This window comes from Dipodomys merriami, unplaced genomic scaffold (genome assembly GCF_024711535.1).
Source record: "Dipodomys merriami isolate MVZ:Mamm:240054 unplaced genomic scaffold, mDipMer1.0.p SCAF_8, whole genome shotgun sequence".
Classification (NCBI taxonomy): Eukaryota; Metazoa; Chordata; class Mammalia; order Rodentia; family Heteromyidae; genus Dipodomys; species Dipodomys merriami.
In genome coordinates, this window is record NW_027206401.1 from 5,020,856 (window position 1) to 5,155,000 (window position 134,145).

At 46.0% G+C, this 134,145-nt stretch overlaps 3 protein-coding genes across 8 annotated transcripts in view; 2 read left to right on the forward strand and 1 right to left on the reverse strand.

The window, feature by feature from the left end:
* Positions 1-236: 236 nt before the first annotated feature.
* Positions 237-80,721, reverse strand: Map3k4 (mitogen-activated protein kinase kinase kinase 4). Of its 6 annotated transcripts, none has more exons than XM_070010697.1 (27): positions 80,455-80,721; positions 60,252-60,442; positions 47,862-49,228; positions 40,447-40,689; positions 37,433-37,579; positions 36,474-36,631; positions 33,216-33,332; positions 31,714-31,813; positions 31,529-31,612; positions 29,871-30,128; positions 28,563-28,712; positions 25,937-26,098; positions 24,695-24,828; positions 23,921-23,999; positions 23,216-23,294; positions 18,960-19,056; positions 18,033-18,200; positions 14,675-14,775; positions 13,465-13,545; positions 10,298-10,489; positions 8,878-8,948; positions 8,049-8,165; positions 6,720-6,879; positions 5,161-5,283; positions 4,062-4,168; positions 2,619-2,798; positions 237-1,268 (listed from the first exon to the last, which is right to left on the reverse strand). In XM_070010697.1, the coding sequence occupies exons 1-27, from the start codon at positions 80,583-80,585 to the stop codon at positions 1,248-1,250; spliced, it is 4,818 nt and encodes a 1,605-aa protein (XP_069866798.1). In that variant the 5' UTR covers positions 80,586-80,721; the 3' UTR covers positions 237-1,247. The 6 variants fall into 6 exon arrangements, with proteins under 6 accessions (XP_069866798.1, XP_069866799.1, XP_069866800.1 ...); XM_070010698.1 differs by having other exon boundaries at positions 23,228-23,294; positions 80,455-80,720; XM_070010699.1 differs by lacking the exon at positions 80,455-80,721 and adding an exon at positions 79,150-79,280.
* Positions 25,016-25,633, forward strand: LOC138818972 (large ribosomal subunit protein uL22). Its single transcript, XM_070010127.1, has one exon. The coding sequence runs from the start codon at positions 25,052-25,054 to the stop codon at positions 25,604-25,606; it is 555 nt and encodes a 184-aa protein (XP_069866228.1). The 5' UTR covers positions 25,016-25,051; the 3' UTR covers positions 25,607-25,633.
* A 34,205-nt stretch (positions 80,722-114,926) lies between the features above and the next one.
* The window catches only part of Plg (plasminogen), a 34,582-nt gene continuing 15,363 nt past the window's right edge, over positions 114,927-134,145 (forward strand). The window contains exons 1-10 of the mRNA XM_070010820.1: positions 114,927-115,042; positions 120,161-120,296; positions 122,717-122,823; positions 124,903-125,017; positions 126,224-126,363; positions 129,306-129,426; positions 129,720-129,838; positions 131,107-131,266; positions 131,847-131,992; positions 132,492-132,651. Of these exons, the coding sequence (XP_069866921.1) occupies positions 114,994-115,042; positions 120,161-120,296; positions 122,717-122,823; positions 124,903-125,017; positions 126,224-126,363; positions 129,306-129,426; positions 129,720-129,838; positions 131,107-131,266; positions 131,847-131,992; positions 132,492-132,651 (1,253 nt within the window). The 5' untranslated portion in view covers positions 114,927-114,993. The remainder of the gene's footprint in view (positions 115,043-120,160; positions 120,297-122,716; positions 122,824-124,902; positions 125,018-126,223; positions 126,364-129,305; positions 129,427-129,719; positions 129,839-131,106; positions 131,267-131,846; positions 131,993-132,491; positions 132,652-134,145) is intronic.

Sequence of the window (134,145 nt, forward strand, 5' to 3'; positions counted from 1 at the left end):
ATAACGTAATGCTCCATGGAGGGAAGGTATTTCTGGCACGGGTGAGTGCATGAATGACGTGAGCTCTGCTGAGTGACAATAGCACCTATGGACTTCCAAAACAGTGAGACACACGATCCTCTTCCTCCCATCCCACGCTAGTTGTAGCTAGACCTCTGCAGAACAGCCCAGAAAGAGGTTCAGTGTTATTCTATCCCCAAGCCAGTGATCTAAAAAGATGCCAGGAAGCTTTTAGGTCAGTATTTTAAAAAAAAATTTAATAGCAAAAGGAAATAAAGTACACTGTCAATGACATATAATTTGGCTAGGTAGACTGCATCAGTTTACATTCTGAAAGGGAGGCTTCCTATCGAGCTCGCCCAGCACTGTGTACACTGACCTAGCACCGACACATCTCGATTTCAAAATAATCGGGGCCCCACGTGGCAGCAAGGCACGCTTTGTCTCTCAGCTGGCTGGCTACCAGCAGATGATGAGGAAGGCCACTGGACACCATTAGTGTTGTGTGAGCTGTCAGCGCGGAGGCCCGGGCCTCCAGGGGCAGCGGGGCAGGCCGGCCCTGCTCCTCACTGCCGGCTGTGCATCGGCTGGGAACAGGCAAAACACAGGAGAACTCAGCTTTCCTAAAATAAACCATTTATTGAAAAAAGAGCTTCTCTTAAATTTCACTAACCGGCCTTTTGCATGATAAACCTGCAGCTTGCCAACAGCAAGGAAAGGTTTCACAGTCAGTGCACTCGAGTAACGGGAGATTAAAACAGTCCACGACACTGGGTAACACTACAACGTCGTGTGAGCCCAGGAAGCTTAAACACACTACACTGATGCCCTGGTTCTTAATCACGTGAGAAACGGAGACAGGCCATGGTCCGTGTACAGTAGTAATGGCACTTAACGTGCAGCCTCTTTAACCTTGTAGATGCCCTCGCCGAGGGCCCCGCGACACACGGGGGACAGCAGAAGTGACGCCCGTGCCCTGCAGTCCTCAGTCCCGAAGGTTAAAGGGCTGTGCTGCTTCCCAGCATCTCCATGTAAATATTACATACAGTAGTGACGGCAATCCAGTCCACGCGTGCCCGCGCCTCAGACTGATGGGCTTCTGAGTCCACACACTCCCTGGCTGCGGACACACTCTCCAGTCCACACACGCCCCAGCCAGAGTGCCGGGTTCTCCGGTCCACACGCCCCTCAACCACGGAGTCACAGGTTCTCCGGTCCACACACACCTCAGCTAGGGATGGTGAGCTTCACTCTTCGTCTGTGCAAACCTGTGAGGGAACAGGAAAGAGCAAGCTGAGCCCTGCAGTGGGAGGCGCGCATGCGCGGTCTCGGCTGGCGGGAAGGCCCAGGGCAGGCTGGCTCCAGCCGGTACTCTGCTGGACAGGCTTGGGCAAGGCACAGCAGGAGGTGCTGGGAGCAGTGCTTTGGGAAGCCTGGAGCTGCCCACAGAAGCCGCTTCTCCCGTGTGAAACCTCAGGTGGAAATACTTTGATTGCCTCACGTTCTTTATGACGGTCCCTGACGTCTCTGCTAATCTAGGTGTTTGCTCCCAACCTCGACCCCCAAGAACAGGGGAGCAGCGCCACCACGCGAGCCTCGCAGCTCTGTTCTCTGGGTCTCGGGCCCCTGCATCGCCTTTCTACATACCCCCAGCAGCACGTTCAAAACCAACCCTGGAGCTCAGCCCACTGTCCTCTCGACAGCCGGCTCCAAACGCTCAGATGTCCATCTACACCCCCATCAGACGCCGAACACTGGAACGCACCCCAGCCACCCTCAACCAGCTGCGCCCCCCTCCAGTGCTGACTGGAACCCACGTGACCCAGAGACGCGCCAGCAAGCTGCCTCAACTCACACTCTGACCAGCCAGGCCGCGCTCCCTCCTCCAAAGACGAAAAGCTAGCCCTCCCCACCCACCCCGATCCTAAATGAAACCACCTCCAAAAATGCTGTTCTGCCACATGTGACCACAATAGCCTGACATTCCTCCACACGGCTCCCGCGCACTTTCCTGGAGCTAGCACCTGCTACGCTCCATCCGCTTCTCACCCACACACAGCTCCTCTAGGACTGACCGAGTCCACGCCTCGGGTTCCTGCTGACCAACCCCCCAAATAGGCCAGGGGCTCACTGTGGAGAAAAATCTCACCCAGGGCCTCTGGCCACACGGAATCAGTCTTCTCAATACAACATGGCACAGAGAGAGATGCAGGAGCGGAGCTCAGCAGCAGCCTGCCTCTGTCCTCCGAGGACGCCCCCCCCCACACACATCCACACGTGCGAGCGCACAAGCGCACGCGCACACACACACACACACACACACACACACGCTCACACGCTCACAGGGCAGAGAGCGTGCTTTCAGCCAGTTTCATTCAAACCCCACTCAACTACCACAAGTGCGCTTCCAATGTTCCACCACAGTGCATTACGTAGAACCTCGGCCAACACGTTCCAAGTGAAAAACAAAAAAACTCCTGGCGTCAGGCACCCAGTCTCTTTCCCTTCTAGATATGGATATTTTCTAATTAACTTCCCAAACTTCCTTAAGTACCAAAAGCAGAACAGAACTTAAGATACTTAAACACAAAGAAGACTAACGCAGAAGTCTGCCAAACCTTCACAAAAGAGTGGTCGAGGAGCTGGCTGGCCGTCCACCTCAGCTTCGGCTCACTTTCCAGGCAGTGGGAGAGGAAATCCTTCCCCTCGGGGCTCAGCCGTTCGGGGATCGGTGGCTTATGCCCCATCCCCACTTTGTACATAATCTGAAAGTTGTGTTCATATTCATGCCACGGCCTCTACAAAACAGGGAAATGAGGAGGTCTTAATATTAACAGGCCATAAAAAAACACAAATGCCTGATTTCTTTTCAGGTACCACAAACGATTATCTACAATGGCTCAGCAATGTTTCCGTCAGGAAATGCTAAAGAATTGGAAGCTAATGCCACACAGTCTCCATCATAACTATTACATCTCTCACTGGGTTACGAAAGCAGTATAAACAACATACTAGTGAATGGGTGGGACTGAATGGGTGTACACACGGTGCCCAGCACAGTCTGCCTGCTCCACTGAGGATGCGCTATTCATTCGTCCAGTATCACCTAAAAAGCCATCATCCTACAACTAAGAGATATAATGTACAACACGATGTAAACATGCTACTAGAGCATTTAAAATGCAACAGTTCACTCATTGGAATGCTTTAATATACCAACTTGCTCAATCATGAGCTACCACCGGTGTACTGCAATTTTTTCATGGTGCAGAGGAGCAGCGAGACCCACAGGGAATCACTAAGTTGGGCAACATTCTAATCTGTTTGCTGTTGCTCAGTGACTGATTGCCAGCTCCTCTGACACACGTCTGTTCTCCTGTTCTCTGACTGGGACACCGCAGACAGAATGGTCTCTGAACACATTTTCAAAGCTGTGAGGTGGCTGCGTAATGATTTCACTGGTTTCCTAGTAACACCTGCAAGGATTCTTTAACCTTTCTGAGGTTGTCGGTATTGGTCTGTGTCCCACCTAGCCCGGCCCCAGCGCCCCGTCCCTGCAACCTCTCTTTCCTATCTCTAGCGTGCTGTCTCCCATTCAACGTCTGAAAGGTGGAACCAAAGAGCAGGCAGCCTTCCTCTCCTAGTCACACAAATTTAAGCTTTCCCGTGTCTATCGGGGGATCCACAGCTCATTTCTTTCAATCACTGGATAATAGTTCTTTGTGTGGAAGTCACACAGCTTGGTTGTCTGCTTCTCTACTGAAGAAAGCTGCCGTAAGCACTCATGAGCCAGTTGTGTGTAGGAGAGGGTTTGGGGCTTCATTTCTCTTGGTAGCTGCTGCTCCTCCATGTTTGCACATCTTTAACTTCACTCTTAAGAGCTCTTTATGACATACAACTTACAAACATCTGTTTCCTAGGTAGCTCCTTTCTCAACTTTATTGTATTTCTTCATAGGTCAAATTCTAACTTCTAATCATAATGAGTAATAAAATGACCACAAATACTCTGTTAATGTTACAGAACCCCCAAAGCTTTTTTCAGGTGTAGGCTCCACTCACCTTGCCGGTTACCATTTCTATGACCACACACCCCAGACTCCAGATGTCCGCTGCACGCCCATGGCCTTCTCCTTTAGCACGAGTAATGACCTCTGGTGCCATGTACGCTGGAAAGGTCAAAGATATGGTGGCAGAAATGGGTTAATATGATAGGACAACAATGTAGCATTCCCTGAGTTACACGCAGTAAGCCCACCTTATTTGTGGATTTACGACAGATGTGACTCAGAATGGTTAAAGCAAACAAACATTTCAGAAAACAGAAATTGAAACTCCTGCACACACGCTGACCCACTCAGTCGATAAGGAGTCCCCGTCAGCGCGGCCGCCCGGCACCAGCTATGCTGACGCAGCTGTGGTCTGCGAGTGTCCCCTGCCCACAACTGTGGAAATCTGCCTCCAGAGAGCAAGGTAAGGTGAATGTGAGTGCACTTAGTCTTTAGCGGCAGTTGGGGAGAATGAAACACGCGTGCTGGGTGCAGCACAGCACTCTGCCAGCCACAGTCTTTCCCCACAGGCAGAGTCCAAAGGTCTATGTGACATCGCAAACACCTGCGTCTAGTCAGTGTGCTCAACAGAACTTTAGGGATAAAATTCTTTTAATAGACATCTTTCAAAGGTTCAAATTTTCAGATAAACTGTATTCACAATGAAATCAGGAACTTCAACTTGCAAAGTATGATAAAAAAAAAGTTATGACAGTAAATCATTAAAACAAATGACCCGGGAGTGGGGGGGATGGGAAGGGGAAACAAAGGAGGAGGCAACAATGCTTGGTAAGGAATATACTCATTATCTTGCCCATGTAATTGTAACTCCTCTGTACAGTATTTTCACAAAAAAAAAAAAAAAAAAAAGAACAACCAGAATGTTACTTCAATTAGGATAGTTGAAATAACAACAAAGAGAGCCTTTCAGGGAAGAAAAGAGGCTTTTTTCCCCCACTTTTAGTTTTAAAGGAGAAATTCAGTTCACTTCACCAGTCGGGCACCTGCACTCGATCATGGGCGGTGGTATGGAGGAAACAGCCTTCCTCGGGACTGGAGAGCCCTTACCACTCAGGGCTGCACCCCGCGCTCCCAGACCAGCGGGCACCCACCTGCTGTGCCCAGGGTGCTGTTCACTTCTCCCGGCATGGTCTGAGCGTTGTTTTTCAGCTTTACTGAGCATCCAAAATCCCCCAGTTTGATGAGTCCCGATGAAGTAAGAAAGATGTTGGCACCTAACAAGAAATAAGCAGTCACTAAGCGGCCTGAGACCATACAGCCTGTGGATCTGAGCTATCAGAATTTCCACTCACCAGTCACAGAAAGCCTGTGAACCTGATTCACAAAAGTTAATCATACAAAGCAACAAAACTTAATATTAGGGTAGACAGATAGGACCAACACATTCTGACCTGAAGAGCATGCATAAATTCTGACATTAAAACCTCAGAGCAGGGTGCTAGTGGCTCACGCCTGTAATCCTAGCTACTCTGAGATCTGAGGATCTCGGATCCAAGCCAGCCTAGGAAGGGAAGTTTGTGAGACTCCTATCTCCAATTTACTACCAAAAAGCTGGAAATGAAACTGTGGCTCAAGCGGTAGAGCACCAGCCTCCAATGGAAAAAGCCAATGAGAGAGCACCCAGGCGGTGTTCAAAGCTCCTCCTATACCCCTCTCAAAACAACACCCCAGATATATTCAGAGAATTACACATGAGATGATACTTGTGGGTGTGCGCGGACAAGATTGCAGAACACAGTCAGCGGCTCCCACAGGAAGAAGGGGCACACGGACAGGAGCGGCATGGGAACGGGGGACCTCCGGGGATGGCTGCAGAGCCGCTCTGCCGTGGCTCCCAGCCAGCTGGTGCTAAAGCATTGGATAAGGACAGCAGGGGGCCGCGCTGACTCAAGGACTCAGACTCCCTTTATGCTGAGGAATGTAACATGAAGATAGCGCTTTGCAACAATGCACCACTCAGAACAGTTTCTGGCAGAACATCTACAAACGGGCAATGCCATGGTGTGATAGTCAGCCTAGCAAAGGCCAGAACGACCAGCCAGCAAAGCCATGTGCTGGACAGGCAGGTCGCCAACCAAGACTAGCACAGGTGAAGATTTCTTATTCCCAGACCAAGGTTGTTTCTGGCATGATTCAGAACAGCCCACCAGACTGCATCTGGTCCTTGAAGTCAGGCTAATTCCTGAGTCAATGTGTTTAGGTTAACCTACTCAACCAAATGGAACTGAAAGACCAATTAGAAGCAAAATGACTCTTTGGCTTTAAATATCTCCTGGACTCCCAGGCCAGGGCCATGGTGTGGAGAAAGCACAGAGACGGTGGCGGTTCTGGGACGAAAGCACAGCTTCTCCCCTCCAGCCAGCAGAGAAAGAAGCACCCACTCGTCAGGACCAAAGGAGCCACTAGCAGACTCGTTTGGAGGTTGGTGCCAATAACCACTATGCCCATCTCCAAAGACAGTGCTGCGAGCTCGGACTGAGGCACTCCACAGGTGGACAGCCTTCCGACAGAAACAAAGACCTGCTGTGGAGGGCACAGCGCACTTTGGTCAGGAGAATAATGACCAGGTATCTGCTGGGAGGAAAAAACCTGTAGGAATGAGCACCTCGAAGCCCCTGCCGTGTGCGGGACACGGGGCCTCTGCAGGTACCTTTGATGTCGCGGTGCACGATGCCGTGCTCGTGGAGGACGTTGATGGCGATGGTGATCTGCTTCGAGTACAACCTGATGACATGCTCCTGTAGCCCCAGCCGCGACACCTCCTCCAGCGTGCCCTCGTCACAGTACTCCATGAAGATGTACATCTCCTCCTGTGGGAGGGAGAGGGGGTCCCTGCTCACGGCTCTTCTGACGCTGAGGCCCTGCCCCAGAGTCAGCCTCCTTTCGGGTGGTTATTGTGCTGGCCGTCCTGAGTGTGACACACAGCCACGTCTGTCTCCCTGCACAGATGGCTCCCACATCTGCCTCCCGGTACAGACAGCTGCCATGTCTGCCTGCCTGCACAGACAGCTGTCCGCCTCCTCTCTGGAGGTAGGACAGTCTCGGATCCACCAAATCACAGTGAACCAACTGGAGCAATCCTGAGATGAAACCTGCCCTGTAGTCTCAGGGACCAACAGGCTGTCCTTGTATGTTATTGTCCTTGTATGTATATTATTGAGAATTAAAACACATCCTCTACTTGTGAAAACATGACCACTATCAGCACCCGACAGCCCTGGAAGCGCTGGCTCCACACCGACGCAGGGCCACCCCCTCTCCCTCAATGTTTTCCTGGAAATGCAGGGAACCGGGGAGCGCGTCTAGGTTTTAACTTTCTCTCCTCTCACAAAACTTTAAGCACAGAGAAGAAAGCATCACTTAGTGGTGCACTACAAGTATAGAAAAGTCAGCCAGACTCTGGTGGCTCACACCTGTCATCCTAGCTACTCAGGAGGCTGAGATCTGAGGATCGTGGTTCAAAGCCCACCTAGACATGAAAATCCGTGAGACTCTTATCTCCAATTAATCACAGACAATTGGAAATGTGGCTCAAAGTAGTAGAGTGCTAGGCTTGAGTGAAACAGCTCAGAGACAGTGCCCAGGGCCCTAGGTTCAAGCTCCACAACCAACAACAATAACAACAACAACAACAACAAAACCAAACAAAAAAAAAAACAAGAAAAGGAGTAAGAAGTGACAGCAGTGTGGACAGGGTGTCTATGTGGACGGGCACTGAGAAGAACCTTCTGGCTGGCGGGAGACAGGCTTCAATGCTTTACAATGTCAGGTGAATGACTGTGGTCTACAACTTACATTTCAGGAAGGAAACGCCTCTAGTTTCAGAGAGAAGGCAGAAATGATGTAACTCATGGAGATTTCCTGATAATTAGGCAAAGTTACTGTGCTCTGAAATGAGAAGACCTGTTGATGTAGAACAGGCTCCGCTCGGCACTCTGTCTGACCCTCACACAGGACAGTGTGATGAAAGGCGGCTTACTCTATGAAGCTCCACACCAAAGTACCGGACTAGGTTGGGGTGCTTGAGGCCTTCAAATATTTTCAATTCATCCGCAGTCTCCTTGATAGTCTTATGGTCATTGGGCTGAAATCGAATCTACGAAAAGAAAATAGCTGGTTACTATGAACACTGTCACAGCCTAGAAATAACAGCATCTCGGCGTGGGCACTGTGAAGCTGTCTGCGACCTTGTCCCTGTCCAGGCCCCCAAGACCGTGGTCAGTGTGTTTATGACTTTACTTCCGGCCTATTCCTTAACGGTTTCTACGAACACTAAGCAGACTCTCTTCACATATAAGCTGACATGATGAGTAACAGGATCACTGTCATACTGCAAACTAAGTCACCCGAAGCGTTAAGCTCAGTAGCAACCACTGGCTCTGATGATTCAGAAATGAAAGGCCGCGGCTCCTTTGGGCTCCACCTGTAACTGCCTTGCAGCACCTGGGCTCCAGCGCCTGCTTCTTCACCAAGCACCATGAGCTCACCCACACCACCAGAAGGCAACCGTGGTTACCCAAATGAATGTAACAGCAAGGGCTGAATTCCAAATCATAAAAACGTGAGGTGAAGCCAGGTGCCGGTGGCTACTCAAGAGGATAAGATCTGAGGATCATGGTTCAAAGCCAGCCGGGCAGGAAAGGCCATGAAAGCTGCCGGGTCAGACCTGACTGACAGCTAAAACAGGGGACCTAGGTCTAGCAACTCCCCCAGAGAGAACTCAGGCAGCTGCATGCACAAGAACTGCAGTGTGTTCACGGAGTCCCTACCACTCAGAGTCATCCAACACCGAGGCCCAGCTGACTCACCTCCTTCATGGCCATCAGCTCCCCGGTGTCGACGCTGATACAAGTGTAGACCTTCCCATACTGCCCTTCTCCTGCAAACAAAGCATACAGGCTGAGCCATGCAACTTGCTCCCTAGTAAAGCTAGGTGTTTATGGGTGTGTCTAACTAGCTTTACTACCAAAATAATTCTCGATGTTGCCAAATATCTGCAGTCTTTATGCCTCCTATCTGTAATTAGCTTTAAATGGGTAAGAATCAGCTTTAAAGAATCCCAGAAGAGACAGGAAGCCGAGCCCTCCTGCTCCTCATAGCAGCTGGGCTGCACAGGGGTTCCAGGGGGTGGACAGAAGCACACCTGAGCCCTGTCCAGCCGCCCTGCTGCAGGGCCAGGAGCGCAGGATGATTTTCTCCCACCGGTCCTTCTGGGACACTGAAGCCAGGGAATCTACGAGTGAATGCCCCGGGGAGAACAATGACTAACATCTGAGGAGTACTGGACTGTGCACATAGCTCGAAGGCACCCCACCTCCCTGAGGTCCAGAGTCCTTGTTCATGACATGTTCATGGGCCCCTCAGACCTGAATGCTTGAGATACAAATGAGGAAGGACCTGACATATCGCACAATCTATCCAAGTTATATACAAGAAATTAAGTGGGTAGTATTTTAGAAAAAGAAAATCATCTTGACCTGATTTATGACAAGACTCTCATAATATTCTTGTGGGAATATGATAAAAGAATAGATAAAAATAGTATCCACCGAAAACTTCTAAAATTTTTAAGCAAAACGAGTCAATGTAATATACTTAAAATTGTTTTCTAGCTGGGCCTAATGGCCCATGCCTGTAATCCCAGCTACTTGAGAGGTAGGGAAGGGAAGACAGTGGATCAAGGCCAACGGACCCCCATCTCCCTCATTCAGCTAGTCAGCAGTTAATTAGGAGCATGAGCCGGGGAGGGTCATGAACTGAGGCGACCCTGTCTGGAAAAGAAAACGAAGGCTGAGGGAGCTCAGCTGATGCAACAGAGCACGCTGTCCTAGCAAGCAAGGCCTGGAGCCCAGACCCGGCATGCCACACCAACACCACAAACAAAACAAAGCGAGGCACCGGGGGTCACACCTGGAATCGTTGTGACTCTGGCGGCTCAGATCCAGGGATCATAGTCTGGATCCAACCAGGGCAGACGAATTTGTGAGCCTTATCTCCAGGAAACCAAAAAAACGCTGGGAGTGGAGTGTGGCACAAGTCATTAGTGAAAAAGCAAGTGAGAGCACCAAATCCTCAGGTCACTTCTCTAAAATTTCATCTATACCTACAAAAATATTTGTTGTACCTTGTTACATCTAAAAGTGAACGGTTACACAAATTTACCCTAAAGAAGCGCGAGTCCTGCTATTTCCCAGAAGCCACCCCTGCGCATGGTCCTGGGTTCCTTACCAATTTTATTTCCTCTTTGCCATTTGAAGGTCACTTTCCTTAAGCCAACGTGCATGACATTATCGTAGGATTTAGGAGTGTCACAAACTTGGCCAATGATATTCTTTCTCCTCATTTCTCGATACCTTTTTTCTTCAAACAACCGGACTGACTTCTGGATAGCTTCCATGGGTCCTTGTTTGGAAGCTGTGTCTGCAGAGAGAATTGGCATCAATTGTCCCATGTGTCACTGTTTATAAGTCAAACTTCCAACCGTAACAGAGAGCGCAGAGGGACCTACCTTAGCTCTCCATTACAGCAAGGAGGGTGTATTCAGATCACAACTAGTCTTCCAGTGTGTACTAATCCAGTGGGCACCCCTTGCATAAGGCACCATCAACTTAGGAGGCAAAAGCAGACCACCTCCCCACACGCTTGTCTCCTGGCTGCTGCTCTCTCCAGCCCACACGGCCGTTAGTACACTCACTGCTAGTACAACAAACAAGGAATCTGCCATGATATGTCCCTAATTTATTTCAGTTCTCCACCACCTACTAACCAGCAATCCAAACCCCTTCATCACATGGGATCTGAGGCCCTGCAGAAATGGGGTTTAGTTTCTCCTCTGGTTGGGTCTTTGTTGTTGTTGTTATTGTTTAACTTTTCTTCTCTTACCATATATATGATCCTGACAAGTCAGAATCAAGATTCCCAGTGCTACTCACTGGCTGCCCTCTGCCCAATACCCTCTCACCTCACCCAACTGAAACGCACACCTCTTCCCAAGAACCACCAGAGGAGGAAGAGGACGGAACAGAGAGGACAGAGCCTGGGGCAAAAACCCTGGCCTCAGCATCTTCTGGATGCTTGATCATGTGCAAGTTAAGTGATTTCTTTAGACATTAAATACTTATATAAAGGGAATGCTATTGAACTCTCTAAAAATGAAAAAAGGTGTACTTAGCATTTAGGTCCAAATTCTGTAGCATTTGGAATGCCTTGAGAAGAGGTTTCAGTTTCTGGTTGGGAAGTAGTGGGGAACTGAGGAAAGTAACGCCATGCTTGTTGAGCTGAAGCTGGCCAGCAAGCATGTGCGCTGGAAAGCAGAGCACCACCATCGATGCACACCACCTGGCTTTGCAACCTGGTTTGCCCTTGAGGGTCTACAGCTCTGTCCCACCAACTTGTTTTTTACCATGGCTTCAGGTAGCAATGGAATTCGTACATATACAGAACTAGTGACTTCCATTACCATCCTTACTATGTGTGACCCGAACTCCATTCCAACTTTCCCTTTAAAGGCTCATCAGATTCACTCCAATTTACCACCCACCAATGTCCCACTACCCAAAACTTGAAAACTAATTAGCTTCCTTAGAACTTCACTAGTCTAGCAGAGATCCTTCAAGACTAAGATACAGTAAAGCTAGTTTGAAAAGTGAAGTTACTTCCTGTTCTTTTATTGCCAGTGCTGAAGCTTGAACTCTGGGCCTCATGCTCTCATTCGGCTTCTTCCCTCCCAGCGGCACACTATCACTTGAGCCACACTTCAACTCCAGCCTTTTTTCTGCTTAATTGGAGAGAAGAGTCTCCCGGATCTGTGTGCCCAGGCTGGCTTTGAGCTGAGATCCTCCCGACCTTCTGAAGTAGCTAGGATTACAGGTGTGAACACTGCACCCTGCTTTACAATCACTTCTTTAAAACGTGGATCCTGGTTTTTCTCCCACCTCAAGTTGCAGCAAGTCCGCCCCACTCTAGACAAGCTTTTCAGTTTATGAGGCTGCATCGCTCCACTGCCAACATTTCTTAGAGAGGCTCTTTGTGTTTTTGTTCTTTAAACAGTTAGCTTTCCTCGAGCTTCTTGGCCTTTTAACATGTCATTGTGAACTGGAACTCTTCTGGTGGTCCTCACATCGCCTGCTTGTTTGGAAAAGCCCGGTGAAAGCTGGGTATCTAGGCACTGTTGTTACAGGAGAGATGTCCTGACCGGGAGGAAGCCTGGGAGACTGCATGCCAGCCCCTGCGTGCACCAGCTGCTGTACCCAGGCTGGTTCTGGCAGCCGCTCCCTTTGTGAAGCCCACTATAAGGCTTAGGTTAGGCTGACACTTATTACTCACACCAGACCCTGGAATTAGCACTACTTCAGGCCAGCAGGATAATCTATCTCAGCTGCTGGCCGAATGCATGAGCAGCTTGGAAGCCAACAGAGTCTGTCACCACCCGGTAAGGCCTTTCCACTGGAGACCACCTGACTTCCAGGTAAGTTCTTCTTGAGGGCTGCCTTATGGTTTACTGAAGATCTACCTCCCCCAGGGCCAGCTCAATCTCTTCTGCTCATGAGATCTTTCCAGAACCCTGTGGGCCTTGGGGAAAAATATTCTTGGAACCATTACACACCACTCCTGGACCAGAAGTGTGTTCTAGTCCCAGCCAGCTCTGCCAATTACTAACACCACTATGGACAAATTACTTGGCCTCTTAGAATCTATTATCTTTCGTGAAAAGAGAAAATGATGTACTCTGCCTGTTGCTCAAGACTGTGGCAACAAAGTAAGTGAAAATATTCTGTAGGTCATAAAGTGCTAGGCTGGGATAATTCCACTATTCATTCTTTTGAATAAATTGACTGATCACGTAATTTTTATTATAAAATCTTCCCCTCAACTACTTAGCATAAAAATGATTATTTACAAACACTAGTCTATTAAAGGTCTGTGCTAAGCTACTTAAAAATATAAAGATGAGGCCAGGAGCCAATGGCTCATGCATGTAATTCTAGCTACTCAGGAGGATGAGATATGAGGATCACAGTTCAAAGCCAGCCTGTTCAAAGGCCGTAAAACTCTCATCTCCAATTAATCACAAGAAAACCAGAGTGGTGCTGTGGCTCAAAGTGGTAGAGAGCTAGTCTTGAGCAAAAACACTCAGGGTCAGCGCTCAGGCCCTGAGTTCAAGCCCTACAATCAACCAAAAAATTAAAAAATAAAGATGAATAAAACATATTCCTTCCCCAAAAGAGCTTACAATTTGTTCCACAAAATAGGCACTGCCCACAAATAGTACAGGAGTACAATAGAGATCACAACACTAATATAAGAAAGTCTAGCAACCCAGAAGCTAGAGCTAACTTTTACTGGAGCTGCTCATCTAATGCCGAACAGCCTCAGTTCACCACCCTTCCTCTTACCTTTGGTCTGGCTAAGAAGTGTGCGGAGCTCCCAGCTTCTTCTCGTGGACCCACTTGAGTCACCCCGAGGATAGGCCGGCTCTGCAGGAAGCATTTTCACACCAAAAAATTAATACTTATGAGATAAATACATCAAGAGCAAGGTGAAGCGCAGAACGGCAGTGACTGCCATCAACCCGCCTTCTGTGATTAACTCTTAACAAGTTCAAAAGCTGGACAGACAAGTTACAAGATTTCTACTGCATTAAACGTTGCACACATCACAGACAACAGAACACTGTGTAGACGGTGCTGCCTCTGCCCTGCCTCAACACACAAACCATCTACAACCCCGCGCTGCTTCTGTATTTTTAGTAAGTGAGAACACTCAACAACTGAAGTGCCAGGGTGATACTTTTTTTTTTTTTTGCATGTATTGGGCCTTGAACTGTGAGCTTTAAGCTCTCACTCAGCTTTTCACTCAAGGCTGGCAGTCTATCACTTGAGACAATCTCTACTTCTGACTTTTTGCTAGTGAACTGTTTCACAAGTCTGTCTAGTCTGTCTGCCAGAGCTGGCTCTGAACCATTATCCTCACATCTCAGCCTCCTGAGTAGCTATGATTATAGGCAATGCCAGGATTAAAAAAAAAAAAAAATACTCTATGCCAGGAGCCGGTGGCTCACACCTGTAATCCTAGCTACTCAGGAGGCTGAGATCTGAGAATCTTGGTTCAAAGCCAGCCTGAGCACGAAAGTCCGTGAAACTCTTATCTCCAATAATTCACCAGAAAACTGGAAGTGGCACTGTGGCTCAAGTGGTAGAGCACTTGCCTTGAGCTGAAGAGCTGAGGGACAGCACCCAGGCCCAGAGTTCAAGCCCTACGACCAACAACAACAACAAAATACTCCAGGCAGGATTAAATAAATACATTTTTTAAAAGTAACAAAACTAGACCTACAATACACAGACAGCTAGAAAGGCATCCATATTAAAAAGCCACGGTGTTCAGGGTTCAGTCTCCTCACAAAGCCCTATGGCTTCTTGCCCTTCCATCATAAGGAAATGGGAAGAGGGAGAGAGGAGGAAGAAAAGGAGGAGGAAGTAGAGAAGGAGGAAGAGGGGGAAGTAGAGAAGGAGGAAGAAGAGGGGGAGGAGGAGGAGGAGGAGGAGGAGGAGGAGGAGGAGGAGGAGGAGGAGGAGAGTCCCTGTGACACCCCCTGGCACTTACCTTCACGCTCCTCCGTGGGGCTTGAGTGTCGACTCAGTGACCTGAACTGCAGTTCAGCGGCAATGGAAGCCAGCCGATCGTTTTCAGGGACACTGGAACCCCTGTTCAGTATTTTTAAGAATTGACCATCAAAGGTGTGTGCAACTCTCGTAGAGCCTGGTGCTGCTCACCCCCAGGGACTTTTGACCATTGGCTGCAAGGCCGCGGCCGGCATCTCATGGGCAGCCCCACAGAAACTATCACTCCAATGAGCAGAGCAGAGGCCACCGAGGAAGCTCCCTTTGGAGGCTGTGAGGAGAGGCTGGAGCTATCAAGGGAACCCATCCGCCAAGACGCCAGCCACAGCCCTGCCTGCAAGCTCTTGTTGTACATTAACAAAGAGAGAAAGAAAATGGAACCCTGCTTGCTTTATGACTGACATAATGAAAAGCTCCATAATTTAAGCCTAGAATAGAGAAAAATATAGTCGACAAATTGGGCCAGTATTTAAAGTTACCATCAAATTAGATGTATGCACTTAAGTATATTTAAGGTACTAAAATCATTACATGGCTCAAAAGATTCCAAATCTCTAAATAATAATAATAATTAAAAACAGAGAGGAATGCTTAATGACTTTCAAGCAGTAAGTAGCCAAGCGAAAGCACAAAAGAGCAGGAAGCTTGTATTAAAGAATGCAGTTTATTAGCTGCTTCTCCAGAATAAAGTTAAATGTTCAGCAAACGGAATGAACCCATAAGAAGTAAAAGCTAGAACTAAGTAAGGGAAGTATTAGAAATATAAATGGAGTTAGTTTATTACTTACTTACTGGGTATGTTTTTCAAACGACCAATATAATGAACTATGGTAGCACTTGTATCTTTATTAAACACTGCAGCACAAATGATGAAATATGTACTACGCTTGTGTTTCCTAAGCCCTCCGACCTACCAGAGGGTGTGTTAGGTGTGAAGAGGGTGACTACACCATGTAGTGCGTTAGGAACGCGGCACCGCTGGTGCTAAGACGAACAGGCCCTGGGCCTGCGCCTCAGCACCTCTACCTTCCTCAGCCAATTCAGGGCCTTTGGAGATTTTTGCAAGGGTGAACGACAAGAGCAAATACTCAAGCAAAAGGGTGTGTGTTGTGAATGTCTGACAACGAGCGGGAGGTGGGGTGAGGGGGAAAGGCGGTGGGTTGCACGTTTTTCCATTTTTAGGGTGTAAAAGCCAGCTAGAAAAGCTCCTGCAGACTAAGTCAGCTCTTGTGGGCAGTGGAAGTGGGGCAGCCAGCCTGCTGTGGACTAGACCTTAAGGCGCTCACCACAGTGGGACACGGTGAACTGAATGCTATTATGTCTGTGCGTGCACAGGGCGTGCTGACGTCTCCCCGCAGGCTCTCTCAGGCATGCACAGTGCACCTGTGCAACACAGAACACATGACAATTTGCACGGTCCACCCTCGCTCACGTGATAGCAGGCACAGGCCTGGGGAGTGGGCACATGGCTCACAGACACCCACAGGGGCATCTGTGCGGGTGAGCTCTGCTTTATCTAGCCCAAAAGGAAACTAAGTTCCTTCCTAAACGAACTGCACTATATAGCATGCTAGAATTGCTCGGTATCAAAGATGCCGAACATGTACAGATTTAAGGCTAATACTTATGAAAAGCAGTTGGTGGCACACTACAAATCTGCCTATGCAAACCACAGTGCGCATTCATGGAAAAGACAACAATGGGCATTTCCATCCCCCCGCCCCGCCCCAAGATGTAAATGCTCTGCCCCACAGGTGCTCGCTGCACCACCAGTGCCGAGGCACCGAGGTTTGAATGTGGACGCAGGATGTGGCGGGAGTGGGGCAATGCTCCCAGCTACTTCTGAGCATCCCTTAACCTGCACTGCATTAATAAAAACAGCCTCCGCCTCACCAAGGAGGCGGAGAGAATGTGATATTCATGTCATGAAATGCTGTCAACAGGAAAAAATGGACACATGGTTCAATGTTAATTGTTAATGTTTTTTCTTCTAGTCAGATGCTTAAGCTGTAAAATATTTTGACATTTGTAAAGCAATCGGTATTCATCACTAAAAAATTAGGATTATTAATTATTTTAATGAATAAGAAGGCCAGGCGTGTTTGCAGAAATTTTGGACTGTTGCTAACCCAAGTATAAAAACATTTTAGTCTTTTAAATTCCAAAGCCATTAGTCATCTTCCTGTTTATTACTTGCTTTTTATCTAGAAGCTAAACATTGAGTTCCATCATAATTGTGTCTTTTTTGATCAAGTCATCCTCAACCCATAGTTTTCTGTTTCTTTTTATTTTAGTCGGTCGTGGGGCTTGAAATCTGGGCTTGGGCGCTATCTCTGCGCTCTTCAGTTCAAGGCAAGCGCTCCACCGCTTGAGCCACAGCACTTTCTCAACCCATAGTTTTCTTTGTCATTCTCCTTGCTAGAAGATGAGAATACTGGCAGTATATTCTGCTCAAATATAGGGATGGAATTCAGAAACCCAAATCCTTTCTCTATTAAGCAAAGGGAACTTAAGCACACACACACACAAAAATCACTAGAATGGGGGAACAAAGCCTGCAAGTCCCTCCTTACAAGACTTAATAGACTAAAACTCTTCTGGAGGTTGCCAAAGGTCTGCTAGCTATCTAGTAATAATGTATTTTGCTAACTAATACTCAAACTTGGGCTGGAAGGTGGCTCAGTGGTAGAGCGCTTGCCTTGCATGCATGAGGCCCTGGGTTCAATTCCTCAGCACCACATAAGCAAAAAGAAAAAAGCCAGAAGTAGCGTTGTGGCTTAAGTGGTACAGCGCTAGCCTTGAGCTGAAGAGCTGAAGGACAGTGCCCAGGCCCAGAGTTCAGGCCCCACGACCAGACCCAAAAAAAAAAAAAAAAAGATATAATACTCCAACTTCAAGAACTCATTTTAAGCCACTTTTATATAACTACTAATCAATAATTAGTTATAATTTGAGAATTAGAAAATAGATATTAGAAAACATATTCCTAAAATAAATCTTCAGCTATCTAACATTAACAGGCTACCATTTCTGAACTGCCTTGCAACTAACTGCTAGGGATGGGCTTCACGAGGCCTTGCTTGGTAACCCTCCAGCAGTATTCCTGCTCTTTCCCCTGGGATTTCCTCCCGGGAGCCATGCTGGCTACCACTCTAAATCAACAGGACTCACATTGGTCCACACACTCTGGCTGGTGCCAGGGCCAGGGACCGTGACAACCTCCAGGGGACCCTGAGCATGCCTCACAGGACAGAGGAAGAGCCCTGTTACCCGCGTGACACCCTGAGGACCCTGCAGAAGGGCACGGGAGGGGTGGCGTGGTGCTGGCGGAGTGCGGCTACCTGGTCTCAGGGGCACTGCTGATGGGTTTGGGCAGCACAGAGTCACCACCACAGGGGCCAGCGCGGCTGGTGGTGCTTGTGGTGGTGGCGGCGGCGGCGGCAGCAGCAGTAGCAGCAACAGCAGCAGCTGGGCTGCCAAGGCTCCGAGCATCGGCAGGCACGCGAGTGCTAAGAGGAGAAGAAAAGCTTCAGGAACACAAGTGAGAAATGGAGATGGACTTGCAAATTGTTTTCGACTAAAAATAAAACATGGTCCAGCAGTGAAAATTATTTTAGAACAGAAAATGCAAATTGCTGTTCAAGATTTAGGTCTGGGTGTAAAGGAAAAGAATAAACCTATTTTCAATGGCTTAAAAAAAAAAAAAAAGTGTAGTTCTTCCCTAACAAATCCTGTCAAATAAAATCAACTCGCAAAAATGATACATGAGGCAGAGGGTGCTCACTTCCCAGACACAGAAATGCCAGCACATTCCAGGAGTCCACGCCAGTGCTAAGGAGTCACAGCTACGTATGTCATGAAAGGGAGACTGGAGGGACACTACAGCTCTCTCCACTCCTAGGGGTGTGCAGTGTTGTTTTGCAAATGTTTACTGTGCACACGGAAAACTGTTTTCTCAAGGCAATTTAAAAGAAAGAAAAGGAGAGGTTTATTCCAAAGCCAGAAAGCATATAGTAGCTGGAGGTTATACAGAAGCTGAGAAAGGAAGTTACTTTAAAAGGTATAGGTCTGTTTTAAATATGCATGTCTTCTTTTGCCCCAAGGCACTGCAGTGTCTTTAAGACAATGCAAATAAGATCTTTAAAATGCAATGAACAAGAAAACTGAAAAAGCACTGAGCTCCAGAGCAAGCACCCAGTTGTCCCAAGAACAAATCATGCAGGAAGAAAAGAACTGGAGAAGCAAATGACTGGAGGAGCACCAAGTACCTGAACCCCTCTGGAGTTGGGATAATGAGATGTGGGTTAGGAGGGTCGCTATGGCATCGAGGCACCTTCACAGGACGGGGACTGTTCCGATGAATAGCTGTCAGAGAAAAGGGCAACAATGCAACTTGTTAAAGAGGGCAACCGAAAACGTCAAACCCAGCACGCACACACGCACGCACGTGTAAGCAGAATGCCGCTCAATTGTCAGAGACCAAAAACAAAACCCTTCTTATCAGCAGAAAATGAATTACCTGTACAAACAGTGTGAAAAAATGTCACTTTTCAGAAGTCAATAAAGCTTTCTTCAAGTTCTTCTCCACCAAAAACGTGTGCATGTGTGTGTGTGCGTGTGTGCATGTGTGTACACGTGCAAGCACATGCACGCATGTGTATCCCATTCCTGGGGCTTGAACTCCCAGCCTTGATCTTTCACTCCGTTTTTTAACTCATTTGAAGTCATGCCTCTAGTTCCAGCTTCTTGCTGGTCAAGTGAAGATCCTAGGCTGGCTTCAAACCACAGTTCTCAGATTAGATCCTGAATAGCTAGGATTATAGGCATGAGTCACCAGCCAGGCTCAAAAACATTTGTATGAATGACAAAAGTCATTTCAGACATGATGAAAATGTGGCTTATTTGGCACTTTCGTTATAAGGATTTCTTTATGTCATCTACAGCCTAAAAGTTTGGGTGGTGGAGACATTTCAATAGGCCCTCTATTGGGGTGGGGGTGGGGGGCGGTCACTGTCATTTTTTTTTTTTTTGAGAACACAGATTTATTGAATTATTTAAAGCCAAACCAGGTGAGAGAAGGGATGGGTTAGGAGTGAAGTGTGACAATGTTGTCAGATACCTCGTATCTTGTAGTCATGTACTATTTTGTAGAATGGGAACTTCTTTGTACAACTACTTAAAGATAATAATAATAATAATAAAATGTTAAAAAAAGAAAACATTAAATGACAAAGTATTAAAAAAAGAATAAAGCCAAACCAGGCAGATGGGGAACAAGTTAATTGTTTTTTTTCTTTTTCCATAGTATATTTTTCCCTTTTTCTTTCAAGTATTTTAGTAAAAGATAAATATTAAATTTGAGATAAAATGTTAAAGTTAGATAAAAGTTAAGATGAAAGTTTAAAACTAGCTCTCAGTAATTACAAAAATGCTCACAATTCCACATTTTCACGAACTGCTCGGCATAAGAAATGCCCATCATGCTCTCACACGATTTCTCGTCCACTCTTTAACTATCTAGCCTTTTTTGGCTGTTTTTAATGTCCTATTTTTAATACACATTACTAATTTTAGTCTACATGTGTGATCTCATAAATGGACATCTCTCACTTCATGGTTTTGTTCCTTTTAGAAGCGTTACACAGGAAAGACAGAAGCACCAAATTTAGAGATGTGAAGTTCCAAGTTTGCAAAACAAAACTCAAGTTGTTGTTAATAAAAACATAAGCAGCCAGCAATGCCTTTGCTTTATTATTTTAACACAAGAGAGTAATTCAATAGTAACAAAGTTATTCTTATTAAATAGAGAGAGAAGGGGGGAAGGAGAGAGAGGAAGAGAGGGAGGGAGAGAAGGGGGTATACGGGGGGAGAGAGAAAAGCAAAAGCCAGGTGCTAGTGGCTCACGCCTGTAATCCTAGCTACTCAAGAGGCTGAGATCTGAGGAGCCTGGCTCAAAGCCAGCCTGGGCAGAAAAGGCTGCAACTCTTATCTCCAATTAACCACCAGAAAACTGGAAGTGGAGCTGTGGCTCAAAGTGGTAGAGCGCTAGCCTTGAGCCAAAGAGCTCAGGGATAGTGCCTAGACCTTGAATTCAAACCCCATGACCAAAAATAGGAAATGGGGGTGAGGGAGCAGGAATGCTAGGTGGGCACCTGTGGTTTGCATGGTAATCCCAGCTACTTAGGAGGTTGAGATCTGAGGATTATGGTTTGAAGCCAGCCCAGGCAGGAAACTCATCTCCAAAATAACTAGGAAAAAGCAATGCTGAAAGTGTGGTAGAATACCAGCAGAGCAAGCAAACAAACCAAACAAGTGTAAGGCACTGAGTGCAAAGCCTAGTACAAAAAAAAGAGGGGGGGAGGGAAATTTGATGGGGATGATGTCATTATCTGGCAAAGACAGTTGGAACTACTCAGTCAACAATTACTATAAAATTTTCTCATGAAGGTATAAAGGCACTCTACTAAAAAGAAAACAACAGCCGGGCACCGGTGGCTCAGGCCTGTCATCCTAGCTACTCAGGAGGCTGAGATCTGAGGATCGCAGTTCAAAGCCAGCCTGGGCAGGAAAATCTGTGAGACTCTTATCTCAAATAAACCACCAGAAAACCAGAAGTGGCGCTGTGGCTCAAGTGGTATTGAGTGCCCAGAGTTCAAGCCCCACAACTGACCAAAAAAAAAAGAAGAAGAAAGAAAAAAACAACTGCACAATGCTTAATATTCTCAATGCATTAAAATTTTTATTTTAAAAGGATGCATATTAAATGTTTCAAAACTATAACATTTCATTGGAAAGAAAAGCCAACAACCAATAAACACAGAACTTCAAATTTTACTAGTGGTAAACTGTTATTATGGAGATGTTTTTCACAGCATCAAACAGAGAAAAGAATGGTATAGTGAAGAATGGAAGAAAATATTCAGTATATATATGATGGCTACAGTGTAGCACTACAGAGAATGAACTAGATATGTACCTGATATGGAGCAATCTCAACAATTGTCAGGTTAAAAGAAAACACAAAGTATTACTATTCACTATGACTCAACTTTTATATAGTAGGTGGCCCTATACATACTTGTGAGCTTACTTGAGAACAGAAAAGGGCAGGGTAGAGTGTGTTAGTGTAATTACTCGAGATACAGGACACACAGAAGGGTATAGTATATATACCACCATGTTGTTCTTTTACTTCCACGCTTAAAGGAGAAGAGAACGTAAGCAAGAATAATAACTACAGAAGGTGACAATCCAGTTTTTGTGAACATCTCTTTTTTACGAAAGTCTGTGGGGGACATACATGGTTAATTACCAGGGTCAATTACCATAGTTAATCTTCCTCAGGTGTCCTACTTGATGCATTCCAGGAAAATGCAATCAAGGGCATCAAATGAGCTGCCCTGGGTCCCAGGTTATCTGGCAATGCTCAGAGTGGCTGAGGGGACAAAGAACCACCTGGGCACTCACTGTGTCAACAGCATTTAAGGTGACAGGTATACTGAAGGACCTCAGATGGAGGTATGTGATTACCTGTGGATTATGGGACTATGTGATATTTAGTTTTTGGTGATTTCTTTTACACTGAAAAATTTCTTAATGGATATCTTCTAAGCTTATAATAGTTCTCCTAGTTGTAACCATTCTATAAAGAAAATGAATCTTTAAATAGTAAAATGTTTTTAAAATGTTCTATTGATCATATACATCAGAAAACCAAATTCTATTTATGATAATGGGCTTAAGCCCATTAGCCTTTTATATAAATGCTCAAATAGTTTTACAAATAATAACTTTCTTCTTCATAGTAGACAGGAGAAACTAAGTTTGTATAAACTGAATGAATTTTAAAGGTTAAAAAAATACAAACCATACTGAACACCTGTTGTTAGGCTATTTTCTGGAGCTATAAAGGATGCTTCTAGAAATAAAGATGGTGTTCAGCAAATGTATCGTTTATAAAATGTTTGTGTGTTCTGGATTTTCATTTTGGGGTGTTATTTTTACATGTGAGCATAGTTTTGTTTTATTTACAGACTATATCAGGAATGACATGAGACACAGTCTTTTCTTGACATTCTGACGTTTTGCGATACACTAAGTGTAGTTGAAAACTCCAGTATTTACTTTGACTATATAACTTGATCTTTTCAAACTAAAAAACAAAGAGGGACTTGCTACAAGAAGTAGAGATGCAGATATTGAAGAGAAGATGGCAGAAAATCAAGATTCTTCTCCAAGAATTATGAAAGAAGAGGCAGAAAGACCACTGACCCACCAGCAGAGGGGAGGCTCCTCCAGGCTCTCCTCCCCATCCACGAAGACTTTAACAGGAAGAGTAGAATGCAGTATTGGTATAAAGAAAAGCAAAGCAGCTCAACCTTACTAGCTATCGTGAAGGATTACTGTGGAGTTCTCCCATACATACCGCATCACTGTCACTGATTTGTCTCCTATCATTACAAATGACAGTAATGCCAAGATGGTTTGCTCATGGGAAGCAGAGGCTGCAGGAGAAATGTCTTACCAAGGTACAGACCTGTAACGGGGCTGTGAGGCTTGCCAATAACGTGGCCGATGCACTCATTCATCAAGGCTTGTAGGCTCTGTCAAAGGAAAATGGGAAAGGAGATGAGGAAAAAAGTGTACCTTTAATTGCATAAGCAGCACAAATCAGGCCTTCAGTGTATTTCAGAGAATACCATCTTGAGAAAGTATTTTTCAAAGTTAATTTAAAATATAAGAATAAACATAAGCACAATTGTGCATAACAATATACACAAATTACACATTTATAAAGTAAAGCAAATGAGCAGCTGATATGCATAAGCAAAGGACTTTTAACGGGAGAATAAAATGAATCAGTATCTTGAACATCCTTTGGATCTGATGGAATTGTTTAGAACAATAGTAGTGATATTTAATGGACAGTACACTCTTCAGTGATGACTGGAAAGAAATAACTGATCCTTATTCTTCATTAAACTTCCAAAACATCTCAGATGTGCCGTGCCTTCCAAGCACCTTGACACTGACTTAACTGATCACCACCGCTACAGAGACAAAGGGCATGGAAGGCCTTGCTGTGCTAGGAAGCATGCTTAAACTTGTCTACATCACTGGGATTACAGAGGCACTGTTTAAACTCATCATTATATATAAAATATATTACCCGGGAATTAAAAAATGACCAACTCTTTTGTTTCTTAATGAAAAAAATAAGTATCCATACCAAGAAGTCATCTTCTGGTAAAGCTGAGATGAAGGCAGGCTCAATAGCTTGTAGGAAATCAAATCCTTGGGTTGCCCACCTGCCATATGAAAAAATGTGCAATAATCACAAAGCAGCCATGAAAACATCACCACAGACTGAAACTCCACGAGAAAATACATTTTTCTTGACTTTATATCAATGCCTGGGATGAGTAAGTTTATAGTGAGGTCTTTGGAAAAAGATAAAATAGCGTTTTTTTCAACTGTTTATTTTGAAGCCAATTGAAGAGAGAAATGCCCATCTGAAATCCACTTAGTAATAAGCTTAAATTTAGTGAGGAAAGAAAAGAAGATTAGCAGTCAGGAAGACTTGTCAACCAAGCATGTGAACTTCCTAATGATAGTTTAGTTTGAAATACATTTTTTTAAAAAGTTTACTTAGAGTTATGGGGCTTTTCTTCCTATTTACGTATTTTTGTATTAAAAAAATACATCATTAGAAGTGGAACCAGCTATAGACCCAAGAGTAAAAGGCTTAATTTAAGTGCAAGCTCCAGTACTGGCACACACAATAAAGTCCTGATTAAGCCAGGTACCAGTGGCTCACACCTATAATAGATCCTAGCTTTTGAAGAGACTGAGATGCAGAAGATCATAGACCAAAGCCAGCCTGGATTAGAAGTCCACAAGACTCCATCTTTAAATGATTCGCTCAGAAATCCCATTTCCCTTAGAGGAACGAAGTATTACCACGGCCATGCTTAGCACTAGAAAGGTGATGCTGGGCTGTTACCTGGGTCTTGTTCCTCTTCCACTCTCACATTTGGTCAGGACGTAATTCATCCACTTCCGAGCAAAGCTTATATATTTGTCTCCGATCTTCTGTCTAAACTCTCCAGACATCAAACGAACAACTTCTTTATGATACTGTAAGAAAATTTCATGTCTATTTACTAAGAAGCAAATTATTATAGTAATACCTACACACTATGATACCATTTCTGCCTAACTAAAGTATCATTTTCTAATATATTCTCAATTATATAAAGAATGTCTCAAAGTTCAGTTTTTTGTGTTATTCGTAAGTTTATATTAAGAATGTATATAGGCTCTTCCTCTTCCTGTAAGCGGCCCTAGGTGACCTGTGAAAATGGTTCGCTACTCTCTAGACCCAGAAAACCCCACAAAATCATGCAAGTCAAGAGGTTCCAATCTTCGTGTACACTTTAAGAACACCAGAGAAACAGCCCAGGCCATCAAGGGTATGCATATCCGAAAAGCGACCAAGTATCTGAAAGATGTCACGTTAAAGAAGCAATGTGTGCCATTCCGGCGTTACAATGGTGGAGTTGGCAGGTGTGCCCAGGCCAAACAGTGGGGCTGGACACAGGGTCGGTGGCCCAAAAAGAGTGCTGAATTTCTGCTGCACATGCTTAAGAATGCAGAGAGTAATGCAGAACTGAAGGGTTTAGATGTAGACTCCCTGGTCATTGAACACATCCAGGTGAACAAAGCACCTAAGATGCGCCGCCGAACTTACAGAGCCCATGGTAGGATTAACCCATACATGAGCTCCCCCTGCCACATTGAGATGATCCTTACTGAGAAGGAGCAAATTGTTCCTAAACCAGAGGAGGAGGTTGCACAGAAGAAAAAGGTATCCCAGAAGAAACTGAAGAAACAAAAACTTATGGCACGGGAATAAATTTAGCATAAAATAAATGCAAATAAATCAATGTTGGTTATTGTTATTTAAAAAAAAAAAAAAAAAAAAAAAAGAATGTTTATAATATTCAAAATCTTTCACAGAAAGTTTTAAATGTAGTAGATAGCCATCAGCACAAATAATATCTGGGCAACTGACAGTTTGAAACAAAACAAATGTTTCTGCTGTCCACCGGCAGAAGAGATGACATTCTTGGCCAGACTATGACTATAATTAACATTGAACTTCCTGTAAAAAATTCAGAATACTTTCTGTATGTTACAAAGCAATTGCTAAGCTGTACTTCAGTTTTCCTCATTTTGTACCTACTTCAAACCCAAAGTTGTACCCCTGGATCATTGCTTCTCGGTAGTACTGCTGCAGTGTGACGGATTCGGATTCATCCACTTCTGCATCGAATTCTGATGTGAACATGTGGTCTACCCGGTCAATGGCATCACTTATTCTGTTGCAGAGCTCCAGAGCATCATTCTGAAGAGGTCCAAACCACAGTCGATCCAAATGAAGCAAGGAAGAGTTCATTCAAATATTATAGTCACTGCAATCCATGGCAGTTGTCAAAAATGACTTAATACAGAGGAAACTGTATTATTTTCATTGTCATCTGTTGGAGGCCTTTTAGCATCTTATAAAGTGCAAAATTGACAAAAATCCATTTAAAACAATAATGATCAACTGCAATCTGTTCTTGAACAGATGTTGGTGTTTTCAGTATTTCTGTGTACCAATCACTACAGATATTATGGTAGTGCTTAGAGTCACTTTCAGTTACCAAAATGGAGAGGTAGAAGGTACCACCATCTAGTGGGTAGAGACTGTCAAATATCCTGCAGTGCATAGATCACACCCCACAACAAAGGATTACTGGCCTCAGATGTCAATAGCACAGAGGCTGAGAAATCTAGCCTTCATTCAAGCTTTTATTCCCTCTCTAAGCAATATCACAATAGTTCAGATTTGGTCTCTCTTAGTTCAGATTTGGTCTCTCTTCCCACTTGACCTTAACTATAAGTACGTGTGAACTTATGTAAGCATGGCATCCACATATCATTATACAATGTCCTTCCAAAATCTTTTCTAACTCTTTTTTTTTTTTTTTTTGGGGGGGGGGGTCCAGTCATGGGGCCTGAACTCTGGGCCTGGGCGCTGTCCCTCAGCTCTCTACCACTTGAGCCACAGCGCCACTTCCGGCTTTTTTCTTTTTGCTTATGTGGTGCTGAGGAATCAAACCGAGGGCCTCAGGCATGGAAGGCAAGCGCTCTGCCACTGAGCCACCTTCCCAGCCTCTTTTCTAATTCTTTGAGGAGTAGAAAATAAAATCTGATGTAACTCCACAAACACCTGTGCTCACCCTAATTCACTAGTCATATCTCCTGTTACTTTGCACTGAACACACGAAGGTCCAGCCAAAGCAGAATAGGAAATATTTAGTGAACAAACCATAACTTTGATTTGTGGACACTGAGGCTCCAATGTTCCTTTCGTCAGCTGCTTCTCAATCCACACATGTTGTCACCCTCCCAAACTGATGTGCCACCACAGTGTATTTTCAGACACTACTGGGAGGCTCTACCTTCTCGCATCTCTGTACTTCAGTGGGACCATTCTGATCCTTGGGTCTACCACCTCCCTAAATTCAATGAACATCTTAAAACTTGTGCATTCTCAAGAATACACTGGCTAAAACTAAAAGAAAAAGCTTTTCTTTTTCTTTTCTTTTTTTTTTTTTTTGCTGTGGTACTAGGTTAAGACTGTAATATATAAGAGATACATAGACAAATAAGACATGTCAGATTGACAGAAAAAAAAAAAACAACAAATGTTTATCAACTGACAAACTTTTGGGGACTGCTGTTCCTTTAAGAGTCACTCCTTGAGCTGGGCAGCAGTGACTCACAGGTATAATCCTAGTGAGACTGAAAAGGATAGCAGTCTGTGGCCAGCCTTGGCAGCAAGTTCTCTCAACAAAAAGCTAGACATGGTGACACATGCCTGTTTTCCTAGTTGTGAAAGGTAACACAAGCAATTGTGCCCAGAAGCATGCCTGGGTAGGAAGCAATCTCAAAAATAACCAAACAGGGGACCGGCAAGGTGGCTCAGTGGTAGAGCGCTTGCCTTGCATGCATGAGGCCCTGGGTTCCATTCCTCAGCACCACATAAGCAAAAAAGAAAAAAGCCAGAAGTGGCACTGTGGCTCAAGTGGTAGAGCGCTAGCCTTGAGCTGAAGAGCTGAGGGACAGTGCCCAGGCCCAGAGTTCAGGCCCCACGACCAGACCAAAAAAAAACCAAACTGGCACTATGACTCAACAGTAAGTATACCTGCCTAGCAAGTGTGAAGCTGTAAGTTCAAAACCTAGTACAGCATCACCCGCCACCACCACTCCCCCGAAAAAAACATACTTTAGTGTGACTAAGAAGAACAAGCTGGTGGCCTAGAGGAGAGCGGGACTGATAAATGGGTATGAAATACAATGTTGAAGACAGGAAAAAAAAAATGGAGAAAGCATGAAAGCCTCTGGTTTAACATAAACCTTGGGGGTCGTTGCCCCTATCTACAAATGACTTTAACCACTATGGTTAATTTGGCTTAATCATTAGTTAAATGAAGCAACTGATACAGAATACCTCCAATAAACGCTAATGGAGAAAAAAATCTGCATTAGGAGGGAAGAGACCTAAGCTTTTATCACTAATAACTAGCAATGTGATCACTATAAAGGTACCTAGCTGCTCAGTTTCCTGCTGCTTCCAATTCTAAAGGCCTAGATTTAGGAAAGATCCAGGAATTTCCCAGTACACAGATATCTGAGCGTACTACAGCGAGAGAAATAGAGCCATGGTCCTTACATGACACTACAGCACACCATCTGACTCCTCCACAGCGCTCTACCCAAAGTCAAGGCCATCGGCCACAGCAGAGGGGACAGTAGAGTACCTTGAGCTGCTGCAGAGCTTTGGCGATGACCGGCTGACTAGATGTCTGCTCGTGGCGCAGAGTCATCAGCCCCTCGATGGACTGCTGGAAGGCTTTCCTCTGACTTGTGAGATGAGCAGACTGCATAACAACTAGAAGAAAATTCTCCACCTGGGAGGAAAACCAAACAGTATAAAAAAGCAAACCAGTGACTGCTTTCCCACCTTAGTGCAGCCACCCTCAGCTACCAGCCAACAGCCACCCAAATAGCCACCTGCAAGCAAAGCTTCCCACGAGCAAGGCACCACAATGGTCGGAAACATCCCGGTTCTTCGGCAAAGGAGAGAAGAACACCAGGGGCCTGTGCAGATATGGCAGCTTTGAAATACCCTCACACCCCCGTAGTTCTGCTAGTGTCCAGTGTGAGTGTGCTGTGTGTGTTGGAGCAACACATGAAGACAGGAGAAACAGGAATACAAATACGATCAGATCAGAGGCCTAGCATAAATCATTATTGAGACTGCATCTCTTTTATTCTTTAAGAGACAGCCACTCCCAAAACAAGTATAGAACTGGAAGGGAAAAGGTGCGGCTTGAAACAGGGAAACCAATGATAAGGAACTGCCATCCTTCAGGAGAGGGCCAGTGATGCTGTGGCTGTGCTGGTGGACCTGGGGGCACAGGAGAAGATCATTGGCTAATCAGGCTTCCCACGGTCAGGGCGAATGATAAACAGGCTGGCAGGTTGCATGTACACTAGCTGTCACATTTCTGGGTTAAACACACGAGTGGGTGGTGTGTGCTTCACTCAGGCAGAGAAGGCAAGAGGAAAAACAGATTTGTGAGGTGGAAGGAGATGGCATCTAGCATGACTGACTCTGGTCAGGCTAACTCCAGATTCATGTGAGCATTTACCATTGCTGTTCCTAAGATGACCACAGGATGTGTGAGAAGGATCCTTTAGAAGCTGTACTACTGAGTGAAAACGAACAGCCAGTTAACAGAGCACCCAGGGAATGAGGATTTCTGGAACTACCCATTGTATTAGTGAGATGGTGCCTTGTACAGCACAGGCCTCTAAACCTGAGTGCAAGACTGAGCTGAGGAAACGCATAAAAAAATAGATTACTCCAAATACTCCAGTATAATTTAACATAATTAACAGAGCTCAATGGAATATTTGAGTATAAATTAGGCTGCAAATTACCTCATAAAGCACTGAGGCATATTTCTAGGAAGTATATACATTTAAGGTACTAGAGATTCACTACTCCTGAAAGTGTTCTAAGTAGCAGAGGTGGGAAGCAACAGACGAGCAGGAGAACCAACCTGCATGTTTTTCAGGGTGTCCACAGTCTCCACCTGAGGCACGATCTTGACAGGCTGAGCGTCCCACGTGCCCCAGCTGTCATCTGCTCGGTCCCCAAGTTTGGTGAGAAGCAGATAGGCGTCAATGAGCACATCGTCAGGGTCCTTTGAGCAGTCCTTCCCTGCGGCAGCATTGAGTAGCTGTAAAATAATACCCTTCTCCTCGGCAAGGGTGTCCGGAACAAACATGTGCAAGCTTTCTAATCCGGGAATCTGTACCTGGAAAAGAAATAACCCATTCTTAAATTAAGGAACACTGTACACACAGAAATGTTACCTACAAACAAACTAGCTGGGCAGTGGTGCACAAGCCTGGAAAGCAGGAGGCTGAGGGAGGAGGATCATGAGTTTAAGACCACCTAGATTAGTTCTACACACCAAGTTCAAAGCAGCCTGAGATATATTGTGCTGAGGTAAGGGATATGGGAATGAAAAAGGACAAACAGATTTAAGAAAGAGGATGTGGGAAAGGCAATCATCTCAACAATGAAGGGAACTGCAAGAAGCTCTGTGTGCCAGAAGGAAGAGGAAAGAAAAAAACTGAGAAGTCCCAGCAGTCTTCCCAATTATGGGACACTGCCTCTCTCACTTTAAGCAATGAAGCAGCTGATTTGGATGGGGGTGGGGGATAGAGAATGAGCCTGAAGCACCTTCCGTCAGTGCAAGTCCATCTGTGGTGCTTCTAAAGTCATCGGATGACCCAAGGGGCTGGTGTCACAGAAAGCCACCAAGCAATCAGTTCAACCACCACTACGATGCAGCCAACACATTCAACCCCAGCCCACTTCACCCTGGCTTGGCAGAAATTTTCCAGTGACAATATCACAAACAGATTCAAAAGTGATGAACCTCAAACGATTTCAAGAGGAGTAAACATGGGAATTCAAAAATAATTTTAAGCTACTGGTTTATGCCTATAATCCTAGTTACTCAGAAGGCTGAGATCTAAAGGATCAGGGTTTGAAGCCAGTCCAGGAAGAGAAGCCCATGAGCTTCCATCTCTAAAATAATCAGCAAAAAGCCAGACTGGAGATATTGATCAAGCAAGCAAGCCAAGCAAGTTAAAGGCCTAGAGTTCAAACCCCTGTCCTACCAAAATAAATAGATAAATAAAATACTAACGATAGGATGCTGGCATCAAAGAGTAATGTAAAACTATTAAGTTGCTTTAGGATATTTAATGGTGAAAAATAAAGTCATTGTTGTTTTTTGTCAGTCATGGGACATAAACTCTGGGCCTGGGCGCTGTCCCTCAGCTCTTCAGCTCAAGGCTAGCACTCGACCACTTGAGCCACAGCACCACTTCCGGCTTTTTCTGCTTATGTGGTACTGAGGAATAGAACCCAGAACCTCATGCATGCAAGGCAAGCACTCTACCACTGAGCCACCTTCCCAGCCCCCATTATTTAAAATAATTTGATTATCTACATCCTCTAGGGTAAGTTAATAAGAATGAAAAGGTTTATTTATTTTTTTAATTATTTCACAAAGGAATTACAAAAATTAAGCCCACAAATGGGGTTCATGTATGGTCTCCAAAGCCATTGGGTCTTTATGAAAACGTTTTAGGATAAAACAAGAAGTGTAAAAAACTGTCAAGCATAATCTCAGATATTCACCTTCACACATTGTTTTGCTTTCAGAACACCCAGGAAGTCTCTAACTGGGGCAGAGAGTACAAATTCTGCAGCAATCTCCAGGTCCTAGGAGGAGTGACAAAGAAATCTCTTTAGGGTTCATTTCCTAAAAAGTACAGAAGAAACCCAAGAATAAAAATAATATCTAACCAGGGATGTAAACTCACCTTTCTCAACATTTTAGCAAAGCCCAGTGCTTTCGAGGCTCTCTCTCTGGCCTCATGGAAGAGCTCCTTGAGGGCCCGGCTGATCTCTATGACGGACCTCCTGCCAGCAGAGGAAAGCCTGTCAGTGCATGTCAGGGCAACAGCATAGGAACAGTGAACCACAAGATGCTCCAAGTCCCAGTCACAGTAACCAGAAAAGACTGGGTGCTTTCAATGGAGTGAGCAGTCACTGAAAACGAACTCAGAATGTCACTAATGTAACACAAACTGTAATAAAGCATGATGGTGAAATCGCTAGAAAACTGAGCTTCTTGTTATTAGAACATTATTAAATATCCCTTACTGTGAGGAAGAAGTTTCTGAGTACATTTGCAATTAATTGCTTATTGCCCTTGAATGCATTCAAGTCTCTGACAGTCAGTTTAGGATCTGATTAAAAAGGAATGTGTGTGTGTTTATGTAGTATACATTATATATATATATATATATATATATATATATATATATATGATATATGTTATATATTGTACACAAACATATACACACACCACCTGGCAAGTGCCTAACAACCAGCTCTCGGGTAGCCATGCTGGCTGTGTGCCGGTGTGCGGTCTTCCTGTACTGACATCCTAACCACAGAGCCAGCTGCAGTGTGGGCACGAGAAGCCAGGCCAGCACAACACTGTACAAAGCAAGCCCCTTCTGGGGCTTTCTAACAAACAGCCATGTTCTAGTTCACCATCTTAATTAGTGTGTTTATATTGGATCTACAACATTAGATCTCAAAACTACAAGCCCTACAAACTGATAAATTCTATTTCTCAGCTATTCATTCATTTTCCAGGTGGAAATGTTTTCTTTAACCTCAGCATAGAGACATCCCTGGTGTTCTGAAACCCAAAACGTGTTTTACATCAAACGCTGAATGGTGACAAAAAACACTGTAGCTTTGGAGAAGTCAGTTTTATCTGAGCACTTGCTAAGATTGAGTCATGTATTACCAATATATGGCCACAAAACAGCTATTTGACTGCAATATACACCAAAGCAAAATAGCAATTTCAATAGTTTCACTAAAATAGCATCTGCACAGAACTGGAAGAAATTCAACAGATAAGTAAACATGGTTTCAGATACTTATGTATAAAGTTTAACAGAAGGAATCATCCAGGCTTAAAACCAATACTCTATCAAACATCATTAAAAGGTAGCAATGACTATGCAGACATTCTAGAAAACAGGCAAAGACATAGTTAATTATATTCATTTTCATGCAATTTTATCCCTTCCTCTGAATGCACTGATTTATTTTGGAAATAAATTCGGAGTTCATTTTCAAAGATAACTTCACATAAATCATATATAGACAAGACAGAAGTAAACAGTCCACGAGGTTGCTTCTCCGGATCTCTCCACTCAATACCATCTGGTTTGAGTGAGGCTCAAGACCACAACTAAAACCACATGAGAAAGAGAAAGGGGGTGGTGAGAACTCAGCCCACCTTATTTCATCGGAAGCGCTGCTGTCATCAGCGCTGCTCCAAAATTCAGCACAGCTCTCCTGCAGGCCAAATTCTAGGAAGCTTCCTGTAGATTTCAACAGCATCCCTGCAATGTCACTAAGGAAACAAAATAACAAAAATAAAACAAGGAAAACTGTTCTGGAACTCAAACAGTTCAGCCCTAAATACAGCAGTTTAAAAATCAGCCACACTGAGCATTATGATTAATATGAAAAGTAGTTCACTAGAATGTAACATATACCTATCCTTGTACTACTACCACACAATATTTCATTATGATCATAAATCTTAATTGCATGATGACTACAAAAATAGTATTTCCTTCTTAAATGTTCAAAATGGCACTTGTCTCAAATAAGGACGGGTAATGGGTCAATGTGACTGAAATACATATGTATGTATGGACAGAAATAGTATAATAAAGCCTACTAGAAGTCATGTAAATAAAATAAAAAAAGAAAAGGGGGATAGGAAAGCGTGATTTTATCATAATAAAACCCTTTCATATAACTAATACATAACAGTAAAGAAGCATAAAAATAAAAGGGTTCTAATGATTGGAAAGCAAAGTCAGTAAATGTAACTGTTTTCTCACATAATAGCTTTTATAGATGATAAACATGAAATACTCTACATAGTTCTTCTCATTGACTAAACAACCAGAATATCAGTTTAAAATAGCCAAGTATATTTAAAAAAAAAAACTAAATAGCTGTAGTAAAAATTCAGTAACAGTTCATTGATCTCAATAATGTTCAAGGAAAGGCACTTCAGACCTAGTAAAGGGCAGGTGACACATAACCGATGTCAGATGTGAAGAAAGTAAGTTATAGAAGTGGGCTGTTTTCTGAGGAGAAAGACAAGCCCTGCGGAAGGAAAAGTGGTTTGGTGTGCAGAAGACCTGAGGTGGGCCTGCTGACAAATGCCGCATGGAACAGAGAGAACAGGAGGAGCAGGGCAGGAAAGAAAATGAGGGAGGGAAAGAAAAGGCCAGGGAGAACAGGACAGGATGAAGGCACGAAGGAATGTCAAGCAAGACACATGCTCATGAATAAGAAACTGTCGGATGTGTGAGGAGCAGAGGGTGTTTGTGCTGCAAAGAGATGTCCACAAGACCAGAAGCAAACTGGGGCCTGCGATGGGGAAGAGGGCAGTGTAAGAGGAGGGAGAAAGAAGTAGGGAGAGGAAGCAAAGGAAAACAATAGTACTTCAGAATATTCCTCAGCGCTTTGGGGGCAGGAAGCTATGAAATACTTGTGGGTAGGAACTTTGATTTCAAACAAGCTGTGGCAGCTAAAGACCTGAAGGAAGTGGGGAAATGAGTCAGGAAGATAACTTAAAAGAGAGTCTGCTGGGGCAGGACCGGGGCCAGAGGGTTCAGAAGGGAGGCCCTCAGCTATACAGTAAGCACGGCACAGGATGGTCAGGACGAAAAGTGCAAGAAGCCAGCCTGTGGCCAGCATTAGGGACCACTGTTCAGGCTTTCTCACTAGACAGAGAGCTGCAAAATGTCCGGAGGAGAAGGGTCTGATATACCACTTCACAAGTGCTAGAACTGAGAATCAATGGCAGGAGATTCCGGCAAAAGGAGGCAGGTGCTGAGTGCTATGTGCTAATGGCAGCCAGAAAAGGCAGGTCGTCGGCAAAGGCCTAACTCTGGTCAAAGCTGCAACGACTGTGTGTGTCGGGAGGAGGGGTGAAACTGATTCCCCTGGGAAAGGCTGAGGGAGAGCCTGCTGCTGCCCCCGGCAGACAGGATGAGTCCAGGAGCAGAGCAGCAGAGACAGCAGTCCCCGGTTAGACAGCAGAAAAGCCCAGGGGGATTTTTAGAACATTAGAAAATTGGAAGGAAAAGCAAAAGATAAAAAGATGCTGACCAATGAAAGTGAAGGTTCAGTGAAATTACGTAATAGGCTCTGTAGTGAAACTTAGCAGGAACCTTTAACCATTTTTTTCGTTCAACAAAGCAGTCTGGACACGGAAAGTGCCAAGCGAAGGGATGACAAGGCAAGGCAGCAGAATGGTGGGGATTTCAGAAGGGAGTAGTGGTGACAGTGAAACCTGGAGGCCGCTGCCTGAGGAATGGGGGTGAAGAGACAAGCCAAGTTCACCGCTGGGAGGGAAGCTGCCATATAAAAACTGGAGATCCAGGAAGAAAAGTGGATACAGACTTTGAAACAAGCTGGTGCCAGTGGCTCACACCTGTCATCCTAGCTACTCAGAGATCTGAGGACACAGATCAAAGCTAGCCAGGCAGGAAAACCCATGAGATTCTTATCTCCAATTAACTACCAGAAAACCAGAAATGGAGCTGTAGCTCAAAGTGGTCAGAACCTAGCTTTGAGCAAAAAAGCTCAGGGATAGTGCCCAGGTCCTAAGTTCAAGCCCCACAACTGACCAAAAAAGAAAGAAAAGATTCTGAAATGCCAAGGTAGGCCAGTTTTGGGGAGCTACAGTCCTACAGTCTCAGAGCCTGTCAGGAAGGAGGGAGGTGCATCTGGGCTGTAATGCACACACACCTTATAAAAAGCAGTGAGAAGAAATAAAGCAGCTGAACAGAGGAGCAGAGCAAGGCTGCACCCAGGACCAGTCCAGGGCCCAGCGCATGGGACAGCGCTTCACCCGCACCCTGACTCCAAGCAAGCCAGACTGGAGCATCTGCAACAGAATTCAACAGTCTACCCTTGACTGGAGAAATGTGCTCTTTTCCTCAAACAAGCAGACTGTCCTCCTCTTCAAGTCCTGGCTCCAGTTCTATTCTTTCTCCATGTAGAAAACAGTGCAGACAGATGCTGCAATTGCATCACCTCTAACCACCATCAGTGCACAAAAACATACTTAAAATCTGAATGTTCCCACCAATACTGAAACACACAGGTCTACTCTACTCTTAAAGGACTTTGGCTCCCCTCCCTTTCATTAAAATCAGTGAAACAAAAGCAAGAGGATTCACTCTGAAGCAGTACACCTCAAGTTCAAGACTTCGGGGTAGTTAATTTTGGGGCGGGGGCGCTGGGGGCTGACTGGAAGCACCCCTGGCCTCTACCCACCAGGATCCATCAGCACCCTCCCCACTGAAGCCATCAACACCCTCAGAACACTGCACATGTCCCCAAAGAGGCACTTAGCAGAGAGGAGTAACATTGTTTCTGTGTAAACATTCAAACATGTAAAAGGAAATCAATGAGCAACTAGAGGGAGAGGAGAAAGGGAGGACGGAAGCCATAGGATTCCTACCAGAAAAGTTTTCCAGCCTGTGCTTCTCCTCCCCGTATATAATGAGTTATTTCTTTGGTGAAATTCCATTCTTCTTCTAACAAATTTTTTAAACTATGTGATGCTTGAGGTAATTGCTGTAGCATTTGGATCCAGCTTCTCATGTAATCAAAATATACCTTAAAATACAAAATTGTAAGAGATTTGAGAGAATTGACCAACTCTGAAGTTTATCTTGACTCTACATGAAAGCTCTACGTGGAAGGGTACGACTCATCTCTTCGGCATCCAGGTCCCTCCCTGAAAACTCTCTGGCCATCCCAGGCTGGCCCCACCCCACCTCAGCATATGTCTACTTGGCCCGGGCATGCAGCAGAAAGAAGCTACCAAAGCAGCTACCAGCCCCAGCAGATGAAGTTTCTTGTTCATCTTCACCAGTTCCAGAGCTATGCAAGGCCCCTACCACCTCTCCCAAGAATTACAAAAATGGCTGCTGTTAGGAGGTCAAATGCAACAGAACAGCTTTTTATTCTCTTTCTGGGCCATTCGTTTATACGACAGACTACCCTATCATTTTACAGTGATCTAGGCTAAGACTTGCCAAAAATGCCAACTTAGAAAATCATTAAGGACTTAAAAACAAATGTGGGCTTAGAAAAAAAGAATAACAGGGCTGGGAAGGTGGCTCAGTGGTAGAGCGCTTGCCTTGCAAGCCTGAGGCCCTGGGTTTGATTCCTCAGCACCATATAAGCAAAAAGAAAAAAGCCGGAAGTGGCGCTGTGGCTCAAGTAGTAGAGCGCTAGCTTTGAGCTGAAGAGCTGAGAGACAGCACCCAGGCCCAGAGTTCAGGCCCCACGACCGGACCCAAAAAATAAAAAATAAAAAAATAACAAGTATAATCTACCAGATGGAAGGAGCCGGGCCAAACAAAGCCTGCCACACTCACAGGTACACACAGGCAAGAGGCATGTCCCCCTTACCATCAACATCTTCTGCAGGTCCTCTTCAAAAGCATCGATGTTGCAGTCCATCTTCTCCAGGTCTTCCAGAACCTCTTGCAGCATGAACTGGTAGTACTGCTTCATCAGAAGGCCACCCTTCAGCACCTCCTTGCATTCTCTCACCAGCTGCAAGGAACAGATACAGCCCTGCTGTTCTCACATCCTACCAGGGTGGAGATTCTCATACAGTCCTTCTAAGAAATTCACAAATGGGGAACTCTGCCTCTGGGAAACCTGAACTTATTTCCAGATTTTTGACTGACAGTAAGTAAATATCCTAGTAGTCTCAACTAAGAACAAAATAATGAAAACAAACAAATTTACTATTCCAGAGTGGATACACAGAGGAAACATATACACAACTACTCTGCTAAAATACACTCTCCTACAAATAAAATTTGTGCTAAAATTCTACAGGAAAAAAGAAGACAAGAACTAAAAGGAGGGGAAAACCTAATGAATTTTTTTTTGGTCGGTCGTGGGGCTTGAACTCTGGGCCTGGGCACTGTCCCTCAGCTCTTCAACTCAAAGTGAGCACTCTACCACTTGAGCCACGGTGCCATTGCCAGTGTTCTGATGGTTAATTGGAGGTAAGAGTCTCACAGACTTTCCTGCCTGGGCTGGCTTTGAACCGCAATCCTCAGATCTCAGCCTCCCAAGTAGCTAGGATTATAGGCGTGAGCCTATAATGAAATTTTAAATTTTAACCTAAAATATAATGAGGATATGCTTACATACCACAGAATGTGGCACCCTTTACAATATTTAGCAGTTTGCCTACTTCTAAACTTGGCTTTACCTATGATGAGAAAAAGTCTAGTAAACGTATTGACATTGTTTTATGAGGTCGGGAATAGGGGAGAATAATGAGGAAATACTTCAATAGAGATAGATGATTTGCATGTGTAGAAATGTCATAATGTTACTCCCTAGTAAAACTAATGCATGCTAATTTAATAAAAGCATAGAATTACAAAAACAAGCATATAAACTGTAGCTGGAAGGAAAAGAAAACAAAGCAAAAAGATGGGCAAACGTGAAATATATTGGTTGGTCTAGTAGGTGATGTTGGAGTGGAGCAGAAAGCTGCAAGGAGACCACCTGAGGGTCCCAGGTCCCTCCAACATGGTACCTCAAAGCCTAGTCACACGACTGTGGTACAAGACGAATAGTCATGTTCTCACTCATATCCATACACGTAAGCTTGCTCTAAGTTCAAACCAGCTCCTCTGTTTACTGCTGTTTCACACTTAAGAAGTAAATGTTTAGCACAATGTTATTTAAAACAAGAGACTAAAAAAACTATAATGTGCTAAGTAGTGGAGTCATTAAAATTCTTATGTTTTAAAAAAAATCTATGGAGAAGTCATACACTTACACATGTGCACACTGGTACTTGTAGGAAGGTGCTTTGTGGAGAAAACAAAGGGCAACAGCAACGTGTTTCTGCACGCATCTCCCGAGTGGCAGGAGAAGAGCGTAATTTTTATTTCTGTGTCACTTTCTGTGGTTCTCAAATTTTCTACAACACAGATTGCTCTTACAGAAGTCCTTAAATGTTTTGTAAAATAATAATTATCATCAATGAGAACTGTGGCTACAGTTAAATCTACCAAAAAGTGTTCTGTTCACATTACATAAACACAAGTTCCTATATTAAAAGATATCACTTAGGTATTTATAACTGACCTTTAAAAATAACTGTCACAAAACTGTTATTCTCTTTGTACTCTAGTCATGCTTCATTAATCTAAGTATTATTTCTGTGTTTTTTTTAATTTCTCAAAGCACTTTAATGGAATTACTACTTAATCATCACAGAAACCCCACCAGCAAAAAGTGAACCCCATCTTGTATTACTGGGCTATATTTCTCAAGTACTTGTTTTGTAAGGAAGGGAACTGAGTCCTTCTCTAGAGGGTCATAGAGAACCACTACACAAAAAGGACAAGACAGAAGTCTGCATTGGCCAGCAAGGCAGGATGCACAGACAAGATGGTAGAAGTTAGTGGAACTAGTAGGAAACAGCTCTGGTTGGTGCTGACTACAAACTAATGAAGCAACAAGGGGCCATTTCTGGCAGGTCTTCTTACCCACCCTCCCCCACACCTAAACACAGGCCCTAGTTTGCACCTGCTGCGACCTGATTCACCCATTTTCCTTCCATCTGTGCTGCTAAATGCTGTCACTGACAGACAAGTGACTTTTAGCCTTCCAATTTCCACTTGGAAATGTGTCTACCAAACCACACCCATCTTTTGTTTGGGAGACAAGGTCTGGAAGTTTGTATTTTATACAGCTGAATGACAATCTGTGAATACAACAAAACAAATACAATCTTCAGTACTCACTCCACTCAAGAAAACTGCATCTAGCCATCCCTCCACTGCTCCTGAATATACCCTGACTTAAAATTCTACCTCAAATCCACAACAGGAAGGAGATTAGATACTATCCTTACCAGTGAAACTACACAATTGCTTAAGTAAGCAAAAGTCCAAACTATCTTCTCTGTATACTCTGAAGACTCTGGTGTGCATATATCTTAAATAGAACAAAAACTAAATTGAAACATCTTTTAAGATGAATCCTGAGGGCTGAGGATATATAGCGTAGTGGTAGAGAGCTAGTCTACTGCCAGGAAAGTCCGGGGATTCATCCTCAGTATTGCTTCTAATCATCAATAGTTACTAATCATCTGTGACTCAGAAAGAGGATACAGAAATGGGCTCTGAGTGTGGCTCAGGGTAAGCAAACTAAACCCAGGACCAAAGAATAAAAGGCTATAGAAAGTTACCTCATCACTTTATGTTTAATGCTTTTAGAACAAGGAAGTGGGTAGCAGAAAGGCTGAGCCATAATCTTATCAAAAAGAGGAGCTTAAAAATACTTTTGCTTTAGAGTATTTGCAATAATTGGGGAGGGGAGATCTTCACAAGAGAAATGGTAAGCATGTAAACTCACAGAACGATTGCTAACTCTTTGACACAAACCTGCTTGATACTCAGGAGAGACGGCTCTCCAGCAGGTCTCTGTTCCAACCGCAGCTTCAGACACTCGTGGATAACGTTCAGCAGGACTCGGCAGAGCACGAGGAAGGCGGGTTCAAAAGAGGGCAAGTCCATGGCCCTCAGCTCCTCCCAGGACACCGCGCTGCACCTCTGCTCTGCGGAAGGGGGCGTCCTAGACAGCTGCACATAATCCGCGCCCCACATGGGGTCTGGGAATTCAGAGAACTGCAGCGAAAATTCACAGGAGGTTAGAGGGCGCTAGGACCAGGTGTGGGCACAAGCTACTATTCTCTACCATCGGCTGAGAAAATGACAAAATTCTAATTTTGAAGGAAAGGAAATCTTTACTCATTCAATGCTTTCAACACAGATAGAGTTTTGCAAAAATTTTGCAAGTATTAGTAAACCATAAGCACTAAAACCAGGTTTTAATATTTTCCTCAACATGGTAAAATAATGTTTTTTTTTTTGTAAGTAATATTTTGGCATCTCCCTTAAAAGCTCACAGTACTTCATTTCTAAGATTACAGACAGTACTGTCGTCAGATTAAGAAACCAAAGAAATCACTAAAATTTGAGAAAAAGACTACAAATTTTGGAAACTGCTTGCCCCAAGAATCCATTTATGTCAACAAAGAAACCAGTGACTTGGACCAATTCTGTTCATTGTGCCAAGTTAACTAACGACACCCAGGGTTTAAAAGGCACTCCTGAGGTCACCCAGATTTACGCCACTTAATCACAGTGTGGCTTGCCCTCCTTTTGAGACGTCCCCTCCAGTCCTTACACCGGTCCCCATTCTTCTGGCAACACCATCTTGACCAATCATATCCAGAAGTCTTGCATTCTTTAATTGAAAAAGCGAGGTCATCAAAATTTGAAACCTCAATGTTTCTTTAACATCACCTCCTTCCTCCTTACACCTACCCTGACTCCGTGGATGTGACCGGTAGCTGGCCTTCCTGTCACTTTGTGAGCTCTTAACCACTCTCCCCTGTCCACACAGGAGCCACAGACAGCCTCAAACCCTAGCCCTCAGAACATCCACCTGAACACCGTCTGGTCTCAGCATTCACATGTCGTCAATCAGTGTTTGACTGTCAAGGTACCTCCTGCCCATCCCCCAACTAATGCCCAGTAGAATAAGGGCCAATACTCTGGGCCCTCCGTGTTACAGCACTCATGTTTCTGGGTCCTTCTACACAGGACCTCTGGGAGCGTGACCTTGCCCTGATGTTGTCCCGGCTGCCGGCTCACCTGGGAATGCCCCCCTTCACTTCCCTTCTCCTTAAAGAAGAGAAAGATAACAAAACTGCACGTCCTCAAAAAGCTTATTCATAAAATTAGGAGATAAAACAATGTTACAAGACTAATTACGCCTATCAGAGAAACAACATTTTTATAATATATTTTTCATATTTTAAAACCCAACAATTTTATATAATTCTTATAAAAGCTAAATTTAAAAAACAATACCTAAACATATTTTTTTTCTTGTGTTGAGAATCAAACTCAGGACATTTTACATGCTAGCTAAGTGCTCTACCCCTGAGCCACATCTATACTTGAAACCAAAATTTTAAAAATTATGTGCATAGGCTAGGCTCATGACTCAAGTGGTAGAACACTTGACTAGCAAGCACAAGGCCACGGCTTCAATCTCCAGTACAGGAAAAATGAAATAAATAGGCATTAAAATACTGTACATTTAAATAGGGATACAAGTGGAAGTGGACCCATTGCAACAATGAGATGTACAAGTCATTATGTCAAAAAACAAACTTTACAACTTTGGCAGGGTGGACGGGGAGGTATGGGAGGAGGGGGGAGGCGGGGGGGGGGGGAGATGGGAAGGGACAGGAAGGGGAAACAAAGGATGAGGCAACAATGCTTGATAAGAAATGTACTCAAGGGGCTGGGAAGGTGGCTCAGTGTAGAGCGCTTGCCTTGCATGCATGAGGCCCTCGGTTCGATTCCTTAGCACCACATAAGCAAAAAGAAAAAAGCCGGAAGTGGCGCTGCGGCTCAAGTGGTAGAGCGCTAGCCTTGAGTTGAAAGAGCTGAGGGACAGCGCCTAGGCCCAGAGTTCAGGCCCCACGACCGGACCCAAAAAAAAAAAAAAAGAAAAAGAAAAAGAAAAGAAATGCACTCATTATCTTGCCCATGTAATTGTAACTCCTTTGTGTGGTATTTTCACAATAAAATAAAAGCATTTGCTAAATATACAGCCCCCAAAAAATAAAATAAAATACAGTACAATTTTTTAAATAATTTATCTGTGAATGCATAAATAAATAAAATGTTGGACAGCCAGACAGCAGAATATTGTTGGACCATCAAAAGGAATTAGAAATAACATAGATGAACCAGTGGGGAAAAAAAATCAGTCGAAAAATGTAAACCTTGCAAGGTCTCAGGGAAATCCAGATATGCAGAAATGCTTGGAAACCATTAACATATTACAAAGTCGAATTGCTCAGAATCCTGGGACTGAACCCCTCTAACAATCTATAGCACTGTGATTTTGGAGACTGTTACCTCTTCTCTCTAAACAGTTTTGTTTGTAAACTGTTAATACTACCACTAGATAGAAAGACACATGGGAAGGCTCATTAATTGGTAATGTTTTGTCCATTCTACACACATTGAAGGTGTCTTGTGCTTATAGGACACAAAAAATAACATAATTACTATTTAACTCCAAAGACAAGATATTTCATTGGTCATTAAACTTATAAAAATTACATGACCATTGTTAATTCAACTCAAAACAAGAAAGTAACCAAAACATCTTCCTAATATTTGAGGTGATATGCATGGTAATATGCAAAGTGAGATAATGTCAATATTTTATATTCTATACTGCACAATATATTCATTTAAACCTTTCTCCTCTTCTGCAAATACATAAACTTCATGAAGAAAGCAAAAAATGGGCACAAAATAACCATAAAGACTGCTAACTTAAGTAATGCATGGGTATTCAACATTTTAAATTACAGCAAACCCAAGAACTATATACAAAAGTACAAATTTTTAAACATCAACCAGGACATTGGGGAAGGGGTCCTGGACGGCATACTGGCTGAGATGGAAGAGCCTCATCAGACTCCAGAGGTACTGGAGAGGCACGAAGGGAGAGGGTTGGGCCTAAGTCACTTTGGAAAACAGACTAAGGAAGGCTAAAAATGACAAGTCGTGCACTTCAACACTGCATGGAGTTCACAGCTCACTCCTCCCAGAGAATGCTTAGCACAGACTGGCAGTTCTCAAACTATATGCACGCTAGGATTGAACAACCAAGCAACGGGAGCCAGACTTCTCACTGTAAGAGAAAAGAGCTACAAATAGGAGTGGTGGTGCTGGATGAGAGGCAGAAGTGGCATACTATCTCCTGCTCATCACACGCAGGGGTAAGCAATCACAGCCTATATGACACCCCTGTATTTCTAACTCCATCGCAGAGAAAGTCTAGAAGCAATGGCATCCCGACTGCAACAAAGACGCCAGTGCTCACTTCTTCAGGTCCAAGCACCAGCTCCAGAAGGAACCAGAGCTCCTTGGAGACATGTCCAGTCCTAGGACTGAAACAGCACAGAAACAGGGCTAGGTCGAAGCACCCTGTGGTGCTAAAAGTAAGACACCACTGGAAATGCAAAACAACCCAAAAGGGGCTTTAGTAGCATGTGAAAGGACACAGAGCCCAAAAATGCCTGCAGGCACAAAATAAATAGTAGCACCACATTATAACCCAAAGCAAATAAACAGGGGCAACCTTGGAGGCAGAATTTCAAATACTGTCTGTGCATTCTACCCCTAGCCCCTGAGCAGAGATTCACTGCCTTCCCACTGGGGGCTGTCGCTGGTGACTCGCTTGCAAAGAAAAGTATGGAAATGGGAAAGTGGGAAGAGAAACCTGCAGGTAACACCCTAACTAAGCAATCAAGGGTAACAGGAAGGGCGACAGGCCCACCTGCCCAGTCATCCTGAGAAAACATCAAACAAGTTGAAATGCACAGACACCATCATTACTGTGATGTGATACCCCAACTCCACCCTAGGACAAAGAGGGAATTAACAGTTCAGTGAACTACACTTCTTACTGATGTTAATATTTTAATTTTGATAAACATGTAGTAAGTCAAAAAGTCAGTATAGTATCAAAGCTGGGCACTGATAGTACACACCTCTATGCCAATCTACTAAGAGACTGACATCTGAAAATAGTGGTTTAGGGCTGGGAAGGTGGCTCAGTGGTAGAGCGTTTGCTCAAGGCCCTGGGTTCGATTCCTCAGTACCACATAAGCAAAAAGAAAAAAAAAGCCGGAAGTGGGCGCTGTGGCTCAAGTGGTAGAGCGCTAGCCTTGAGCTGAAGAGCTGAGCGACAGCGCCCAGAGTTCAGGCCCCACGACTGGACCCAAAAAAAAAAAAAAGAAAATAGTGGTTTGAAGCCAGTCCAGGCAGAGGAGCCTATGGTGAGACTCTCATCTCCAAATAGAACTACAAGCCAGGTGTAGCTGCAGTCACCTATGGGAAGGATCCTACAAACCACAGGCCGAGCTGATTCCGGCTCACTTCTGCCCAGGGGTTGTCTAGGGAGATGATCACTGGAGGGCGGAAGACCCCTCCCCAGACCACAGGGGGACAGTCATCCCTCATGCCTAAGGTTAACAATGCTCACCAGGTGAGGGTTACAGTAAGGGAAGAGAACTAAGTAGGGCCTGTGAGCTCCGGGGAGGCTCCGTGGAAGAGAGCAGAAGAGAAAAGGGAAGCAAAAAGGAGACCTGAGGGGGCCTGGGTCCACACAAAGAGGAAAGCACGGCTTGCTTTTCCCTCTTACATTGTCCAGTTGGCTGTCTTCATTTAATTACATAGATTAAATAAGTTATTCAATAGTCTGAAATTCTTTCAATTGAAACACTGTATCTTCAAGATCCCTAGCAAGTGCCTCACAAAAGAATTTGGGGAACTAATCTACCTATTAATTTAGAGGCTATCCACCTAACTAGAAATGTGTGCTGGGAGTCAGTTCAGAGAACCATGGGAACTAAACGGTCACAATTTTGGACAGTCCATTAAGCCTATGTATGACGTTATTTAAACAAATTCCACAGATTTTTTAACACTAGTTGTCATTTTTTAGATTCTGAAATTTAACAAAATTTTACAGGATAATTATTTTGTAAAGCATGTTTACAAATGAAAGGTGATTATGTTATTTGTAAACATATGCTACAAGTAATTAATCATAAGGAATAAAAATATGAAGACACAGCTATGAAAAGGATAAAGTGCCACAAAATATTTCTTTCTTCCTATAAAATCCTTCAGCTACATCCACTACTATCATCACAGAAACCATAAAGAGTCCAAATTAGGAAGTATATTAATGTGCAACTTGTGGTATTGGTTGTTCCACATATTTCCAACAATTAAAAATATACATAAAAGGGCTGGGAAGGTGGCTCAGTGGTAGAGCGCTTGCCTTGCATGCCTGAGGCCCTGGGTTCGATTCCTCAGCACCACACAAGAAAAAAGCCGGAAGTGGCACTGTGGTTCAAATGGTAGAGCGCTAGCCTTGAGCTGAAGAGCTGAGGGACAGCACCCAGGCCCAGAGTTCAGGCCCCACGACCGGACCAAAAAAAAGAAAAGAGAGAGAGAGAGAGAGAGAGAGAGAGAGAGAGAGAGAGAGAGAGAGAGTGTGTGTGTGTGTGTGTGTGTATGTGTGTGTGTGTGTGTGTGTGTGTGTCCAAAAAAAAGAAAAAGTGTGTGTGTGTGTGTGTGCGCGCACACACGCGCACACACACACACACACACACACACATACAAAAGCAGCAGTTGGCGGTGGCTCAGGCCTGTAATTCCTCAAGATCTGAGGATACCAGTTCGAAGTCAACCCAGGCAGGAAAGTCCCTGAGACTCTTATCTCCAATTCATCACCAAAAAGAGAAATGGAGGTGGGGTGCAACCTTGAGGAAAAAGCTAAGGCAAGATCTTGATGGAAGTAAACAACTCTACACAAAATTCAAGTTACATTACTATTTGGGATATAAGCCAACTAGTGTTTGCTATACTAATTTTTGAGACCCACATTATAATAAAATATTATTACAGTGATTCATACGCTAAAAAGCGGGGAAAGTTCATTTTCTATTTTAAAAAATCAAAATCATTCCAAGTTAAAATACTGCGTAGCAAAATGTTAAATGACAAATATGTGTATAAATATGTATGTGGCTGCTGAAATTTCAAATCACCAACTAATACAGGTATGTAGGATCTCACTGAATTGTGCACTTCTGCTGCAGCCAAATGAACATGAAAGCAAAAAATACTACTTTGGGCTCTCAAGAATATCCCAGAAAGTGGTGCTGTAGCTCAAGTGGTAGAGCACTAGCCTTGAGCTGAAAAACTGAGGGACAGAGACCAGGCCCAGAGTTCAGGCCCCATGACCAAAAAAAAAAAAAAAAAAGAATTAAATTAAATTAAAAAAAAAAGAAGAAGAATGTCCCATACAACTTTGCCACACTTTCCCATCGCCTGCAGCAGTTGACAAACTTCTGAGGTACCAAGGCTTCAAGCAACTTTCTCTAGGGAACACATTCCTCTCACAAAAATCTCCACACACTGGGAACATGTATTTAACACAATCAAGGGTTTCCTTAGATGTTTATCTACACTCAACACTCAAATAGTGTATACTATTTTCCTTTGATCCTCTTCACATTTTTCTACAAGTTGCATCTGTCTAAAACCCAGTCACCAAAACTGGCCAGACTACTTACTTCAAAAAACAGGAAAAGCTGGGGATGTTGCTCAGTGGTACAGACGTGCCTGGCACACACAAGGCCCTGGATTCCACCCCAGCCCACCAAACAAATGAATAAACAAAATACAGAGAAAAGACCATATCCATGATCCTGGATGCTCATTAAAAAAAAAAAAAAAGGAAGTGGCGCTGTAGCTCAAGTGGTAGAGCGCTCCCCTTGATTTGAGCTGAAAAGCTGAGGGACAGTGCCCAGGCCCAGAGTTCAAGCCCCATGACCGACCAAAAAAAAAAAAAAAATCAAAAAAAAAAACAACACTTTTTCACTGACTTGTTTGTAGTTGTGTTCACCCATGATGTGGCTTTTTTCTCCCTCCATTTATACAGAGTCTGTCATTCACCACCCTTTATTTACATGGTTAGACATTTCCCCACAACACACGGTCTTGAACTTAATTCACTGAATTTAATGTGATTTTCACAGATTCATGCATCGTAGTACTTTACAGAAATAAGCAATGTTTAATCGTTTCTGTTTATGCCTTAAAAATCCGAGGACTGTGGAAGTGCGTAAGAGCAGCGCAGCCCATGCACATTGCTCTGATGAGGACATGCATGCACTGACACCTACCTCCACTGGGCGATCACACTTCACCAGGGCTACCCGCGCCCTCTGCAGGGAGCCATCCATCAGCTTGTGAAGTCGTAGGATTAACTTTCTTAACCCCATCTGCTTCAGTGCTTTGTCTACAAAGGGTCTATAAATAGAAGTCAAACAATGCCTGTCGAAGCCTGCTTCGGTGCCGCTGTCGGCAGCTCCCCAGCTCACAGATTCCTCCTCAGGTTCCAGCCTCTCCAGCTTCCTGGCTCCAAACTCCTGTGGCAGGATATCAAAGCTGTTCCCCGCAGACAGCCTGGGTTCTGGAACCCTGGACTCGGGGGCTCGATCTTCCTCACTCTCGTCTGTACTGCTATCCAGCTCCTTCAACTCTCCCTCGGGGTCATCACCCTCGTCTTCTGGCTCATTTCCTTTGGATGGTCGAGGGGAAGGAATTTCAAACACTGGCCAGCCAATGTCTGATAAGTTCTTGATGCCCAAAACAGTGCCCATAATCCTTAACTTCTGATTTAGGTCCTTTGTGATGTTTAACCACAAGCAGAGTGCCTGCACTCTGTCTTGGAAGTCTTTTGCAGCATATTTTTCGTAGTCCTTCTGGAGAGCCTGCAATGATGGATAAAGTGCTTCTATGTACTCTAGCAGCTCCATTATCCGTTTCACCTGCTCAAATGACACCCTCTGGCGTTGGAGATGCTCGTGATACGTTGAGTAACCCACCACACTCTTTGCTTCATGCGGGGCTCTGCACTGCCCTTCTACTGAAGTACCATTGAAATTTGCTCCATTTCTAATGAAGGCAACACTCCCATAATTAACTTTGAACGTAAGGATTTCGTTGATAATATCTGGGATGGCTTGGCGGGCAGTATATAAAAAGAGGTCCTGGTCATTGATGGTCCGTCCTGCATGCCAAGCCTGTAGCTCTAACCAGATGAGTTCATTTGATCTGTTAAACCAGAAAGCAGACGTATTTTCCTGTCCTCTTTGCTCCCTGTCCTTCTTCTTTGAGACTGAGGTAAGCTTTAGCAAAAGCCGCAAAGTTTCAAAAAACTTTAAACGATCTGCAGGACAGTCAGTCCTGGAAGTCTGCCGCGTAGTTCTGGCTATCGGCATGGGCACAGAGACTGGAAGCTTAGCGTTGCTGCAGCCAAGGCTGAGGTAAGGCTTATTGAGATCCACGTCAGGAATTGACTTTTTTGGCAAAGATCCACCCACTGAGTCTAACATGAATGAGCACTGTACGTTTTTCTTGTGATCCCGCTCTGTTGTTCTAAGAGTTGCTCGGATCTTTTTCTCCTGCTTATAGCTGTATTCTTCCACATTCTCCACTGCTTTTCCAGTGTCTTTATGGGGAGGCTGATTTGGTGTATTCATTTTTTCTATTGAAAAAAATAACAGAATATTATGTCACTCTGAAATATGAAGTTACTCACTATTTTAAATTAAGCTGATTCTCATGTACTTCCATTTTCATCCGTTGTTGTGGCAGGAAAAAACTACCAGATGCTGAAGAGTCCAAGATTCAAAATATAAACATAATATTTCTCTCTAATTTTTAAAAGTTTATTCTTTGCTATATTATACTTATATTTATAACCACTAGCCTAACTACCTGCTTATTTCTACACTGAAAATGCAATTAGCAAACCATTTACTCAGCTCTCCAAAGCAATCACTATCTACCCAGGGTAAAACCATGAGAGGACACCTAACACAAGGCTGGGCTCAAATCATCCAGTCCTACCTGTCACATAGCTAAGTATGTGAACTTAAACAGCAAATCACTTACCTTTTCTGGGCATTCCTCTCATTGGTAAAGTGATGTTTTAAAATCTTTAAGGATTCTTCTTTAAATAGCAGTATTTGGAAAGCAAAAATGACAGGTATTTCCAGATTTTGCTCCACTGAATTTTATTTTTTGGAATATCAACTCAAACTATGGTTTGTTATTAAGAAACACAGCTGACATACGCACTGTATAGTTTCTAGAACTCTGAATGTGAGGTGCCACGAGGCAACCACACAGCTCCGTGTAGATAACTAAAATGCAGGCATGGCTCAGAAAAGAAATCCAGAGACCTGCATGTGGAAACCATAGCATCGACACTGTTGAAGAGCAGACACACAGTAAACATATGAGATAAGGATACACAGGGAAAGGATGCAGAAAAGGCGCAGTGAGGACCCACAACGGAATGCTGTGGTCAACAGTATCTGTGTCCTAATAGGTAGGGAAAAGGAATGATTTTGTTAAGGGTTAGGATAATCTTCATAAAACTACTGTTGGGTAATATTAATGATAATGGTCACAGAATCTCTACACATAATTTATAATTCAAAAGTAACAGTGGAAGGGTATTTCTTTGCTTGTATTATTTATTTGTATTCCCCTAGGATTTAAAGGTCCTAAAGGAAACAAAGAACTCACTGAGAATAGCTATGATGACTTTCAAAACCCCAGAAGACAAGTTATAAACATGTCCATGTCTATACCCCACTGTTCTACAGACACAATCTCATTTCAGCAGGCCGTACTTCATATGCATGAATCTTGTTAACCTGCTTACCTCGTAACATATAAAAATGTACGTACTGAACCATTTTTTGAAATTCAGCATATGCACAAAAGCAGTAATTTAATATTGGATCCACAGTGTGTGTAAGGAAAAAGCAAGCTCAGAAAGGGGCAAGGTGGGATAAAGAGGCCCCCAATTCAAAACAGTCAAGCTTGTTTGGGGAGAAAAACATGCCAAGGAAAATCCACATATCTTACGTTTAAACAGTGATGAAATTCCAAGTTAAAACAGACTAGCCACTACTACCATTAGTGGTAGTTAGACTGAGGGTTAGTCAAACTTGTCGACTTCAGCAATAACTATACTTTTAAAATATGTTTTTGACAGTGTTAGTAAACACAGAGTGCTTTCAAGCAACTGATGACCAGCTCTAGAGCTCTATGAAATCATAAGGGACCTATCGGTGATGACCAGCTGGGAAGCACGTTGGAGTTGAACAGGAATCAGAGGCTCAGGCACAGAAGCTGCCCCAAGCAGTGTGCATTTGGTCTTGAGACACGCTGGCATCGCTGACAAACTTCTTAATGACTCCAAGGCCCATGCCTAGAGGGCAGCTGTGCTGAGTTTTTCTGCTCATACCAAAATCTCCCTACAAATTCACAAAACGTCAAGTGTAAAGAGTTTCTGAAAAGAAAAATGATCCAAAGCAAAGGACGTAAAAGACACAGAAATGTTTTATATTGCGAGTTTTAATTACAAGGCCACAAAACTAGCTCATTGCAACCTAAGATTAATGAACACCTGTTCTCCTACATGGCTATAAAAATTAAATATGATTTGCTTAGCATAATAAAAGCAAACAGCAGGAACAGTTTTTCCTTCTATCACCACTAATTCCTAAAGAATCAGAAGAACATGAAAAAATTTTAAAGTTTATCATTAGACTGAAAGCAGCCAATGATGAGTGATACAGTCCACGTTTAAACAGACAGTAGGACAATCAACCAAATTCCCACATTCACACCAACAGTAAGTATAAAATGTAAATTTTTTATCAAGTCCTGATAATATGCTCTTCCACATTTGCATTGCCTGAAATTATTCAAGCTGTCAAGTGAGAAAGTACAAACTGGTACATAATGTGCACTTGTAGTTTGACCACTAGACCAAGGATGCCTTAGAATAAATAGTATCAAAGGACATTAGCAATCTGAAGGGGCCTAGAGATCTATAACTTGAGGTTCTCATATTCCCACTAATGTATACATTTCCACATGACTAGAAGGTGTACCTTTGGGGAGACACAACTTTATCCCACCCCATCCTTTCCAGGAGGTAAGAACTTGTTGTGGTACCCATTACAACACTACAATAATACATACCAGAGAGAGTAGCATCATTAGAGGTAAATGTTAAGAGCACGGATCCTAACTCCTAGCATGGTGTCATCCCTCATTCTTACACCTGTCAAAGTTGCTCACAAGTCTGCACTGACCGAACACATAAAGGCTAAGACACCAGATGCCACTAAAGATGAATTCTTGAGGGTTAACTGCCTTCAAGAATAGATTCTACCTAAACAAGGGTAGCAATGGGACAAAAGTATATTTCAAACCAAAAAAAGTATGAAAGGGTTCAAAGGCAATGAAAAAAAAAGTGTGGTTAGAACAGTGAATCTGTGTATGGATAGCCTAAGAACATAAATGAGAATCTTGAGAAATATGTGCATTAGCAGGAATTTGAGAACCTCAAGTTACAGATCTCTAAACCCCTTCAGACTGTTAATGCCCTTTGATATTATTTATTCTAAGACATCCTTGGTCTAGTTGTCAGACTACAAGTGAAGGCTGAGCCTGGACTACAGAGCTGAAGTATGGACTTAAATCCATTCTCTCTAGCTATAAAGACTGAATCTTTCTTGTACTATTATTACCAGTTCAATATTATATCAGTAAATTATATTCTTAAAAAACAAAAATGCTAATCTTACTATTTTTCTTTGTTTGTTGGTAACGGGGCTTGAACTCCAGGTCTGGGCACTGTCCCTCAGCTCTTCACCTCAAGGCTAGTGCTCTACCACTTGAGCCACAGCGCCACTTCCAGCTTTTTCTGTTTATGTGGTGCTGAGGAATCAAACCCAGGGCCTCGTGCATGCAAGGCAAGCACTTTACCACTGAGCCACCTTCCCAGCCCCTAATCTTACCATTAACAAAACACACATACAAATACACCCACACACCTGCTAACAGAGTGATTCATGTATGTATACATATGCGTAAACCAACTCTCATATAATGTCAAGATACCAATTCTATTTGTAAGTCAGCCAGAGTAGTGTTACAATACAGCTGGAAAAGATGCTTATGAGGCAAATGCACAAGACAAAAAGGGTTTGAGTTAGCTATCTTTCGATTCCTATTTAACCCACTTAAACCATGCACCTGAGGCAGGGCAGACCATGGGAAGCTGGATGCAGGAATTCCGGTGGGTATTAAGGTAGGAAAGCACACAGGCAGGACTCTTTACTTTAGGCTTCACACTCCCGCACCAAGCTGCAACACACAATGAAAAAAACATACCTCGTATCTCTCCCTCTGACTTTGTCCACTGCCCAGATGATGACTATGCACAGGCACTGAGCCAGGATGTCTTAAAAGAAAGATACTTAACCTGAGGTGGTAGGCACATTTGGCAACATGACTCCTTTGACAGAAGTGTTTGCAAAGAGGGAAATATTTGTCTTAAGGAAGGACATCTGACCTAAAAGGAGCATCTGAGAAGCCTACTCTTTATTTCAACGTTGTGCTCTAGGAAAACAGAGTATGTCACAATGGCCCAAATTTAGTAAAGTGACCAGACTTGGTATCACTGGGCCTGGCTGACAAGGTCAAAACAATGCAACAGCAAGAGACACTGAAGGTATCAGGTGTCCAGGACAAAGGGGAGCACCACCCTAGGGCCAACTTAAGCCAAACCTCTAGCCCATTTTTCTACTATAAATACTCCTGATGTTACACCACCACCCACTTCCCAGCTGTGTCCATACCCATGTGTGGGTTGTGTGGGTTGGTGACTTACTTTTCAAAACTTACCAAATTTTAATTGATCAAATCTGGTCATGACTTATTACTATTAAAGTATAAGTTCACATAACATCACAATACAATTCTGCCACTCATTTAAGAATGGAATCAAGCCAGGTGACAGTGGCTCATGCCTGTAATCCTAGCTACTTAGGAAGTTGAGATCTGAGGATTGAGGTTCAAAGCCAGCCAGGGCACGAAAGTCCATGAGACTCTAATCTCCAATAAACCACTCAGAAAATCAGAAGTGGCGCTGTGGCTCAAGTGGTAGAACACCAGCCTTGAGGTGAAGGGCTGAGGGACAGCGCCCAGGCCTGGAGTTCAAGCCCCACAACCGACAGGAGAGGGGGGAGGGGGGGAGAATGGGATCAAGCTAGTCAGAAAGGGCATCAAGGGCTGGAGATGGATCTCAAATGTTAATGCACGTGTCTGGCAAGCACAGGGCCACAGGTAAAACCCCAGTATTGCCAAAAACAGACAGAGTGAATCCTGAGCTTCCATGGCAAATGCCATCAGTAAGCGTCAGACAGCGGCTTTACCTCACGGTAAAGCACTGAACATGCTACTTGGGTAGCGTAACATTTTATCCTATGTTTCACAGCCTTATAAAACAAGAGTGAGTATTTTGAAAACAAAACAAGGTTTTTAGTATTTCCAGGGGAAAATATTAGGAAAGTGAAAAAAGAAAGGATAAGATACAGTTTTGCATTCATCTCACTGGCAAATTATTAATACAAAGACATAAAATACAGCAGGCAGTGCTGACCTCATCCTTCTCCTATCTGCCCAGTTCCCTCCCCCAGGCCTCTAATTCAGGGACAACCACAATGAGAGTGGGCGTAACCATTCCTATCCGACGGTGACCCACTGGCATGTTACAGACAATAACACATTCTGCAGCACTTCTTGTGTCTCTTCATAGGATCTTCAACACCTCGCAACAGAAGTAGATTTTCTGGGTCAGAGATACAACCAGTCCCAATCACGGTGCCTTTAAAAAATCTCCTGCCACAGGAACTGGTAGGTGACACTCCCAACAGCTTTGTACAAAGGCTGTCTTCTCTACATCTTTGCTAGTATTTGATATTATTACTTGGTTAGAAATAGAACTCAGAAGGATGGGTAAATACAATCACTGTATTCAACGGACACATGTGAAAATACAACTACGTAACTTGAGGGTATGGATGGGGAAGAAAGACAGAAGGAATCATATTAATCGAGATGCACTTTACTTTGTACAACTACTTAAAGATAAAAATAGAACTTGAAGGTATTAAAGGCAAATTACAGAGAAATCAATGAAGTTATAAACCTTTAAGTTAAATTTATGTGTATTATAGAATAAAAGTAAGGAAATTATTTTAAGAGTTGTAAACACTAAAAAGAAAGTATGGTACCTTTCTGTAAGTAATAAGTAAGCGTAAAGTTCAAAATGCAAGAAGCAACAGAGGAGCATGGAAGAGTGGCCCAGAAACAAAATTTTCAACAAAATGAGCTACCTTGAAATGAATGTGATAAGTGACTATAAAACAGTGACTCTACGGATGTTTTATTTATAAATTGCAAAAATCACAGAACAGACTATCCATGCCCAAGCAGTCTTTACGTAAGCTCCTCCTTCACATGTCTCAGGAGGAAGCTATCCCTAAGCTATCCCTGCGTCTGGTGTCAGTCACTCCCGCAGCAGCAGCCACACTGCATGCAGGACAGACACAGCATCTTCTCCCCACTGGTCATGACACTGACATGCCAGCTGCTGAGAAGGGTGTGGAGGCACCAGTCCACAGTCAGCTGACTCTCAGGATGAGTTAAACTCAAGGAGGCCCTTTAACAGAAACAGAGCCTTGATCTTCCCTGAGCTACTAGGTCCGTCCCATGCAGGCAGTCTACAAATGACACCTGAAGTCACAGCTGCCCCTGGCCCACTATCTGAGAAGCACTGGAGCAGGCACCCAGGCCAGGAGGAACCAGGACAAGACACTGGACCTCGAGCCCTACACAGCTGGTAGCAAGAACAGTTGTTCCACTAAAGGCTCAAGGGCATACATCCCAGAAGAGCTACCGTGGGCCCCCTGGGTCGCAAGTCTGGCTCACTAGTGGCAGTCCTTTGGGAACCCCAGCTCACAATGGGCTCCTGGGGAGTGTGGGTGATGGACACAAGGAGGAGACCTTCTCAGGTGGCCCCTTAGGGGTAAGAAAGCAAATCCATGAACATAGTTCCATAGCTAAAAGTGAGTCTGGTCTGCATGGGCTGGGCATTGTGATTCCAATCTATAATTCTAGCTTCTCTAAGCAAAGATAAGAGAATCACTGTTCAAGACCAGCCTAGGCAAAAGTGAGACCCTCTCTTAGAAACAGGATGGGATGGATGGCACTTGCTACTGAGAGGCTGAGGTAGAAGGATGCAAGGAATTAAAAGCCAAGGCCTGGAGGACAGTATAGTTCTTGTTATCAAGCTCAAGGCCCTGTGTTTCCCAAGTACCACCAAGAGAAGAAGAAAAAAAAAGTGATCTGAGCCAGGTGCCAGTGGCTCACGCCTGTAATCCTAGCTACTGAGGAGATTGAGGTCTGAGGATTTTGTTCAAAGCCAGCCTAAGCAGGAAAGTCCATGAGACTCTTAGCTCCAATTAACCACCAGAAAACTAGAATTGGTGCTGTGGCTCAAGTGGTAGAGTGCTTGCCTTGAGCTGGAGAGCTGAAGGACAGCACCCAGGCCCAGAGTTCAAGTCCCACAACCAATCAAAAAAAACAAAAACAAAATCAAACAAACAACAACAAAAAAAATAAAACAGTGATCTTCATGACTTCTGAGGTTAAGTCAAAAGAAGTTTCCATGGTTTCTTCAAACCCCTGCTCTGAGGAAGCCAGCTGCCACATATTAAGCCCAACTACTCTGTAGTCAGTGGAGGCTGTGAAAAGCCCAGACTAGCCCTATGAAAGGCCACGTGGAAAGAAAACAGTGGCCACCCGCACTCAGTAATTCTGGCCATATCAACTAAGGTCCAGATATGGGGGCATCTGAAACACAGTAGATATGAATTGCAGAGGGCTGAGGGCTACAACTTGGGGCTCCAGACAAGCCAGCACTCCAGTGAACTGAGCCACTCCCCTAGAGCGCCAGACAACAGAGCAGAGATGACCCCTGCTCTTCCTAAATACTCAAGCCACAGAATTGTGAGCAGTAAAATGGCTGCACTTTTATACCACAGAATTTCACAGTAGTTTGGTACCCAAAAACAGATAATCAGAATAATGCAAATATTATCAGTGACTGTTTGTAAAGTCCAACAATGACCACAGTTCTAAAGTCGGTAGTATGATTCAGAGAGATTTTACTTATTGCAGTGAAAAAGAAATAATGTAACAGTTCATTTTTCCATGGAAAATTTTTAAAATAAATTTGACCAATGCAATTCATTCTAAAAAGCCTTTCAAAGTACTGAGTGCCCAACATATTGTTATGAATCACATGCTGGTGTAAAATCGTGGTCTCTCTGATTCAGCTTTAAGGTCATGGTACAAACATCACTTGTTCTCTAAGTCTTCTAAATACCCTCTCCTGAAGGCAGCCACAGGGCCGAGCCCCTGTCCCCGCAGGGCATGCAGCCTGGAAGCACTGTGCTCCACACTAGGATGAGGTCCATTCACCATCTAAAACAGGACAGGGGTATGGAGCCACTCAAATTCTGACTCAATGGAAAGAACGAAGGCAAAATGAGGGAGGGACCGAGAAGGAGAAAAAAAAAAAGGACTAAGGAAACACAAAGAGAGAAGGCAAAGCAAGGGAGGGAAAAGCAAAGGAGGGAACTAAGTAAGAAAATAGCAACAAGAAAAACTGTGTCAGTAGCACACACAGTGAAGAGATGAAGGGCTAGGAAGAGGTCCAGGAAGCATGCAGGAAACATCGGCATGCCAGGCACGTAACTTGAGACATTCACTTACTTAATGGGAGGCTTGCTGTCCTGAAAATGGAGCCACCAATTAATAAGAATACATAAACAAGGCAATCATTGAATTTTACATCAAGACTTAAGACAAGGAAACAGTACTAAGTATGAGAAAATACTAGCTTATAACAACAGTTAATATGTAACCCAAACAGGCAGGTTATTTTGTAGATATAGAGAATAAGACACACCGCTGCATATCTAGGACATAGGGGAGGCCAGACCAGAACCCAGGGACCTGACCAGAATCCAGGAGATCTGACCTGAGTCCAGAGATCTGACCAGAGTCCAGGGATCTGACCAGAGTCCAGGAGATCTGACCAGAGTCCAGGAGATCTGACCAGAGTCCAGGGATCTGACCAGCATCTTGGGATCTGACCAGAGTTTGGGGATCTGACCAGAATCCAAAGATCTGGCAACTACACTTATGCTCTTGCATACCACACTATGCTGCCAGGGTCTGAGCACTAGTACAATAAAACCCATCTCTTTAGTCTCTCCCTGTGTTCAGCAACAGCTCCAATGGAGATGCAGATGGAACGAACCAAGCTACAGCCACCAGAGATCAACAGCATACTGTGTATGGAAAGGGCTGGCATGGAAAGGGACAGGCTGAGTTTTAGGTCAACAGGGTAAAATGTCTCAGATAAGGTAAAAGTGAAGTCCAGGTCTTGTGTGGTAAGAAGTGAATGAGCTCCAGGAAGCTGTGGGATCTGATTCAAAGCAAATGGCTTGGCACTACACTAACAGGGAACTTGAAAACCCTAAGTTTTCAGTGGCCTGGGATGCCAGTCACACATAAGAGGAAAAGAAGGCAGAAGTTTGGCCTAATGCAGCTACTTGTGCTGTAGGATCTCACATAAAGAGTAAAGCTGAAAACACGTTATATCCATGGTGACAAGGTGCCAGGGTGCCATCTAGTGCTGCTTAGCAGGAAAGAGTTCCAACCACTAGCAACAGCACCAAAGGTCACTAGTGGATGGCAGAATCTCAGGCTGCACAGGGATCCAGGGAGAGTTTGGCTTTGTCTCTTTCTACATCCTCAGTATACCATTGCTGGACAGACAGAAATCTAGAAGCCTTGGCCTGAGAGACTGAGAAAACAGAGAGCAATCTATCCCATATCAGCCATCTGGCAGTAGCCATAACTGAGGACAAACTTTTCTATCTTCTTTATTTATTTGCTAATGGCAACAACTCAAGAATTAACAAAACTTAAAATCAACATATGGGGCTGGGAAGGTGGCTCAGTAGTAGAGTGCTTGTCTCGCATGTATGAGGCCCTGGGTTCAATTCGTTAGCACCATATAAGCAGAAAAAGCTGGAAGTAAGCCGGGCACAAGTGGCTCACACCTGTCATCCTAGCTACTCAGAAGGCTGAGATCTAAGGATCGTGGTTCAAAGCCAGCCTGGGCAGGAAAGTCCATGAGACTCTTATCTCAAATAAACCACCAGAAAACCGGAAGTGGCGCTGTAGCTCAAGTGGTAGAGCACTCGCCTTGAGCTGAAGAGCTGAGGGACAGTGCCCAGGCCCAGAGTTCAAGCCCCACGGCCGACAAAATAAATAAATAAATAAATAAACCACCAGAAAACCAGAAGTGGCGCTGTGGCTTAAGTGGTAGAGTGCTACCTTGAGCTGAAGAGTTGAGGGACAGCACTTAGGCTCAGAGTTCAAACCCCACAACCAACCCAAAAAAAAAAAAAAAAAAGCTGGAAGTGGCACTATAGCTCAAGTGGTAGAGCGCTAGCCCTGAGCTGAAGAGTTGAGGGACAGCGCCCAGACCCAGAGTTCAGGCCCCATGACCCACAAAAAAAAAAAGCAACATCATATATCAAAATCAAATTTAAAATAAAAAGAATTACCAAAGTTACTGTAAAAAGGATCAATTAACAGTTCATCCCTTAAAGATGATATACCATGTAGAGAAAAAGGAACCTCACTGCACTATTGGTGGGAATGTAAGCTAGGACAACCACTCTGAACAGCAGCACTTTTCCCTATGATCCAGCCATACCATTCCTGGGCATCTACCCAGAACCTTACAAGTCAGGACACAGTAAAGACACCTGAACATCCATGTGTGTTGCTGCATTAGTGACAATAGTCAAGGTATGGAAAACTACAGATGCCCTACAATAGATGAATTGATCAAAAAATGCAGTGCAAATACACAACAGAATTTTATTCATCCACTTTCTAGAAAAAATAAGAGTTGTCATTTGCAGAGAAATGACCGGACCAAGAACAAATCATGCTAATTGAGGTAAATCAAGCTCAGAGAGACAAACGGCACCTGCTTCCTCTCCCATGTGGAAGCTAGATCTAAAGAATACAGGGACATGATAATGTGTACAGAACTCTAAGGGTTCACACATAGTCAGGTTAAAGGAGGCTATCCTTGGGGAAGGAACCCAAAGGTGTATCTCCTGTAAACATTTAACAAACTCCAGGAAAAAGAACGGGTTTTTTGGTTGTTGTTGTCAGTGGTGGTGGTAGTTGTTTTGACTTTGGGGTGTTTTTTTTGCTGTTGTTGTTGTTTTGTCTTTTTAGGGAGGGCAAAGGGAGAGTGCAGAAAGGGAGGGAGGAAGGATGAACAAATGTGGTCATGCTATTTAGCCGACACCCTGTGGAAAGTGAACTATGCAACTTGTGGGCAAGGATGCGAGGGGAAACTGGGGGAGAGTGAAGGAAAGGCTAACAGAGACAAAAAAAGGAACGGGTGCTCAATCCCTGACTAATGAAATGAAACTCCTCTGTTAACAATACAATAAGACTACACATTTTTTAAACAGATTATATACTACAACTGCCTGGCTTTCTTATATAATATTTTTTTAAGTTACAAGACTCACCTTTCAAATTACAACGGCTGGCGGGTCTCCCTACACTGTTCCTCTGGTGCTTGGTGGACATGCGCTTCATCTGTCGGGGCGTACTTGGGGGAGAAGTGCCGTAAAGGTTTTCGGTATTCGTTTCATCAGAAAAGTCCTCTGGATCTGATTCGGGATTCTTGCACACTGACTCTCCCAATATGCACTCCTGCCTATGAAACCCAGACATGGAGAAAACATTAGGAGCATAGTCGGTGAATTCAAATAAAAGTGACCTGAACTTTTTATTTGTAGGTGGTGGGGCCTGAACTCTGGGCCTGGGCGCTGTCCCTCAGCTCTTCAGCTCAAGGCGAGTACTCTACCACTTGAGCCACTTGCCACTTTTTCTGCTTATGTGGTGCTGAGGAATCGAATCCAGGGTTTCATGAGTGCAAGGCAAGCACTCGACCACTGAGCCACCTCCTAGCCCTGACCCGAAGTTTTAAAAGAGCTCTAGGTGAAAGCTCTCTAAATGAGTCCCCTCAGCACTGTTTTCACCTGGGAACGGCACTGCACTTCCCATGGCTGGATGGGGGGGGGGGGGGGCTGCAGCTCCCATTAGGAGCATCAGGAGCATCAGGAACACATGGCAGGGAGAGCTCACAGTGCAGCTTCTGGGGTTTATGGAACGCTAACTTAAACACTTGCAGATTCATGGAATAAACAGCAAAGAACTAGAAGATACAACCCGGATGGACCTAAAAACGGACTCGTGCGCTAACTACTGACAAGTTTCACTGGTGAGGGGGCATGTTGAGTCCTGCCCTGGACTCCTGAGCCCCCCTCCTGCCTCTATTTGGAGGGCACAGGCAGACAAGAGGCAATCCAGGAATGATTCGCTATAACACTGGGGCAGAGCGCAGAGCACTAGCCAGGGTGGCAGGGTGGCTAGCCACCTTCTCTGATAAGAGCTGCCGCCCAGACAGTATGACCTAGCTACCTAGCACCATTAAGCCAATCAAAATGGGAACGATATCAAAGTAACATTTATCCTTTCTCTTAAAAAGTTTTATACATAAAATCTAGGCCAGTAAAGACTGGTGAGCATTTAAAAGATCTTGCATCATTTTAATTAACTACCCATAAGCATCCAAAACCTTATTTTGTAACGGCTCATGTGAGATGAGCTAATGTGGTCTGCTTCCGAATGTTTATAAGGATTCCAATTTCTCTGACAGGAACGGAGTATCCGTGTTTCCCTGAACCACTGGCTTCATTTGTGCTTTTAAAAACATGAATGTGGAATGTCTTTCTGGCACTGAACTTCTGACAAGTACATAAAGCAACAGTTCATTCTTTTAATATGAAAATCTAACTGTTCACTCTACACTACAATCTGATCAAAGAAAAGTGTATCTTGAGCCCAATCCAAGGGGATTTGTATAGTTTTTAAGTGAAAAATGTGTGGAAAGAAAACAATGCAAAATTCAAGGAACCTGGGGTTAAATAGTCCTGCTCTGATGTGTAAACCACAATGGTGCTGGAAATGGCCATCTGTAAAACGAAGTTAGCTAAGTAGAAAAGTATCTATGGGTCTGCAAAAGCCCTTAAAAGAAAAAAACTTCATTAACAAATCTTCAGCAATGTGCTTGGAATGAAACGCACAATTTACTCACTTATGAAGTTCCTAAGTTCTCTCCCCAGGCCACATTCGTGATCACATTCACTCCACAGCAATGGGCAAGGGTGTGTTTTAGGGGTAGGGCGTTGGTATACCTGGCTGACCCACAGTATAAATCAAAAGAGGGAAACTAAGACTTGCGCTGATGGCTCACACCTTTAATGCTAACTACTCAGGAGGCTGAGATCTTAGGATCTCAGTTCAAAGCCAGCTCAGGAAGGAAAGTCTATGAGACTTCTGTCTTCAATTAACTCCCAGAAAATCGGAAATGGAGCTGTGGCTCAAAGAGGTAAAGTGGCAACCTTACGCAAAGGAATTCAGGGATGGCACCTGGGCCCTGAGTCTAAGACCCATAACTGCCTCCCCCCAAAAAAGCGGGGGGGAGGGGTAGGGAGAACTGAATTTAAAGACTCTTGTTGATTCATACTTCAAAAAAGTCTAAAAAGGGGCTAGGAAGGTGGCTCAGTGGTAGAGCGCTTGCCTTGCATGCATGAGGCCCTGGGTTCGATTCCTCAGCACCACATAAGCAAAAAGAAAAAAGCTGGAAGTGGCGCTGTGGCTCAAGTGGTAGAGCAATAGCCTTGAGCTGAAGAGCTGAGGGACAGTGCCCAGGCCCAGAGTTCAGGCCCCACAACCAGACCCAAAAAAAAAAAAAGGTCTACAAAGTCAAGTTATGAAACTACAGCTGAAATTCACTAGCTAACCTCCAAATGCACTGTTAAGCTTCAGTTTATACAGCATTAACTATAAAACTTTTGCATGGACTCTAGGCACAGAGTCTACAAATCTAGCAAAGACTTTGTCAGGATAGAATCCAGACATTTTCTAAACTGAAATTGATCTTTTTTCTTCTTCTTCTTTTTTTTGGTCAGCTCTGGGTCTTGAACTCTGAGGCTGGGTGCTGTCCCTCAGTTCTTCAGCTCAAGGATAGTGCTCTACCACTTGAGCCACAGCGCCACTTCCGGTTTTCTGGTGGCTAATTGGCGATAAGAGTCTCACGGATTTTCCTGCCTGGGCTGGCTTTGAACTGTGATCCTCCGATCTCAGCCTCCTGAGTAGCTAGGATTAAAGGCGTGAGCCACCAGCACCCATCGAAATTGATCTTTTAAAAAATATAGATTGTTTTAATCGTATCGTGCATGGGAATGGTACTGCACACTTGTAATCGCAGCTATTTGAGAGATAGAGATAAGGAGGATCAAGGTCTAAGATCAGCCAGGCAAAAGTGTGAAACTGTCTGAAGAACAAGCCAAACCAAAACAGACCTGAAGGTGTGGCTCAAGTAGTAGAGCATCTGCTCAGCAAGTAGGCCGAGTTTAATCCCCAATATTACCATCAAAGAATGGAAGGAGAGGGAGGGAATGAGAGAGGAAAGGGCTCTTAATAGCTCCCCAGCTACAAGTGAAGCACCACTGAGCAGGGGCGTGTCTGGCTCCTGACCAGGGCCTCTCCAGGCCCCAAATCACACAATGCTGCATACACTGTGCTCTTTGTTGAATGACGGAAGCTAATTTTATCTTTGCTACTTTAATCATGATCCCAAGTCAACTAACATGCAATCATATTTCCATTTTTTAATATTTTAGAAGGCTATAAAAATTAAAGACTGTTGATTTCTAATAGTAGTGCTGCTTAAGTGAAAACTGTGCCCTGGAAACCCAGGTATGTAGCCCTGAATGTGTGTATGTAGTCCTCTATGTATGCAGTTCTCTTTGTATGTGTGTAGGAGTATTGTATGTGTGTGTGTGGAGTACTGAATATATATGGTACTGTATGTATGAATGTGATACTGTGAATGTAGTACTGTATATATGAGTGTAGTACTGTATGTGTGTATGCAATACTGTGTGTATAATACTATATGTATATATGGAGTAGTGTATGTAGTACTGTATGTATATAGTACTATAGGTACAAATATAGTACTGTTTGTGTGTATACAATACCATATGTACAGCATGACTACCAGCTGACCAGGTAGTACTGTATGTATGTGGGTAGTACTATATGTAAGTATGTATGGAATACTGTATGTATGTAGCAGTATACGTATGTAGTATTGTGTGTATGTAGTACCATATATACTACAACATGACTACCTGCTGACCAAAATGGTAGTAATGGGTACGGTCTAAGTACCCATTACTGACCCCATTACGGGGTCAGATTAACCTGGGCTGAAATCCCTACCACACTGCACACTTAGCAGTAAGAATACAAGTATTCAGTAGAGTTCTGCTAATCCAAGGGCACTAGATATATACAGAAAAGCATTAAAGTTGAAACAAGCAGATTAAGAACTCTACATACATCATGGAGACTATACTTTGGTGGCCTGAATAGCAAGGCCTCCTGGTAGCACCTCCTTGTGAGTTCACCTCCTACTGAATTTGGGGTGACCTTGTGACTGCTTTAACTTATGGAATACAGCAATAAACACTGGGCCAGTGCAAGCCCAGCCTGAGCCTTAATGCGGTCTTCTTTGTAGTAGGAGGGAACCTGGCACAAAGTAAGAAGCCTATCCCCACAAGGGGAGGTGGCAAGGAGACTCTAGCTAGGTCCAAATCCAGCTGCCAGCACCAACCCACAGGCCTGTGACTAAGCTATTTTGGATCACCCAGTTGTCTCTGCTCCACATCCAATACCACAAAAACAGAAAACTAACTCAATACAATGACCAATAACAAATGATGTTATTTGAGACCATAAAGCTTTTTTTAAGTTTCTTAAATTGTAACAGATAACTGCCACAGATAAAAGCTTAAATGTTTTATCTCACCTTAAATCAGTGACAGTTTTAACTGATTGCTACTATGAATGAGAGCTGACCTTTTCTTTAAGTGCGGGTCTGTTGGGGAAAGTGATGTCAGCTTCATCCCTATTAGAGACCCAAAGTAGCATATACAATTTCACTTTCTATTTCTTTTTTTTTTTTTAACTGTATTTTCTTTGTCTTTTCTTTTTTGGTACTGGGGATTGAACCCAGGACGTTGCACTTGCTAGGCAAGCACTTTGCCACTTAGCTACATCCCCGCCCCACTTTCTATTTCTTTAAAACAGAACAAGATCTTCCTAAACTGTAATAGTCCTTTCCACACCTAATCTGATGACAGTTGTTCTGCATTTGACTTACTGACACTGACTCCTTGCAAAGCATTCCAAAGCAGTTTATGTAGAAAATACAGTTGCCTTACTTTCACAGGACAGATTTGTATAACAGCCTACTACATTACAAAGTTACAACTAAGAAGTTGAATATTCCTAAGCAGATTTAGAAACAAGACAGAAATTCTTAATAAGCATATAGTTCAGTAAAATTTTAGCCAACAGAATCCAGAAACAAATCAGAAAAAAAAAAGCATACATTATGACTGAGTAGGCTTCATCCTACAGATGCAAGGCTGGTTTAACATACATAAATCAATAAATGTCATTCATCGTATCATTAGAGCCAAGGTCAAGAACCACAGGATTATCTCTATTGATGCAGAAGGCTTTTGACAAAATACAACAAAAACTCTGGGGCTGGGAAGGTGGCTCAGTGGTAGGTAGAGCGCTTGCCTTGCATGCATGAGGCCCTGGGTTCGATTCCTCAGCTCCACATAAGCAAAAAGAAAAAAAGCCGGAACTGAAGTGGCGCTGTGGTTCAAGTGGTAGAGCGCTAGCCTTGAGCTGAAGAGCTGAGGGACAGTGCCCAGGCCCAGAGTTCAGGCCCCACGACTGGACAAAAAAAAAAAAAAAAAAAAACTCTGGAGAAAATGGGAACAGAAGGAACATTCTTTAAAACAATAAAAGCCATATACGACAGACCAACAGCCAATATCTACTAAATGGAGAAAAACTAAAACAATTCCCCTAAAATCAGGAACAAGGCAAGGATGCCCACTCTCTCCACTCCTCTTCAATATAGTTCTGGAATCCTTAGCCAGAGTAATAAGGACGAAAGAGGACATGAAAAGGACCCACATAGAGAAAGAAGAAATTAGACTAGCCCTATCCCTATTTGCAGATGACATGATCTTACACCTAAATGACCCCAAAAAAATCCACTCCCAAACTCCTAGAACTAATAAACCACTTCAGTAAAGTAACAGGATACAAAATTAGCCCACAAAAATCAGTTTCCTTTCTATACACCAACAATGTACAAGCAGAAAGGGAAATCAGGAAAGCAATCCCATTTGCAATAACCTCATCCATCATAATTCCCAACTTCCTTGTTAAAATGACAGATTTCAGTGTCTTCCATTAGAAATTCTGACCACAAGCCGGGCACTGGTGGCTCACTCCTGTAATCCTAGCTACTCAGGAGGCTGAGATCTGAGGATCGCGGTTCAAAGCCAGCCCGGGCAGGAAAGACCGTGAGACTCCTATCTCTAATAAACCACCAGAAAACCGGAAGTGGTGCTGTAGCTCAAGTGGTAGAGCGCTCGCCTTGAGCTGAAGAGCTGAGGGACAGAGCCCAGGCCCAGAGTTCAAGCCCCACGACCGACAAAAAAAAAAAAAAAAAGAAAAATTCTGACCACAAAGTCTTGGATAGGGCTTGGAGAAATTAGTGCCATAAACAGGATCTGAGCAACGCACTGTCCTATCTCAACTTCAAGCTCTGCCCTCCCACTCTTGGGACAAGTGGTCTCTCTTGTCTAGAAGCTGGGAAAAGGAGCATAGCCAAAAAATGCTCCACCTGCCAGAAGTGTTGGTGTGGTATTTAAAGGTCTTGAGGAGGCGTTTATGTATTTAAAGCCATTTGTTATTACAGTTATTTTCAATTTATGGTGAAGTTATCTAGGTCTGCCATGTTTCCCATCATAAATTTTCCCTTTTAAATAGGACTGACTTACCAGGATGGTTTTGAAGCAAAAGCAAATAATAGGATAGATGTGAGAGAATACAACAAAAAGTACCCAGGCAGTACCACATGATGAAAGACTGGGAAAGTTCATCATTCTCTCAATAAAGAGCTGGGGAAAAGAGGGAAAATTCAACCAATGTCAAAACCAATAAACAGGAGTAAAAACATGTATTTGTCTATGTTTAATCAGCTCTGCCATCTGCGCCACAGTAATGAACAAAGCTGGGTGGAACAGTCTATATGCGTGGAACTACTTGGTAATGAGCACTGGCCATTCCCTACGCACCATCACAACAGCATATGCAACGTGCTAGCTACATACCAGTACTCCGGTTCCCGCATAATTCCTAGGACAGGACAGGGGAAGCCTGAACCGGGGTCCTGATGTCATTCCAAGGTCAGGGTCTCTCTCCCAGCAGCACCCCTGCATCCTGGCTGTATCAGCAACATGGCTGACACAAGGGGCTTCTTTCCCTGTGGAATTTTGCTGGCTGCAAAATGCCCAGGGCTGGAGGAGGGCCAGAAATAGATTAACAGCTCAAGGCATTAGTTCTCTGGTCAGCTATGCAGCTCAGATCTTTGGTAAAGCTGTCTTAGTCACTCTCCATCTAAATTTCCTCACCTATGAAAAAAAGATGTGCCAGTGGCTCACCCCTGTAATCCTAGCTACTCAGGAGGTTGAGATCTAAGGACTGTTTCAAAGCCAGCCCAGGCAGAATTAATCACAGAAAAAGCAGGAAGTGGCACCGTGGCTCAAGTGGTAGAGCGCTAGCCTTGAGCAAAAGTCGCTCAGGGGCCAGTGCTCAAGCACAAAATTCAAGCTCCAGTATGGAAAAAAAAAAGTCTAACTGCAATCTTCCCTCCTTCCTCACGAAGCTCCGCAATCATCTTTCAAGAGCGCTAACTGATGGCCGTGACACAAGGCTGATGTCAGCGCTCACTGAACAAGAACAAGAAACCCGAGTGTTTACAACTAAAAAAGCACCGGGTGGGGAGGGGAAGAGGAGGGAGCGGCCAAAAAAAAAAAAAAAACCTTTTAACTTCTGAATTAAACATTAACTTTTTTCCACTAAGAGTAAGATTTTATTTGAGATTTGAGATGAGACAGAAATTATCAAATTTTAAATGTGTCACTTTCACTAGTGCGTTTTTCTTCTGATTATTTACAGATGGAAGCATACACTGTTGCATACCTGGCTGTCTATAAATGCATGTGATATTACAGATTTGTCCTCCTCAAAGGCAGAAACTGTGACACACTCACCTACTGAAGTAGGTCCTTACTGAACAAGAGACCCCCCTCCTCTGCTTCCTGTCCTCAGAGCTAGACATTCAGTACCTAATTACACAGACCAAAACATCTGAGAAATCATCCTATGAAGGCAGACCACAGGAGAAAGAGAAGCTACCAAACAAAACATGTGAAGGCAAATCACGGGAGAAACAGACATTGCCAAACAGGACAAAGCCTGGAAAACCAGAGGCTAGAAGAGACAAGACAGTATGGCTGAAATCTTTGAGAAGCTGACAGGAAGTCATAATGCTCAGAGCAAGGTAGGCAGGGAGAATCAGGACTTCCAAAGCAGACAGACAGACAGACAAACAGACAGACAGACAGACAAACATTCTGCACCTATCATCCTGGGAAAATATGTGATTACTGTCAGGTACAAACTAAGAAATGCAAGTGAACTACTTTCTTCAAAAGACTTCCTATCGCCTTACTCTCAGTTTCCTAGCATGACTCTGACTTTTCTTCCCACATGAAACTCCTCAACCACAGCCATGCACTGCTATGCAGGCATCATAGCACATGCTTTGCAAACCTAGAGGTCCCAGCAGTCACCCAACTCAGCCTCCAGATGCAATCAAGAAGCTCGGGACACACGAGACGTTTGAGGCTGCTGCCAGCGTGGCACAGCACACAGCACATGTTGGGGACACTTCTCTAAATAAGCGGAAGGCAAATCACTGTACAAGTAACAATGAAAAGTAAACACAAGAACAAGTAGCACAGCTACTGGCTACCATTATCAAGTATTAACATAGTCACACCCTGGTATGCGCCATACTTTCACACAGCAGCTGTCTTCCAGCATCAGCACAGACAGGATGATAAAGTGCTGGTGGTGACGTCACCAGACCACAGGAACGGTCAGTTCCACTACAATCTCATGGGACCACCTTTGTACACACAGCCCATTACACACCAAAACACTGTTATGCAATGTATGAGCATACATTTAAAGTCATCTAAACACAGCAAGACCAAATCACAAGAACACCCACCACCTTTAAGAATTATGAAATCCTTAAAAATAGCAAATAAACATTTAAGAAGTAGAATACTATCCAACATGAAATAAAGATACACACATTTTACCTCACAAAAATTGTAACTTTCTTACTAATAAAAACTATGTAAACTAGAGAAAGTTTCACCAGGTCTAAAAAGTTTTAGGGGAAAAAAATACTGATTTCCTAAGAATGCAATTGCTTTGGGTGAATAACTAAGGCTAATGTGAAATTTTCTGAAAATTCGGGGTCTAAAAATTCCGTGTGTTCCAAATATAAACACTATGGATAGTATTTGTGTTTTGTTTTGTGCAGGTCCTGGGACTTGAACTCAGGGCTGTGTGCTATCACTGCGCTTTTTCACTCAAGGCTAGTGCTATACTACTTGAGCCACAGCTCCACTTCCAGCTTTATTATGGTGGTTAATCGAAGATAAGAGCCTTACTGACTTTCCCACCTGGGCTAGCTTCGAACAGCTTCCTGAGTAGCTAGGATTATAGGAATGAGCCACTGAAAACCAGCAACACCATGGACAGTTTTGGGCTCTTGGTATACAATTACCACTTCGAACATATAGATAATGTAAAAGAATGTTTAACATATCAGCCTGTGCTACTTTTTAACTCAGTCATGGGGATATGAATATCCTGAGACTAAAGATACATTTTTTTTTTTTTTTGGTCAGTTGTGGGGCTTGAACTCTGGGCCTGGGTGCTGTCCCTCAGCTCTTCAGCTCAAGGCGAGCGCTCTACCACTTGAACTACAGCACCACTTCCGGTTTTCTGGTGGTTTATTGGAGATAGGAGTCTCACGGTCTCTCCTGCCCGGACTGGCTTTGAACCGCAATCCTCAGATCTCAGCCTCCTGAATAGCTAGGATTACAGGAGTGAGCCACCAGCGCCCAGCTAAAGATACATTTTTATTGGTGCATGTGTACATTTTCCTGACTAGACTCTTCAAATGCAGGCTGTGACTCCCAAAGATGTTAAGGAGCACTGACCTAGAAATACTTATCATACACTTAGCAAGGGACTCTTCTCAAACGATCTCATGGGCTGGGAAAGTGGTTCAGCGGTAGAATGCTTGCCTTGCATTCATGAGGCCCTGGGTTTGATTCCTCAGCACCACATAAGCAGAAAAAGCCAGAAGTGGTGCTGTAGCTCAAGTGGTAGATCACTAGCCCTCAGCTGAAGAGCTGAGGGACAGCGCCCAGGCCCAGAGTTCAGGCTGCACGACTGGGAAAAAAAAAAAGATCTCATCCTGACATGTATCAGACATTCCAAGGATAAAAATGTCAGATGTAGAAACAATTAAAACTGATACTCAAGTGATAAAGGCTTCTGCCACACGAGACAAAAACAGAGATACCCTCTCCACCCACACTCATGGCCCTTACACAAAACTGTCTTTAAAAAATTATATAAGGAAGCCGGGCGCCGGCAGCCTCACACCTGTAATCCTAGCTACTCAGGAGGCTGAGATCTGAGGATCACAGTTCAAAGCCAGCCTGGGCAGGAAAAGTCCATGAGACTCTTACCTCCAATCAACCACTTAGAAAACCCGAAGTGGCGCGCTGTGGCTCAAGTGGCAGAATGCTCACCTTGAGCTGAAGAGCTGAAGGACAGCGCCCAGGCCCAGAGTTCAAGCCCCATGACTGACAAAAAAAAAAAAAAATTACGTAACGGACTGGGAAGCCGGTTCAGTGGTAGAATGCTTGCCTTGCATGCATGAGGCCCTGGGCTCGATTCCTTAGCACCACATAAGCAGAAAAAGCTAGAAGTGGTGCTGTGGCTCAAGTGTAGAGCGCTAGCCTTGAGCTGAAGAGCTTAGGGACAGCGCCCAAGCCCATAGTTCAGGCCCCATGACCGCCTAAAAAAAAAAAAAAATTACATATGGGGCCAGATTCCAGTGGCTCCTGCCTATAATCCTACTCAGGGGGCTGAGGATCTCAGTTCATAATCAGCCTGTCCAGGAAAGTCCATGAGACTCTCATTTCCAATTAATCAGCAAAAAGCCAGAAGTGAAGATGTTGCTCAAGTAGTAAAGTGTTGATTTTGAGCAAAAAAGCTATGGGTCAGGGCTGGGAAGGTGGCTCAATGGTAGAGTGCTTGCTTTGCATGTATGAGGCCCTGGGTTCGATTCCTCAGCACCACATAAGCAGAAAAAGCTGGAAGTGGTGCTGTGGCTCAAGTGGTAGAGCGCTAGCCTTGAGCTGAAGAGCTGAGGGGCAGCACCCCACGACCCACCAAAAAAAAAAAGCTAAGGGTCAGAGTCCAGGCCCTGAGCTCAAGCATAAAAAATAAATTAAAGCACATAAATGTCAACAGGTTCTCTGAACAAGGTAATTTTCAACATTGTATAGTGTTATTGCTACGTAACAGTGCTAATTAAAACAAATTAAGTTAATCAAGTAACAGTTAATTTAAGACTAATTAGAAAAAAAAACCTTAACTGGTTCATTATCAAAGGCAAGGCCTTTCCAGAGTAACAGACTTTAAGCAAACTGAAAAAAAAAGGACTTGGAGGATGACGGAGGGAGAGTCTCTCTTCAGTACTACCCCACAGACAGGGAAGCATGAGAACACGGTCACTTACAAGACCGAGAGGCAAACCCATGCAAGAACAAGACTTAGCACTGATGGCTTTCTTCACTATGCATCCTGCTGAGGCACCTTAGGCTTTGAGACTATGGTTCAGCATTTGTCAAATGTGAAACATTCACAGCCAATGTTTCTGACACTGTTCTCAGTTCTCCATGTCTTTCCTATTTCTAGAGCTCAGCCCATCACAAGTCACTGGGGTTCTGTGCCACATATCCATATATATATATGTCCATGTGTGTGTATTTGGTGCCAGTACTGAGACTTGAACTCAGGACCTGGGTGCTATCCCTTTACTTTTTCACTCAAGGCTAGCACTCTACCTCTAGAGCCACACCCTTCACTTCCAGCTTTTTTGTGGTTAATCTCACAAACTTTCCTTCACTGGCTGGCTTTGAACCTTGATCCTTAGATCTCAGCCTCCTGAGTAGCTAGGCTTACAGGTGTGAACCTTCAGTGCTAGGCTCTGAACCACTTCTTCTAGTACTTGTTCTTTCTTTACCACATTTTGCAGCATTTCTACAATGTCTCGTCTACAGGATCACTAGTGCAGAGTCTACTGTGTGTGCTGATAATCTCACCCTTACGAGATTATGAGCACCAAATCCAGTTCAAAAGTAGTTCTGGCAGAAAAGTCCACAAGACTGTGTCTCCAAAAGAACCAGCAAAAAGCCAAGCTAGAGATATGGCTCAAGTGCTAGAGAGTGCCAGCAAGAACAAGGCCCTGAATTCCTGGGTTCCAAACCTCAGTGGCATCCCCCACAAAAAAAAGTTTTAGTAGGATTTTTCTTGTATCTTTTGTTTTTCTCCAATATTCATGTTTTCCTTTAAATACTTAAAGATGCCAATTAATTGTTGATACTTCTAATACTTTTACATTTCTGGGATTATCACTACTATCTGTTTTTTCTCCTAGTTATCTATTATATTTCCTGCTTACTACATGTTTACATTTTCTTTCCTTTTTTAATTTTAATTTTTTATTTATTTTTGAGACAGATTCTCACTGTGCTGGGATTACAGGTGTGTATACCACACCTAACTACCACTAGTAAATTCTGATTCATTGTTGGGCATTTTAAATTTCATCTTATTTAGATTTTGCTGTCTTCTTCTAAAGAGAATTAGAGTTGGCAGAGCAGGACAGGCATGTTGTAGGCTGTTCGATTATTTCCGATTTCTTTGTGAGACCTACCTTCAAGCCTGGCTAAGGTTAATTCCAGAGCAGCTTTTCTCTGGAATATTTAGCACACTGCTAATCTATGAACCTTCAAGTCTAAATGGAATGTCCCAACTCATCAACAACACAACGAAGACTTTCCACTTTGACCGGCTGGGACATCAAGGCCTAGGGAACAGTGTAGCTCAAGGAACCTTGCAGCTCAAGACTCCCAGGAGGCTATTTACCTAATCTTGAGAGGATTCTACCTTACCCCAGCCCCAGCTCTCCAGTCATCCAAGATTCCAGGGGGCACAGGGTAATTTCTGGAGCTCATTCCCCTCTTGTAAGGGACCCTCACGCATCATTTCCTTTTATAAATTATCAGTAATAAATAACAGCCATGGGGGGGGGGGGTTACTGTGTTTTCTAATCTTCTATAGCAGGTTTTGCCTTACACTGCTACTTTCCTGATGGCACCAGAAATCAGCTACAAGCCAGAGTGTTTGTCTTCTGCACACAAGGGCTGTCTCAGGTCCTGGAAAAGGAGTGTGCCAGGTACTTTTGGGTACAGGTTCTGGGGGCATGTTAAAACAACTCAGAAAAATACCAGTGGACTGAGTCAGGTTGCTTAGAACTAGTCAAGAACATGGATTCAAGAGACTGCTTACTGAAGATGGATGGAATGGAACAAGAATTACATAGGACTACTGAGGCTGTTATTGATGCTTTATTTTCCAGCTGTGTACAGTTCTCTTTCAGGCTATCTGCTATGGTTTGGATATGGGTTGAACTCCGAGGTTCATGGGTTGGGAGATACTCAGATCCTTAAGAAATAGGCCTCGAGGGGGCTGGGGGTTAAGCCCAGCGGAAGGGCGCCTGCCGGGCGCACACAAAGCCCTGGGTTCGGGCCTCAGCCCTGGAAAAAAAAAAGAAATAGGCCTCGTGGGGATCCTTGAGTCAACTGGGATGTGCCCTTCGAAGGGATTAAGACAGATCTCTTGGGTCTCCTCTCAGTCTGGCTTCCTGTTGGACACTACGATTTTCTGCTCACACATGTTCGAAGTTCCAGCATTTGCTATCTACCATAAGACACCCTCTTCAGAGACTGTGTTTGAACTTTCAGCATCCAAATTTTAAACCAAATAAATCTCTTTATTAAAAAAAAAAATCTCTGCCTATCACGTGAATAACAACAATAAAAAAAATTAAAGGACTATGGGCTGGGAAGGTAGCTCAGAGGTAGAGTGCTTGCCTTGCATACATGAGGCCCTGGGTTCAATTCCTCAGTACCACATAAGCAGAAAAAAAGCAGGAAGTGGTGCTGTGGCTCAAGTGGTAGAGCACTAGCCTTGAGCTGAAGGGCTGAGGGACAGGGCCCAGGCCTAGGCTTCAGGCCCCATGACCGACAAAAAAAAATAAAAAAATAAAAATCAAAGGACTAATGCACTATCTATAGAACTATTTTTATTATCTCTAAATAGTTGCACAAAAATGTAACATGTCCATTTCTGAATTCAATGTGTCTGGATTGGTGTCACCCCCCCCCCATCATTCTCCTCATCTTCCATTCTATCAATCCCAAACTACATCGATCTCCCAAAACGTACTTAACTACAGTGAACAATATTTTTTAACTAAAAGCATTTACTCTAACTTATAAAGTCAATTGAAATAAAAAATGAAAAAGAATTTCCAATAAAAAAACAGCTGTCCCTACTGACCTAAGCAAGTCATTCATTAGTAGCATTACATTTCTGAGCTTAACAGCATGATTTATGACCCTTCAATGGCAAGAACCCAAAACAGTGGTAAGGCTAATATGCAAAGTAAGTCGCTAGTAACACAAAAGAACAAGCTGGGAGAAGCTGGATCCCCAAAACCTGTTTTCTCCTTTCTATGGACTCTGCAGAAATGAGAAAGAGAGAGAGAGAGAGAGAGAGAGAGAGAGAGAGAGAGAGAGAGAGAGAGAGAGAGAGAGAAAGCGTTTGATTCTTAATGCAGATTATTGCAGCTTTTTAAAATGTTTTGAGCTTCAAACCATGTATTATCTCCTTTTAAGAAAATTAATTACGGTGGGCTTCACCTTTAAACAAAAAAGAACAACAACGTGGGAACTCAATGATCATGCTAGTACTGACTGAGCACTTACTATGTAAAAAGCTTTACTTCATTTAATCCAACAATAACCTAGGAAGTACATACTATTGCTGTTTTTGCGTCTCAAAGGAAAACACTAAGATATGAAATAACCTTCCCAAAACCATAGAGAAAATAATCAAAGGCAAGCTTCAATGCCCATCTAGTATTTCTTACTATTGTTCAGTCATAATTAGAGTTGTAAAACCACCACAAACAGAAATTCTAAGCTTAGTACCTGCTTGATCTTAAGCTACCCTGAGAAAAAATAGCAGCTGATCTAGAAGGCTTGAGCACTGGCTCCTGTTTACTCTATGAAGTAAGGTTTTGGGGGCGGAGAAATCATTTACAAAACATTGAGGGAAGATTTTGCATTCCTCTAAAGCATTTTCTTTTGTGGAAATATAATTTTCATCTCAGTTTAATCCTGTAAGTCCAAGTAATCTAGAACATACAGCATTGCTGTGCTTGAGCTGGGCTGGGTAAGTCAGGTGGCTGGAGAACCAACCAATGGTGTGGTGAGCCCTCAGCCTGGTCCTGAGAGGCGACCAGAGGCTGCAGCAGGCACTCCGCACCAGCTTTGCTCAACTCTCAAGTGACAGCTGGCAAACATGAGGCTTTGACTGAAACCTCAGTAACACCAAAAAAAGAAGATAGAAAAGATCAACTTGCTACAGTTAGCTTAGGTAGTTCAATAACAAAAAATAATTAAATTTAAGTTCATTTAAATTCGGTAGCAATACCCTCTTCAGATGACAAATGAAATGTTATTAATTTACAGTAACAATTCAAAGTAAGAACACATAAAGTTGTTTAAAAGGGATCATGCCACGTATTCGTTAAAATGTTAAGAAACCTGATCAAATAATAACTCTCCATGTGCGAACCAAAACCTCTTTCCATCTCTGCGTGTCTCCAGGATGCACCACCTCAGTTCTGAGACCATGAGAGGGCCCACAGCTTCAGGGAACAGCAGCTCCTCTGCTCAGCCCTCCACAGGCGACTCCCAGCTGCCAACACGAGCCTCTCTCCCAATGGCAAGGTGGAAAGCCGGAGGGAAGAACCCTAATGCAATGGCTCAGATCCCAGGTCCATCCCTACAGGCAGAACTGTGGAAGGAGAGCAGCCGCAGGGGAGGAGGGGACAGCCCCAGGTGGCCCTAAGGGAGGAGCGTACAAGGGGGGACAGCCCACAGGTGGCCCTAAGGGAGGAGTGTACAAGAGGGGACAGCCCCAGGTGACCCTAAGGAGGAGTGTACAAGAGGGGACAGCCCCAGGTGACCCTAAGGAGGAGTGTACAAGAGGGGACAGCCCCAGGTGACCCTAAGGAGGAGTGTACAAGAGGGGACAGCCCCAGGTGACCCTAAGGAGGAGTGTACAAGAGGGGACAGCCCCAGGTGACCCTAAGGAGGAGTGTACAAGAGGGGACAGCCCGCAGGTGCCGACCTACCCACACGGGTGTGGAAGGGGGCAAGCCTGGGTGATGAGAGGCAGGCAGGGAAGCAGGACAGACCAACCTGGTGGAGATATGTGGGGGAGGGGGCACGGGGCCACCTCAAATCAAGACAGCTGGCTGGCAAGCACCACCTTGGCCTCTCCTCCCTGCACTGAACATATTGGGCTGCGTCATACCAAAAAGGGCTTGAGAACCTTTTGGACAGACACTCAAAGCCCAGGCCCATGAGTATCTTCCCAGGTCAGTAAAAACTCCTCAAAAACAAAGTTTTAAATAGCTACATTGAGGGCTGGGAAGGTGGCTCAGTGGTAAAGCGCTTGCTTTGCATGCATGAGGCCCTGGGTTCAATTCCTCAGCACCACATAAACAAAAAGAAAAAAGCCAGAAGTGGCGCTGTGGCTCAAGTGGTAGAGCACTAGCCTTGAGCTGAAGAGATGAGGGATAGCACCCAGGCCCAGAGTTCAGGCCCCAGGACGGGACCCTCCCCCCCCCAAAAAAAATAGCTACATCGAATTAAAACTAATGTTATGTAATGTTGGCTTACATCCTGAAAAATCACATACTATCATGATCCTTTTTGAATACTCAGGAAGGATTCTATGAAAGCATCATCCACCACATCTTTGCCATAGCTTTCAGAAATGACACGGGGGGTGGGGAATGCAGGGGGAGTAGAAAAAGTAAGTTGATCCTCTGGGCCTTACTTAACAAAAACCCACTCCACCATCAAGGGTGTTCTCAAACCAATGTCTTTAAGGGACAGGATAAACTATACCCCAAATTAAAAGCGAAAAAGCAAGGACTGTCCCAATCTAATTAAAATTAAAATAAGCAATTTCTAATAGTCTACAGACAAGTGACGTCAGTGTTTAAGCAGAATACAACCTATCCTGCCTGTCAAATGGAAAGGTGGAGACAAGAGAATGGGACTGTGAAATCATTGAGGAAGGAGGAAAGAATCGTTAAGAAGCAGGAAGACGGTATTAAAGCAAATGTGTCCAGCAAGCAGGAAACACCTTTATATCCCCTTATTTCACTAGGCTTCGGAACAAGACTTACAAGACACCAAGAGAATACGTGTAAAGAAAGGGGACTGAGATGAACGAGTCAAGTCAATCCAGTTCAGAGCATGAACCCTCGGCCTGCACCCTGGCAGCCTCCACCATGCCCCAGTGCCTGCTGCCGTTTCTCTCGTTCTAAGGCCACCACTGCCCAGGCTATCTACGGTGACAGTGGTGCAGAGCCTGGAGTGTCACACATTGAAGATAGCTGGCATCCAATGTCAAGCCTGCAAGGAGGGGGCTCAAAATGAGCCCTCAGCTGAGATATCCGACTGCCCACGAGTGAAATACCCACCTTCTCACATGAACCTGTAAGAATCAAACTCTACAAAGTAAACAATAAAACACAGGATTTTTTTAGAAAGCTATTGCTAGTCACTGACATAAAACTAAAGTCAGTGAAAAAATAAGTCTGTATTTAACATATTTTAAATGAAAGGTTAGAGTAGACAGGAACATTGTATCAAACTTAATATCCAATTCAACCGGTGCTTTTTAAAGGCAGAGATCTAAGAAATCACAAAGATCATTTGTTCCAAATTAGTTCTAATAGATCTCTTCAGGACCCTCCTAAAACTGCCCCAGAAGCTTTAGAAGGAAATGACAAGGAACGCTTGTTTGAAAGCTTAACCACTGTGATCCTTCTTATGAGTCCTGTACCAAAAACAAAGGCAAGAGCTATCTGCAAGTGACAATAAGCAATAAAACTCTAATAAAGTTCTACCATCTCTTGACCTGTTTTGTGTTCTTTGGTCATTGCATAACTCTTGTCAGGAGAAAAGCACACACCAAGCAGACGCCATGGGCGGGCTGGCATCTGCCAGTGGCACACTTGCCGTACCGCTTTGGAGGCCAACATGTACGGGCCTGAGTGTTACAGAAAACCTGTGTGTGAACACAACCTTCCTAATCAATGACACACAGACACGAAGGAGATGAACAAAGACGGCAGAGAACTTTGCTCTGCTCTGTCGCAGAACCAGTTAACCTGGTAACACAAATTACCAATGTTTTAGGAGCTAGGAGCACTTAACACACTGAGCTTCTTTCAAGTAATTAAAAGGTTAAGCAAAATTCAAATAAGCAACTTAAGCCCCAAACATCTTTTACTAAAGAGCTGCAGTGGGCTTGTCTCATGTCAGCTCTGAAGAGTGACACTGAGGGAATAAAGAAGGCAAAACAACAGTTTTATCAAGCGATCTGTTTTACAGATTTGCTATTGTAAAATTAACTGCAATGTTGCTAAGAAAAATAATTCTAAGATCTTCATGTTCTGTACACTGCTGTTCACTTGAAGTTGGACGAAGCCCATCATCCTGACCTATTTTTATGACAGTGAAGACAGACAAAAATCTGGCTGAAAAAGCAAGGTTTCTTTTTATCAGGGGAAAAGCAGTTATTTTCCAGCACATTCTTGCCTCTGCCCTTTCCAGTTTACCTGAGATGCTCTATTTTCCCCACCAGACAGCTATACAGAATTACAACTTCTGAACTGCAGATAATGAAGTCCCATCTCTTCCTCATAATTAAAGCTCAGACTACTGTGTGTGGCCAGACTCATTCATTACCAGCTGTGAAACTCTGGTCAAGACACTTAAAACTTTGTAGCTCTAGTTCTTCCTGTGAAGAAATAATAATAGAACGAACTCACAAGGCTGCTGCAAGGCTTCAATGAATTAGAGGTAACTAATTTTAAACCTTGAAGGAGGGCTCGTTGCTCCTAAAGACCCGCGTAAAGGGCTCAACATGCTTCAACACTGAACCCCCGCATCTACACGGTAGGCTTGCACAGCCCTGCGCGGGAGTTCCTCCGGGTCTTCGGCCGTCGGTCGCATTGCCAGCGTGCTCTCGGGGCCCACGGGGTACCTGAGAACCAGGGGACACAGGCCACAGGCTTTCTCCAGCAGTGAGTCCGACGAGCAGGAACGTGGCTCCTGTGCTCACATCGGTCTCTTAACTTAGCAGGAGAAGAAGGAAGGACCCTCGGCGGCTCCGCTCCCAGACTCCGTCCTGCACGGCGGCGGGCTGGGCGGAGCCGGGAGGGCGGTCATTCCCGGTTTCCAAGCCGGCTGCGGGGTGGGAAGAGCCGGCGGCTGCGAGCGCGTGCCCCCCGCCGAGGGAGCCGACGGGCGAGTTCGCCCGCACTGGAACCGCCCGGCGCGGGGGGCGCGGGGGGCGCGGGGGGCGCCGGCGCCAGGCTCCCCGCAGCTCCCGGCCGGCGTGGGCCCGCCGCACCGGGGTCCGCGCGGGGACCAGTGCCTTCCGGGCACACGCGCCGGTGCGGGGCACGCACGTCTGCACGGACGAGCGTCCAGCCGGAGTCTAGGAGACACGGGGTCCGCCCGGGGTCCGCCCGGGTCTGCAGGGTGCCCGGGGCTCTGCGGGGTGCACGGGACTGTGCCCGGGGCTCTGCAGGGTGCCCGGGGCTCTGCGGGGTGCACGGGCTCTATCCGGGGGTCTGCAGGGTGCCCGGGGCTCTGCGGGGTGCACGGGCTCTATCCGGGGGTCTGCGGGGTGCCCGGGGCTCTGCGGGGTGCACGGGCTCTATCCGGGGGTCTGCGGGGTGTCCGGAGCTCTGCCCGGGGCTCTGCCTGGTGCTGTGCCCGGGCCTCTGCCCGGGGCTCTGCGGGGTGTCCGGGGCTCTGCACGGGCCTCTGCCCGGGGCTCTGCGGGGTGTCCGGGGCTCTGCACGGGCCTCTGCCCGGGGCTCTGCGGGGTGCACGGGCTCTATCCGGGGCTCTGCCCGGTGCTGTGCCGGGGCTCTGCGGGGTGCACGGGCTCTATCCGGGGCTCTGCGGGGTGCACGGGCTCTATCCGGGGCTCTGCCCGGTGCTGTGCCGGGGCTCTGGTCCGGAGCGGGAGGGACGCGGGTGAGGACGCGGGACCCTCCGGCCCGAGCGGCGGGGAGGGAGGGACCCGTCGAAGGTCTGGGCGCCCCGACCGAGCAGCGGAGGCCCCGGGGGTCCCGGGACGCGCGCCCCGCGGCCCGGCCCGGCCTCTCACCTCGCGTCCGGGCAGCGCGCGGGCTCCGGCGGCGGCGGCGGCGGCGGCGGCTCCTCCTCCATGGCGGCGGCCGGGGTGACGGCGAGGGCGGGAGCGGGGGGCGGCGCGGCGGCGGCGGCGGCCTCTCTCATCCGTGCACCGGGCCCCGCATGGCCGCGGCGGGCCGTGGGCTGCAGGCCGGAGCGGGGAGACCGGGGCCCCGGAGGGCGGAGTGACGCGGCGCCGCCTCCGCCTCTAGCCCGCCGCGGGAGCCGCGCGCGCCGCGGCCATCTTGGGAACGGCGGCCGGCCGAGCGCCGGGCTACGGCGGGCGGCGAGGGACAAACCTCCGCGAGGGCGGGAGCGCGCGGGGCGGGGGCGCGCGGGGCCGGGGCGTGCGTCAGGTGTCGGCGCCACCCCGCGCCGCCACGTCTCTCACCCCGCCCAAGTCCGACGAGCCCGTGCGGGACTCGCTCGGGCCCCGGGGGGTCTCGCGGGGAGGTCGCGGGACCCGGGAGGCCGGGCCGCCTCGCTGGCGGTGAGTCCCGGGACTCGGTCAAGGCCGCCGCCCCGCCTCTCGCGGCCGGGGATGAAGGCCCCAGACGCGTGTCTGGGAGCCCCGCGCCGCAGTCGCAGGTCGGGGTTCTGTGTGTGCGGAGCCTGGAAGTGAAGTCTGCGCCAGCCCGGGCGGGGGAGGCGACGCCGCCGCCGCCACCGAGCCGCCCCGTCGGCACGGCTGCCATCCAGCGCCCGGAGGCCGCGCGGGGAGGCTCGGCGCGGGAGGCCAGCCGCGCGGGAGGCGCGCAGTGCCCGCGAGGAAGATGCTGTTCTCTCTGCGGGACCCAGAAAGAGGGAGTCAGCTCCGCTGTGTCTTGCGTTCACGGCGTGCGTGGGCCTCCGACGCTTTGCGTGGCTTTCACAAGCCTTCCCGCGGAGCGGGATCCGGAGTCGATGCCGCATCAGACTAGAGGAGGCTCCATTTAAAGGGGCGCATTTTAAAACTAAAGTGAACCCTCGTTGCGCTGGGGAATGTGTTTGGCCAGAAAACTGACCAAAACCAACCAAGTAAAATGTGAAGGCTAGTGCGGCTCAAGCAAGGATCGTTTCCTCCAAACCGTGGAGGAAAAGTGGCATTAAGGCCTCAGCACTTGGAGCCTAAGTCCTAGGCCAACCTTTCAGAGAAAATGATCTCTCTGAAAACATTAGGAATCCAGATAAGTCCCATTTCCCCCGCTTGTGTTCGCAATCTGTGTCCTGGGTTTGTGAGCAGGAAAATGAATGAGAAAGCTGGGGGGACTGTGGGAGTCGTGGATAATTCCGGTTTCTCAGAGAGAACTCAGGCTGGCAGACAGATCTGGATTCAAATTCTTGCTCCCTCACTTAACCTTTTTGGGCAAATGTTTCCTCATCTGAAAAAAATTAACAGAAATGATGTCTGGGAAAAAAAAAGAATTATTTCATCCTTTTCTCTTTATTATGATAATACTGTGAATTGTTTCATTCTGTTCTCTGTGTATACATACATAGTAGTATTATGTATGTGTTATGTATGTATCCTGACCAGCACTGAGTTTGTGACTTGAAATTCATTTATTCAACAGCATGCATCCAACAAGTACTTAACTAACAGCACAAATGTGCCTGGCAGGACTCCAGTTACATGATGGTAATACGGCCATGAGAAAAGCAGAACTATTCCCTCCTAGAGCTGTCAACATAGAAGAGGAGAAGGGGGAAAAAAAAAAAAAAGCAAAACCACAAAAGGAATAAGCCGGTTTTATCTTAATAATAAAAATGCCATCGACTTTGAAATCACTCATTTATTTCCATTGTATACAGAAAGCCCAGCACAGTATTTCCCAGCTTTTTGTGATTTGAGTTCTCTTTTTAATTTCCTTTTATAATTTGCTGAGCCAGAACTCTTCTCAGAAGTTGTAGTGGAGATTCTTAAGTGTTTAATGGAATAACCCCGCTCTGAAAAGCTCTGGGCCTCATGTTCTTTGGCGTTTGTATTCTAGCTAAGTGTGATTGCCTGCTTGAAACTAACTGTGCCAGAATATCTAAAACAGCACACAAATCACAAATTATTTGACAAACATTAATCAGCCTCAGGGACAGCATGACTTTTTGCATTTCCTACTTGAATCCTGTCTTTAAAAAATCAGGATCTAAACAAATGTGCATTCAACAAACTGTACTGTGACACTTTTGAAACCTAAATTAACTGATACTAAATACTGCATTTAGCAAGGCACCGGTGATCACGTCTGAAATCCTGGCTACTCGGGAGGCTGACACCTGAGAATCACAGTTCAAGCCACCCCAGGGCAGGAAAGCCAGTGAGTCCAATGAACCACCCAAACGCCACAAGTAGAGAGGTGTGGCTCAAATAATAGAGTGCCAGCCTTGAGTGAAATAGCTCAGTCAGAGTACGAGGCAACGAGTTCAAGCCCCAGTACCACCTCCCCCCCAATAAAGCAAAATAAACATGTAAGCACAGGAACTTTCACTGGACGCCATGTTGAAAATGAGCTACACAATTTGTAGAGTAGGGATGAAAGGGAAAAACAGAGAGAAGGAGGGAAAGGGTGATATTGTCCAAAAAGAAATGTACTTTTTACCTGACTTACGTAACCAGTACCCCTCTGTATATCACCTTTATAACAATTAAAAAAATTAAGCCCAAGGCCTTGTATCCTATACCCCATACATAGTTCCTCTAGCTGACCCCTCCCCAGGCCGCAGGGACATCTCCAGGCTCTGGGACAGGCCGTCACAGCACCCACCCTGCAGCCCCCAGAATCTTGTTCGGCCCTCTTTTCTAGAATGACAGCTGCCACTCTCCATTCCTGGTGGTCTACCTAACCAGCAAGCATGTGCTGTGTCTGACCTGTGGCAGGAGCTCCATGAACACAATTCAGGAGAGGCAAGGACAGAACACCTCAAAAGACACCACACTGGCATAGTACTGCCCTGTGAAATCACGTGAGAGACTGTAATTTCCAAGATTTCAGAAATGAGCCCATCTTTTCCTACCTGCAGTAAAACATAATTTGTCACTGAGAGCTGTCCTGCACGTAGCAGCACCCAGAAATCACCCCGATGCCCAGAGACAACTGCCGACTGGGGCTTCAGTGAACCTGAGCTGTTCTCTTCTGCTGGCTTCCTCGCTCACCACTATCTCTCTGTTCTGGGCCTACAATTTACCACCCTGGGGCTACAGAGCCACTAGTATGCTAAGCCTTCCCAAATGTATTGTTTGTTGTCTCAACAGTACAAGAGAGCCCCAGCTTTGGGCATTTCAATTGGGACTTCATGAGAAGGTTCTCATGCCCATGTTAAATCCATAACAGTGGTTTCCTTTTCTGTTGTTGATCAGCTCTGGTGTTGATTAGCTTCCTGGATCTTAGACAATCAGAACATCAGAGCGGGCAGCCTCAGGATCTCTCCTCTTTCTGAAGTTACAGCTGCCAAGTTGGCCTTTTTAACTCAAATGAACTACCTCCGGTTCACCTCTTTCTGTTATTGCTTAGCTCCTGGCTGGTCTCATGGCCTTGAATCATGATCTTAAAAACAATGACAACACAGAATCACCACTGAGAGCTGCCAAAAGAAGCTCAGGAGAGGAACATTGTTCGATTTCCCCCCTCTACACACACACACACACACACACACACACACACACACACACACACACACACACACACACACACACACACACACACACACACACACACACACACACACACACACACACACACACACACACACACACACACATCACACACAGAGCTGGGTTTCCCCAGTGTACTTTAAGGACCAAAGCATCATAGACAGTGTCTTTCCCCCTCCTGCCCTCCTTCATCCTCCCATACCCATGAGAGTGGGTCAGGACATCTTCATACGAACGAGGGTCTGTGAACACGTCACTCCGGGCGCAGGGGAGCACGGGAGTGCCCGCTGTGATTTCATGCCTGGTGGAGGTGATGCTTCCTGTGCTTATTCTTGTAGAATCCTGTTCATTTTACCCGGGGGTTGCCATTCATTGTCAGGGTCATGCTAGTTATTCTTTAACAATTCTTACCATTTCATCTCTCAGTGGTCATTTATTTCTTCATTCTCTTTCCAACTTTGTGATTTCTTCTTTTCATTTAATGACAAGGATTAGTGTTTGGTTATTGTATTGACTTCTGAAAGGATATCCGATGCATTTTATGTATTTTAGGAGAAATAAAGCCATATGTTCTATTAGAGAAAAAAATAACAATTTCAGGTAATCACCTCTCCTTTCATGTCCTAGACATGGAATCGGCATGTGCCTTATTGAATTGATTGTCTTTAAAATGAGTCACAAAAACTAGAGTTCTACTAGGGATCCAGTTTGGGTTGTGGTACGTAACATTCTTTACTTACCGTGAGTTCAAGTGACAATGTCTGCTTAGCAAGCAGGAGGCTTCAAGTTCAAACCTCAGTTCTGCTAAATTTAAAAAAAAGTAGGAATTCATTGGATGTTAAAAAAGAAAGAAAGCAAAAACAAAACAAACAAAAAACCTCGTGCAGGTGGCTCATACCTAGCTACTCAGGAGACTGAGGTCTTAGGATCGTGGTTTGAAGCTAGCCCAGGCAGAAGTCTGCAAGACTCTCCAATTCACCGCCACCACCACCACCACCACCACCACCACCACCCCACCCCCACCCCCGCTAAAGAAGAAGAAGAAGGAGGAGGAGGAGGAGGAAGAAGAGGTGGAGGAGAGTAGTTGGAGGAGGAGGGGGAGGAGGAGCTGTGGCTCAAGTGGTAGAATGCTAGCCTTGAGCACAAAAGCTCAGAAACAGTACCAAGGCACAGAGTTCAAGCCTCATAATGGACAATAAAAAAAACCACAGTGTTACACATTCATGAGTCAGTTCTTTCTGCTTTCCCCAAACTTAACAAATCTTTTTTTAAATTTTTTTATTGTGAAAATACTGTACAGAGGGGTTACAATTACATGGGCAAGATAATGAGTACATTTCTTATCAAGCATTGTAGCCTCCTCCTTTGTTTCCCCTTCCCATTCAAACTTAACAAATCTTAAATAGCTGCTGCCATAATTTTGAGGTCTCAAACTCTTGTGTATGTACACACACACACACACACATACACATACGCACAAACATAGTATAGTGTTTGTGTGTGTGTGTGTGTGTGTGTGTGTGTGTATCAATGCAAAGGGCATCATTAGAGCATCTTAGCCTCCTAACAAGGCTAGTTAATCAGCACAAAGTTAATTTTACAGGCGTAGTCACAAAATCATTCACAAAGCACTTTGGAGCCGAGCAATGCCATAGTGTCTTTGTTATTAAAGAAAACATGTCCCAAGGCTAGAGTTTTTCCGCATTATTTTTAGCACAGCACTGTGCTTTACCTAAAATAACTTCCTCCTCCTCAGTGCCATCCACCACCTCTTCCACCCAGGCTCTGGTGACCTTCCGACGTCGGGGCAGCCCTGGCTCTCTCCATCCTTCTTGGCTTCTCAAGTCAGCTAGCTCTGCCCAGCTCGGCAGAGGCAGGAAGAGTCAGACTTCCCCATCTGCTCCGGACGACAAGGATGAATCGTTTTCACTCTGGCAGACTCCCCCAAACAGCCATGAAACCCTCACGCCTACTGGGGAGACCCAGACTGCCTTGTACACAGGAATTCTCCAGCAATGGCACAGGGGCACTTACTTCTCCCTACTAACACCAAGAAGTATTGAACGTGCACAAAATGGAATGAGTTCCCGAAGAGTCCTTGTGACAGTAAAGCCCAGTGGAAGATAAAACCACAGCTGCTCTTCTTTCTGTGAGGTGATTTGCCTACTTCTGTTAGATCTCTGCCAGACACAAATGACCACAAATTACCACTGATTTCAGACATTCTCGTCCTCACAAAGTATAAATTGAGTGAGCTCTTGAGAACTCCAAATCATTAAATGAAGGTTGGGTTTTGTTGTTGTCGTTTTTAAGTCAGATGCTTAGCTGAGCACCAGTGGCTAAAATTTAATCATCAAAGTTCAAAGCCAGTCTGGAGCAGTAAAGTCCATGAGACTCTTATCTCACCAAAAAGGCAGAAGTGGAGCTGTGGAGCACTAACCTTGATCAAGAAAGGTAAGGCTTGGACAATTCCAAGGCCCTGAGTTCAGCCCTAGGACTGGCACAAAAGGAGGAAGAGAAGGAGGGGGAGGAGGAGGAAGAGAAGGAGGAGGAGGAGGAGGAGCAAAGAAAAAATCAGAAGCTTAAAACAAAACAAGGTAAGGCTAGTATGTCTTACTCAAAAGAATGCAAGCTAACAGGGGGACAGGAAGTGGCATCAGGTCAGCAGGATTGATGCCTGACCTCACCCACTCCCTGTGCAGTGTGAGCAGGGCTCACACAGAGGGCCCATGGGTCTCCATGCCTGCTCCAACCCCTCCATTGTCCTCTCTAGGAGCCTGGTGGGGTAAGGAAGGCATACATACTCTCCAAGACAGCCTGCTCTTATTGTGAGCCAGAAATCTGAGTCTCACCAGTTCATTTCTGCTTTTGGTGGCCAGCTAGGGGAGGTAAGGAGCTGTGAAATTGCCTGTGGCACTTCCTAAATCATGTTCAAATTTCTGCAAGTCTCCACTTTGTACCCAACATACAAGCAGACACGAAGAAGAGCAAGATGACCAACTAGGAGGGAGCCCCGGCCCTCTGACACCTGCTGCGGCCCCTCACACTGTCCTTCAGAACCACCGTCCTCCTGGGAAGACGGCTGAGCCCCACTGCCAGCCTGAAGGTTGTATGCCACCCCCCAGTCACCACAACACCATGGCAAGCCCTTATTTTGCCATGATCTCCTACCCACGGCATCTATGCACCTGGTTGGTTACTTGTGTATTTCTTTCCCTGTGGTCTTTTCCAGAGCAGCTCCTATTTTATTCCTATCATGCGTTTACAGCACCCACAATAATGCCCTGTGTATGCACATGTTCAGGAAAATGCCTGTTGAGAAAATGAACCACAGCCAGGTATGGTGGCTCACAACTATGGAAGGCAGAAATATAAAGGAATGTGTTTCCAGGACAATCTGAACAAAAAAAAGGGGTGGGGGGAGTTGACTCCTCCAGCCAACTTAACCTATAAAATATCCAGACTTAACAACATCTGTCTGTCATCCAAGTTATGCCAGAGGAGTAAATAGGTCAGTTGGTTGGGTTCCAGGCAGGAACAGGGCAAAAGAATGAGATCCTATTTGGAAAACAATGAGAACAAAGGGTTGAGAGCATTGCTCAGGTGATAGAGTGCCTCCCTAGCAAACATTAGAATGGGAGGGAGGGAAAGAGGAAGGAAGGGAAGGAGGGAGGGAGGAACATGAACTGGATAATACATGAATGCATGCATGCATGGATGGATGGATGGATGACTTGTCAGAAATAAATCCAAGATAAAAGTTACTGAGGGCATTAGTATCAAAGAAGCTTTTTCAAGGCAGAAAGCAATGCTCACTCCACAATACATGCAGCTCTTACTCATAAAAAAATACTATGATGAACAGAAATAGCTGGATTGTAACACAGGCAGTAGAAGAGAATGGTGCATGTTTTCTCTCTCTCTCTCTCTCTCTCTCTCTCTCTCTCTCACACACACACACACACACACGCTTTCATGCTAACCAAGAGTTTCTTACACTATCCTTCTCGAAGTAGGATAAAAACTGGTCATAGATAAATATTGAAAACATTGATTTTTATGAGGTATACATCAGGAACATTTTGAACAGAATTCTAACCCAAGAAGCCCTTCTAAGCTTCTGAAATAAGTTCCAGAATTCAAAGATTCTTCTTCAGAGGTTTACATTTCCTGAGTTTTGCAGCAGCACAAAAGGCCCCAGTTGGGCATTTCCTGGGAAGCCAGGCCAGCCGGACAGTCATCCTTCTCAGAGTGCTGCACCCTGACCAGAGCACAGAGCACAGACAGACAGATAGACAGGACCAAAGCCCCATCTCCTGGCTTCGTTAGGCATGGAGGCAGATTCAAACTCTTATACTGAAAAAAATCCATGTTAGAAACCTAAATCTGCCTGGCAATTGTACCTAACCAACGGTCTAAAGAAAGGATTACATGAAAATAAGTGTATTTGACATTGGAAAACAACTAGTACCAGGTTTTATCCACTGTGACAATGGCATCTTAAGCTCTGCTTCCCCTGGCAGAAAGGATCACAGTGTCCTTACACCACAAGAGGAATAGAAAGGAGAGGAGGGCTTGGCTACTTCCCTCCAGCTGCTTTATAAAGCCACTGATCTCATTGGTGAGGACTCTGCCCAAGCAACTTGCTAACTTCATAATCCACCACAGTCAGGTTTAAGTCCTAAAGTGAGTTTCTGTTACTTCCCCGCACTGAGTGAACACACCCTCTAGCTATTCTGAGCCACCTGGCGAGAGACCTTTGTCCTGATAGCCCCAGGGCTGGAGGACCGAGGAGTCCCAGAAGTCCTGGCCCCTGTGAGCAACAGTACGAGAGAGACACAGACTGCCTACATGTGTGTGGGAAGCGTGTGGAAATGCGCTGGCACAACAGTACAGGGATGGCTTAGAAGATCCTCACATCTCATAAAATCTGTCCACCGGGTGTGTTTACGGGATTGTTAAAAGTGGCTTGGTGACTGGTTTGAGAAGTTAGCTAGAACCCAGTGAGTCTGTCCTTTGGCTGCAGAATCAAATCACCTGAGAAGGTTTAAAAAACAATATTGATGCCAGTGGCTCACACCTGTAATCTTTAGCTACTCAGGAGGCTGAGGATTGTGGTTCAAAACCAGCCAGGGTAGGAAAGTCTGTGAGAATCTTTTCTCTAATTAACCACCAAAAAAAAATGTTAGTAGTAGAGCTGTGGCTCAAGTAGTAGAGTGCTCGCCTTGAGCAGAAAAGCTCAGGGACAGTGACCGGGCCCAGAGTTCAAGCACACACACACACACACACACACACACACACACACACACACACACACACACACACACACACACACACACACACACACGTTACTGATGATTGAATCTCTGATAGCTTATTTGGACTTTGCCAGAAAACCACACAGACATCCAGGTACAGAGAACAAAGAAAGGTGTATTGCTGGAAAGGGACCTGCAAGACCCCTTCTCACAAGGGAGAAATGAGAAGAAGTGCCGGCTGTTGTCTGAAGTGACCTATATAACCTAGGAGGTCTAAGAGGGGCTAGAAGGGGCTAGGAGGCAGAGATCCTGGTGTGGATGTGAGGGCCAGGGACTTCATCATGGCAGACTTGGATTTATGGCTGCTGCCCAAATAGCAGCTGCCCGGACCTGAAGGTCACTCTAAGGGGCTCCTGTTGCCTTCTATGGTGGTAGCTGCCCCAGAGCAGTACCATCCCAAGGTAGAGGGGGTTGGCGACTGATTGTTTACTGCCTTTACTACATGGGCCTAGCATTTACCCAAGAAGGGAGCATGCTAAGCTGTGGAAAGGGGAAGGAGCGTACTGAGCTATGGGAAGGGAGTCTTGGAGCTGACAATCTCATTCTTCCCCCATCTGTACCTTTGTATATTTAATGGGTTTGAGATGGGGCCAGAATTGATAGGTTGAAAACACGGGCAAGCAGGGTTGATAACCACCGGTACGGAGCTGAACCTTCAGCGACAGGATCAGCACAGGAAATCTAACCTAGAGCAGGCCTCTATTTTTCACTTGGTGTCTGCTGCAGACCCTGTTGTTCAAGCTGCAGTTGGGACCAGAAATCAGATCCGCACGCACTGGCCTTGTGCACAGCTCCAATCGTAGGAACCCCTGCTCTGCAAATACTGATCTTTCTGCATTTAGCCTTGGTGATGACACTTGCTCACGAGGACTAGACCCACCCCGTTCCTTCGACTGTAGTGCCCTCTGTCCCAGGTCATGTCGGGAAACATTTGTGTATATTGCATCAACATTTCTGCTTGTTTGTCATATTAATTTACCAGGATTGGTCATTTACCAAAGTACCACCATCTGGCTGGCATAAGGTAACAGAAATTTATTCTCTCCCAGCTCTGGAGGAGAAAGGTGGGTTTCTTGTCGGGGCCCTAGGAGCCCAGTGTGTCCCATGGCCTCTACAGGGCTCGGCAATCTGGGCCCTAGCCTTCCAGATTGTGCCTCTGGCATGAGGTGCTCTTCCCTCCCTCTGCATGCATCTTCCAGGTCTCTTCCTCTGCTAAGGACACCAGTCAGATTGGATGGAAGGCCCACCCTCCCCAGGTATGACCTCAGCTTAACTAATTACACCTGCAACAACCCCATTTCTAAATATGGCCACACTCCGAAGTCCCGGGAAGGGCACACATTTTAGGGTAACACTGTGCAAACTTGGGCGGTGGGGCACTGGCAGTCCAAAATAGAACTTCTGACTGGATCGCAAACCCTGGCCAAAGGACTGGTTTTGTAAAATGTATTTTGGGCTTTTTACAGCACTCGACTCTAGAGCAACTCATATTTTGAGATGAATGAGAGTCACATAGAGAAAGAAATAGCCTAGTGTTCGGTGAGCAGCAAGGGCCGGCCGGCCCTGCTGTGTAAGAGGCTGTGGGAATGCAGACTGGAATCCTGCATCTTCAGCCTTCCCTGGGTGGCCGGGAGTCCGGCCTCTGTCCACACTCAAGGCTCTACATGGGTTTGACTGCCCCCCCCCCCACTTTGCGGAGCTGAGTTCAAAGGCCCATGGGGCCCTCAGAGAAACAAAGCCAATGATGTGCATAAATACGCCTAGGAAGAGGTTTCCCTGAAGGAGTTTGTGCACACAGTTATGGAGGCTGTCAACTCCAGAGTCTGCAGGGTGGGATGGCGGGCTAGAGACAGGGGAGTCCGTGCTGCAGCTCCAGTCTGAAGGCAGACTGCTCACAAACTCTCTGGTGCTCTACGAGGTCTCTTTTGTTCCATTTGGGCCTGCTACTGTTTGGAGGAAGGGCAATTAGGAAGGGCAATCTGCTCGACTCAAAGTCCACCTACTTTCATTTCAGTCCCATTCAAAAATATCCTTAGAATCATCGTAATCACATGATAACGTTTGACCCTATTGGGCAGAAGACCAATAATAGAGCAAGTGGGAGCGGTGTGGAGGGGGAAGGTAGAGGAGGGGGGAGGAGGCAGGGGAAGGGAAGGCGGGGGAGGGGGGTGCGGGGGGAGGGGGCATGGCTCCCTGGTAGGAGGACAAGAAGATGACTAGCAGGGACAGACCCGTAGGGTCTCACTTCCGTATTCTAGACAAATTCCTCAGGATGGATTTAGAAACTATAAATACGAAAGTAATGCTTACAATCATTAACTATTGTAAAATACTGTAAGATTGTATAAATAGGATAAAGCCCTCCATATGTTTCTTCATTCATCACAAAGTATTACAAATAATAAATATTAGTAAATAACAAATACTAGAAAATAACTATTATAAGATATTGAGTATGCGTATGTACTTCTTGCACATGCGTAGTATATTGCTAAAGTGAATCATTACGAAGGTGGCCTCTGAGCTGTTCCTGAAATGCTACAGAGCAACGTGTCTTAGACTAGATGTCTGCACCGTGGTGTGCCCACCTGAGCGAGGGACAGAGAGCAGAGCTGCAGGCCTGGGGTTGGTGATGCGCCAGTCATCCAAGTGACCTCGTGAGGCGTTAAGGCATGAAGTCAGCAGCAGCAGGCTGTATTTTGTGTGCAACTTCTTGCACGGCACTCTTCTGGACACAGATGCTTGCTGCCATAGAAACGCTGGCAGTGAGTGCAGAGCTGGCTGAGCCAGAGCTGCAGGGTTTCTCTAGGAGGTGTTCACCTGGCTGAGGCCTGCGCATCCTTGAGTGAAAGCTCCAAGCCTGCGCCCAGTACCTGTGAGCCCAAGGCTGTGACATTCTGAGATGAAAGGCATTTCTTCGGGTCCCCGGCTGCCGTCCAAAGCCCAGTGCCCTCGGCCTAGGTCCTGCTGTCGCGTGGGAGCTGGCAGATGCCTGGGCCACACCAGAGGCACCACATGGCAGGACGGGAAAGTGAGCTGCCCCTCAGCCAGGTTCTGGGTTTGCTCCAATTTTCTCTTGGAAAAACCAGAAACCAAAATGCTTCTCGATATGAAGAGATGCCATTCATGTACAAAGATAGCAACGCTGCTTTTCCATGAGCATAATCCCTGCCTTCCAACACAAGCTTCCGGGCCCTTCCTTCCTTGGCTCTGGGGTCTGATGGGGACCCCTGCCATCCGCCTTGCCCTGTGCCAGGACACACACACACACACACACACACACACACACACACACACTCACACATTTATATACACAGTACACAGTACACATCTGGTCAGTCTCCTAGCACTAATAGGCTTCCAAACCCAGTGATCAGTTATCATCATCATCACCATCACATTCAAAGCCAATGCCTCTAGGGCATCACTTGCAAATCAGCTTTCAGTAAAGTGTCTGTTAGGTATCTTAGAGTGGGGTCAAAGTTTTTTTTAAAACTAACGCTGCTGGCCCTATAATCCTAGCTACTTAGGAGGCAGAGATCTGAGAACTGCAATTCAGAGTAGGAAAGTTTGTGGGACCCTTACTTCAAAATTAACCAGGAAATACTTGGAAGTAGAGCTGTGGCCTAAGTGGCAGAATGCCAGCCTTGAGCAAAAAAGCTACAGACAGCACCTAGGCCTGCGTTAAAGCCCCAGGACTGGCACAAAAACAAAGAGCCCACTCTGGTTGAGTTTAAGAAAGAACGCTGTGTGAGTTTGGGTGTGACACCCCCCACCCAATGCCAAAACCAAACCATTACCGTTAAACATGAAACTTGTAACCATTAGGGGGTCTCTAGCTTTATCACCAGCGTATTCACAGAGATGTTTTGAAGAGAACAATGCTCATTTTCACAAAGGGTTTTTCTTTGGTTGGTCGTGGGGCCTGAACTCTGAGCCTGGGTGCTCTCAGCTCTTCAGCTCAAGGCCAGTGCTCTACCAGTTGAGCCACAGCACCACTTCCAGCTTTTTCTGCTTATGTGGTGCTGAGGAATTGAACCCAGGGCCTCATGCATGCAAGGCAAGCACTCTACCACGGAGCCACCTTCCCAGCCCTACAAAGGTATTTTAAAAGGTGCTTTGTCATCAGCATTATCTATTTCAACAGCTGCAAGTTACCCCCTCTCCCCCCCCACACACACCCTTTTTAATCTCTGGCCACTTTCACAAGCTCATTCTCCAGGCAATTATTATTCACCTACAGAGGGAAAGGCCAGTGCCCCCCAGGTGTGTACAATCCAGCTGGAGATGGGACAAGCATGCATCATACCTCTGGGATAAAACCAGGCAGGGAGTCCGCCCTGCCTTCATCCGGGGGACCCAGCTCTGGTCCTATCTCCTCACCACAGGGGCCTCTGTCTCTCCAGATGACTCATCTTTCCCCCCAGTGCCTATTTTCCCAGGTTCCCATAGCCGCTTTCTCCTCACCGCCCCCACTGGTGATTTGATGGTCCCATTCATGCTATGATGGATCCATCCACTGGCTGCCATCTTCTATGTGTGTGCGTGAAGGGGGAGGGGACAGGGTAAAGAGGCTCATCTTTTGCAATTCTCCCTTAATTACCATTCCAGGGAAATACACAGAGTCCAGGGATAGAGCCCTGGGACTCAGGGACCCATGGGACACCCTGGCTGCAGCACCTGTTTAGCTCCTGGCAGCTGAGAAGGAACAGGTGCAGCCAGGAGGCCGGAATTCACCACAAGGAATCCCTGGCCAGCAGGCCGGTTAAAGCAGGAAGATCTAGGCACAGAGCACCCGCTTATGTGCTTTCACATCGTGACCCATTATCGCCAGAATTTATTTTGTGGGTTGGAGCTGATTTCTTCCAACTGAATAATAATAATAATAATAATAATAATAAGCATACCCCTCCCCCCACCCTTTTGACAGACCCAGGTGGCCCGGAACGGTCCAGTACACCCCCCTAAGAAGGAGCTCCTTACTACACACCTGGAGATCTCCCACGCCCACCTTTGTTTTCCACTGGAGTAACAAAGCTCTTCCCACAACTCTACAGAAGCATTGAAAAAAATTAACTTTTCCCCCTTCACTCTAAGTGCCCCAGATCTGATTCTACATCTATGAGTCCCAACAAAGCCCCAGGGCCTATGTGAGCAAGGTAGCCCTTTGTGTCTCATGGAAATGAATTTCTACATTTCACCCAGCCTGGGCCTTGCGGGTGTGACCACCCGGTTTCAGGTTTGCTGATGGGCTCATGGTAGTTTGTTGTGAACCAACCACAGAAGATTTACATCTTACTGTGACTCACTGGTAGAACTGGGAGTCTGACTGTGTAGAGTGAGTGCCGGCCCTGTGTCCTCTGGGTCTCTAGGTCCTCTGATCAGGAGACACATTTTCAGTCTACTCAAGAGTAGCCTTGGGTAGAAATCTGAAACATGATCCCTGTTGCAGGAGCGCATGTGTGTGTGTGTGTGTGTGTGTGTGCGTGCACGCACAAGCATGCACGCGTGCACGCATGTACTGCTGCTTGAATTCAGGGCCTCCCTCTCTAGCTCAAGGCTGGTATTCTACCACTTGAGCCACAAACCCTCTTCCTGCTTTTTGGTGGCTAATTGGAGATAAGAATCTCATGGACTTTCTCCCCAGGGTTGGCTTTGAACAGTGATCCTCAGCCCTCAGCCTCTTGAGTAGCTAGGATGACAGGTGTGAGCCACAGGGGTTCTACGCTGGTTCAGTACAAGGAGTTTGATATTCATTGCAATCACTTTCAATACTCATTCCTGTGGATCGCAGCATAGTCTTGAGGAGGAGTCTTTCACTGGGCCCATTTTCCCAATCGGTCATCCGATCCTCTTGGTGAATGGTTTCCCCAAGTTTTCTCCATCTCTCTAGGGTCCTAAATTCAAGGTAGTATTGTATTAGCCTTTCTTAAATTTGCACTGGGAGCCAGACTTTCCCTACATTTCATGGTTTCTCTCTCCTGGACTTAGCAGACTGACAGAGCCAGGGATGAGGGGATTAGCTTCATTTGTTCTGTTTGGTACATTTACCTCTTATAAACACCATTTTATTCCTAGAAACCTTTTTAGAAATATACACGCATTCAAGTCGGCACCAGTGGCTCATGCCTGCAATCCTAGCTACTCAGGAGGCTAAGATATGAGGATAGAGGTTCAGCCAGCCAGAGCAGGAAAGTCTGTGAGACTCCTATCTCCAATAAACCATCAGAAAACCAGAAATGGCGCTGTGGCTCAAGTGGTAGAGCGCTAGCCTTGAGCTGAAGAGCTCAGGGTCTGCGCCCAGGCCTAGAGTTCAAGCCCCACGACCGACAAAAAAATAAATAAAAGAAGATATATACAGAGATTAAAACAGTGGGGTGGATGTGGTGGGACACTGCTGTAATCCTGGCACTCAGGAGGGCCGGGCAGAGGACTGGGAATTCCAGGTTAGCCTGCTCCACACCACACAGTGAGATCCTATCTCAAAAACAAGAGCAGAGCGTGTGGTCAGTTTCTTCAAAATATACATTTCAGTAGAGTCAGAATGTTTCTTCACCCAGAGCAAAAGCTGTATGCTTAGTTATAGTGACTCAGTTTATCTTGAGGGAGTGAGCGCCACAAGCAAAACCCAATGGCCCAGAGAAAACCGTGGTAAGCCTCAGCATGGTAGCAGGATGCTGTCGGGGGACTACAAACTCTGGCAGTAACAGCCAGAGTCAGATCCCCACCTCCCACCGACTTCTAAATGCTCTGCAGCAAACAGGAAGAGATTGAAGAGAAATACACCACAGCTGGACGGCACAGGTGAGGAGAGAGAGAGGCATTCCAGCCATGGCTGCTGGCGAACTGAGCAATACTGCTGCCCAGCACCTCACGGAAGGCTGAAAACAGCCCCAGAGAGGCAGAAAAAGAAGAGGCCTCCATCCTCACATCCTAACCATGGTCTGAAGGGTTTCTGGTTTTACCAGGCACTAGTGGTTCGTGTCTATCTATAATCCTAGCTATCTGGGAGCCTAAGATTGGGAGGATTACAGTTTGTGGCCAGGCTGAAGAGTTCACAAGACCATTATGCACTCACAGCTGGGTGCAATGGTGCTTATTTGTCATTTTAGCCGTAGGGGAACTGAAATGAGGAGGCGCATGATTCTAGGCTATCCCAGGCAACATGTCTGTGAGATTCCATCATAATGGAGAGAAACTTGATGCAGTGACAGACACTTCTGTCACTAGTAACAATGGAGAGCCTAAAAATAAGTGGATTGTGGGCCAGGCACACCCCTGGGCAGTTAGCAACATCCTATTTCAAAAATTACCAGTGGAAAAGCAGGATATTCTCAAGTGGAGTCTGCCAGTCTAGCAAGCCCAAGACCCTGAGTTCAAACCCCAATATTGCAAAAAAAAAAAGCTTCTGGTTTAATGTAAGAATGATCATATCACATTGAATTTGTAAGTGATCTATATACACTTGTGTAAAAATATCAGTACTTTGCCTGGCACATAACTAAGATTCAGTAGATGCCTATTACATGCATTCAAGTAGTAACTATTATAATAATAATAATTATTTTGATGTGTGTGTGTATGCCTGTGTATGTGCACTGCTCCTGGGACTTGAACTCTGGTTTTGAGAAAGCTTTTGAGCTTTTCTGAGCTCAAGACTAATGCTCTACCACTTGAACTACTGCTCCACTTCCAGCTTATTTTTTGGTAGTTTTTAGTGGAGACAAGAGTCTCATGGGCTTTCCTGCCTGGGCTGGCTTTAAACCATGGTCCTCAGATCTCAGGCTGCTGAGTAACTAGGATTACAGGTGTGAAACCCCAGCACCTGGCTTTATTATAATAATTACTACTTCACTTAGTCAAGATAGAGTTAATTTGAAATTGCAGAGGAAGAGATTTACCATTTAGTTACCCCATGCCTTTTCTGTAAATAATACAAAGTATATAATATATGGATATATTATATACATATTCATATCAATATTTTATTTCACATAAAAAGTTCTGTCAATTCTATTATATAACTATAATATGATAATGTTATGAGACTATAATTATACATTATAATATCATTTTAATATAAAAATACTGATAATATATAGCCCACTTATAATAGTGAAGGCAATAAAGAAATTTGTCCTTGAGTGCTGTCCAGTATATATAATGCAAAAAATATGAACTGATTATGACACTTTAAATATGCTAATAACAACATTAATAAGTAAAATAGGTACTAAGTAAAATAGGTAAATTAATTTTACTACTTTATCCAGATAACAAAATACCATAACTTCAATAAGAAATCAACATGAAAAGCACTTGGCGCAGCATTTTTCTCTTTTAGCCTCTCTTTTTTTACCCAGTGTGTTTTATAATTATGGCTCATTTCTGTTCTGTAACCATGTTCCAAATGCTGTACAGCCATGTGTAGCTACCGAGTGCCATCTTGGACATCACCACTTCAGTTGGTTAATTATAACTTTAATGATAATTATGTAAAACATTGTGTTTCTTTTTATTGCCCTGGTTGCCAGGAAACCCAAAGCGACATGCAGTACTTGAGTATAGAAATGTTCTCATCCTGAGTTCCTCTACAATTGATATCTCTCCCTCTGAATGGGTTTGGATATCTGACTTCATGTGTTCTTTGGGTGAAGTAACCTCACACCGATGACAGTCATGGAGACCACTGCTCTTTGTTACAGGCCCTTCACCCCTCCCACCCTGGGATGGGTGCGGTGCCAGAGGACTTCCAAGTGGCCCAGTGCACGAGGGCACAATGGCAGCGCTGGGACTGGAGTCAAGGTCAGATTCCAGAGCGCTCACTCAGCTGTTCAGCTCCTCTGATGCCTATGGTGACATGGGCACCGTTGTGCCAGGACCTCACAGACACTCCTTTCTGCAGGCCCCAGAGGTGACCTCCAGGACTGGTGTGTTCTTCCCATTTTGCCAAGTAGACTTCTTACTTTCCTAGCTAGGCTTCTTACTCAAAGGATAGATAATCTACCCAGGGCCGCCTGTGAACTCAGCTTCTACGCCTAACACTTCTGTACACTCTCAGCTTCAAACAAATCACCTTTGGAGACCAACATGCTACAAAGTTTTTAATTCACTGAATACATTCTTAGCTTTCCTAGAGATGGAAAGAAAAAAATCTCCATCCTTCATGGAGCTCACAGGGAAGAAATGAAAAGTGAAGAAAAATATCCCAGATATCATTGGGAATATCTTTACGGGATGTGGCATGACAGAGCTAGACAAATAATTGCAAATAAACCTATCTAGTGGGGCGCAAATAGCGGAGCACCTGCCCAACCAGCACAAGGACCTGAGTTCAATCAAAAAATAAAACTAAGAGCCAGGCACTGGTGGCTCATGCCTGTAATCCAGGACGATGAGATTTGAGGATCATGGTTTGAAACCAGCCCAGGCAGGAAAGGCCTTGAGACTTGTATCTCCAATTAACCACCAAAAAACTGGAAGTGGAGCAGTGACTTAAGTGGTAAGAGTGCTAACCTTGATTACAAAACTAAAGGACAGCATCCAGGCCCTGAGTTCAAGGTCCAAATCTTTAGAGCTCAGTATACCAACAAATGTGTCAGTATTCACCAGCACTATAGTTCAGCATCCTAAATGGCCAGTGGGGCCTCCATAGTACCTGCTTGTGCTCCTATGCCCAAAGCTAAGTGTCATGAAAGAAAGGTCTCACACTCTTTCTGGCATTAACCAGTCCTTGGTGCCATCAGCTAAACTGCTGTAGTGATGTGTGTGTGTGTGTGTGTGTGTGTGTGTGTGTGTGTGTGATAAAAGATTATTCATAGGTGATTTCTTTATAGTTTAGCAGGACTTACCAATGCTTTCAGTGTATTTGTATTACTGCCAGCACATGAACAGACGGTACTCTTGTTTTGCTTGGTGCCAACTCCTTAGTTTATCCCAAACATCTGAGTTTGGCAGACTTTGATAACAAATGAACGTGTGAAAGCCATTACTTTGTGGCATGGTAATGCCTTTAGTCCTAGGGTATCTTTTAGCCTTAATGCTCTTTTCTTCCTATGGCCACAGGAGCAAGAGGCAGGAAAGCACAGACATGGATTACGACAGATCTGGACTGTGATTTTCGACAATCTGGACTCCATGGAAGGCTGGCACACCAACTTCCTGCTCTCCATTCCAAGTTTAGATCTAACTCTATAAATATCACAGCTTGAAGCCTAACCTTTAAACGACACCTCATTTTTCATGTAAGGGTGTCTTTCATTATCTCTCCAAAGCCAGTGAGTTGGAAGGTGTTGCTTTCCAGAAGACTTAGAGCAAGTCACATTTTTTTTTTCTGGTGGAGACTATGTATGCCTGGGAGGGGTAGTATCTGTGCCTGAACTTTTGGCTCCAAGCGACAGAAGCATGTCCTCTGCTAAGTCAGGAAAAGTGGGGTTTACACAGGATACAACAGAAGGAGAGGGAGCCTGGTAGGAAGGGCAGAGCCTGGGCCTGGTGCTTTGGCCACCAGAAACTTCTTGCCTGGCCCCTGCTTCTCTCTCCTGGGCAGTTCCCTCTACCTGAGTATAATGGCTTTTGTGTGCTGCTCTTGTTGTTGTCTCTTTGCAGTACTGAAATTTGAATTCAGGGACTCATGCTTGCTCAGCTTGCTTCTTGGCTGGTGCTGTACCACTTGAGCCATGCCCAACTTTTTGCTGGTTACTTTGGAGATGGGAGTCACACAGGCGTTTCTGCCCGGGTTAGTTCTGAATTGGACTTGTCCAGATCTCAGCCTCCTACGGATTACAGGAATGAGTCACCACCACCATCTTTTATCCCCTAGAGTCTCATTACAGGGCCCTGATTTTTCACTTTGACATCTGTCCAATGATCATCTCAGTATTCACCAACAGTGGTCACAGACTGGGCTCAACTGGATGCTATTTTTAACATCCTATGTCCCTGGTCGGACTATGGATCTTTTAATGTCAGACACACAACTCTGTCCAACTGGTGACGGTCAGGGAGTGGCTGAGAGGGAGACACGGTGGTGCACAGGTGCGCGGTGCGCAGGTGCGCGCGCCTCCCCAGCGTAGCCCTGCGCGGCAGCTGCCCTGAAAGCGATGTGGTGGGGATGACATTGGAAGTCCTGCCTCGTACACTCAAAGGTAAAGTGCCACGGTATGCCAAGCAACTGAGAGACCTCTGGGGACTGGGTACTCTGTCTGAATCTGGAAAAGAAGATCGATAAAGACAGCACATACAAATGCACATGCCTTGGACACTGCACGCTAACCACGGTCGGCAGTCTATGCGCACAGCACGCTAACCACGGTCGGCATTCTGTGCGCACGCGTCCGTCCTCGTCTTTCGTCTTCAGGCCTTCGCAGCGCCATTGCCCCGCTTTACTTTACAGTCGCGGAGGGCGAGGGGTGCGTTCTACCTCACCACGTGACTCAGACGCACAGAGCCAGCAAACAGTGGAGCCAAGATCCGATTTATAGGTGCTTACCTGGAAACTTCTTTCCTATAGGCAACGTTAACGATAAAGGGCTAAACACGAACGTCATTCTAACCAGTGATCCGCTGGGGCCATTCCCCTGTGGGCCTCGGGCTAGGGCTGCACTTTGCCCAGATTAACATCAGGCGCAACGACCCAGACAGAACATGGACGCGCTATAAGAATCATGAATAGTAAATTGCTGGATTGTGACAGCGTGGCACACTTACTATTTGGAAAAATGACTGAGCTCTTGCAAGGTCTCCTAATGTAGCCTAGCCTGGCCTTGAACTTACTACTCGGGAGGGCTGGGTAGAGGGCTGGCTTCGAACCTTCATCCTCAGATCTCAGCCTCCTGAGGAGCTAGGGTTACAGATGTGAGGCACCAGCATCTGTCCTCTAATGGCTTCCACATTGAGCCAACTGAAATGAAAACGTTGTCCTGATTGGGGTTGGTCTTTAAAGTGCTCTCACCAGCTGACAATGTTGTAATGCAAACATCCATTTAAGTTAACAATATCAATAAGACACCGTAGCCACGTTTTGGTGGTGCGGAGCCCTTCTAAGCAGAAAAGTCCAAGTAAGCAGCAAAAAGCTGGAAGTGGAAGTATAGAAGTGTGGCTCAAGTAGTAGAATGCCAGCTTCGAGTGAATACCACGTGAGAGGTGTAAGACCCTCAGTTCCAGGTTTAGTTCCAATTAGAAAAAAAAAAGACACCATGTGAAGCCTAGCAGGAAGTACAAGGCCTTTAAAACTCATACTTAATCCTTAAAGATCCCAGAACACAATAGACCTAGGTCTATACCCACCGCTGATCTCTGATGCTCAGTGTAAGGGAACAGGGGCTTCTTCTTCAGCAGAGATGGGAAGACACTGCTGCTGATCAATTTTTCTGCCATGAAAATTAACATTTTGAGATCAAGGTAGAAATGCTAGTGAAATACTTCTGCAAGATTACAACTGCAAACACACATACACACAAATCATCCTACCTTTTTTCTTTTTACCAGTCCCAGAGTTTGAATTCAGGGCCTTGTGTGTATGCAGCTTGCTCCCTTGGCTGGTGCTCTATCACTTGAACAGCACCTCCAGCACAGTTTTTGTTAGGTAAGTAGTGATGGAGTCTTGTAGAACTTTTCTGCGTAGGCTGGCTTCAAACCTCTGTCTTCTAGCTCTCAGCCTTCTGAGTAACTGGGATTACAGACATGAGCCATCAATGCCTGGATTTTTCAAAAATCATATTAAAAAAATAAATAGCAAGCCAAGCACCAGTGAGTGGCTCACGCCTAGAATTCTAGGTGTGGCTGAGATCTGAAGATCACAGATGTAAGCCAGACCAGGCAGGAAAGTCTGTGAGACTCTTTTTTTTGGGGGGGGGGGGGGTCCGGTCGTGGGGCCTGAACTCTGGGCCTGGGCCCTGTCCCTCAGCTCTTCAGCTCAAGGCTAGTGCTCTACCACTTGAGCCACAGCACCACTTCCGGCTTTTTTCTTTTTTGCTTACGTGGTGCTGAGGAATCGAACCCAGGGCCTCAGGCATGCAAGGCAAGCGCTCTACCACTGAGCCACCTTCCCAGCCCCAAGTCTGTGAGACTCTTATGTCCAATAAACTACCAAAAAAAAAAAAAAGCCAGAAGTGGAGCTGTGGCTCAAGTGGTAGAGCACTAGCCTTAAGCAAAAGAAGCCCAGGGACAGTGCCCAGGCCTTGAGTTCAAGCCCCAGGACTAGCACAATAAAACAAACAAACAAACAAGTATCAGAGTGAAATATAGGAATAGCTAACACTTTATAGTTGTCACCACAGCAAGGTCTATCATACGGAACTGTACAACAACAAGATTCATGAGCTAGGAAGGCCAGTGTCTGGGCAGGCAGCAAAAAAGGGCTGTGAGCACCTTCTCTTTAACTACTTTCATGGGTTAAATCTCACTGTAGGCCAAGTGACCGGGCTCATGTTTGTAATCCTAGGCTGAGATCTGAGGATTGCGGTGTGAAGCCAGCAGGGGCAGGAACGTCTGAGACTCTATCTCCAATTAACTACCTCAAACCTGAAAGTGGAGCTGTGGCACAAGTGGTAAAACACTAGCCTTGAGTGAAAAAGCTAAGGGGCAATGCCCAGGTCTCAAGTTCAAGCCCAAGGACACACACACACACATGTACACACACACACACACACACACACACACACACGCACGCACACATACACACAGAGCCACACTAAACCTATTCTCTCTGAATCTTCCCTGCAAGGCCCCTGATTGGCAAGAATAGGCATACAAACTGCAGTCCCCTTTCTCTGAACTGGGGCAAGACTGAAGGAAAGTCTTAGGACTGCAGATAGAAAAGTCCAGAGATGGAGAAGCAAAACTACAGTTGACAGGTGAACAAGAGTGTGTCCAGCCAGGGCCGGGAATGAGGGGAGAGACGGGATGTGCTTATTGTAAGCTACAGCAGAGCAGACACGTATTGGCACTTTCTGTTTCTTCTTTTGGGTCTCACCATGTGGCCCTGAACTTTTCCAAGATGCCAAAACCAGACCCCATGTACTTGCGTTGAGAACTTAACCTTTTCGTTCTGTCAAACTCGAGCCCCAGCTGGTTGCAGTGGAGTCTGCACAGAGCGAGCGGTCGGCCTCTCCCAAGGCCCAGCAGAACGAGCCTGAATGCTTGGCGTTTAATTGGCATCCTAGACACGAGAGAAATCTTAGGAAAGGCTGAGAGGGTTATTAAGTGTGTTGGCCGGCTTCCAGGCCTGGATGGTAACATCAACACAGCTGAAGTTTAACACAAGAGGGCCCATTCTTCTGCCTGCCGCCATCTCCCGGACTAACCTTTGATATTTCAGACTTGGCTGGAAATTAGTTAATTGCCAGGCCTACTCACATCACTCAGAACAAGAAGTTTTGGAAATGATGTTTGAAAACACCTCCAGGGTGAGCATGCAGAACTGTTGGGGTTCAGCTCATGAGACGCAGTCTGACATGAGTCAGCTGTGCTTGGCTTTCTGGGGTGTAACGGCGGTCTCGCGGTGAGGAGGAAGCAGGGAGGGACAGCTGGGTACCCTGTCAGGTAGACTGAGGATGAACTGGAGCCTGCTAAGGAGGACATTCTTAAGTGGCTCAGTAGAAGTTTGAACGATGTCTTTGGATCAAAACAGGAAATTTGGTGGGTTGTGGGGCCTGGGCCTGGGCACTGTCCCTCAGCTCTTCAGCTCAAGGCTCTACCACTTGAGCCACAGCGCCACTTCCAGCTTTTTCTACTTATATGGTGCTAAGGAATCAAACCCAGGGCCTCATGCATGCAAGGCAAGCACTCTACCACTGCGCCACCTTCCCGGCCCCACACAGATTTTTAAAAATTATTTTTAATGTGCCCATACTGGGGCTTGAACTCAGCCCTCACATTCCTGTTTAGGATTTTTTTTTAAAAACTCAAGGCAGGTGCTCTCATAGTAGAGCTACACTTCTACTTCTGGATTTTTGCTGGTTAATTGGAGATAAGAGTCTCATGGACTTTTCTGCGAGGGCTGGTTTTGAACTATGATCCTCAGATCTCAGCCTCCTGAGTAGTTGGGATTACAGACGTGAGCCACCAGTGCCTGGTGCACATAGACTTTTTTTTAAAAAATAAAACATTTATCAAAGGTGCTTAGATATAGGTATTTCTACTTGGCATTTTATTTATTTATTTATTTATTTATTTATTTATTTTATTTATTTATTTTTTTTGTCGGTCGTGAGGCTTGAACTCTGGGCCTGGGCGCTGTCCCTCAGCTCTTCAGCTCAAGGCGAGCGCTCTACCACTTGAGCTACAGCGCCACTTCCTCTACTTGGCATTTTAAATAGGGTTTGAAATAAATAAAACAGATAGTCGGGTAATACAGAAGTCCACATTCTATTGCTCTTTAAACATTCTACAAGGTTAATTGTCTTGGCAGATAATCGGTGAAGATGTCTGGCCTTGGAGATTACTGAGGCTATCAACATCTTACCTCTGCAGGGGAGGTTACCGAGGAAGGAAAGTCTTTCTGCTTCAGGAATGCAAGATGGACTGCAGCAAGGTTTCCTATTTAACAACAGTATGAAAGACAGGCGTGGTGCACACCTGTGATCTCAGTGGCTGAGGGGGGTACAGTGGGAAGGCCAGGACAGGAGTTCAAGGCCAGCATCAGCAAAATGAGTGAGAACCTATCTCAAGAGCAACATACGTGTAGCATCATACAACATCTAACAACATCGTCTAGCATAATGCCCTAGCTTCCATCCCTAGTTCTGCAAAACACTAAACAATGGATAGAACTGGACCAGAGGGCTGGATAAGATCCCTTCTGTTTTCTCATCCCGAATCAGGAAGCCTGTGAGACTGCCACCACTTCGGTGATACTGTTTGCCCAGGCGGCCTCGTTTCTCACCCCTTGTGATTCACCCAGACCCTCTGGGAACACTTGTGGCCCCGGGACACCTGGGAAAGCTGGAGCACAGACACTGAGTGTGATTCTAGGCCGAAGCAGGTGACCGCGTCTGAAAGCAGTGATGGTAGTTTAATGAATCCAGGATTGGTTATGGCTCTGGGATATGGCTTCCAGGATTGGTTAGCGTCATGATCCCAAGTCAAGTGAATCCATTGGTGCCTATTAATTTGGATATATCACCAAACTTCTGCCCTAACTGAGTAGATTTTGCTATGATTGAGGCAACTGCAGTTGGGAATTTATCCTCAAACTCTAGATAAAAATAAACAACTTTAAAACAGTCGAAAGTTTGATATCTGAGCTTAACCAACTGCATAATTGCAGAAATACCTTTGTGTTATCTGAAGACAATAGTGAAAGATTTTCAAAACTTAAAAGGAATTAACAGGGCTAGGAAGGTGGCTCAGTGGTAGAGTGCTTGCCTCGCATGCATGAGGCCCTGGGTTCAATTCCTCAGCACCACATAAGCAGGAAAAGCTGGAAGTGATGCTGTGGCTCAAGCAGTAGAGCACTCACCTTGAGCTGAAGAGCTGAGGGACAGCGCCCAGGCCCAGAGTTCAGGCCCCACAACCGACAAAAAAAAAAAAAAAAAAAGGAATTGACAAATTTCCCTAGATAAACTGTTGCAACTTTCTAGATCATAGATTGGCATTATAAAACCCAAATATAAACTAGTGGAGAAAACACAGTCAGTATGACCAGAGGTCAGGATCACTGAAGTCTGAGTAAGATTAAGAAAGCATGCAAGACTCCAGCAGATAAATGGACAAAAGACAGAAACACAAGCTATACCCCAGGAAGCCAAGGAAAAATCTATGGGATCATGAGATCATATAGCCACTACCACCCATCGGTCCTACATTATAAAATACAAGAAGTGTTTGAGTGGAGCGTGACTCTTTCCTAAAGTGGGAAGGAGCAGAGCAATATCGGCAGAGTCTTTCTGGACTTCAAGTTCATATTCATGTTTGACTTTGAAACTCCAGTTTTAGGGGCTCATGGCAAAGAATCAAAGATGTACACAAGCTGAGCAGCAGTAGCTCATGTCTAATCCCAGCTAATTAGGGGCTGAAGCCTAGAGGACTGTATTTGGAACCTAGCCTAGGCAGAAAAGTCTAAGAGACTCCATTTCCAAGCAACCAGCAAAAAGCCAGGTTGGAGGCATGACTCAGATGGCAGAGTGCCAGTTATGAGTAAGCATTCCAGCCTAGCCCAGGACCTGAGTTCCAACCTGAGCAGCCTAAGATTATCTAGTGAACTTTACACACTCCAAACTGAGCTTTAACGATTCAAAGAGCCAATGACTACATTCTGTGCCAAGCCATCTCCCATTCTGGTTCTAGTGATCCCATTCTTCCAACAGCTTGAGTGAAAAACATGGAGGAGGTTGTTAACATCCAATTGTCTCAAACTCCCCATCGAGTCTTTTAGCAAACTCTAGTTTTACCCATGAGCTACACAGAGCGCCTGGAGCGCTGATTGCTTGTCCAGCCTGACCCAGCTGAGTCCACAGCAGGGACCGCTGGCCTGGCACCCAGGCCGCCCTGGGCTCTTCCTCCTTCAGCCAGATGAGGCTAAAGGTCAGTCCCACATGGATTCCTAAGTCACTCCATTAAACCAAAGGTCTCCCAGGCCTAGAAAGCTGGTTGACATCTGATCCTGAGGCTCTCTAGCCACGTGTCAACATTCTCTCCGGACTCCCTGAGCTCCAGCCCCTCTGGCTTCTTTTTCATGCCTCCAAGGTGGATACCTGGTCCTACCTCTGGAACTTTGCCTAGGTGATGACCGCAGGGCAATGCTCTCCTGATCCCTGCAAGGCCTGCTCCACTCTCTTCCCTCACGTCAGCACCTCAGCAAGGTTTTACCTGCTGCACATGCATCAAATAGCCACCTCCCGGCCATCTGAAGCCCCATGCTGCTTTGCTGTTCTATAACTGGATTTACTGGTGTTTGCTTCTGGTCTTTGTTCACTATCCTAGACTGTATGTTCCGAGAACACTCAGGTAGTTCTTTATTTCCAGTGCTTAGAACTGGGCCTGCCTGGTGGGAAGCAGTCACGTGTTTGTTGTGTAAATAAGGGAGGCTTACGTGGGGAGGAGACGCTTGCCTGCTTGCCTGGAGGGCCCGGTCACACACCTGCGGCTGCGGCATCTGTCTGCAGCTGCCTGATCTGTCCTGCAGGACACCTGAGAGGCAATCTCCAGGACAAGATGCCAATACACCCCAAGCCCAATTCGAACCCGCAGCACACAGGCCCTGTCATCTCCGCAGGGCCGGCAGAGACATGGGGCGCGAACAGGGCCTCCTGCTCTCCTCCACTTTTTCACTCAAGCCAGGCCCTTTGCCACTTGAGCCACACCTCCATGTTTGGCTTTTGTCGGTCATCTGGAGGTAAGAGTGTCTCAGATTTGTCTGCCCAGGCTAGTTCAGAACTGGGCTCCTCGGATTTCAGCCTCTTGAGTAGCCACGATTACAGGTGTGAGCCACCATGCCTGGCTCAAGCTTGTTTTTAAACCTAGCAACAACAATGCCTGCTTCCTTTGTCTTCATAGTTGCTCAACTTTTAGCTCGGGGCTTTGTGCTTGCTGTGTAGAGGTTCTGCTGCTTGAGCCATGCCTCTAGCCCTTTTTCCTTCGATTACTTTTATTTTATTTATTTATTTGGTCAGTCATGGGTCTTGAACTCTGGGCCTGGGCGCTGTCCCTGAGCTCTTCAGCTCAAGGCGAGCGCTCTACCACTTGAGTCATAGCACCACTTCTGGTTTTCTGGTGTTTTATTAGAGATAAGAGTCTCCCGGCATTTCCTGCCCAGGCTGGCTTTGAACCCTCATCCTCAGATCTCAGCCTCCTGAGTAGCTAGGAGGACAGGTGTGAGCCACTGACACTCGGCCACCCTGATTATTTTTTGTGATAGGGTCTTGCTTTTTGCCCAGGTCAGCCTGGACCATCATCCTCCTAATTAAGTTTCCCAACATAGCTAGGATGACAGGCATGCACTGCTGTATCCAGCTACCCGCTAAGATGAGGTCTCGTCAGCTTTTTGCTTGGGCTTGTCTTCAGTCATGATCCCCTGGATTTCAGCCACCAGCCAGCGACAAGGAGCTAAAATGAGCAGCAGTAACGCATACTTTCTTTTGTCAACAGTGGAATGTCCCCAGGAAGTCGTACTAAATGGGATTCTGGAAAAATACATGCAAACTTCCTATCTGGGTTTGACCCAGGCCTCCGTGATGAAGAGACACCCGCTGCAGGTCTCAAGTACGCCAAGAATTTGCCTGCAAAGGTTACTTTGCACAAAGAGCCCTCTGAGCTCACATTCTTCTCTCTGGGGTATAACAGGGCTTGGCCAAAAGGCATTTAGAAGCAGAACCATTGTGGGGCTTCTCAGGGACGGCCAGGCCCTGAGAGCAGAGAGAAAGAGAGAGACAGCCCTGCAGGGCAGGGGTGGGGGCTTCTGTCCTCGCAGACCCCAGGGCAACATCACCATCCACCCAGCAGGTGGCGTGCTTGAGCAGGTCCTCTGTGGTTTAGGGAGTCTGCACACACTCCAGAGACGGAAGACCATGTGCCGGCAGGGGTGGCCAGGGCCTGGGCTCTCTGTCTGCATTAAATACTTCCATCCAATGTGTCTCTCTTACCCCAGAAAGGAAAGCCTCAGTCCTGGAGAGTCAATCCAGCCCACACTCCCAACAATGCTCATGGCAGGAGGGTGCACAGGTGGCCAGGCGGGAGCCGGGTGGGAGACCAGCAAGGGCTCCTCCAGCTGCAGGCCAGGTCCACTGGCGCCCACAGCCCCATCAGCGCCCGCACCAGAAGCGACTGCCAACAACCCACCGGACATGGATGGGCAACTCTTAGCTATGATCTGGAAATGGAGCGCGCATTTAACACACGTGTTGGTGGTACTGTGAGCCAGGCGGTTGACTGCCAGCAGCAGAAGCGTGCGGAAGGCATGCAGGACCCCGACCTCAAGGAGCCTGTGCAGAGCTCAGGAAGGCTAGCAGGAAGTTGACGATTCACACCAGGGCAGGCGTGCCCAGGGGGTGTGGCCCGGTGTTGAGCAAGGCCGAGATTGTGTGTGTGCATGTGTGCGTGTGTGCATGGATGTGTACATGTGGTTGCAGGCACAAGGAAAGCTTAGCTTAGCATTTGCACTACTTTATTCTCTCTGTTCAGTTTCCTAACCTAGAGTGCTGGCCGTCACCCCTCATTTCCTCCACTTCCTCACCCTCATACTTAATCACAAAGCTCTGCCAGTTTGAAGCCTGTGCTTTCTTTCATGAGGCCGTTTTCCAGTCTTACTCTCTACCCGACAGGCAACTCTGATCATGTGACTCCCGGCGCCAACCTTGGTTCCCTATTGGCTAAGGCCGAAGTCCAAGTTTATTAACAATGCCCTCCCAACGCCTTGGAAAGTTAGCCCTGTCTACGCTTCCCACTCAACCTCTTATTTCCTTGTCAACAGTCCCCCACTATGGCGGCTCCTTAGAACACGTGGTCAGTGTCACTGCTGCGTCCCCTCCCAATGCATTGGTGCACATTTATTTCCTGAAAGGTCACTGCAGACACGAGCCAGCTCATCCCCCCCAAACAGAAAGTGCAAGGGAAATGTGGGATTTGTGGGGACCCCCGAAAGGGAGTGATTGTTTTAAAGCTTCCTGAAAATTGCAGGTTTTTAACTGGATGGCTAGTGAAAAAATAATTCCTAAAGTCGTCTTTCTTTTCAAAATGCAAAATTCTCATTTTTCTTCACCACCAAAGGAAGAGAAGATCAGTCCATGCACGGCTGAACTATCGTAAGTGCTTCAAACACAACAGAGCCCAGCCCTGAGGCAGCCCCTCACTCGTTTCTAGAAAAGATGGAAGAAAACCAAGAGGCAGGCGACAGGTACCTGGGGGGTGCCTGGAATGACACTGTCTGCTCCTGGCGGCATCCTAAACAGCAGGTCACCAAAAAGACGTGCATTTTCCTCCAATCAAACACCCGCCCTCCACACCTTCTCCCCAGATAACTTCTGAAGCGGGCACTTGCTTGGCTATCCTGTAGAGAGGAATCACATAGAAGCTGTCCCTCAAAATGCCAAGGGCCGTGCCCTGGAATGGCACCCAGGGTCTGTAGTCACCATCCATTGATATACACGGCCCACGTCCTCGGGGGAATCCACAATTCTCAGATAAGCGGGCGCTCACATGTGGTTTGTGATGTCTGTCACAGACACGGCAGGAGTTAGGAGGATTGACACCCCGTCTTACTTGGGACCAAAGTATTCGTGACATTGCCTTGGGCGTCAGATTTTGTACATGGCAAGAGTTTGGGGGGTACCCTGGGAGGCTCTCCTCTGGGGTCTCAAAGCCAGTGGTCTGCAGAGGGAAGCTTACAGCTTAAGATAACATAGCCAATCACTGTCTTCCAACCACTCAGTCAGCTTCCCTGCGTGGTGGTGGTGTGCTTTCAAAAGCAGAGACCCCCAGCTTCCCCAGCCCCATCTCTTCCCCAGGCCTTCGTCCTCTGAGTCTGCCTTAATTCACCAGGTATTGAGCCAGAGGTCGGCAGAAGGCAGCTTCCTGACCCCCCTCTCAGCCTCACCTTGATCTTTCCTAGTTCAAGCTTGCTGGTCAGCACACTGGTCAGTGAGACTGTCCTCTGCTCGGTCCTCCTCATCACAGTCTGTCCACCGGGGTGGGGGTGCCTGGTGGGATCCGGCCTGGAGCTCAGCGCCAGCAGCTCTGGTCACTTGCTGGAATACAAGGAGGACTGTGAGAGAAAATCCAGCCTAGCAGCAAGAGGCACCGTTGTCTCACCAGGCCATCTTGCCTCTGCCAGGTGGAGACACTGGCTGCCCTGGCCAGCGCTGGCCCAGCCTCCTGGTGGCTGCTGCCTTGGGAGACCCGGGGTCCCCATGGCTTCTCTGGCCCCTCCAGCAGACAGTGTCCTCCAGAGCTGGCCAACGGCCGGCTGCTCCCATCCCCGGAGCCTTGCACTGCTCTCTTCTGTCCAGCCCCTCCCCCTCCATCCCCTCTTCCACCCCAGATCCAGCAGTCTCAGGCCCTGGACCCCTTTGTTGCCGGGAAGTCCTTTAGGATAAGACAAGAGACAAGTCTGCTACCTTGCCTTTAGTGGCAGAGAAATGGGATCTGCTGCCCTCTGCTGGCCCTGTGGAGAAGCGCTTTTAAAAGTTTTCAATACAGAGCATCCCAAAGGCAAAGGCAGCGAGAAGAGAGAGGGAAAGAGGGAGAGAGCGGGGAGGGGGGAGCTGGGCTTAAGTCTTCAGTGCATCAGGGCTGTGGCCTCCGGGGCTGGGGTGGCCAAGGGGAAGGGGTGATGCGACCTTCCCGCCCCGCCCAGCCAGTGCAGCGCGCACAGCCCCCTTCCTCTCAGACAGGCCCGGCTGGCAGAGGAAGGCTTGCGGAGAAGCTTGCGGGAAGGACATGTGGAAGGGGCGGCTGCTCTCCCCCCCCGGCTGCATGGAGGAGGAAGACATCCTGAACAGGCAGCCACAGGGGTGGACACGGGGCTGTTTCCCGCTCATCCCGCGGGCTCTTACCGGAGCGCACTCCCCCGCACAGATCCGGACACGCATGCAGTCTGTCCTGTGACTCCACACCTTGATGCAGTTTGAGGGCTGAAAACAGGAAGCAAATAAAACTCAGCGGGACTCAAAGGCAGCTCCGTGCGCCGCAGTGGAAGTCGAGGGTCCGCACGGGTAGTCCCCGGCTCGGGGCCAGGGGCAAGCAGGATGCCCCCTCTCCCCATTTCTGTCACTGCTTGGCTGTGTCTGATGGCTTGGGGTCCCAGGGCAACCAACAACCTGCAAATGCAAATGCTTGTGCTGTGTCCTGTGTCCTGCCACCCTGGGGGGTGAGGGGCCACGGAATCTTCCTGAAGCAATTGGAGGGGTGATGGACCGAGGCCTATTGGTGGGGCACATGTAGCCCCTCCGGACATGGGATGCCCCGCCCACAGAGCCCCACCCCCTACGGAGGAGGCCCCATATGCAGACCCCCACCCCACACCCCCCCTAACGCAGACCTGTGTTGAGGTAGCAGATGGGCCCGGTGGAAGGATGCGGCCCTGGGAGGTACTGGAACCCCTGCTCACGGGCTGCTGTGTCCCACGAGGAGAGACAGTGCCCAGCCCAGCCGGTGGACAGGGCATTGTGGGAGTCAAGTGCGTTCCAGAGCCCCAGGGTGAGGGGGAAATGGTGCACTGCCACCGCACCTGATCTCTCCTGCAAAACATAAGGAAACACTGAACTACCAACATACATGCATTGAGGGTTAGACCTGCAATGAGACACGATGCACAGATCATCAGAACACCACAGGCTCCCCCACGGATGCACACAAGTCTATCTGGATTGGTTTAAAGGTCAAGAAGAAGGTCATCGGAGACAGGCCGGCATTCTTCATCCAGGAGGAAATAGGAACCCCCTTGAAGTGGTAGTGAACACTCATGGACACACTAGAAAAGGGATCTGTGAGTGAAAGTTGTGTGTTCTACCCCCAAATACTTTCTTCAACCCACCAACATTGGCTGCCAAAAAGACATTTTGCATGATTCCAGGTAAAAGCAATGTCTGCGGACTCTGCGGCCCCTCTAGTGAGCAGGTGTGGCAGGTGCTGCAGGGGAGGGGAGCAAGGCGGCCGGGAGGGGAGCAGAACACTGGGTGAAACAGGAAGGCGGAGGCTGAGCTAAGGTCCTCCCTGCTTCTCACCCAGCGCCTCTGGCCTCCAGGATTTTTGCAGGAGCTTTGGTCTCAAGGAATTCTGCACAGAGCTCCCGCCTAGACTACCCGGGGGGCCCTGATCCTTGATCAGTTGATATGGAAGGGATTTTTACAGCCAGAAAAGAGGAACAAATGTTTTCTGTCCTTATTTCAGATGAGAGAGGCTGTCTTATTTCTAAATAGTTTTTTAAACAGTAAAATAGGATTTTTAAGCATGCACAAGGCTAGGTATGGTGCACACCGGTAATCCCAACCATCAGGAGGTAGAGATTGAAGGATTATGGTTAGCTTCTAACTGACGATCTAACCATCTACCCTAAGAGGAAAGAATTCCAAGACCTCATTTCAATCAATAAGCCAGGCGTGGTGGTGATGCCTGTGATTCCAGCTACGTCGGAGGATGGCCTGAAGCTAGGCCTAGACAAAAACAAGAAACTCTGTCTCCCAAGTAATTAAAAACAAAAAAGGGCTGGGGGCCTGGCTCAAGCAGTAGAATACTTGCCTAGCAAGTGCAAGGCTGAGTTTAAGTCTCAGTACAACCAAAAAAGAAGAAAAAGGATGCATTGTCCGAAGTGCAGACTGGACTGTGAAAATTGAGACAGTGTTGCAACTTCATTCTGCCATTTTCTTCTCTATCCTGTGATGATGAAAATATGATGGGCTGTGAATTGACATGGGGGAAAAGGACTGCATTTTATCACCATCCACAATTACTAAAGAACTTTGAAGTGAGGAGATGGATAAGTTTGATCCAACTAATCATTACGTAATAGGCTGGAGGAGGAGCAGCTGCTTACAGATGAGAAAGTCCCTAGATTTCATCGTCCAAAAAGTAAGTAAATACTAAACTACCAAAATAAATGCATAAACCAGTACACCTGCAAACATGACACAGTGTACAAATGATCAAAACGCCGCGGGCTCCCCCATGAATGTGTACAATTATATGCGCATTGTTTAAAAGTCAATTTGATTCAAATTAATGATACAATAAAACTTTTAGAATTATAGAAAAGGTATGAGTCCACTGGGAATAAAGTATTTGGAATTTGGATAATAAAAAACAATAGTGTCACTTCCGTTACAGTTTCTAGAGTTTGGTGTCCGGCATAGGATGCTTACTTGTGGTGGAGTCTGGGCTCCTGTGCCTGAGCTGTCTCCCTGTCAGCTTAAGGAGTTTGGCTTGCTGGAAGGGTGGCTAGGGCAGGCTCTGCTGTGTGTGTGTGTGTCGGGGGGGTCTGAAGATAAGAACTAATGTTTTATTTTATTATATTACTTATTTTATCATTTTTCCCTCCCTCCCTCCCTCCCTTCCTCCCTCCTTTCCTTCCTTCCTTTCTTTCTTTGCCTGGGTACTGTCTCTGAGCTTTTCAGCTCAAGGCTAGTGCCCTACCAGTTGAGCCACAGCGCCACTTCTGGTTTTCTGGTGGTTCATTGGAGATAAGAGTCTTGTGGACTTTTCCTGCCCCGGCTGGCTTTAAACCACGATCCTCAGCTCTCAGCCTCCTAGTAGCTTAGGATGACAGGTGTGAGCTACTGGCACCCAGTTTTTATTTTCTATTTTTACCTGACAGAAAAGGGATGAAGGAAGAGGGGAAAATGGAGGCCTGTGGGCAGGGAGGAGGGGGGAGGAGAAAGGCAGGGAGCCGAGAGAGGATGGTCACTTTTACCTCTTGCCAGCCTGGCTTGCAGATGCGTTCCTGCAAACATTTTGTAAGCTCCCGTTCAAGGTACTGTTTGCCCCTTCTGAGCAGAGCCGGGGGGGGGGGGGGGCTGGTCAACCATTAATCTCATTTGACTATCTGGCCCTGTGGACTCTCTGGCCGTGTGTGGCTGTGCTGTTCTCCGCGACATCTGGGGTAGGGACGCGGTCTCCAGCACCGCTGGCCTGGCCCAACATGGAGCAGAAGGAAGTCTTCCTTCTCCTTCTTTTATTTCTGAAATCAGGTAAGGCTGGAAGGTTTGGGGCCGCTGTGTCGTCATTGCCCCTCCCCCGCCCCCAAATTAGATGCACACTTGTTTTATGGGCAACTTGGTTAAATGAACTTCCTATTTCTGAGAGTTTGTGGTTCAAAATCTAGGACTGTGGACTCCTCCAGGTATCATTTTAATCTCCCTGTGAATGCTGCTGGGGAGGGGGTGTAGAAGGGAAGCCAGCACAGAAAACAATGGGAGATTTTTTTTTCAGATCCAAATGTCTGAGCTCATGGAGGTGACAATTCTGTTGGAAAAAATGGTCAATGTAACTAATGGCTGCAGAGATGGTTACTTTGTCTGGTTCTCAGGGTGATTAAGTTATATTGGCTTTTGTTGTTGTTGTTGTTAAGTGGTTATCTTCCTGTAGCATTCAAATCTGAGCAATGAAATGCTGCTCTGAGTATATTTGACTCCTGGCGGATCTGTGGAGAGAGACCCAGCAGGTGTCTGTTGGCTGGGTTTGAGGCAGGCTTTCCCTGGGGAGATGTTTGCCTCTGGTGCCTGCAGCAGCCATATGTATCTGTGTGGGAAATGATGTGTGCACATAGTAACTCAACAAATATCCTTTTAGGCCTCTGGGTTATCCCAGACACATTTTGTTAGTCTTTTTTTTTTTTTTTTTTGCCGGTCCTGGGGCTTGAATCAGGGCCTAGGCACTGTTCCTGAGCTTCTTGTGCTTAAGTCTAGCACTCTACCACTTGGGCCACAGCACCACTTCCGGCTTTTTTCTATGTATGTGGTATTGAGGAATTGAACCCAGGACTTCATGCATGCTAGGCAAGCACTCTGCCACTAAGCCATTCCCAGCCCCCATCCTCCCCCCCGCCCCCCCCCCCCCCGCCCTGGCACATTTTTATACACACGTATGTGTGTATATCTTTCACTAATACTTGCTATGTTGCTTGTGGTATAGGCAGGCTATTATATACATGAAGAAAGCTAGACTTAGGGAAATCGGAGTGCAGTTGGAGGCATGGCTCAGTTAGTAGCATGCTAGCCAGTAGGCAAAAGCATCAGGTGCTGAGTTCCAGTCCCAGTCTCGAACCTCCTCCTCTCCACCCCCCAGAAAATGAGGATATCAGAGTTTTGGCCTATTGATCAAATGTCAACATCAAAGCAGAAACTTGGAATTAAACCAAGGATTTCCAAGAAAGAATCTGGTGGTGTTTTCCATCATTCAAGTTGCTTAAAAGGTTAAAAAAAAAATCCATCTTCTAGCCATGTGACAGTGGCTCATACATGTAATCTAGCTTCTCAGGAGGCTGAGGGCTGAGGATTCTAGTCCCCCCCCCTTTTTTTGTCAGTGGTGGGGCCTGAACTCTGGGCCTGGGCGCTGTCCCTCAGCTCTTCAGCTCAAGATTAGATCTCTACTTGAGGTACAGCACTACTTCCAGCCTTTTCTGCTTATGTGGTGCTGAAGAATCGAACCCAGGGCCTCATGCATGCAAGGCAAGCACTCTACCACTGAGCCACCTTCTCAGCCCCTGAGGATTCTAGTTCTAAACCAGCCTAGGCAGACAAATCTTTGAGACTCAATCTCCAGTTAACCAACAAAAAGCCAAAAATAGAGGTGTGACTCAAGTGGTAGAGAGCTAGCCTTGAGCACAAAAGCTGAAGGACAGCACTCAGGCCCTGAGTTCAAGCCCCAGGACCAGCACACATAAGCACAAAATTATCTTCTAGGTATGTCCATTAATTTGTTTAGTTAAACAGTTTTAGAGGCTTAATTTTAAGGTACAATCCACAGTATACAGGCTGTCCATTTAAGACATGTTGTTCAAGGCTTACAGAATATTCAGGGCAGAATATCCAACTATCATCAGTACCATGAAGTGTAGAGTATTTTTGTTTCCCCCACAGACTGCACTCTTCATGTCCATTACCCCCAATCTACAGACCCTGAAATTTTTTCACCTATTTTCTGTCTTTATAGATTGGCTGTTTTGGACATTTCATATGCAAAGTATGATGGGTGATAGCTCTTTATGCCCACATACTTGAAATTCAACCTGTAAGTTACCAGGTAAACTTTAACAAGTGGTCGTTTCTGGCTAAATACATATGAGTTTAGTGGGAGCCACTCAAAGAATGAGAAAAAAATTCAGAGCAGGAAAAGATTAAAAGAAGTTTTGGGTGGGAGATTAAGTGTCTTCTTTCAGCCTATGGAAACTAGTGCTGAACACAATGCCAAACTTTCCTGCAACAAGGTAACAAATATCTTAGCTGAGCTGGAGGGAGAATTCTCTCATCAACTCTTTGGAAGGAAAGTACTTACTCTCATTTTCCATAGGAACATGACTTTTACCATTCCCAGTGCGCTGAGAGGAAAGCGAATTCTTTTACAGCTATCTCAGTGAGAGGTGGATAAACTTCTTCTGTCTCACACCCCACCAGCTTCTCTTTTAGACAGACAAGTTTGCAATCATGAACATACACTGTGATTGAAAACAACTCACACTAGAATCAAATGGACCACTTTGAGAAACACCCACATTTAAACGATAATATAAAAAGTTTTGTCTTACTAAAGATTTGCTTAATGTTTCTTTGTCAACAAATTATATCAGAAGGAGGGGGAAAAACGAAAAAAAAATTGGGGGGAAATTTTAAATATAAAAGAAAAGAATAATTCTCTTTTGGGATATTTTCTTGGGGCTTCAGCTTGTAGGATGATCTTAGCAGCTCTATGCTACGAAACATGATGATGTGGCATAATTAAAGCTAATTTAATCATGTATAGCTTGCCCTAACTCACCTTCCAATAATTCCCTCTCTCTCTCTTTGCCAGTCCTATGGCTTGACTTCAGGGCCTGGGCACTGTCCCTGAGTTTCTTTTTGCTCAAGGCTAGTGTTCTACCTCTTGAGCCACAGTGCCACTTCCAGCTTTTTCTGTGTATGTGGTACTGAGGAATCGAACCCAGGGCCTCATGCATGCTAGGCACTCTACCACTGAGCCACCTTCCCAGCCGCCCCAAGAATTCTTTACGAAGGTTAGCTTTATAGAGGACACTTCATAAATGCATTGTCTGCTTTTCAAATCACACAGTATCTGTAGAACTTAGCAAAGTGTAATTCTTCTTGACAATGAGACTTCAAATCGTGATTTTTTTAAAAAAAAGGGAAGGTAAAGACATTCATATGAACCTAAAACATCGATTTCTCTATAATCGATTCCACCACAATCAATTCTACAATTCTTTTATAAAGGCTTTAAGTGTATTTGCCAACTGTCTGTTCTATAATGCATGCTTCCGGTTTGGGGCGTGTTAAGGTAGTACGGCAGGGCAAAGCGGCGGATGCTGGGGAGAGTGGGTGCTGGGGAGAGCGGGTGCTGGGGAGAGCGGTGTTCATGATGGTTTTGTGTTTTCCCACTCTCTCTGCCTGTTGTTCTCCCTTCCCGTCCGGATCACTCTTTGACCCACTCGATCTGGCTTTGGTCCCCAATACCCCCTCAGTGGTCAAGGTTCTAGGGTTGCCTAATCCCATGGAAACATTGCCATCTTCTTTCCATTAACCCTTTGTGGCCCCTCAGTCCTGTGAAAGCCACCAGCAGTAGAGGGAAAGAAGAGAGCTGAGTCTCCAGGCTTGGCAGAGCCCGGGTGCGGGGCAGAGCCTCGGAGCTGGGGACCTGGGTCTTTAGAGGTAAGGCCTCTCTGAGGGCCCTGCCGTGCTCTGCACATTTTCTCACAGAGAAGCCCCGGCCAATATTTATCCCAGGCAAATATATGTTTCCTCCCTTATAAAAAAACTATTATTATGCCAGGCGCCAGTGGCTCATGCCTGAAATCCTAGCTCCTAGGAAGCTGCAGTCTGAGGATTGTAGTTCGAAGCCAGCCCAGGCAGTCCATGAAACTCTTATCTCCATTAAACCACTCAAAAACTAGAAGTGGTGGGGCTGGGAAGGTGGCTCAGTGATAGAGCGCTTACCTTGCATGCCTGAGACCGTGGGTTCAATTCCCCAGCACCACATAAGCAAAAAGAAAAAAAAGCCGGAAGTGGTGCTGTGGCTCAAGTGGTAGAGCCCTAGCCTTGAGCTGAAGAGCTGAGGGACAGCGCCCAGGCCCAGAGTTCAGGCCCCACGACTGGACCCAAAAAAACCCCAAAAACTAGAAATGGTGCTGTGGCTCAAAGTCGTAGAGTGTTAGCCTTGAGCAAAAGAGCTCATGAGCAAAAGAGCTCATGGACAGCACCCAGATCCTGATTTCAAGCCCCACAACTGACAAACAACAACAACTTTGTTATAAAGGTGACATAGAGAGGGGTTGCACTTAGATTAGTCAGGAAAGGAGCGCATTTCTTTTTGGACAATGTCACTCTTTCCCTCACTCCCAGTTTTCTCTTCTTATCCGCATCCACATGTTTTGTTATTGTTATTGTTGTTTTGCCAGTCCTGGAGCTTGAATTCAGGACCTGGGCACTGTCCCTGATCTTCTTTTGCTCAAGGCTAGGGCTCTACCACTAGAGCCACAGCACCACTTCTGGCCTTTTCTGTTTACATGGTACCCAGGGCTTCATGCATGCTAGGCAAGCATTCTACCACTGAGCCACCTTCCCAGCCCCCCTACCCACAGTTTTACAGTTTGTTTTCAACATAGTTTCTAGTGAGTACCACTGCTGCATTTGCTCACCCTTTCAGGCCCTGATTTTTATTAATTTCCTCTGAAACAACAGAACCACCCACACGGACAAATGCCTCCTGTATTATTCTTGGAAAGCATAAATGGCTGGAAGTCAAACAAGAGACCCCCAAGTTCCAATTGCACCCAAAGACTGGAGAATCAACATGCATTTGGGAAAGATAGCTGTCACTGAGAGTTCACCCTGACGTGGCAGCCAACAGCCAAAGGATAAAAAGCAAATCTTACTGAAGTTTCCTATCCGTTGGTATAGCAACCCAGAGGCCGCTTCCTAGCCTGGACCGGCTAATCGTGCAGGCCAATTCTTGCATATTGCCACCCGGGGTGGGTTTTTCCCGGCTACCATCTGACTCATGGGCCTGGTGTGGACGAGGCAAAGCGGCTGTGTGAATTAACAATGATGTCACCAAACGCTCTGCAAGTGGCTCTACTTTTATCTTCTGTTTTTTAGGCCAAGGAGGCTCCCTGGATGACTATGTGAGCACTCAGGGGGCTTCATTGTTCAGCATCACCAAGAGGCACGCAGGGGCCAGCAGCGTAGCCGAGTGTGTGAACCGCTGCGAGGAGGAGACAGCCTTCATCTGCAGGTACTCGCCGCGCACGCTGCTGTCCCAACACCCTGCGGCCCAGGCTCCCACAATGCCATTCTAATCCCCACAGCCTGTCCACACACAATGCTATTCTTTTATTTTGCCAGTCCTGGGACTTGAACTCAGGGCCTGGGCACCGACTGTCCCTGAGCTTCTTTTGCTCAAGGCTAGCACTCTACCACGTGACCCACAGGGCCAACTCCAGCTTTTTCTGTGTATGTGGAACTGGGGAATGGAACCCAGGGCTTCATGCATGTTAGGTGAGCACTCTACCACTGAGCCGCCTGCCCAGCCCCACCCTGCTGTGCTAATGGCAAGAAATTTTCTCACAGACTCATTAACAGAAATAAGCCGGGTGCCTGTGGCTTATACCTCTAATCCTAGCTACTCAAGAGGCTGAGATCTGAGAATCACAGTTCAAAATCAGCCTAGGCAGGAAAGTCAGTGAGACACTGATCTCCAATTAGCCACCCCCAGAGCCCAAAGTGGGGCTGTGGTCCAAGCAGCCGAGTAGCAGTCTTGAATGAAGAAGCTCAAGGACAGTGCCCTGGGTAGAAAGGCAAAGGGGGAACTGATGGGGTTGGGGTTTGAAACTCTTTGCTCACAATCTCTGAAGTTCTTTTTCTTAAAGTTTATTAGTGTTCCCTTTAGCAAAATGCTGTGAAAAGATGTCATTTATGTTTATACGTGACAGAAACATTAACATGAGCTCCAGGTTTATAAATTTTTGATGCCCTTACTGGGGCTTGAACTCAAGATGTCATATTCTGGCTTAGCTTTTTCACTCAAGGCTGGTGATCTATTACTTGAGTTCCATCTCCACTTCTGGCTTTTTTTTCTGAGTAATTGGATATCAAAGTTTTTCAGATTTGTCTGTCTGGGGCTGGCTTTGAACCAGGATCCTCAGATCTCAGCCTCCTGAGTAGCTGGCATTACAGGCATGAGCCAGTGGTGCCTGCAACTCTACTTTTTAACACCATCATCCCAAATACTTACAGGAACTCATGTAAATAAAGGTGTCCTGCACAAAGCCAAAGAAAAAATATTTGAGTTTTAAGCCCTTTTTGATTTAAAGTGTGGCTAAAGAAAGCAGAAATAATGACATTTATTGAGGTAGCCAATGTGGGCATTGCTAAGGGCATAAGTGATGCATGCTTTGTAGAGGTTCAGAGGATAGAAACACTGCTAAGCCTTGAGTAGGAGGATGCTGAGAAAACACAAGAGAGGGTAGGTAGGCATTCAAGGCAGGGAGAGACAGTCCTGTACCCCTGACAGGAGCCATGGAAAGACCAAACTCAGGAGCCCAAAGACTTCATGCAGGTGGAGGAGTTGCAAACGTAGGAGGCCTGGTCTTGAATACTTGGCTAAGCAGGAAGGACCATGTAGCAGGACCACCAGGGAAAGGAGGAGGAGTGGTTTTTTATTTGTTTTTTGGTTGCTGTAACAGAATACCCAAGCCTGGGTAATTTACAAAGGAAAGAAGTTTATTAAGTGTGTGGTTCTGGAGGCTGGAAGTTCAAGCCCAAGCAACTGCTCACAACAAGGGCTACTACAGCAGGGAAGAAAAGGGGAAGGGGAAGCGGGTGTGCGAGAGAACGGGAGGCAGTCCAGCCTCTGAGCAGGCTGGAAGGAATCTGAGCTTAAGTAAGCAGAGTGAAATAGAGCAAGATCTAACCATCCTTCCTAATGCCCTCTTCATGTCTTAAAGGGCCCACACCTCAGCAATGCTATGCTGGGGACAAGGCCTCCTCATGAGTTTTGGCGCAGATGGATGGGGTAGGAAGCGCAGCAGAGTTGCAAGGGGAGGGGTAGAATGTAGAGTCCAAAAGGAGACGGGCAAGTTGGGAGTGTGAAGGTCAAATAGGCAGACCATCTCAATCACAAAATAAATAGCCAGCACTAAGGAAAATGAATGAAGCAGGGTGCTGGCAGCTCACGCCTGTGATCCTCGCTACTCAGGAGACTGAGACCTGGAGGGCAGCTGAACAGAAAAGCCCACAAGACTCTATCTCTAATTAAGCAGCAAAAAGCCAGGCTGGGGACATGGCTTGAGTGGTAGAGCACCAACTGTGAGCAAGAAAGGCACATGAGCACAGTATTTGCATAAATATGAAATGAGTGAAGAAAGAAGACAGTAATTGAAACAGAAATAGAGGAAATTTGGTGAGAGAGAGAGAGAGAGAGAGAGAGAGAGAGAGAGAGAGAGAGAGAGAGAGAGAGAGTAAGGGTTTGAGAAACAAGAACAAGAGTGGGTGTTGAAGAATTCACGATCAGACCACTCCCCATCAATACTGTGACAATGGTTCTGGGCTCACAGAGACACCCAGAGATCTAATTACCTTTCAAGCAACTTCTTCCTCCCCAAGGTTGATTTCCATCCAGGGAAGGCTTCATGGTGTCTTCTGACCCTTCTGCAGGTCATTCCAATACCACAGCAAAGAGCAGCAATGCGTGATCATGGCTGAGAACAGCAAGTCTTCTGGGATCATCAGGATGAGAGATGTTGTTCTATTTGAAAAGAGAGGTCAGTGGGAATCCTGTCCCTTCCCTTTCCCCTCCCCTTCCTCCTAATTGATGGGCTCAGCCAATGAGGCCCTAGAAGTAGAGACATTGAATTCTGGGTAAGGACAGGTTTTGCCACCTAATCAGCTATGTGAGAGTGAGTCTGTCACTTCAGATCCTTGGTTTCCTTTCTCTGCCTCTGTGACCCTGGGTTCGATTCTCAAAACTTGACTCTGAGAGAGAGAGAGAGAGAGACAGACAGACAGACAGACAGACAGACAGACAGACAGACAGACAGACAGACAGACAGACAGAGACACAGAGAGAGAGACAGAGACAGAGACAGAGATAGAGACAGAGACAGAGAGACAAAGACAGAGACAGAGACAGAGACAGACAGACAGAGACAGACACAGAGACAGAGACAGAGAGAGCACATGCGTGCCAGTCCTAACACTGAGGCCTAGGCACTGTCCTTAAGCTAGCACACTCTTACCACTTGAGCCACAGCTCCACTTCTGGCTTTTTGGTTTTTAATTGGAGATAAGAGTCTTGCAGACTTACCTGCCTAGGCTGGCTTTGAACCAAGATCCTCAGATATCAGCCTGCTGAGTAGCTAGAATTACTGACACAAACTACCAGCACATGGCTTGCAATATTGTCTATTGGAAATGTGCAAAAAGAAAAGTTCATTTTCCATAGTTTCCTTTAAAATGCAGACCAAGAATCTTTTTGTTCAGTCCCACTGGTCTGGATTCCAGTGGGACTCGCGCTGCATTTTTAGAAAATCCAAAGAGTCATTAAATGGACATAAGATCCAGATGAGGGCTGGGAAGGTGGCTCAGTGGTAGAGCGCTTGCCTTGCATGCTCGAGGCCCTGGGTTCGATTCCTTAGCACCACATAAGCAAAAAGAAAAAAGCCGGAAGTGGTGCTGTAGCTCAAGTGGTAGAGCGCTATCCTTGAGCTGAAGAGCTGAGGAACAGCGCCCAAGCCCAGAGTTCAGGCCCCACTACCGGAACCCCCCCATCCGCAAAAAAAAAGATCCAGATGAATGGATTGCATTTAAAAACCACTCTTACATTCTAATGCTGGCCAGGAGATGGATAATTGCAGGAATACAGCTCCGCAAGTCCACTGTATGTCACAGGGGCAGAAGAAGAAATTTGCTTTTCTCGATAGTGTGTGGCAATGTTTCTAATCTTACTGCAAAATTCTACATATGATGTTAGGATTATTTCCTCTCATCTTCCAGAGTTCAGTGAGCTGAACTCTTCTTGGGACTCTTTCCTTGCCTCTGTCTCTAATTTTATTAAAATGTTTCCTATTATCATATATTAGTGTACAGGAGGAATTCATTGCTCCATATCTACCTATGCTTACAATGTGTTTATTCGACTCACCTTCATCTTTAACTGTTGCGATGGAAGAGCAGATGAACTCTAAACAGAATCCATTTCTGTGGTTACCTCTCACAAATAGTAAAGAATGAGCTCAATTTGTTCCCTAGATTTTTGGTTAAAAGGAGTGGGGATAGGGTCAGTGGGATGTTCTCCAGAAACGTTAACATTGAAAGATATTACTTGTAAATGGTTAACCAGCAGCAGCACAGGGGAGCAGCTGGGCTTGGTTTGAAATCTGAAGTTTGGAGGCTTGAACTGCTTGTTTTCCAGGGAGCAAAAGGTTATATAAACTCTGGTAGGTACATACAAACAAGAGCGAGGCGAAAAGTCAAAAGTCAGTCAGTGTCCAGTCTTGCTTCTTTGCTAGGGAATATGGGCCTGTTGGGGCTAACCTGGAAAGCAGGGGATTCTGGTGGCAGTTAGTGTCATCATGTCCCTGTGACCCCACCCCCCACCCCCAGAACCAAACCACCATCAGGTGCTGAGCTTCTGTAGTCATGGCCCTCGGCTAGGCCGGCTGCAGTGGCTCATACCTGTAATTCCAGCTACTAGAGAGATAGAGATCAGAAGGATCACGTTCAAGACCAGCCTGAGCAAAATGTAAGCCCCTCATGTCCATAAACAAGCCAGGTGTGGCGATTCACGTCTGTCAGACATGGTCGCTTGTTGCGTTTCTGAGCACCGTGCGGGCTTCTTTCAGTGTACCTTGCGGAGTGCAGGACCGGCAATGGGAGGAGCTACCGGGGGAGCACGGCCAAGACCAAGGGTGGCGTAGCCTGTCAGAAATGGAGCGCCACATCCCCACACAGACCCAAGTAAGACTCTCTTCTCTGTATTCCAAATGATCCCGTTACATCAGAATCAAAGCAGAATGGGTGCGCAGCGGGCAGAGAGGGCATTCCGATGTGGAAGTAAATTAGTTCAGCTCCTTACAGGACAAAAGCAGAGAGCAGTTGCTTTCTGTGTATGCTGTTCAAAGAATTTTCTAGAATTACCACATAGAAGAAGGCCTACTGAAAAGAAGCAATACATTTATAAGTTCAAGGCCACATGGAGAAGGGACCACAGGCAATGGGGCTTGGGTGGGGCCTGTCTCAACCAAGCAGGTGTAGATCATGAGATCTAGCCCCGTGAGAACATACTATATGCTGGGAGAAAGGAACACATGAAATACAGCTCGCTTTGTGTCTTTCTGTCCCTGGTTTGGTGACAGATAACATTTTACATTTTCTGTCACGAAGCTTCTCAGACAAATTGCATTTGTTGCTTCCCCGAGAGATGGGCAGATGTAACATTTCCTGTTAGCTGAGGTAAAATGCTGAGCTACCTATGGGAATCCAGAATGTCAGGCATTCACAATGCTCTTTTGAGGAGCTGAGTCCCAAGCTGGCGAGGTGTCTCCCAGTAGAGGCAGACAAGCGCACCCCACCTTTCTAGACCCCAAGTTTTTGTGCCCTTTAATTAATTAATCAATTATTTTTGTGCTGAGGCTCGAACTCAGGGCTTCAGATGCTCCCTTGCTCTTTTCACTCCAAGGCAGGTGCTCTAATACTAGAGCCACAGCTCTACTTCCTTTTTTTTTTTTTTGCTAGTTAATTGAAGCTAAGAGTCTCATGGACTTTTCTGCACAGGCTGGCCTTGGATTGTAATCCTCAGATCAGGTCTCAGCCTCCTGAGTAGCTGGGATGACAGGCGTGAGCTGCCTGCACCTGATCTAAACTGCTCTGATTCTTACTGGGAGAGATGAAATTGGGCATTCGAGGCCCATATCTCTCCTGTCTGCTCCTCCCGCTCCCCCCGGCCCCCAGCCCTGTCCCACAAGCAATAAGGACGGTAAGGACGCAGTAAAGGTGGTAAGGACACAGTGTAGCAGGTGTCAGTCTTGAAGGGAAGGATCTCACAACCCAGTGAGCACTGGGAGGCCAGGCCTCGCGCTCCAGCGAGGAGACAGCGCCTCCTGCAGGCTTGCGGGCAGCACGCTGGCCTCCAGAGGGCCAAGCACTCTTCTCTGTGTCCTACAGCTACACACCCGAGAAATTCCCAGCCGAGGGCCTGGAGGAGAACTACTGCAGAAACCCAGACAACGATGCGCTGGGGCCCTGGTGCTACACCATGGACCCGGAGAAGAGATTCGACTACTGTGACATTCCCGAGTGCGAAGGTCAGAAAAACCCTTGCCCACCCGCCTTGCCTGCAGCGGATCTACCTTGAATTTTTTTAATGATGATGTTTATTTCTATTTTTCGATGTCCGGGACAGACACCAGGGCTCTGTCCCACTGGACAAGGCCTCCCCGCCGGCTTCCACCCTGCCCACTGCCCCGCCATTGAGCATGAACACATGTTCCATCAGTTCTTTGTGGGCCACATGCAGTCTTTTTTTGTGCTAGTACTGGGGCCTGAACCCAAGGCCTTGTGCTCTCGCTTGGCTTTTTTGCTCGTCTGGTGCAAAAGGCTGAGCCATAGTTCCGCTTCCAGTGGTCTCTAAGGTAATATCCCCAGGGATATTATTAAAAATGGATTAATATTTTATATTTCAAAGCGGAGTGCTGTGTTCACATCTTGGGAAAGAAGAAAAATTCACTCTGGTTTCTAGTGTTGGCCTGAATTATTATTATTTTTTATTGTGAAACTACCGTAGAGAGGGGTTACAGTTACATGAGCAAGGTAATGAGTACATTTCTTATCCAGCATTGTTGCCTCCTCCTTTGTTTCCCCTTTCCATCCCTTCCATCTCCCTCCCGCCCCATGCCCCCTGAATTATTTTTATTAAAATGATACCCAACATGTATAACTATAAAATTAGTCCTAAACTTCTTAGAATCATGCAGCGCAAAACTCCAAATGTATTTGTAATTAAGAAGCTTATTAGACCATGAAAATTCAAGCAAATAATATTAAATTAATATTATGGTTTTATGGTTTAAAGCTAGGCAATGGACCAGCATTTATATTAGTCATCTTATGTATCTATTTAAAAATAGTCCTGGGGTTTAAACCCAGGTCTTCACATAAACCCAGGTCTTCACATTTGGTTGAGTGGTGCCTTACCACTTGAGCTAGGTCCCCAGCTCTTTTTGCTTTCATTATTTTTTTGCATTTGGGATCTTGAATTTTCCCTAGACTTTGATCCTCCTGTTTATGTTTCTCAAGTGCCTGGGATGGCAGGCGACCCAGCACTTCTAGACAAGACCTCCAGCACTTTGTGTCTCAAACCAAGATCCTCCTAGTCTCTGCTTCTCATGTAGCTGGGATTACATTGTGAGTCTCTACACTCTGCCAGCAATCTTTTTTTTTTTTTTTTGGGTCGGGTTATGGGGCCTGAACTCTGGGTCTGGGTGCTGTCCCTCAGCTCTTCAGCTCAAGGCTAGCGCTCTACCACTTGAGCCACAGCGCCACTTCTGGCTTTTTGCATATGTGGTGCTGAGGAATCGAACCCAGGGCCTCAGGCATGCAAGGCAAGCGCTCTACCACTGAGCCACCTTCCCAGCCCCAGGAATAGTAATTTTTTTTTTGGGGGGGTCTGGTCGTGGGGCCTGAACTCTGGTCCTGGGCACTGTCCCTCAGCTCTTCAGCTCAAGGCTAGCACTCTACCACTTGAGCCACAGCGCCACTTCAGGCTTCTTTTTCTTTTTGCTTATGTGGTGCTGGGGAATTGAACCCAGGGCCTCAGGCATTGCAAGGCAAGCGCTCTACCACTGAGCCATCTTCCCAGCCCCTCTGCCAGCAATCTTTATTTTAATGGCTTTATCGATTTAAAGGTACGCTTCAAAGGTCAATGCTAAAAATTGGGGAAAATGTCTTCATTTCCTATTTCCATCCATTTATTAGACTAAAGAGAATTGATGCAGGTGGGATTTGTGTGACAATGTGGATGTTGTAGCAGATGACAACTCACATCCCCTTTATTTATTTGAATAATGGAGATGCTTTAGTTTGAACAGTATTGTAGGTTATTTGGCCATGAGAATGATGTAATCTAGCTACTGAGGAGGTGGAGGTCAAGGGGACTGTAGTTTGAGGCTAGCTTGGGCAAAAAGTTAGCAAGACCCATCTCAGTCAATACAGGGTACTGCATACCTATCATCCCAGTTACTTAGGAGGCATAGGAATGAGGATCATGATTTGAGGCTGGTCTAGAAAATAATTTGAAAACACCAAATGGACTAGGGGCATAGCTCAATTAGCAGAGTAGCTGCCTAGCAAGTACAGAGTCCTGAGTTCAGACCCCAGCACCACCTGAAAGAGAAAACAGAAACACCGTGAATGCATGGCTTTTGTGTCAGGTCTGCAGCTGTTACCCTTATTACCCTTATTACTCATGCTGCCTCACTCTGCGACTCACTAACTCCAGATGGAAGCTCTGGGGTTTAAGTAAATTAGAATGAAAGAAAAGGAGCAGCCCTGCTGCTCGACTCCATGGAAAGAGAAGCCAGTGGTCATGAAAACTCCGGCCGGAGGATCTGGGGCGGGGGGGGGGGGGGGGGGGGCGCTGCCTCAGTCATGCACCAAGGATTGATCAGAGTACTTTCAGAGAGATTTAAAGATGAGTACTGAAGAGAAGAAGCCCAACTCTTAAAAACTGGAACCCTCCTGAGAATATGAACAATGCCTAAGTCTGCCAGCCTAATTCGTCATGACTATCAGCATGACGCACACATGCCATTTGAAAAGGGAGGAAACGAATTGGATTGTAGTAGAGCATTCTGAGTTTCCAAGCCATTCTTGGAAATGGCGTATGGCAAGTGGAAAGCAGGACTTGAGACGTCTCTAGTGGGATTCTAGTTCCTGTTCTCTTTCTTCTTCTCCTTCTCCTCCTTCTCCTTCTTTTTTTGCTGCTCTGAGGTGTAGGCCCTGTTCCTGAGTTCTTGTGCTCAAGGCGAATTCCTTATGACTTGAGCCAGAGCTCCACTTTCAGCTTCCTGAAGAATCCCACAGAATTTCTGCCTGGGCTGGCTACGAAACAACCACAACCCTCAGATTTCAGTTTCCTGAGTAGCTAGGATGACAGGTGTGAAGCCCCGGGCGCCCGGCTCCTGTCCAATTTTGTGTCCATCTTTCCGTTTCTCTCTTCCTCTCCTCCCGTCCTCCCCGCACTCTGCAGAGGAATGCATGCACTGCAGTGGAGAGAACTACGAAGGCAAAATCTCCAAGACGGAGTCTGGACGTGAATGTCAGGCCTGGGGCTCCCAGAGCCCCCACACCCACGGCTACCTTCCTTCCAAGTAAGTCTCGGGCCCACGGCCTCCGCCGTCACTGTTTGGCAGGGCCTCAGGAGGTGAATGGGACTGGCGTGGGGTGTGGAAGCTGGCATTTCCTACCATGCTGTACATGAAGGCTACGCGGCGGCGACTCTGCACGGTCTAGGGGCCACACCTTGGGATTCTGCATGCACGTAGCACTCAGCGGGCACCAGCCCTCCACAGGCACTCAAATGCGTGCTCATCATCAAAGTTGCTGATCCACGAAGATAAGTGTTCAGAGCTGTTAAAATCCTTCCTGTCCATCCTGTGCGCAGATTTCCAAACAAGAACTTGAAGAATAATTACTGCCGGAACCCCGATGGGGAGCCTCGCCCGTGGTGCTTCACCACCGACCCCACCAAGCGCTGGGAGCTCTGCGACATCCCCCGGTGCGGTGAGTGTGGCCTCCCGGCGCGCGTGGGCTCCTGAGACGCAGACTACACGCGACCCAGGGGTTTGTGGGATAGTTATGCTTCCCCCCGCCCTTTTGTCAGTCATGGGGCTTGAACTCTGGGCCTGGGTGCTGTCTCTCAGCTCTTCAGCTCAACCACTTGAGCCACAGCGCCACTTTCAGTTTTCTGGTGGTTAATGGGGAGATAAGAATCTCACAGACTTTCCTGCCTGGGCTGGCTTCGAACTGCAGTCCTCAGATCTTAGTCTCCTGAGTCGCTAGGATGACAGGTGTGAGCCACCAGCACCTGGTTAATGCTTTTGATTTTACTGTCCTTTTAAAATAGTTTACTGGCTACGCTAGGTACCCATAAGAACATCTATTTCTAGTTCAGATCATTCTATTTTTTTCTCCCTGTCCCATCTCAGGTTCTGGGATGACAGCTCTGCTATTCTGCTCTTTCCTGGGCTCCAGGATGACTCCACACACACGCTGTCAGACTGTGTTACTAGGCAGAATTCTTTCTAGGTGTTGCTTTGTCTTTAAGAAGTTGTCTGTGGGCATCTAGTTTTTTCGGTACCCAATTTGGGGAGCTGTTGGGGAAACAGAGTTCAGGAGGAGATGAAGTGGAAGGCCTGGTTGAATGCAAAGTGGAGGAGACAATTTAATACTAGGTTCCTTCTCTGAGAATTTGAACTGGGAGCCTGGGAGGGCAGCCGGATAGCCATGAAGAGCGAAGGCCATGGAGGCCTGCTTCCCTCATCTGCTCTGGTGTGAGCCCTTGTGACCCATGGGTTTTGACCATCACTTTATAAACATCAGCTTCTCCTTTCTTCTCTCTTTTTTTGCTTTTCTCCTCAAGAATGACTTGACTTTTGGTCGTACCCTCTTCTCTTGACCTTTTCTGCTGTACTCTTTTTCTCAGTTGGTAGCTCCATGGGGTACAGGGTACCACACAGCTATGTCTTCTGGGTGACTGATATATTCTTCCTAATGAAGCCTGTCTAAGGTATTGAGGTGGGACACACAGGGGGCCCTCCCATTCATGATGAACTGATCACAGAAAGAATCAGCAGCTGCCCCAAGAACCTATTTCTGGAGAAGTTCTTGGTGACATGGTCTCACAGATATAGAGTCTACCGAATTGTCTTCTTGTGAAAATACTTCACTATATTTGCTCTTGTTGGTGTTGGTTGTGGAGCACCAATCGGTGCATCATTCTTGATTTGAAAAATAATCATGTCATCTGTTTATTTTTTTCCCTATTCAAGCAACACCCCCGCCTTCTCGTCCAACCTACCAGTGTCTGGAGGGGAGAGGCGAAAGCTACCGGGGCACGGTGTCGGTCACGAAGTCTGGGCACACGTGCCAGCGCTGGAGTGAACAGTCGCCTCATGAACACAACAGGACCCCGGAGAACTTCCCCTGCAAGTGCGTCTCCCCGTCCCCGCCCTGTCCCCTCTGTGGACTGGGGATTCCTGCAGATTTGCTTGGGCTGCTGTAGGAAGGAACCCGGGATCGAAGTACACCGGGGAGAACAATGATTAAGCCCTATACAAGAGAGGTGGAATACAGTAACGTTGCTTTTTCCAAAGAGTGGCATGTCCTACTGGTGGCACATTCTGGGGCCTTACTCCCAACCTACACGCCCTTGGAATGGTTAGTGACAACTAACCATTCCCCAGCTGAACTAGGGACCAGCTCCGCACTGCAGTGTGTAAACCCTGTGCCTAGAATGTGCACAGAGGCCGGAGCAGCACAGAAGACGCCTATTCTGTCTCAGGTATACAACGCAGTGTCCACCATGGAGTGGTGGGTCCTGTTTCACTGAGTCAAGGGTGCGCTGTGTCACCATTCCCTGGGCTCCTGAGCTCTGCTCGGCCTTCCTCCCAGCCCACCCTTCAGCTGGTATGATGGTGGAGCACCCAGCGGTAGATACGCACCCAGCATGGCCGCCGCCACCCTCACCTGATTGTTCTCGTCTGCTTGAAGGGCTCCACTTGTTTTGCAGAGGTTTGGATGAAAACTACTGCCGGAATCCTGACGGGGAATCGTTCCCCTGGTGCTACACGACCAACAAGACGGTGAGGTGGGAGCACTGTGCAATCCCCACCTGCGAGTCCTTGCCCACCACCTCGGACCACCTGGACACGTCGGGTGAGAGCGGGGGCTGGGAGCTCCCGGGGCCCAGGTGGGCGCTTCCCCAGGGAACGAGCGGCCCCTGGAGAGCACGTGCTGTACGATCCCAGCGAGAGAGTGTCAAATGGCCTGGGTTGTTTTCTGGCTTGGAGTTTGGCCATCTCAGTGAACGGAGCAGGTGCTCTGGAGTGTGGCTCCCACGGCTGCTGATCGCACGTTCTCTGAGTCAAACTGGTTGTCAGGGCGCCGCTGGATGTCTCCTGCTGGCCTGTCTCCTCTTTGATTCCTTCCTGAGGGGCCTTAACTACACATCAGTCGCGGCTCCTTTTTGGTTCCTGCTCTGTGTGGGAGCACTCTGTTTTTGCTTGGCTCTTCATGGCCCTCCGCCTAGTGACAAGAAGCAAAGACCACTCTTCGCTGTTTCCTAGGGGCGACCGGCCGGATGGCTGCCGTCCCTTGCTTCGCGGGCCTCTCCCTTCAGCCCTTCCTCACCTGATCTCTTCTGTTTCCATCTCAGCGCCGCCTGAGCAAACCCCTGTCGTCCAGGAATGTTACGAGGGCAACGGGCAGAGCTACCGAGGCACGTCGTCCACCACGATCACGGGCAAGAAGTGCCAGTCGTGGTGGTCCATGAGTCCACACCGGCACGAGAAGACCCCGGTGAACTTCCCAAACGCGTACGTCCTGATTTTAGTCATTAGAAGGGCAGGAGCCAGCGGAAATGACTGGTACTGAGATCCGTGTGGCATCTTAGAACCAACCTTTCTGAGATCTAGCATGCGAGTCAAGTTTTCTCGGGAGCCTTCTGTTTGCGCAAAGGGTCTGAGAGGGGAGAGGCTCCTGGTGGGTTTTCCTTCCCACATGGTTTTGTGGACACGGGGAGGGGCAGTACATGGATGTGCTGACTTTATACTAATGAACAGCTCAGAAGAACAAACGGTCCAAGGCTGAGGCACAGCACCATTCCCCACGAGGGAAGCAATGCGCCCTTTGTCTTTAGACTCCTATCACTCCAGCCTCAGAGCACTCAAGGGAACCGTGCACCTGCCCTGTGTCTTAAGACATGAATCAATATTTCTGTCTGAATCTTCCCCTTCCTGGGCTCACTGGGTCCTAAAGGGTAAACTTTGCCCAGAGAGTAACCGTACTGACATCATGTTAAAGACGAAAGTGGTAAAAATGGTGTACAGGAAACCATGAATCAAAAGAGGGAGTGGCCGTTCTGGTATCAAGTAGATTTTAGCACGAGAAATAGCAACAAGGACATTTCATAAGGACAAAGGATTCATGCACAGAGACCTAACAATGCTAGTGTTGTGTCCTAAAAACAGAGCCTCAGATAGAGGAAGCAAGAACTAAGGATTAATATGGATGAAGTCTATGAATCTAGCCAAGCATTTTCTCATTTTTTCCTATGGTATGTTTATTAATTTTCCCCAAACAAAACATAAAAGAACAATTAAATAAAAAGATCAGAGAGGACACAGACATTTAAAAGTAAAATGTCAATTTTACTGCCGTGAATGAGGTGGCCATCTAAGTGACATGCTTAGGGCCCCCAAAAAGTCTTTGTTGCCAGGTACCACAGGCTTACCCTTGTAATCCTTGCTACTCTGGAAGCTGAGACCTGGAAGATGGTAGTTGAAGGCCAGCCTAGGCAGACTCCATCTGCAAAATAATCAGCAAAAGGTAGAGTTGGAAACATGGCTTAAGTGGTAGAGCAATAGCACAGGAAGCAAGCCATGTGAGTTCAAGGTCCCGATTTCCAACCCAATATGGCAAAAAAGTCTCTATAAATGCAGAAGGATTAAAACAACACAGTATGTTCCTACCATTCTTGAATTAAATGACTTTGAGCAGAATAATAAGAAGCAGAGCATATCGAAATTGGGTTGCTGCTGAAGACTTAAAGCAGTCTACAAATTTACCATCAATAATTTAAGATAGCAGTTCTCAGAACATGGTCTGGAAAGCTGAAGATTCCCAAGATCTCTCCAGGGAGTCTATTAGTTTAAAACATTTTCAATTTTTAAGAAAAGAAAAATGGCTCCCCATCCACAGATTTGACAAATGGCTTCTCTCCAGAACATATATGTACTCTTCTCTCACTCACTATAATAAAGCTGACAACCAAATAAAAAAATGGACAAGAAATGGGAATAGATATTTCC

Coding starts and splice junctions, on each gene's coding strand:
- LOC138818972 (XM_070010127.1), top strand. CDS start 25,052: ATGGTTCGCTACTCTCTAGACCCAGAAAACCCCACAAAATCATGCAAG.
- Map3k4 (XM_070010697.1), bottom strand. CDS start 80,585: ATGAGAGAGGCCGCCGCCGCCGCCGCGCCGCCCCCCGCTCCCGCCCTC. Junction 36,632..37,432: donor ACCTGCAGAAGATGTTGATG/GTAAGGGGGACA, acceptor TTGTATTTTAAG/GTATATTTTGATTACATGAG. Junction 33,333..36,473: donor CAGGCTGGAAAACTTTTCTG/GTAGGAATCCTA, acceptor TTGTTTCCTTAG/TGACATTGCAGGGATGCTGT.